At 39.2% G+C, this 106,673-nt stretch overlaps 1 protein-coding gene across 2 annotated transcripts; it reads right to left on the bottom strand.

Moving 5' to 3' along the window:
- Positions 1-666: 666 nt before the first annotated feature.
- MAP3K5 (mitogen-activated protein kinase kinase kinase 5) lies at positions 667-102,724 on the bottom strand. 2 transcript variants are annotated; one of them, XM_057407663.1, is made up of 30 exons: positions 102,299-102,724; positions 72,917-73,056; positions 70,170-70,193; positions 60,667-60,860; positions 60,234-60,402; positions 59,177-59,283; positions 55,309-55,479; positions 51,202-51,314; positions 45,558-45,717; positions 43,516-43,669; positions 41,545-41,652; positions 36,704-36,753; positions 30,846-30,941; positions 29,512-29,593; positions 27,455-27,588; positions 23,120-23,247; positions 21,965-22,101; positions 20,880-20,985; positions 19,704-19,861; positions 19,049-19,226; positions 18,229-18,249; positions 17,181-17,358; positions 16,912-17,080; positions 14,392-14,577; positions 10,718-10,823; positions 8,120-8,360; positions 5,711-5,823; positions 4,703-4,815; positions 2,200-2,276; positions 667-1,401 (listed from the first exon to the last, which is right to left on the bottom strand). In XM_057407663.1, the coding sequence occupies exons 1-30, from the start codon at positions 102,654-102,656 to the stop codon at positions 1,341-1,343; spliced, it is 4,032 nt and encodes a 1,343-aa protein (XP_057263646.1). In that variant the 5' UTR covers positions 102,657-102,724; the 3' UTR covers positions 667-1,340. The 2 variants fall into 2 exon arrangements, with proteins under 2 accessions (XP_057263646.1, XP_057263654.1); XM_057407671.1 differs by lacking the exon at positions 70,170-70,193.
- Between the last annotated feature and the right edge of the window lie 3,949 nt (positions 102,725-106,673).

The raw sequence follows: 106,673 nt of genomic DNA, 5'->3' as shown, positions 1-106,673 counted from the left end.
ATCTTCAGGGTAAAAATATCTGACTAAATTTATTTATTTTGCTGTTCTTTGTTTAGCTTATTCGTTTTATACATAATTGTTGGGGTTTAGGCAGCAAAAATTACTACATGCATGTTAAAACAACATGTTTGTTTTTAGAAAAAATATTTAATTTTGTTTGAAAATACTTGCTAGACCAGAAAAATTCAGGGCATAAGCTCTTCACTGATTACCAAGGCTTATGAAGAAAGAAGGAAGTTCTTGTCCAGGCAAGTCTTACTCACAGTGGAAGTTTTTACAGCTGTCCCATAGGATCTGATGATACCCCATGCTGGAATGCTGGATGGACAGGGAATATCCACCATCCTTTTTCATTATACGTGAGGAAAACATATTGCATAAACAAAAGCAGAAGAAAGCAACAGGCCACAACGACTGTTTAATGCACGGAGGCAGGACATTAATTTCTCAAGTCAAGTAGATCACTCAGAGAAGAATTTTGTTCAGCTGTGGATTGTGAGTGAAGACTGAACAGGAAAGTGTTCAATACCATGATTATCAAACTCCAAACTTTAACACGTGATGATAATCAAATATGACTTTTTCCTCTTTTTTTTTATTCCAGTATTTTCCAGTTCTACACCTTTATTATTTTAAAGTAAAAAAGAAAAAAAAAATAGGAAAAAGTAAGTCTTAGGTTCTTTTTATTTTCAACTGTGTATGTCAGAGATAGCTTTAGAACAAGCTAACATTACTGTGGTTCAGGTGTATACAACTGGTACAGTTCAGTAGTACATAAACAGCTCTAAAACAAATGCACCATAGAACTTAAATTACCAAAAATAAACAATATTAAACTATGTAGGGTAGTAGGTAAAAACAATTACCATTAGGTCTTGCACACTAAAAGAAAAATATCTAATTATGATTGAAAATATTAAGTTCTACTACACATTATAGTGATATATTACAAAGAAAGAGAAACTTGAGAAGTTGTTGTCACATTTTGGTTTTGTTCCAGTGATCTATAGTTACATGAAATCTTACATCAGTTTTTCATGAAATTAACATCTGGTTACTTTAACTACAATATTTCATGAGTTTATTATGGTGGGGTTTCTTTATTTATTTTAGTTTTTGAAAAACTTGCGTGTAAAAACATTTGAAGTAAAATAATGTTGCTGGCTGTTTACAGATTCCTTATGGATTATAGGAGTAAAAACAGTCAGGAAGCTGCAGTGTTTTTAACATTGGTAAACAAATACTGGATTAAAGTGCAATAGTCCTTCTGACAGCACACCTGCCCTGTGCTGAAAGGAAACCTTCTCCTTTCTGCAGAGAAGTGAAGAAAAATGTCAGTGTCAGGCATGTTTTCCTCGAAAGTCCGTGATAGCCTTCCAGAGTGTGCATAGCATTCCTCCTCTGTAAAGGAAAATCATAAAGATGCCCAGGAACAAAGATATTCTCTAGCCCGGAAGCATTCCAGTTTAGCTGCCTTCTGATTTTGACCAATTATATTCAAAGGGAAGGTCGATCAAAGGTAAAATTCAACATGCAATACTCAAATAGAGAACAGAGTCCTTTTCTGATTATAGTACTGGGCAATCTTTCCGCTTGTCAGATGCCCACTTTCTGGAATTCAGACTTCTGGGCCAAAGGTCCTGCATAACCCACAGCAGCTTTCCAACATTATGAAAGAATCTCAGCACTTGCCATATTTTTTAATTATTATTTTTTTTAGTTGTTTATTTTTAAACTGACTGAGCCCACACAGAGTGTTTGATAACTTCTATTGTTTCTACTTAAACTTGGTTCTGCAGTGACCCACACACCTGGCATGATTAGGTGAAGTCTAGTGTTAGTTGCAGTCCACGAGTAGTATTTCTGAAGTTTGAAGATGAACTACAGAAGTTTTGTTCTCTCTACTTTTTTAAATAAAAGACTCTGTTGGTTTTTCCTGTCTCTCCAGGTGTAAGGTAAAAGCTTTATTTTAAAATTCTCCCTTTGCTTTCCTTTAACAGAAAAGCTTATTTTAAACTAATTTAAACAGTATCAGCTGTTATTGGGACAGCATCAGTATACAAAGACATACTGGAAAGTGTTCCTTATGTTAAATGAACACTGCACAATACAACAAATAGAGACTTAGTTTCACTTATTTTCTCTTGTAACAAAATGCAACTCCTGCTCAGCACAGTTCATTTAACTGTGAAGACTTACCTCAGTCTCAAACATTTCAGATCATCTCGTGTAACATAGCAGAGAACATCCATTAATGTGTAGTCTTCAGCCAAGAACTACAAAAAGTTTAAATGAACAATTTGTTAGAATTATAATCTAACTTTCTATGCTTTATATACCTGCCCTTAAAATTAGAAGCTTAGAAGAAACATAAAATTGGGCCAAAATGTGGTACATGTAGCAGATTCATCCATATTATTTCTAGAAATACATTGAAACTACTTATTTTTTGTATTGTATACACTGGCATAACAGGCAAAACTTGTCATGCTTTTACAGGTACTTAAAAGTTTTGTCAGCTGGCATTTCTGCTGTTAACACTGCTACCTCAGTGTTATAGACTTGAATGAACACCAACTACAGCGTAATTAATACCACGTTTCACCCATTAGGAAATTGAAAACAACAGTTAAGACCTACCTTTTCAAAAGTAGCCATCTAAATTTGATATACTTGAGTTTCAAGGAACCTTTGATCTGATCTGTAGGAGTGATAACTACATGAAGGTTTTCTTAAGTCAGCCAAAATTCTGCTCAACACCTCTAAGATTATATAATTTGTTGCAGAGGAGACCAATCTACTTCAGGAAATCTCATCTTAACACAGTTAGCTGTGGGTGAACATGTACCCTATGTCTAGGGTATAATCAGCAGGAACTGCTGCAATGTGTAAAAACGCTGAAAAATTATGAACCAAGGAAATTCTTCACTGTGAAGGTGGTGAGTCACTGGAACAGGTTGCCCAGAGAAGCTGTGGATACACTATCTCTGGAAGTGTTCATGGCCGGGTTGGATGGGGCTTTGAGCTTTCCCTACAGCTCTAGATCTGGACTCTGCAATGCCATGTCAAGTTCAGACCACCACCAGAGATAGCCTTCTATGGCTGTAGAAAGTCAGGGCAGCACCCATGTGCTACCCTTGGTCTGCAGAGCAAGTAGAAGAGGAAAACAACCAACCAACCCACCCACAGTCCTCTCCTCACTCTAATCTAGGGGTAGCAAAGAATGTAATCACAGAATCCCAAGGGTTGGAAGGGACCTCAAAACATCATCTAGTGCAACCCGCCCTGCAAGAGCGGGGTAACCTAGAGTACATCACACAGGAACTTGTCCAGGCGGGCCTTGAATATCTCCAATGTAGGAGACTCCACAACCCCCCTGGGCAACCTGTTCCAGTGCTCTGTCACTCTCACAGTAAAGAAATTTTTCCTGATGTTCACATGGAACCTCCTGTGCTCCAGTTTACACCCACTGCCCCTTGTCCTATCACTGGACATCACTGAAAAAACCCTAGCTCCATCATCCTGACACTCACCCTTTACATATTTGTAAACATTGATGAGGTCACCCCTCAGTCTCCTCTTCTCCAAGCTAAAGAGACCCAGCTCCCTCAGCCTCTCCTCATAAGGGAGATGTTCCACTCCCTTAATCATCTTTGTGGCTCTGCGCTGGACTCTTTCAAGCAATTCCCTGTCCTTCTTGAACTGAGGGGCCCAGAACTGGACACAATATTCCAGATGCGGCCTCACCGAGGCAGAGTAGAGGGGGAGGAGAACCTCTCTTGACCTACTAACCACACCCTTTCTAAAGCACCCTAGGATGCCATTGGCCTTCTTGGCCACAAGGGCACATTACTGGCTCATGGTCATCCTCCTATCCACCAGGACCCCCAGGTCCCTTTCCCCTTCACTACTGTCCAGCAGGTCAACCCCCAACCTGTACTGGTACATGGGCTTGTTCTTCCCCAGATGCAAGACTCTACACTTGCCCTTGTTGAATTTCATCAAGTTCCTCTCCGCCCAACTGTCCAGCCTGTCCAGGTCTCGCTGAATGGCAACACAGCCCTCTGGTGTGTCAGCCACTCCTCCCAGTTTAGTATCATCAGCAAACTTGCTGAGGGTACATTCAGTTCCCTCATCCAGGTCGTTGATGAAAATATTAAACAGCACTGGTCCCAGCACCGACCCCTAAGGGACTCCACTAGTCACAGACCTCCAGCTAGATTCTGTCCCATTAACCACAACTCTCTGCCTTCTTCCTTCCAACCAGTTCTTGATCCACCTCACTACCTGATCAAGCCCACACTCCCTTAGCTTATCTACGAGGATGCTGTGGGAGACAGTATGAAATGCCTTACTGAAATCACGAAAAACCACATCTACCACTCTACCATCATCCAGCCACCTAGTTACTTCCTCATAGAAGGAGGAAGGTGATCTTCAAGGTCTCTTCCAACCCAAACTATCTTATGATTCTATGACAAAGCTATACTGTCATTTTATTCCCTTATTCCAAATCAGATATAGGAATTATTAACAGTATTCTATTTTTATGCAGGCCTCCATATCCATGGCTTTTTTTCTATCCTCTGAAAACAAATTAACCTCTCCATGTGCTGAAGTAATCAAAAAGGCTTGGTATCATCTTGCATAGAGTCACAACACAGTACTGTAACTGTAAAAGACTTAACAGAATCATTGCTACCTTGTTTATCGTGGCCTCATCAGCTCCTTGAACAGTCAGCCAGCTTATGAGATCAGGGTCTTCGGTCCTTGTGCCAGTGGAATGACGATGACAGAGAGACAATCCAGGAATATCTAGAATAAGCATTTAAAAAAAAAGAGTTTGTGCTGCCAAAGAAACCTCTTGTCATTTTTGACTGCTGAAGCACTTTCTTCAGTGAGCTTTCCCTTCAAGCTTAGAATACCAGTATCCCCATAAATTAAGATAAATGTCAATTCCCAAGGCACACACTTAATTACAGTTTATAGACAGTTATGCACCAATTACTCTACTTGGTTAGGGGTGCAGTTAAAATAGTGTGAGCATTGATACAGATTGGGTTTTATTGTTCTCTTTGGAAAATTACTTTACCTGTACAAGGCACGTCAATCACACTGTAACTATTTCTACACTTAACGTTGCTGCATCAATTTATCTGAAGCTTTCAGTGTTAACTCATACGACTGGTGTGTAGGCAATGCCCTAGACTGAGGATCAGCTGCTTTTGGAAAACACTCCTTTGAAGAATAGTACATGGAAACATTAGCACTTCCACCTTCTTCAGGGCACGTATGTATCAAACAACTTTCCTCAGTAAGTCTGAAGTAGTATTTACATCTCACCAATTAAATCCTCTTGAATTTTCAGTGTAACAGTTGGAACAGTCTTTAATTCAAAGAACATATACCTAAACATACTGGATTATCCTCTTTAGAAACAGTATTTATTCTGTAGGATATAAGCCTTGTACTCTTCCATATATTCACAATCAAAAATATTTAAATCATACCATTCCTTGTACTGTGATTAACAAATTCAGTAATTTGTTTCTACACTGTGCATTCTTACTTCAAAGCAAACCCTACCAGCAGCAGCATAATAAAGCATCTTTGCTGGGACTAGCTCAATAAAAAGACCAGTTGAGCTGCCACTGTCTTCATATGCAGCCAGTATGAAGCTTTTCATTGAAAATTCTTCTCACTTACTTACCTATTGGCTGTGACCTAAGCCGTAGGTTTCTGATCTCTTGATCTTTTTCTTCTATAGCTTGATGTAAGAGGACTTGAAATTCTCTCTCTTTTTGAACCAACTCTTCCAATAACCTATGAAATAATGGAAAGAAAGCACACATTTCCTTAAATAGTTTCAAATTTTCAGGAAAGCGAAGATCTTTATACACTTAAGCTGGAAACCTTCTTAACAGAGACAAGGACAGACTTCTTCAACTTTCATAGGAGTATTATCTCACTGTAGATTTATTATGACCTATACCAAGACATAAACATTCACTGGTTCCTAAAGCTCCAGCTCTTTAAAAAGGAAAACAAAACAAAAAGCCCCAAACACACCAGCCTCCATATACTCATCCACCCACTAAACAGGTGGCATGATACAAAATTTCAGAGAAATTTCTACAGCCAGCATTCTGTTTTAAACAAAACTGCAACTGATAACAAATATTGAAGTGTTTCATAAACCAAGGGCTAAACTTTCTGACATAATCTTTGGTACAGAAAAATGCCAGTTTCACATCTCTGCAGCAGACATTTTCAAAGGTGTGGCAAGGCTGGAGCCATGATGAAAATGTGCTGAAAACTTGTGGCTGCATTTCTTAAATTGGGGAAATATATTCTTAAGCACACAAGGGCTGTCCCCCACATACCAGGCACTTAGTGCCTACCCTTCTATGTTATATGAAGGGTGAGAAAAGAGGAGGCAAAATACCTTGTGTCCTCCCTTAAGCAATTACTTTTGAGAATGTCAAGCAGAAATAAACACTGCAACTTTTTTTTTCCTGGGACACTGAAAAGTGGAGACATTCTGGAATCCAGCTAGAGAACGTGCCACAAAAACACTTTAACTGTATCTGCACAGAAGTAAACTCCATCCCATATGATTGCTTGTAAAAACATCAAGCCCTACTTTTAGCTTGCATACAGGCCCAGCAGCAGCATAGTACATTTGAGTGCTTCCACACCTGAGCTAACAATTCTTAACAAGTCCACAGAGCTGCTTTGTGCCTCTACACACACCCACAGCTCACTTAATCTCAGTGCAGATTGCAAGTCTGGCCAGACAAGTATGCAGTCACCTTTCTGTTAATTTTTGCCTCTATCCATTCTGGTTGAAAAAGGCCTTTGGGGCCAATGAAGTAATCAACTATTTTCTCTTGAGAACTGCTTGCTGATTATGCCAATAAAGCTTTAATTAATACTTAAACAATTGCTCATATTATTTACCTCAGAATTTCTGCATGAATGACAGGATGTGATTATTTGGCCAAAAGCTTTGCATTCAATAAATTTACAAAAGCAAAGTACTAGAAAATCCTCTACAAATGGATCACTTCTGATGCAACTCCCATCATGAACTTGGGAAGTGAACCAATCTAAATTATTTCTGTGTTTATTTCAGTGTATCAATAAGGCAGTCAAAATATCTCCCACAAGCAAAATATGAATTGTAACACAAAAAAATCAAAAATACCAATGCTTTACTAAGAACAGCACAGTCTAATGAATTAATCTAATTATGCCAAAATTCTTAGGCACATTTAAAAGTAAAGTGCAGTTTAACATTTTAATTCCAGTTGGAACGGTAACTACAAAGAACATTCTAGAAGCATAACAACTGTCTTATTGAAGACGTGTTCTCTTTCTGTCACGGTCATATTCAAAATAACTACTTCAAACAGACTATCTGGTATATTTTAATTAAAAAAAATATATAAAAGATTATTTGGATAAAAGAATGAAGAAAAATTTGTCTCTGACATTACTTAACCAAAAAGGCCAAAAGAACCACTTAATAGGTTTAAAGTGGAATATGTGTATTTCTGGGGAAAAGAAAGAAAAAAAAAAAGATCGATGTCCAAACTTCTGCTTTTCCCCATCTTTCTGAGATTAAAAAAAAAAAGATAATAAAAAGGTAAAATTCACTGCTGCAGTGAGTGCTGTGCATGAAGCAAGCCTGCAGTAGTTTCCCAGTAGAGTTCATATGTGGTTGTCAAGTAGCTTGAGTTCATTCCCCAAGAATAAGTATAAAAAAGAACAGCAAGTTCTGCCTTCATGGACAGAAAACATAATACCATTCATCAGCCTTACACAGCATACAAAGGAAAGAAAAAGCAGAAGCTTAGCAGCAAGCCCATTTTTTTCAAACCTTTCTTGAAAGGCACCTGAAATCAAGACCGACCTTAACTTCCATCACTATTGTTTTGAAATGAATAAAACTAGTAGAAGTGATCAGTCACACCTAAACAGTGACCATCATTTAAATGAACAACTTGCATTAGTATGGAACTCTGATACTGTCACTAGAATTCTAGCACATATATTTTAAAAGCTAAGCAAACACATTGTCACAAGCAGGCTAGTGTCTCCTGATGTCCAGACTTACCTGTTTGTCTCTAATTTTAGCCTGCCCAGCTGGACACTCAGTGATCTGTGAGCAGCCTGGGACTCATGTGAAACCGTAGAGCTGAGTGTGCTTACACCTGAGGTAGCTACTGCATCTTCCATGACAATGCAAGGCTGTTGGATAGCTTGATTCTGAGGCTGCTCATCTTGATCTTCAACTTCTACATCTTCTTGATCTGCTGTATCACTTTCAGATGCAAGGCTAAAATGTGGCCTCAGTTCTATTAGTAACATGAAAATATAAATGAAAGAAAAAATAATTAAGGATGCTAAACATTACTTAGATGTTACAACAAAAGTGGACCTAAGTGACTATTTAACAAATCATCCTACAGCTTTGGATGAAATTTCTGTAGTAAGGGAACAGATGAGACTTTCTAGGGGTGTAAGACCACTCAGACTATAACAGCATCTTGGTTTACACTGGTTATTATTCAGTCTATCAAATGTTTGAAAGCTATAAACCCCCCAAAAAATCTGGATGAATAGGATTCCAGATTTGGCTACCATTTCACATCAAATTGTGCTGAAGTTCTATGCCCAGCAGATGTACTTTCTTTTGCTTAATTCCATTCTCAGTGGTTTGTGATTTCTCATGTGTCTGACCTGAAATGTTTTATTAAACAAATAACCATTATTTCTTTTACATACAGCTATTCCTGTTGTTGCTATTCTGGCATGTGTAGCATTCCCCTTTATAAGAATTCTGTGTTTACCAAAAATGGTATCCAAAAATATAGAGAGGAAATAACAAACAGACCCCTCTACCAAAAATTATATGCAGCACACTTCCCTTCCACTTCTAAGAGAGAATGTTGCTTATATGGAAATGATGTACATCCACAAAGCTGTATGTGTGCTCTGGCTTCTGTATTCCCTGTTTAGCCTGTTTACCAGAGCTTACCAGGTATGCAAGATATGTACACAAGAACTTATACTCCTACATAACCTATTACTGCAACAACATCTGTTTGTTAATTCTAACCATTTAATATAAATCTTTCTTCCTTCCTTCCTTCAATTGTGGCTTCTTACTGCTGAGCACTCCCTTTAGTCTCCTCACCAAAATACTTTTTTTTCCATGAATCACACTTTTTTTTTGTCCTTTCTGCTGCAGAACTAACAAGTACATTTCTCTTCTTTACAAAAGGGACATTTGTTCCTTGATCCATTTCATCTCTTCATTTCAATGCTACATAACTATTTCAAGACTGAACATACTAAGATCAAGAGAGTTATGCTTCTAAATTAAAGAAAGCAGATGTATTATATAGCAGTTACCCAAATATTCCTAGGCAAATATGTCTAAATATGCTTTGAAATTCTGCATCATGATAAGAACAGAAGCTCATTTTGCCATTGTTTACCACTAGGCAGGCAGTATAACTGTACATCTGCTTCATACAATTCCTAAAACATCCCATAATTTTCAGAAGTGTTAAGGCAGAGATAAATTTTCATATCATTCGTGGAGGGTGTGAGGGAAGAGTAAGGACAGGCAAGGAGAAGCAATCATAAGTAGGGTAAAGAAATTAGGGAAGAGGCAGATGATCAGTGCTTGAAAGCTAATAGGGCACAGAGGCTTTTGTTTAAGCTTGACCATGTACATTTAATGCTGATACTGAGAGGTATGGGGAAGAAGTGTCTATTAATGCGGAATTCTACAGCACTCCTATTATACAGCAATAATGCCTGTTAATAGGTGCTTGGCAGTCTAATCAAAAGACAGGTTGCCCTTATGACTTGAAACTAACACAGAAACCCTATTTATGCCTTGTTGGTTGTGCTGCTGATATGGAAAATACCAATGAGAATGGGAAGAGCTGCAACTTTTGTTGGAATTTTCAGATCCTACTGTTGATAACTGAAGACAACCCACTGCAGAAAACAGGAACGTAAGTATTCTGACTTCAGATTAAAGCATTAAATCATAGGTTCAAAAATTTCACCATTACTTCCACTGTGGGGAACAGGGGAATCACAAGCTTAGAAGTTAAGTAGCTGCAGAGAAAAGTAACTCTGGTAGTAACAGAATGGGCTACAGTTTCTCCTACACAGACTCCTTTCCTCAGCCTAGCCTTCTACGACGTTCTTCTACTTCCACAACGTTCAAAATACAATATTCGAACTGCAGGCACTGTAGGTTTGTTTGTTTGTTTTGGGGGTTTTTCCTCTTTAGACAGCTTCTGACCAGGAGCCAAGGAGACCTTCAAGTACTCCAAAGAACACATCATTAATCTGCACTTTGTAAGAAACACCTTCCACACTCAGCACATGCCGGCAAGTGGTCTGTCCTTTAGATTACAAGGGGGCAGTAATGAGCACCTCAAAAATCAGGCTACAGAGCACCTGAGCCTACTACTGCTCACTGTGTTGCAGAATTGTTTAGACTGCACATCTTGGAAAGATGCTTTCCAACATAACTTGGACAATGCACTGATCAGTTTTGAAGTTGCAAAACTGACAGTGAGCAGGAAAAAAGCTGCTGCTAGTTTCAAAATCTTAAGTATCATAGTTTCAACTCTAAATTAAAGAGATCAACTAATAAATATTTGCTAAGTATTAAGAAATTACTCACCTGGGACTAGAATAGTTATAGCAGTCTGCACAGCTTTTCTGATTATGCTGTCCAATGCAAACATCCAATGTGGCTTGATATTATGATTTCGGAGAACTTTATTTACCTAGCAACAGAAAATTCAGTTTAGATATTGCATCCCACCTAACTTAAAACTGTAATATATGTCAGCACTATATAAGGTGTTTGAACTTACAGGTACTACATCAAAGCAGGTGATTAAAACTATTTCATATTCTCATTAAATGAAGAAAATGGCAATGTCACCAACTTACATGATTTTATTACAAGTTGTGCAATATTTTGTATTTTTTTATCAAGAACTAGTGCCTGTATTTGGTGATTTTATGACTGCAATACTGAAATTAAGAAAACTTCATGGGTGTGGAGGGACCATATTATGAAAGGCTTCTAACTTAATCTATTTAATCTTGCTACTGTTTTGGCATTGCTTTCACTGCTTTCTCTGAGCAATACTTATCTATTTTAAAGTACAATTGTAGGAAATATCAAAGAACTAATGTAATGCTGCTCCTTGGTTCAGAAAATAGTTAATTAACATTAGTTTAAGTAGTCAGGGGACTTTATTTGTGTACTGTGCCATTTTCTCTTTCCTCCTACCTTTTACTTCATACAATCAGGAGCAACCCAGTGTCAAAAATTAATTGTCCACAGGTCTGCTTTCAAGCTGCTTTTTGGTATATTTCTAGGTGTCTCTATGGATGCTCCATGCCATTTGCAAGAATTATCTCTACCTTGGGGGAATTGTTTTCCAACTCCCAAATGACAGGAAAGAAGCAGGTGGGACCATAATGCCTAGTCACTGTAAGTGGCAGTAGCACAAACCAGACTTGGTGCTGTTTTTCATGCATGAAAGCAGTCCAAAGCAATAAGCTTTTGTTGAAGCAGAACTCGAGAGGTTGCAGGAAGAAATGAGTTAAACTGTATTTAGAAAATTATGAAGTTTTTCCAAGCCTTATTAAAAAAAAAATAGGAAAAAAAAAGGCAACTTCTTTAGTTTATTAAAATAACATGGCAAGAAGATACTTCACTCTCAGATCTCCCTACAAATGGGATTAGTTTGATTCTCTCACACTGTATTAACACCTCTGTAAAAATGACTGAAGTTACATAAATAAAGGCTTCAGAAGATGTGTAAAAGATAATAAAGTTATTAATCATACTATTTTCACTGTCCCAAATAAACAGTATTGAGTAAAGCAGTAATTTATGTGGGTATCTGTACTGGTTTGGCTGGGATGGAGTTAATTTTCTTCACAGCTGCCCATACAGTGCATTATTTCAGATGGGTGACTAAACCAGCCTTGGTAACGCATTCACGTTTCAGCTATTGCTAAGCAGAGCTTCCACACTGTCAGGGCCTTCTCTGTTTCTTACGCTGCCCCACCAGTGAGTAGGCTGGGGGTGGACATGGCTGGCAGAGCTGACTCAAACTGGCCTAAGAGGTATTCCCTTCCATATGATACCATGCTCAGCAACAAAGCCAGGCAGGTGATTTTTCTAAAGGAGCAGTTGCACAGGGACTGGCAAGGCATTAGTCTATTAGTGGCCAGTGACTGCTTTTGCATCACTTGTGAAGTCTGTGGTTCTTTCCCCCCTCCCTTCACTTATTAAATAATCTTTATCCCCACCCATAGGTTTTCTCACTGTCTGCCCTTCTGTTTCTCTCCCTCATCCCATTGGCAAGGAGTGAATAAGCAACTGGGTAGGGAGGCTTTCCTGCGCCTGCCAGCCAGGGTCAGCTCACAGCAATAGCTGTCTTCTCAAGTCTATTGCCAGTGACCAACCACGAGGTGGCACTTGGACACTGCGGTTAGGCTTGGAGAGCTGTCAGCAGTGCCGGGGAGCCCTCCCTGTGCCTCAGAGACTCAAGGGCTTGCCTTCTGAGGCAGCATAACTCCTGTTTGCAAGCACTCTGCACCTTCCTATACTGACTCCTACCAAGACATTCACATGTGCAGCTTATTTAAGAACTGAAGAAACACAATGTAACTTTGTCAAGAACACAACAATGTGATTTCGCTATTGACATTTACAGCATAAACCTGTTTTTTTTCTTTTTTCTTGGTTGCTTTGATTGAGGATATTGTGATTATTAAACCTTGTTACCCGAGGTTACCTTATTTAGTCCTGAGAACAAGGGAACTACTTTCCCTCACTTTTAGCAATATCCCAGTCTCTGAAGTATCTGAGGTCCTGATACTGATCTGGATTTCAGTGTTTTACTTTAAAATGTAATGTATGTCCAAAAGAATTAGGACTTGCCACATATAAAGCAAAGCTTTTCTTCGAACTTTCTGTGGGTTATCTTGGTTAAATAATAGAAATAGTAATGACAGACATCTATCAGTTAAAACTCAACAACTTGTAATGATCTAGTTAACAGAGGAGGGTAAAATTTTTATTGAAAAGAAAACAAATCGGGCAATTACCACGTAACAACTGATGCCCAGCAACATCTCCATCAGAAAACCAATCCAGATATTTGTACTTCTCCCCACCCCATTTTGTTCTTGACTTTGTATGGTTGGGATATTTTCTTTCAAGTGTCAAAACAGTATTAATATGAGGCCAAATAGAATGGAGAGCTGAAGTGACTCAAAGGTGAAGACTCAAAGAGAAAATGTTGGTTCGTGGAAGCCTCTCTTTCACAGATTCACTTCACACATTAGGTTTTTGTTTGGTTGGGTTTTCTTGTAAACAGCATCTAATTCTTTTCAGTGTAGTCTATGCAACAAACAGGTTACATGCTATGCAATCCTTCCTGAAAGCTCTCTTCCTTGTCAGAGTGCCCCAGGTTTAAATGCCAGCAGCATCATCCACCACAAATGCCTACTTAAATTGTCATTTCATTTTTACTACATGACTTCAGTTTGAACAAGTGATGCCAAGCACAGCTGCACCCTCCCATGCTGGTTATTCTTCTTAATCATTAAGCCTTATGAACTAACATTTAAATACATAGCTTAAGAAGAAGAAAACATTTGCTTTTGGTAAACTACCTATTTAAAGGGTATCCATGTGTGTATTTGGTTGCCCAGTATAGGATATCATAAATTTTGCATTAATTATTGACAGAAAAGTAACCTTTTTTCCTTCCTTATCTTGCTTATTATAAATTGAAATTAAAATGTTTAGCTTGGCAGAAATCTGCTGCTAACCAAAAATACTAGAATAAAGCCTCAATGCAACATTATAAGGTGAACAGACAACTACTGGGGCCAAAAAGTGGTTTAATGTATTAGTTTGTAAGAAAACTCAAATTCAAGAGATCTGCATTTATGAAGGATAAGCCTGACATTCAGTTTTGGTCTTATTTACCAGAATACCCTCCAAAATGAGATATTATTTTTCTTAAAGGCTTTCCTGCTTTAGTATTATGACATAATGTTCACACAACCATGCTGAACCTTCTAGATCCTCGATAAACAAAATCTCAACAGTTGTGTTCAGGGTCTGTGTCCTGCCAAAGGACTGCATGGCAGCCAGCTCATGGTTGTGTGCTGGGTTTTTGCTATTACAGGTTCAAAGCCCTCAAATATTATTGTTTCAGTAACTATGGGCTATGAAGTTCTGTTTGCTTTTAGCTTCCCCCCCGCCATGCCCACCAGCAGTTTTGGTGCACAAATTTCTGTGTAAAAATGACAACTTACAGCATCTTGAAAACCAAACAGCACAAGCTGCACTTGACTGATACCATGACTGTCAAAGTCTAACTCCAGTTTCAGTTTTGAAAGAGTGGTTGCGATGATTTTACGATCAGTGGACCGCACAAACTCTCTGAGGCTGGAAACGAGCGTTGTGATGTGTTCCCATTTTAGTTTGGGTTCTTCAGCTCCCTGGTAGAAAAGAGAAGAAAATAAATAGTTTTGATAGCCATCTTTTGAAACGTACACACATGCCTCATCAGGATATAGGTTTTGATAGCACTTTTTCCTTCAAAAAAATTTTCATAAGAACAATTTCAACAGTCACTGGGTATGGAGGCTAGAGGAGGAGAATAACCCTCCCAAAAGAGGTCACTGTTTCTTGTTAGGGAACCATACAGGTTGCCCTGTCCCCAGCATGCCTTGACAGACTTGGATCTTCTAAGTTCAGGGCTACAACGTATCATGTGTCCACCTATCTGCCCTAATAGCTTTTTAATTATTCATATGAAAATGAGATCAGCTACCACAGGACAGGGTGAGGGATCCACTTCAGTACAGCCAGTCATCAGGTGAATTCTCCAAATCAAAGTGGGTCAGGATCAGAGGCTAGGATCTTTTACCTCAGAGATGAGTGCTTTAGCCAGTAGAATGCTTGATTGCTCTAGAGCTTTTTCTTATTTTTAGTTTCTCTCTCACGTAATCAAATATTTTTTTCATCTCATCAGCATTAATTAACTATAGTTAAAACCTCAATGTTATTGGCATAGTTCTTGATGAATGGCCAGCTGTAACGTTCTGGCATAAACCTGGCAAATGCAAGAGAACCAAACACCGTATGTCATTCTGTTGTGGAAATCAATATTAGAGATCTTTAGCCTGTATAAATAATTACTTCCTTCAGAATAAGCATCTAATACTTTATGTTTAAAAACTAACATGGTTTTCTATTTTTGACTTAATATTTGAAATTGACATTTGTATTGAGTTGATATAACTTTAGAGAGTAAATACAGTCTTTTGCTTATACTTCTTATTCTGATGAATGCCTTTAAGCTTTTTGCTATTTCGGTAGCTCATGTAAAAACACAAAAAACAAGCAAGTCAGGCTTCCATCTATTACTAACTTCTTGCATTTAAGCAGGATATAAGAAACCAACTCAACTTCCCCTTGACTGCAATTACTACCACTTTCTGGTGGTTTGAGCAGGTTTCCTACTCTCTGAACAAGGTACGTCCTTCAAGGGAGAAAGCGGTGTTTGGGCGTCAAGGGTTCTGAATCCTCTTGAAGGACAGACAGTCCCATGCATGTGTGCTTTGAACTCTCTGCCCCTCTGCTACCTTCTTGGGCTGTTGCAGCCCCAGCTGAGGAAGGCATGAAACATCAAGCACCCTCGCCAGATTTTGTGATTGAGTTTCAGCCTCTCACAATCACTGATTATTCCTTTCACACTGTGTCTTTTATAGCAACACTTTAGCAAAGCACAGAGCATGGGCATCTCTCTTAGTGTCTTCTATTTTAACACTTTCTATAGTTACCAGGACAACCATGGGTTCCTTCCTGCCCTCACCAACAGTTAGAAGCTCTTTTTATTCGTATGGCAGCAATTTCCAATTACATTAACAGTAGTACATGTGTAATAATCATATTGGTTTGCATCAGTTTCTAAACAGTACTATCTTTAGAAGATCTGAAACAGGACTATCTTTAGAAGATGAGTTGCCACATTTTATACAAAGATGTTTAAGACCAGCAATACTTAGCCTTGAGAATGAAGTAAGTCAATTAGCTGCCAACACACACACTACAAGCAAGAACGAAAAATCAAGTAATCCAATTACGGTGTTGCAACATTTAGCAGTGTATTCATGACCTGTAATTTACTCAGTGTCATCCTCAACTGATACATCACTGTGAATTGTCCCACAAAGGAGAGCCAAAAGGTCATTCTGCAATTATTTTGTTGTTTGCTGTAGCTCCCACTGTTACTCAATCTTCCCTTCCCTCCATTTATGCTCCCAACTGCAATTTATTTTCTCCCTAACCTCCTTCCCTTTTTGTAGCTGTTGGCTAGAAGGCAATGGTGAACATTCAGCCCCTTTTTTTCCACACAATAACCTAACATAAGGCCAAAACAGGCCAAAAAACCTAAATCTCCATCAAATCACTCAGCCAGAAGGCAGAACTCTGGAAGGGGCAAGGTAATCCCTTGTGGATGATCTACTTTACATGAGTTGACCTGACAGCCTTGACCCCATTGAAAAATCACTGTCAAAATATACTATCATGAAAACATGTTTTTCTTTTCTTTGGCCATCACTACTACCCAGGTATACATATACTATTTGCAAACAACACAAGAGTCACATGTAATGCAGCATAAACAATTTGAAAGTCTACTTTTAATAGCCCCAAACCCCAATAAACTGTGAAAGCTTACATGGTATAATTTCAGAAGTTCCAGGTAACTGCAGATAAGTCTTAAAATTCCATAAAATTTTTGCTGCCTTCTGAAATTACTTTACCTGAGCCAAAGCTTCCATCAAGTTCCTCACCACCTCCTCTTGGTCCTCAGTTAATATCCTGTGAAGGGTGGCTCTCCTTTCACTGTCCTTCTTTAGCATGAAAAACCCAGAATCTTTCTCTTCAGGTGAAGGAGGTGCACTGTGATCCTCAAAATTTTCATCTGGGATGCTGAATGAAAGACACTCAGTGAAAAGAAACTTTATAAAAGCCACCCCAAAACATACGTTTCTAATCTACCATATAACATGAACACCAGAAAGTTCCTTACCTCAGAAAAAGGGACCGGATTCCCTTCCCATCTTTTTCTCCACAGGATTTGGCTCTTGTTTTGAAAGAGAATGGATCAATTTTTAATTCTGTATCAGGTGAGACAGAACCATATTCACTGCTGCTACTTGTATCTTCCACCAGAACAGGGACAGGTAAGGATATACTCCGAAGATACTCTGTTCATAAAGGAATATTTAGAAATTAGAACAGTGCCATTGCAGTTCTGAAGTGAAAAGGCTATTCTCTCAGGGGAAACAGGAAGACCTCAGCTTTCCCCCACACCAGCATAAAATATTAAAAGAAAATTGACAAAATCTCCTAAAGCTTATTCTTCTGGAATAGAGTTATCTTTCAGTTATGTTTTTAATCAAAAGCTTCCTGAGATATGGAAATGCTGAGCTCTTTGCACGTTCCCTTATGTAATTCTACCACTGGCATGAATATGCATCTTTTATTACCAGTTAAGTCAGAAATTTTGTTTTTTAATACAGAGCACACATTACCGCTGCAAGAAACTATTCATACCTATTTCATAAGTGTATATTTCAAAATGCTCTTTTGATAGTAATTCAGCATGAAAGGAACTATGTGCTTGTTCAGTTCCTCCCACCCACCCTCAGTTCATTTCCTGAAAGAGATGAATATCCTTGCACCCAGGCCTGACATGGGGTCTCAAATGCCACTTTTTTCAGTTCTAGAATTTAGCTTAATGAAAATCTGTGTTATTTTTCTCTACAAACCTTGGCTCTATTGCTACCATAAAACAACCATTTAATTTCCTGTTTAGATTTCCACTAAATAGCCCTGTAACAACAATGCAGTTCTTCAAGCCTGCCTAGACAATTAAGCCATAGTCTGGTAGGATTACAAATAGTAGTTTAAATTTGCACAATAAATTAGAGGTTCCTAACAGAGAAAGGTCACTTATTTTCATAATTATGCCCACTTGTCTTTCCAGCATTTTAGTGTGACAAATTATACCAGAACAAGTGACAACCACGTATCTACACAATTACGTTGTGATAGAGCAGTATGTTAAAACTCACCATTTGTGTTAGCTGAAAGAACTGTGGGAGAAAAGCAAAGAAAAAAATCAAGTTAAATGTGCTGAAATGAACTGAGAAAATAAGCACAGTCTAAAGGGTAACTCTCTTCTCATTTTTACAGGCTACCTGCACTCTCCTGTCTGCATGCTTTAAATGTGTAATTTATTGCAATTTAAAGTTAATTTTAATCAGGGGTGTGGGGTGTGAAAACCACATTAACCGTGATCATCCAATGCCATCTCCTTTACAAGGTCTTTTTATTTCTTTCAGGTATCATGCTAAAAATCTGCAGAAAATTTTTTCATATTATATATACATACATGTAGAATATGTCACTTAAACTCTCAAAACTCTTTACTCTCCATAATTCCATAATAATGCTAGAGGAAATGAGGACATGAAAGAAGAGTAATGCAGTGCATGCACGTTCGCTGTGGGACAAAGATTATTTTGCTCATGTAGAAAACTCCCCTGAGGCTCAATAGCGAGTTCTAACATAATACAAAATATACTCTATGCAAACATTCTTTGAATTATAGCATATGCTAAACCATAGAAACAAAATCCCCAACAACCACAAAAGCTGCACAGAACCATGAACAGACTTTTAGAGACCTTATTAGAAATATTTATATAAATCATGTCTGTGACAACATGATAACAGAAATCTGCTACAACAGTGTTTATGCAGCAAGCTGCTGAAACAGAAGGTTACAACAACTTTCACCTGGGATCGAGATGTGCTCTGTTCATCTTAAAGACTATATCAGCAGCATCATTGACAAAAGAAAACATCCAAACTGAGTTTAGCAATGCCTACCTGAGAGCTTTGATGGGGACTTTCTTTTTTTACTTGAAACCTTCAAGAATTCATCTATAAGTAGCTCATGAGCAAAAGCCCGTTTATCAGGATCTGGTTCAAAGCAACGCAATATGAAAGCCTTGGCTTCTGCAGACATGGATTCAGGAATCTCTGGGTGTATTTTAAACATTCCCACCTGAGAGAAGTCAAGGGAGAAACAATGGCCTACACTGCTCTTTTCCCAAACACTACACAGCATCAAAAAAAAGTGTTTACATAGTAAAAGTGGTATACTGTTCTCAAGTTATTACATTATCATTCTGTAACTATTAACTTATAGGAAAAAACCTACTGCAAACTGTATAAATAATTACATTAAATCCCCCAGAAATGCAAGTAGAGGCTCTTGCAAAGCAGAAAACTTTGTCTTTCCTCCGGTTTCCTTTTTTTTAAATACCTAGGCTGCTGAATAGCTGCTATTGCCCCATTAATCTCTAAAACTATACAGCACTCCCACTCAGTGAATCAGCTCATTCTTCTCAACATCCTCACTAATCAAGCATTTCCTTTATCTTCTTTTCCTGCAATCTGTAATTCTAGCTTCTCCAAAACAGTCATAAGATTTCCTGTGTTTACAAATACTGGTGTGAGTTGTACAAGGAAGGTGACTGACCTTAAACATAGCTGCTTGTGGTTCTCCCAGTTCATAAAATGGGGGCTTCCCTGTGGCCATCTCAATGATTGTGCATCCCAATGACCAGATGTCGGCAGCCTTCCCATAGCCACGTGGGCCTTTGTCTATGATCTCTGGTGCCATATACTGAAGGGTACCTGTTGAAAACATACTCTTTGTTTTCACTTAGGTGGACTAATGCTTCAAACAGATAGCAAAAGGACAAGAGGGACAAAGTCACTGAGGAGTGAGCAGTATCAGGAGTTAAAAATACTCTGTTATTCAAAATTCACAACTTTTCATATGCAGTCTACGTAAAACTCAAAATACCATTCCAAATATTACTTGTGTTAAGAGCATCTGAAATCATCTACTGATCTGATGATATAGTTTTTCAAAGTCAATGAAAATTTAAGAGGCTTCAGTGAGCTTTGGGTCAGACCTAGTTTTCATTTAGTGTGTTACAGATTAAGATTAAAATAAGCAAAATAACTCTGTATTGCATTCAGAGAGGAAAAAGAAGTGAAACCTGAAATCTGAACCTAAAATAGCAGGTGATATGAGCATTTTTTCTGAAGTAGGGGTATCAACCTGACACATCATTCTGCATTCTGCTCCATTTAAAGCAGAAATGGAAGAACAGAGAATGGAACTAAAATAACAGTCACTTCTCATTTTGTATAATTATTTAATGTACTGCCACTACATGATTTAACATTCAATCAAATTATCAAGCAGAATGAGGATCAAGGCCAGGTTGGATGGGGCTTTGAGCAACCTGGTCTAGCGGAAGTTCAAGTTAATGACAGGCTTTGTAGATAAGCAGTTCTGGAAATGAAGCCAGATGTCCAAGCCAGTCATCAAAAAAAAAAAAGTTATCCTTATCAGCAAAATAAAGAAGCCATCCATACAGAAGAAACAAACTCAAATACAGCATAGGAAAAACAGCTCTTGTGTTGCAGAGGGCTTTCATGTCTCAAGTTGGAATTCCAAAACAGCATTCTCTTTGAACAGTGCATATAAGGACAGTGTATAGTTTAAGATTAGGTTTACAAAAAGTTATTCTTGCAGCAACCTCTAATGTTGATTTTAAGTAAATGAAAGTTCAGCAGCTGTGGATTCTGACCCTACATACACAGATCAAGTGAGGAAAGAGTCTCTCCTCTGAGAACATACCAGTGAAAGTTTCAGTACATGGATTGATTCCTGCAAGTCTCTTTGAAGTTCCAAAGTCCGAAATCTTTAACACTCCACTGTACGTGTTGATAAGCACATTATCACCCTGAGGAACAGAACATTCAGAGTAATTATATTTCCCTGCTGACTCTTCATTTAAGACTTCTTGCACAGCCTGTTTCTACAATACACTCTTTAGTAAGTAACAATTACCTCCTAAGGCCCTCAAGAGGGGACATGAAAGAGGAATCTATAGTGTTCCTACCTTATGTACTTCCACTATCAAAAACTTCATCCTCAAAGTGAACTCCTACTACAAGAATTCAGTTAAAGAATACTAAGAGAAAGAAAAAAAGGAAAAAGTCCTTTGGGGGGGGGGGGGAGGGAGGGAACTTTTTCATCTGCAATCTCCTTAGAAAAGGACCTGATAATATCCATTACACAATATTCTTCACTTCTAATAAGCTTTTATGAAAGTTTGATCAGTCTACAAGGATGCTGGAGAGGGGCTCTTCTTCATCAGGGATTGTAGCGATAGGACAAGGAGTAATGGGTTTAAACTAAAACAGGGAAATTGAGGTTGGATATAAGGAAGAAGTTCTTTACTGTGAGGGTGGTGAGGCACTGGCACAGGCACTGGAACAGGCTGCCCAAAGAAGTGGTAAACGCTCCATCCCTGGCAGTGCTCATGGCCAGGTTGTACAGAGCCTTGCGCAACACGGTCTAGTGTGAGGTGTTCCTGCCTATGGCAGGGGGGGTTGGAATTAGATAACGTTAAGGTCCTTTCCAACCCAAACCATTCTATGATACTATGACATTGAAAACAGAAATAAAAATATCCTTTTTATCACATCTTAAGTGGCTGTATGTCAATTCTCCCAAAATAAAAAAAAAAACAAAACCCAATGTATCTTGCTGGTGCAAATTCAAATCAACAGGGGTTCAACTACCCAATGCGCAGTTCAGAACAGCGGAGAGAGTAGGTGATAACGAGAACTTTTTCTGAAAGTTTTTAAATGACAGGACAAATAAATGGCTATGCAGTGACATAACACTGTCAGGCTTAATTCTCTGCAAATTCTTACCTTTATGTCTCGATGCACTATTTGATTATCGTGGAGGTATTTTAATCCTTCAAGAATCTGCTTGGTGTAAAAGCCAATTGTCTGCTCATTGTTTTTTAACGGTCCCCATTTTGATCGTAGAAGAGCAGAAAGGCTGCCTATAATTTTGGAGAGTAAAAATCTAATTAAATTCTGCTTTCTCCCCAAATTAAAAAAAAAGTAAGAACAAGCATCAATCCCAAACCAAGTGTAGGCTCCTCTTCCATAACCAAAGGCCTCTCCAGGTAAATGCTTACTTATTATCACCAGCCTGAGTAATTAAAAAGAGAGTCTCAGTATCTCCACAGGCCTCAGCTGCCGCAGCGAAACGTGCTTCCTCAAGAGGGGAGAGGGCAGATCAGAACCCACTTAATCAATGTGCTCACCTCTGTCCTATGCCTGGAAAAAAGCCGTCCCAGGGGAATATTGTAAAAGAGTGAAAAAGGGTGCATGTGCATGCCCTTGTACATACACAGACTCCATAGTTTCTCAAACAGTCAAGCTCAGGAAGTGGGATTTTTGTTGCATCTCACTGCTGTGAGTTCTTTGGTCTCAAACAGAGAAAGTCAGAAATCACCATCACCTTTCTCTTGTGTTAGGTACCTGAGGAGGGCTCAGACATGTGAGACTCCAGTCTTTCTAGTAGAACGACCACAGATCATCTTTGATCTTATCAGGCTTCTGCAGAAAGGTTTCAGTAAGAGGTGGTTACAGGGGTAGCTTCTCCCTGAGTTGAGCATATTTTGGCCTGTGACAGTAACTGGTGAGTGACCTCCCCCTGTCCTTATCTCAACCCATGAGACTTTTGTTGTATTTTCTCTCTCCTTTCTCTCCCACTTCCTCTCTCACTAGAGCAGCTTTGGTGTGCACCTGGTATCCAGCACCAGATCTGTAGGTAAAAGGAGCTCACCTGCCATAGCAATGATCTGAGCTTTATCTGTAGCACAGGCTATCTGAGTACTGAGAGACTTGAGCACTTTGAAGACACATTTTTTCCCATTAATTTATGGGACATTAAAGAATATTTTATTTGCATAAAATATATCTTGTTGCAGTACTTCCATTTTTTTATACTTTTAAAATGTTAAAAACCAACCAACCAAACCAACCACCAAACTAGTCTCCCAGACAACTTACCACCTGGCACCTGTTCCATGAATATCTTAATGAAGCCGTTCTCACTAACAGAACCTAAATACTGGACAATGTTCTTATGTTTGAGATGCTTATGCAAAGCTATTTCTTCATGCAGAGGTTGAGAGTACCTGGAAAGAAAAAAAGCAACTTATTCAATGTTGAACTTCAGGAATAAAGCCTTGTGTTTACTCTAGTAGCTGAAGTTCTATTCTAGGTCCCATGAAACACATTTACACTGAAAATAACTGTGGTGGTTGTGACCACCACATCCTAAAAAAATATGTAATCATATATAAATATACGTAACTTATGTAAAGTAAATATAATACTGTGTATTCATACACACACAAAACATTATAAATGTACACAAACAGACTGAGCAGAACAAACTTTGTGAAAATGAACTATTCTCCAGCCTAACCTGAACAGCATAAACAGTTGTGCAAACAGATGGATTCAGATTAATGCCCAAGTGAACTAGTAAACCTCAAAGTTAGTGTACAACTAAACTGCCTCAATAATGAAAACAAATCAACATTTAATTTTTAATTAATTGAAGTAGAAGTCTTATCTGAAATCAAGAGTGGATAGCTATCAGGGTAAGAAAACTGGAATAATTTAATGGGGAGATATTCAGAAGAACTAATCAAAACAATTTTATCAAATGCAATTTAGTCCAAGGTAAATATTTTTCAGACATGTAAGCTTTTCAGCAGTCTTTTTGAAAAAGCGTTTCTGGAGTTTGGAACCTTCTCCAGTGCGGAACACCACCAGTACTCAGCATCCAATGTACTCCCTGGGCCAGCCCTAATGCTCTTCTTTCAACCCTGGGTGAGCTGGAAGCAGGCCAGCTGTCAGATCTTGTGTATGCTCTGGCAATACACAGACAATATGCTGAGAGTCTGATGGCTACTTTCAGTAAAGAACTAACATCTGCAGTCAGACTTTCAGAGTAGCTGAAATAGATGAGGGACACACACCTCTTTCTGTCAGCAAAGATGTGAGATGGAGCTGCAGAATCTTGAGCAAGTAGAAGACACGGTCAGGTGCTTATACTGAGGGAATGCTAAACGTAACAGCAAACTCAACTTTGCAGCTACTTGCCACCAAAATGAGTAGTTTAACTGCCACCTTTGCCAGGTTGTTCTCAGCATAACACTTTCACACCCATACTGGTACTTTCTGATCCCCTAGTGAACTGGTAGAAAACTTTGATTTTACTTGTTTATGACAGAAGGGGTAGCTTCCTGCTGCCTCAAGTCCAGGAGCTAGCTCTCCCCGGACTCAGCCAAGTGCCAGTGCCACGAATGCAATCAAAGCACAATTTAAGTTGTTAGGGACAGGCAGGTATCCTTAGCTCACCCTAAGAATAGGGTCAAGGTGCAAGTGGACGCTGAACTTTTCAAGTGGAGTGGGAAAAATAAAGGAAGAAAAGTGGGCATCTGAAAATCTCTCTGGAAAACAACCACTGCAGGAATCAAGGCAAGTATTTGGTTAATGAAAGGTGTGATTACGCAACTCAACCCAACCTATTTACCCAAAACTAATTTGAGTTTTGGCTTCCCTCTCCACAACTGTAAAGATTCTGACTACACTGTTAGTCATCCAGAAATGCAAAATCAGAGATTATATTCCTGAATTCTATTAATGGGATATTCATTCAAAGCAGCAACAGCAAGACCATTATAATTCTCCCTGCACTCGTAAACTGCACAGTTAATTGAGTCTTGAGCAACTAAAATAATTTACCAAATAAAATAAAGCTGTAAGAAAATTATCCAGTGGGATGAAGCATAATTTTAGAATTTAGCCATTAGGCAACTTTAAATGTATGAAGAAAGACAAATTCTTAATCCTAGAAAGCTAGATCTTATTATCATCTAACATGTTTTTTACTTTAACTTGGAATCTTTGTATGGCCACTGGTACTATTTTGTAGCTGTGAAAATGCACTTGAGGGCAACAGCACTGCAGGAACATTTTCTTTCAGAATACACTTCCATATGCATTCTTAATTTCTTAATTCCTGACAGTTAAATAAATTATTCAGTAGCTTATATTTAACATACTGTATCAAAGACTTGCTGCTTTTTGCACAGAAATCATTGCCTTTCTGGCCATTGCATGCTCTGACTCAGAACTTAATTATTTCTTATGAATCCAAAAGATGGATTTTTACTTTGAAAATGGTAAGAATTAGCTTCAGAGATGATTAAATTTTCTTTCTATAGATTTCTTTCAAGGTGCTAAAAGATCACATTATAATTAGACATTAATTAATTTTAATAATATTCTTTTACTCTACCATTAAAAGAATAATACTTGAAACTTGTCCTGGAAGTAAATATTTTTGAAAGTCCAGAGAAAAGACCAATGGCTTTTAATAATCTCTTTTCCAGTATGCTTTGCACATTGAACCTGAAACCTTTTCCACTGGAAATTCTTTTAAAATGTGGAGAAGAAAAATCTGGATGATCTTGGTTTTTTCTTCCTTTAAAGTAGTTACTGCTCAGTTGTTACAAACAATTTCTTCTTAGTACATACAAAACTTTCAACTAAATTTAAAATCAAGAAAGACTGTTATATGTAATGATGCCGTAATTTCTGAGAAATTGTAACACATGTTGAAGTTAAATATACAATAACAATATGAAGGATGGAAGGATTTCCCTTTCCATAATTATGATTATAGAAAAATTGTTAGACCACACACATATCCATATCGAACAGTCAATATATGTATGGATTCAAAAAGACTTTGAAGTATTCATTTCTTAAATGACAATGAAGAGAACAGCAAGTGAGGACAGAATAACTGAAGGAAGGTCCACAAAAAGGACCCAGGAAAAAGAAACTAAAGCCAGGACATCAGGTAGCATTACTAATTTTCCAGTTTGTAAATGACACAAAGAAAACGTTATAAGACTTATCACAATGTCCTGGTAGCATCTAGGCTCCAATACAATTTAAGTTCTTGCAGTTGCACAGAATAATGCTCCTTTTTCATAAACGGTGATTTTACCACAGGGACGTACATTCTAGATAAAAGGAAGATGAACAGCAGCCCCTCTGGTGGGTTACAATAGCCTCTTGTATTTACTGTTTTGAATACTAGCTCTCTCTTTAATATGACTACTCTGTAGGGATGGGTAAAACTATCTTCGCTCCTGGTATTATTTGTAGATTGAACACTGCACAACAAAGATATGGTTATTTCCTCCTAAAGAGGAAATGGAGCATGCCAAAGTATGGGGAATCCTGCTGAAGGACAAGGTATTCATTTTTCATCAACCAAAAAAGCCAAGTGGGCAGAAGATTATGCTTATGTTCATTTAGTACGTGATTCCTCCTGCTACTAAGCAGCAGGAATCTGTCTTTATCAGAAAACCTTCCTTTAAAAAAAGTATTTTCTTAACCACTGGGAAAGGAGTGATTTACCTTTCTGTTACCAACCATGGCAACGACTTTATTGCCTACTTTTCATAGCTTTCCTGAACATAAGACCAAGTTAGAGTCTTTGACAACATTTTACAGTCTGAAAGGCACTTCAAAGATCCAGGCACCCCACTCACCTGTTAAGAAGCAACTGGTACAACGCTTGACTACAAAAATCAAAAGCTAGTGTAGAGTGTAAGAATAATTTGACAGTTTAACACAGTCAGTTTCATTTGAAAAATCTTATCTTTAGAGTTGCTATTACTTTTATAATAGCATTTGTGAAAATCTCTGTATTCAAAATACTAGATGCCCACAGATATACAAGTACTAAGAACATCTGACATACAAGTACTAAGAACATCAAGTATCTGGTCTTTACTTGGCAACTTTTATAAATGAAAGAGGGCAATAAATACATATATAAAGAGACTGTATTAAAAAAAGAAAGGACAAGAAGATCATTCCACATTATTCTAAGGTTAAGAGGCTTCATAACAAATGATGCAAAAACATTAAAAAGGAAAATGTCTTTCACAACAATTCAGTCTCAGAATTTTAAAGGATGCTGCAAATAATGAATTTCAATAGTTCTTTTCTAAGGACATGCCTGAGCATGTCTAAGTAAATAGAGCTTATCACTAGGTGTTTGAGTCAGATTCTGCACTTCAGCAATATTTCTTTTGGAAAGAAAAAGTACTCTAAATTCTTGCTTGTGATTGTAATCTATTCTGAAACTTGGAAATATCTAGTTACAAAGACAGAACACTGTCATATACCACAAACAAGTAATTTATTGACAGCTTTAGGGAAAAAGTACTCCTTGGTTAAACTGGTTGATCACGTTACTGAAGAAATTATGTAATGCACTAAATTTGGAGCTAGGCACAGTTACTATACCTGCTGTCTCTCTCTGGGATTTCTTTAATAGCAATTCTGACTTGATTGCTCAAATCTCGGCCTGCATATACAATGCCATAAGTTCCTTTGCCCAGGATGACTCGCTCGCCATTTTCATCATATTCATAATCATACTGCAAAGCAAACAACATTAAATCAAACAGAGGTATAAGATTTATTCCATCTGACCCTGTGCTCATAACTAAGGTATTTAAGATACCAGTTGCTTTCTGCAGACCATGACGAAGGAAAGAAAAACACTTCAAGAAGACAATTCTGATTCTGTGCAGACATGCCTATATTTCTCCACGGACTATACAAGAAGCACTGGCTTCTTCGGCAGCCATTTCAGATGAGTGTATAAAGCTAACCTAGCCTTTACTTGTTCTGCGTAGGTACCCTTGCATGTCTTCAACAGTACCTGCAATTCTGCTGGCAGGTGCTGGGAAAACAAGACGACAGAGGGCACTCTGCACCAAACAGAGCCTCGGCTCCCAGACTGACATAAAAAGCAAGGCAGGATACACCTAATTAATTCCAAATGCTCTCCTGACCTGACCACATCTTCCAAAGCCAGCGTAACCTCAATTTTGCCAGTGCCAGGTCAGCCAGCAGAGTGTGCCAACGGAGGTTAGTCAGGATTGCAGTGCATTGAGCATGGTTTCGGCTGAATTTGAATTTCAAAGAGTTTTAAGGCCAGTCCAGAAATGGTCATTAGATAGACCTGGCCTCTTGTAACACAGACATGCAATTATCTGACCTGGCCTCTTGTGTAACACAGACATGTGATTTCACACACACACTCCTCTCATGCTAAACCCAGTAGTTTATGCCTATATAGTTTTTATTTTCCTCCTAATCAAGACTGCTATCTTTTATTAGAAAGAATCCACTACTTCTTTCATTACTTTGTTTCAAAAATTAATTACTCTCATGGTGAAGTCATATTCTTAATTCAGATTTCTTTGGTGTCACTGTTTAATTACATTTTTCTGCAATAGAGTAAAAAAGGCTATTAGCACATCATAATTTTCCTGTAAAAATACTTACCCATTGTAATCAACTCACCCACTGCTTTTCTTTTTGCTAAGATAAACAAATGAGGCATCCTAATGTTCTCATTGTAGGATATTTTTCTATCCCATAGGTCACCACAGTCTGTCCCATCTCCAATTTCAGATGTATTATAAAATGCCAACATCAAAACTGTGATAAAAGGCTGTCTATATTATTTATGTGGCACTGACTGCATGCCTCTAGAATTCTGGCACACCAGATTTTCATGTGATAAGACATGGGCTTAGATATTCTATCCTGTTCCCTGCCTGAAAGAAAGCCTAAACAACCTAAGTACTGCATTGCACCCAGTGGCCCTGTACTCACTTTTCAATTACATGTTATGTTCAGACAGAAACCCAAAGTGAGAATACAGAGTGTGACAGCAAGCTATAACTTAGCTAAGAGGGGTGCCAGCAGAAGCAGGGCATGCTAAGCTTCAGGGTGAGTTAGTGGCCTAAAGGTATGAAACCGGCTCCCAGCAGCACCAACATAATCACCTCATTTGAGTTTGCTGTTCATTGCAACGTTTGCCTACAGATGGCAACTAGCAGGGACAAGCCTTCCTTTACCACAATTATAGCCTTACTTGTGCAGACAATCTGCCAATAATGTAAGTGCACACGATTCCAGTGATGCATGAAACAGACAACAAACAGTCTTTAAAATTTAAACAGATGCTAATACTGCCTATGATTACACTCTGAAGTAACTGTTACAAGAGTCGCCCTGCAATAAGCATGACTGGAGAATTCCAGATCTGAGTAGCTTCTCAAGTGAGTATGCTACCTGAAATGCAAGAGATTTAGCTATGCTGGTTATAAAAACTACATGAAGATCATTAAAAAGACTAATTTATAAACAGTACAGTATAAAATTTTGAAAACAATAACTTACCTAACTTCTTCCAGAGAAGAGTAATTTACTCCCTTCAGTGAAATGCTACACTAGAAGCCCCAAATTCTTAGTACATTAGGAAGTGGAGGGGAAGGAGAACATACCTCTAGAGAGTCTCCATCACATTCCCCTTCCTCTGTAGTCTTCCCTAGTTCTTCAGTGATACTGTTCACCATGTCAAAAAACCTGTAAAAAGGAAAAAGAAAAGGAAAGGGAAAAAAAAGGCAAATACACACCTGAGACAGTATGTGGACAAAAGGAATGCTTCTCTTTCAAGTAATGGATGAATCAAAAGAGGACTTGAGTACAGTAAGTATAAACTCAGTGGAAAAGTTTGTTTGTTGGCAAGTTTGATGTCTGAAATTAACGGAATTCAGATTTCAAAATCTATGTATCCAGTGAAATTCTCGTCCTATACCAGCATTTCTTTATGTCCAACAAAAAGACTGAATTATCTTGACAAAGGCCTAGAAATCTTGCCTACACTGGGAGAATTTTTTGTAGTGCAGGAAGGCTAGCTTTGAGTTTTTGTTTAAATGAAAAGGGGGTTTATTTTACAACTTCCCATAAAAAAAGAACCCAACCTGTCACATATGACTTCTACCCCTTCAAAAGAATGCAAGTATATGTCATGCTAAGGTATTGCTCACTTGTCTTCTAAGAAATGCTCAGATATGGAGGGGAGTGAACATGGTAAAATAACCTATATGAACTAGAATGAATGAGAGAATAAGCTCAAGATTGGGCTTGGAGGTGGCCACACCTGTTAACATGGAGTACTGCAGTGATATTTGGCAAAGCTGATCTGTTTTTTTAGCACAAAAAGACAAGAAATTTCCTCTGAAATGCCTCCTAGATCAATTCAAGACCACAGCCCTCAAGCTTATGGAGCAGAAACACAGCATAGAAAAACTGAGACACACCTTATTTTGTGCAACAAACCCTTGCCAAGTTTCCTGTAGGGATACTGGTACAATCTTACTTACATGAACATGCTGCTAACATAAAGGAAATAAAGTGTGTGATTCTTTATATTCATAAATAAAATTTTAGTTAAAGTAAAGGAGAAATTTTGACCGGACCATAAATTTTATCCCAAATGTTCCCACTTCAGAAAGTCCATTTGAAGTTTAGGATGCTTTGCCAGATTGGCGGCAACGAACACTTGTACTAAGAGTTAATACGACAAATGTTAGAAAGATAACCCCAAAAGTCTGTTAAAAAATAATTAAATTTGTAATCATATTAGTTTCTAATGTTTGTCTGAGCTTGCCCCTTGACCCTCTAAACCTCACATCTCCAGGATGCTGCAGTACTAAGCTTTCACTTGAAAGATGATCACCACAGCTCTGAAACAGTCAGTCCCTCCTGCGTGTGTTTTTGTGCATCTACTCCAACAAAGGCCATGGTGGGTTTTTTGAAATAACAAATGGCACACCTTCTGCAATGAAGTTCTGTGCAGAAATAGATTTGAAAGTCATCTGAGTTGTGCAGCACATAAAGGAAACAGCATCGTTCTTCAAACTTCGAAATGCTGAAAGAACAGCCAAAAGAACATGTTATTAGAAAAATACATCTGAACTCCTACCAGCTATGTCAAACCACACAGATCAATACATTTAATATGTGAAATCACTAAATTAAACCTAAGAAACTCTTCTTTATTGTAAAATTATACTCTTGTGTCCTCCAAAGTTCTCATTTTGTTGCTTGCTCTCATTCAGCTTCCCCCACAGTCCACACATTGCACAAGGATGAGTAGGAGCAAAGAAGTTAATAGGATTACTTCCATTGACCTGAGTCATTTTTGTCTTAAGTGCATTTAGGTAAGGCCCTCAAATTCCACTCCTGCAGCCAAGATGGAACATGATTTTGGGATCATGTTAGAAAGCTGGATTTCAACCTCAAATCATGAGCTCGTCCTGCTTTAGGAATCAGCCACAGCTCAATCCTGAACACAAAAATTTCCCATAAGTTCCTTGTGAACTGGTACACTGATAGTATGTATCAATGTACCAAAACTTTAAAATTAAATCAGCATCAATAAATGAGGTGAATGACTTTATGGCCCTTGCCCACTCATGATTTTCTTCAGTTTTGACTTTCTTTGCTGTAACAGAACAAAGATAATGAAGAAATACGCATGCCATTTTCTCATGGATGCATAGATGTCTCAACAGAAGAGCAGGAGTGCAAACTCTGGTACAGTTGTCAGTGCTCTAACTGTAGGCTGCTGCAGCACTTGCAAAGATATTCATTCACCAGAACTGTTACATATGCACGTTGTTACTGTGCTCCTTATGTAAAATATTAAGCATTATTTGAATCTTGTAACTTTGTCACATGTTGAGTGCCAGGTGTCAAACTTATGCAGTGTAATTTATTGTTACCATATTAGAAAATATAAAAAACCAAGATGGCTAGGGTGTTACAATAATATATATTGAAGTACTTGAGAAATGAAGACAAATTAAGTCTCCTTAACATTCTTATGACATGGGAAAAAAAATCCACAGTCCAAGTGAAATCAATCTCTTATCTGGATCAAGATAGCCACCATGATTTTACTTAATTTATAGCACAATAGAGTAGAATGGTATTCTCCATTGTGCCAAAGGACTGATTATTTGATCACGTTTTTTCTTTCAGTATCGGGAAATACTTGTAATTTTCCACCTTTAATAGGTGTCTGTGGTTGTCTGATCCTTGCTTCCTGTTATGATGTAAGTTTTGATAAATGGCTCTTCAGACAAGCTGGGAGGCCTGCCTTTCATAAAGCTGCTTATGAGAAGAGAAAGCTTAATTATAAGAATATTTGCCTTTGGGGGTGATGACTCATTCTTATGTTAGGAAAAATTCAGAAGTGCTAAGTAATGTACACATCTGGGAAGACAGCCACAGTCCCCAGTTTATACATTAGCTTTTAATTCAACATTTTAAAGCACACAGGTAAACTCTCCAGATATGGAGTAACTGATATTAACAGAATTACTCATTCATTTCAATTGAGTCTCATGTGAGTTTGAACATCTGACTGAACACACTGTCAGTTTAAACCTGACATGCACAGAAGCCACTGACTAACACAGCAGTGAATAAAAGGGTAAGAATGTGGAGTGTACACAGAGGGCAGGCAAATTCACAAATATTTAAGGCCTTTAAGTGAATGTTTACAGTGCTTAAATGCTGCTTTCCTCCCTGGAAAGAAAAAAAAAACGAAAGGAAGAATAAAAAATACCAAGTTATAAAAAGAGACAGGATAATTTGCTCAGGAAATGCCTCATTTTGACAGTTGCCAAGCACACACAATACCCACTGATTTCTGTAACAGCAGAGTTGGTCCTGTACTTGTGAAACTCTGAAGACAAACAGGGAAGCACGATGGAGCATGGCTTGTGCCCAGCTCGTGTGCATCCAGAGAAGGTGAAATACTGCAAATGCTGTAACTATGGCTGGCTTTAACTTGCAGATGAAGCAGCAGATAAAACAGCTGAGCATTGGCAGCAACCACAGAAAAGCAGCTCAGTGAAACTTTGGCCTGTTTTCTGGAAGTGTAGCGGTACAGACACCTCCCACTGTCACAATTAAGCAGTCTGATCAGATTCCAAGCTCCAAGAACTTGGGATGGAAGATAAACATCCTTGTTATCAATTCTTAAGCTGCAAAGAAAATTGGGTGCAGATCTGAATACAACTTTTTCACTGCTTCTAACACTACATTCATCAGCTAGACCTCTGGAGGCACTCTCCCACAGAAACACCACAAGTAGCAGTTATTTCATAATCCAGGGTTTGTCCCGAACACTGCAAAAAAGCCAACTTGTAGCCTAGCAACTTCAGCCTGCTACTTTATTTTTTATTTTTAAATTGGAAAAATGAAGCTGGTATCTTTTTGCTTGTATGATGTCAGCTTTGCAGAACACTAGTAACTTTTCTGGATAACCTAAGATGCAAATCACTTAGGGTGGCAGCCATGTTGAAAAAACTCTGATAAAGCGTTTAACAATATTTTTTGGCCTGATTCAATCATAAACATTTGTGTTTAGGAGGTCAACAAAGCATATGACAAAAACAGAGTTACTTACATCAGTACACAAATCACTAATCAATGAGTTTATTAAGCTAAACCCAATTACTATGACTCCCTGCACAGGGAGTTGATTTAGCCCTGTGCAGCTCAGAGTGCACTACATGCTTTCCAAGTCCCTTTGCAATTCTTGAGAGCTCAACAATATTACTCATTAAATAAGGCACTGATTGCACCAGAAATCTGGGAAACTTAAACGCTGGTACAATAAACCTGTTTGGTGTTAGGAGGGAACTTGTGTTTGTGAACAAGACTAAATTGTATGACTGCCTGCATTACTAGAAACTAGACCACAGCAAGCCAGGATATTTCTATTATTATATGTTCTTAATATTTGGGCTTCTCTGGGTCTCCATTACCAGCTTTCTCTTGATTTGCACACACTTTGATATGTGTTCTCATTCTTTTGCTCATTATAGTATCATCTTTATATATTCATACTGGTTTTGGTTTAGTGAAGCCTAGAAGCCCTAGTGCTGTGTTACACAGCACACAGAAAAAATGATCCCCCAGTCACTTCCTTGACGTATTTACCAAAAGCATTAGCCATTTCAATGCTAGATGTCTCTTCACATCTGCTCTCTCCTTATGTAATATAGTAAATATTTATGGAGGCTTTTGTTGGAAAAGCCTTCAAGATCTACAAAGACCTGCATTGAACATTAAGGCTGCACTTATAAATCTGTCTCTTACTAGTCTAGAAAGGTTGAGAATCTTCCTAAAGATGAGAACTCCCCCTTCCTAGACCACTTTAAGTCTAGGAGCTTCAAAGGAGCCAAAAGTAGTCTTGATACGAAAATATTAGAAGCAGGCCTGGTTCTGAAGGCTGTCCCACTCCAAAGAATACTTGTCTTCATGAAAGTAGGAAAAAACATGAAAAACTGAAAAATTTAGTGTTCAGAAACTTGCAAATATTTGGAAGAAGAAAAATAAGAAAAAGTCTTATTCAGTTTTATACTTGCATAAGATAAAGACTTCCCCCTGCAGCTCCTCATGGAGACAGCCAGAGAGTTTTCTAAGAATTCACAGTGACTCCTGGCTCACTGTCAAGTCTTTCAAGTTGTTTTTGACATCTGTCCTGATGAACAGACTTGAAATTCAATTGACAAAGTTTAAACTGACAGTTTAAATAACAAATGCAGTAGTGTACACCAGAAACAGTACTGACCACACAAGGTTTAATAAGGGGTCAGGGAAGCAAAAAAAAAAACCCAAAAAGGACAATAAATAGTTGGGGATTTTTTGTCTTTTTTTAGAAGCACACAAAAACATACTGTAACCAAAACCCAAACCAGACTGAACTAAGTATCATTGCAATTTATGCCTAAAATAAGCTGAATCTCACAGGACTGAATTTCTGTGCCTATTGATAGTTTATTTTTTTAAGTTACTTTTTGGAAAGAAAAAGAATCATCCATCTGTGCAAAAACGTCCTGCAGACATAGCAACAGCCTTGTGTGCACGGAACAGTTATTATTAGAACAGAGCAATAACTATTAAAAAAATGTGAGATTTCTGGACTTCTTTCTTTTTTTAATTACACTAAAACCAAAATCCAAAGTGGAAAGTTGCAGGATGACAAAGTATAGATAAATCTTAGGGAAAAAAAAAGAGAAAGAGACTACAATGAAGAATCGATCCAGAAAAGGTCACAGCAGTGCTGGAACACTACTTTCTTACTTTCAGATTGCACAGCTGGACCCTGACAAACAGGGTTCAATGTGGGCTAGCAGAGCAGACCCATTAGCTCGGATTTGGCTGTTCTCTATTGACAATATGGCACACAGTCCAGTTAAGAATTTTCCCTAGAAGAAGTCTCCCTAGCAGACAGAAAACATTTTGCGGAAATCAAGCAAGTAGATGGCAAAATTTCCTCCTTCATCACTGCCCTGGGTTCAGCAGTAGCAGTCATTTTTCTCCTTCTTGGTAGCTGGTGCAGTGCTGTGTTTTGACTTTCGGCTTGGGAACAGAGCTGATAACAATGATGTTTTGGTTTGGCCAAGGACTTTGTGAGCCCCATGCTCTGCCAGGGAGGAGGGGAAGCCGTGAGGAAGCAGAGACAGGACACCTGACCCAAGCTAGCCAAAGAGGTATTCCATACCACAGCACATCATGCCCAGGATGTAACTGAGAGTTACCCAGAAGGGCTGGTAGACTGCAGGGTTGGAGGAGGTATCGGTCCGTGCTTGGTCGGGCTGGGGGTGCGAGTTATCGGTTGGCTGGTGCTGAGGTGTTGTATTCTCTTCCCTTGTTATTTCCTTTATCATTATTATTATTATTGGTAGCAGCAGTAGTGATTTGCGTTATGCCTTAGTTACTAAGCTGCTCTTATCTCAACCTGTGGGAGTTGCATTCTTTTCGATTCTCCTCTCCGTCCCTCCGGGAGTAGGGGGAAGGAAAGAAGGGGGAGAGTGAGTGAACAAGCCCTCTGCCTGGTTTTAAACCACGACAGCCACTACCTCACAAGTCCTGTCCCAAAGAGAGAACTGTGCTGATAAAAAGGAAGGTGGCCTTGAACATTGTTCTATTCTAATTCAGTTAAGCCAATCTTGCACATATCATTCTTGACCCCATGATTTACTAAACAATGTTAACCTACTCTACATGGACCCTTGGGATACATGCTACTACTGTGCATTGACAGACTCCTATCCTTATGGGCCTTCTCTGAAAAAGTTTTGCTGCCATACCCATAAACAGACACAGAAACAAACAAACAAACAAACCCCAAATGTGCATTTTCACACCAAACCTCAACAACAAGTAAGCAAGTACAATATTGCTAAAACACCCTGATCTTGTCAGTTCCTCATATCCTCCTGGCTCTGCATCCACACATTAATTCCCAGCTTACTGCACCTGCCTATGCTTGCAGTTCCTGGCTGCGACAGAACTCAGACAAAATTACATAAAACACTAGCAGTTATTTTAGTTAGCATAAAGAAATGACCAACTTTTAGGAAATATAGTTCTTTAATTCAAGAGGCTATGTTTGCTAGGTTTTACATAATGAACTCTGCAAGTGGTGGTTTCTGAATCTGGAATATGACTCCTGGGGCTTCACTTAGTGCAGGGCACCTGTGAAAGTATGTGCGATACTCTGCTACAGTTCTGCATTCGTTAGCTCCACCAAGGTCCACAGTAGCAGCTTAATACAATACTCATTCAATCACTCGTTTCATTTCAAAATCTGAAAGGGAAACAACTTACCTTACTCCCCTGATAGAAGCAGCACTGAAGTTCCACTCGTGGATACCTTTCTGTAACATGCAGAAAAAAAATAAATGAATGAAACATTCCTCTTTATGAACGAAGCACTAGCAGCCGTATCTTCCAGACTGAAACTCCAGAGGCAGAAAAAGAAAATCTTGCGTTACAACCACCCATTATTTTTTAACAGCTATTTTTTCCAGGGAACTATTCGTTTTTCCCCACCCAAAACAAAAGCAACAGAAGCTCTAGGCAGAAGTCTTCAGTTGTTTGTTTCTCCACTGCTTTCTCTGCAAACACAATATACCATTTTAGAAAGCATGTAAAACAATATACTGTTTTAGAAAGCTGATCAGAAGGGCTGCCTGTATAGCTTGGTCTGGGGGCTGAACCTGAGGTCACATGTGACCCTCTGGAAAGTGTGTGTGTGTCAGGGGGGGAAATCCACCTCTGAGAATAACAAGCGCCTGCTCTACATGCTCAATGCCCTAGCAGGTGGGAAGACCAGACAAAGACAGCTACAAGCAGGAAGTCTGATGTTAGAGAGTAAAGTGGGAAGTTCTTGAAAAGCAGAAGAAATTGCTCATGGAAGGAGCAAATCTGAAGGCCAAGTGTCTGAAGAACAGTGTCTGAAGAAAGGGGTTTATTTCCCTAGGAGTCTAGAAGACAGCAGGAAAGATGCACAAAACCCCTAACTGCAGCTGGAGTAACAAACAAGGCTGAAGAAAGAAGCCATCGTATGAAAACACAAAGAAAGGCTAGGCCTCACTTATTTCCAGATCTTTTAAATTTACATCTGCCACATTCAGCAGAACTGAGTTCTCTTTGTAGACAGTCATACTGCTGTATGTTTATGGTCTAATAAAACTTTACTGTAAGAAACAGAAGCCTTTTGTATCTTTTAATGCAAACATTCTCCTTTCAGGAAAAGGTAGGACTACACCCTGTCAAAGTCCTGGCAGCCTTGGGACCCCACCACAATGGGCAATGTATTTGAAGAACTTCTGCTTTCTAAAGCAGATTTTCATTTGGTATTTTAGTGACCTGAGCAATGAATATGCACTGGGACATTTCTTGCCGAGAGGCAATCTATAGCAAGGGCATAGTGTCAAATACAAACGTAATCAAATGTATTCCAAAAGAAGATACGAAAATGTGCACCTTAGAAAATATTTCACGAATAGTGAAATATAGAGAAGTTAGAACTGATGCACTGCCAAAATAGTTGCATAATCCTGCACAATGTACAGGAAATTATAGTGGAAATTATTCTCTCAGTTATAACAGCTTTCTGTAAGACTTCGTACATCAATTTATCCTCCTCTGTAATTCTTTCCTCCCTGCTCATATCACAGTAAAGTTTATGATGATAATATAAAATGCGTAACACAATGTACCAAATATACAAGCAAATATGTTTCTTGGAGCAAAGCTTCACACTATCATAATTGTAAAGTACAAAGCAGTAACTCCAGTATCTCTTCAATGTTAAATCATGAGAAGAGTTCCTCCAGTGGGGTACTGGGACAGGAGAATAGCCCAACATTAGCAAAAGGTGGGACTGCATCTTGAAGTGGAGGTACTAACTGATGCTAGTATGGAATGTTTGTGAAACTCCTATTCGAGTTGCCTGGTTCTCTTGCACAAAGAAAGATCACCAGCTCAATCCCTGTGCTAATAAGGAAGGTGTACATGCACTGCCTTTTACTCCTCAGTCCATGCACAAGCTCTGCCACTTTCCAATTTTCCATGCTTGGAAACTCTCTTCAGAGCTGTTACTGGTACTCATCCAATTCCCACTGTTGGGAATAATCTAAAATCTAAATAAGTTAAAATATACATCCTGATAGGCAGAAATGCTCAAGAAGCAGAACAAGAAGCATAAGTATTGTGGGTTTTACCTGTCACCTACATGCAACTAATCTCTCACAGATTCATACACCTTTTATTTACCACACAAAGTTCTCAAGCAATGAAATAATATAAAAGTTATGTCCCTCATGATCTTGCCAAGTTTCGAATACTTTGGAGTAAATATATCAGGCATGCTATCCAAATTCAGCATCTGTTCTTTGGTTAGGCAAAAAAAACCACCAACCAACCAAAACAAAACTCAAAATGGATTGAGAGGCCAATGTGAAACAGAGACAGCCTGTTCTATTTCAAACTTGCAAACAGTACTGCTGCATTCTTCTAACCCCATGTGGAAAGGGCTGCTAAAACTAGGGTACTGCAAGGCAAAGCTTATATGGATTACACAAATATAATGCCACCTGAATTTTATAAGCATTTGTTTATATTAAACTTCATATTACTAAATGCGTAAATGCTGAAATGTGCTGCTAAAAAAGCTACTTTTCAGGAAGAGGCTATGTTATTTATTACAAAATTTGCCAGCTGCAGGCTCCACTGAGTTCCAGACTGGATTCAAGACAGAAATTCAGCTTTTTTGTGCATGAAAGGAAGTTCATACACTTTGTAACACAATTCTTATTCTTAGAGCACTGACTGAATTTTGGAAAATAAACAGAACTAAAACCTTAAGTATGAGCTAGTTAAGCTCTGACAGACCTATGGCAGGTAGACTGAAACTGGATAGCTGAAGAAGCTTCCAAACCTGCCCTTGCAGTAGGGATGGGTGGTCTTTGCTTGTTAATTGGTCTCTAAAATGCCTGTTTTCAGCTTAGTAAGGCTCAAAAAAAGAGCCTTCCTCTTTGCAGTGGGCTGACAAATACATCAATTCCTTTCACAAAATCTCTTATCAAAGACAACTATTGCACTGGCTGAATTCAACTGAAAAGGAAGCTGGTGTCTCCAACTTTCTCTAGTCCCTTTTCTCCCTGTAAGATTTCTGATGGATTCTAAGGAATTTGACAAATTTGCAACAACAGACTAAAATTATACAGCTGAAGGGGGTAACTATCAAATTGCCCATTACATTCTTTTGATGGATATTATGGCTTGCACTGCACTAAGTATCAATCAGATCCTGAGCTACTGAATATGCTCACCACAGCAAGGATTCTGGCCAGAGCAAAAATACTATGGGATGCATTTAAAACTGAGTTTGTCTAATGCTACTGATAGTAATCTAATCTGCAGAAATACAGAGATACGCTTCCCAAATCAGGAAGGGGGGAGAGAGGAAAGGTATTACATACTATAATGAAACTTTAAAAATGGAATAACAGAATTACAATAGCAGAAAATACTACAAAGCAAAGGTTATAAACTCTGCAAAGACAAAATACCTATCTACTGACACCAAACAGGTACAGACTAATACATCCAAATCCTCCTCCCATTTGCAGGATGAATGGGCAGTCAAATGACATCTAAGAAAGAGGCCATTACTGAAAGTATCAAGCAAAATATCCCAGTATGTAAAAGACACGAATGCACCAGGAAATGCCATTTCTGGAATTTGAGTGCACATGCTCAAGTAAAGTTAACTCAAACTAGAATGTAAGGAGTCAAGGCAATAAGATGCCACATATTGCCAGTACACTAAGCCCACTCTTTTGCCTAATAAAAACCCCAAACCCATAAAACAACAACAAAATAGACTAAATTCTGAATACAGAAACACTTTCAGAACAGATATTTTACAATAACAGGGTTTACGCTGTAATACGGACAAATCATTATTTACTGCATGGCAAATTTTGTTTTTGTCCAAGAATTGCATAAATTTATTTTTTATGTCATTCTCAGAGGCTGAGCCTACTGGAAAAACATTAGTCAGAACAAACCACAGATAAATAGAAATTCAGTGGTCCAGGCAAACATTTTGGTTTGTGCTCTAAATACACTATTTCAGCTACTGTTCATTTACATTTTCTCATGAACTCGCAACAAAAATTCTAAGCAGTATGGCCTCACATATTTGGTATGCAACCAATGTTTCTCTTTTAACACACTACAAGTATGAAAGTTGAAGGATGAATTAGCTGAAAAACAGGTCTTCACTGTTCTATCCACAGGCAAACAAAATGCTGCCATGGAAGAATGAACGGTGCTAGTTCTTACAAACAGCACCATCTCCAGTGTTATGCCTCCAGCTCACTCAGCCTCCATTCACCCTTCATATACTCTCCCCCATGTTTCCATGCTCCCGTCCTCGGAGGTTCTACAACATCCTCCCTGTCTTCACTCTTACCAACATTATGCTTCCTCAGCATCCCAGAATGCAATAGCCATTCTAGGTTTTCCTTTCTCCCTGCTTCTCCAGATTTTCTAATCTGCTTTCGAAATATGCCTGGCTATCTCACACCTTGACATACGGACTTCTCGGCTTTTCCGATTTCTAGACCTAAGCATCTATCTATCCTTCTGGTGAATACTTCTCTGGCTTTTGATTCATTCCGCTCCTATTTTAAGACACCAGTCTCTATTACTCTCATATTAAGAGTATTTACCACAGCTGACAAGCAATAATGCAAGCACAGAAAGAAGATAGTTCTGTTTACATAAGTAAGTTATGCTACATTATTTGTATGATGACAGTGTATTGTAAACTATTTATGAAGCAACAGACTTGGATATTATACACTGCTGTAAAACAACACGAAAGTAGCTGGAAGTTGTTTTTTAAAATCATGGGGATAAAAGATCCATTGGAAAACAGGACAAATAAAGAAAAAAAAAGAATGCCATATTAAAAAGAAAGTAAAAAACGCATGGCAACATACATCCACAGCATCTTCCTGTGTGTTACTAAAACACTTTTCTCCTTTGCAGAATCCATCATTAGATGCAACTGCTTACATGTTATATGCCTTATCTACCATGCATATTTTTAAATAGTGAAAAAAGTTACAACTACAGACATCATGGTATACCTTGTCATCAGGCAGCACATGCCAGATAGATACGGTCTTCTCTTCAGCTTCACTGTTGATGGAGAGATATGAGGGCTGATAGATTTTTGTTGGTTCCAATATTAAAACCTTGTAGAAAAAAAAAATAGGCATTAGTACAAATTATGTAGAACTTTAAAAACTATTAAGATCTTTTAAAAGTATTTCTGTAGTCATACCATAGCAGGAAAAACAGGAGAAACAGAATGAAAGGTAAAATTTTACATACTGGGTTAGCTTAGTATGGCTGACAGCAACTTAAGATTTTTAAAAAGGCAGCTAAGTTTAGGATTTTTATATAAGGCCATTATGTGCCAATTGTTAGCAGATGTCAATTTTCTAAATTATTTCTCTGACAACTATCAGATTTTGAAATCCTTCTGTCACAATTCATTCTCCTACAATGCCATTCAAGAATCATCTCCCATGTGAACAGCATTCATGGCATACTTTCATCATCTTTTGGTAGAAATGCTTTTGGGTAAAAGAGAAAAACACACCAACCTAGAACTAGACTAAACTGCTTTTGATTTAGATTATTGTGAACTTTAGCTACCAGATCAAATCATTTTCTCAAAGGCAACAAACACCACTGCATAAGGCTGACAGCTAAAGGTTATAGAAGATTTCCTGGAATAAGTGAAACAAACTAGAACCACATTGTAAAGAGATGGGATGCAATGCAGCAAGATTTAGTCTAACATAACCACTTAGTAAAAGAAGGCAGCCACTCTGCCACTTCAGTAATGCTCTGCCACCACTACTTCAAGATCTTTAAAGCTTCCAGCAATCAGACAATCAAACTATGCTGTCATTGGTTTTATCATTTGGCCTATGCTATTGCAGTGATCAGTTTTAATTTGTCTCTTCGTATTAACAAAAATCCAAACCATTTGACTTGGACAGTTTTGTAAATCAGAGCCTATTTTGAACATCTTATTGCGCCACTTGATCATTAAAAATCTAAGAACAACGTGGCCTTGTCTTTTGAAAAAAAACAGAGGCTTCAAAATATATTTTGCTTCCCTGCAAAACTTTACGCCCATTCTCCTTGGAGAAGGAGGACTAGACTCCCTAGAGAGTCTCATGTTGCTTTCACTTTACTGCCTCAAGCTGCTGCAGTTCAGCACTCAAATCTTCCTTACGGTTTATTATCCCATCTGCACACAGAAGCCAGAAGAACTGCACAAAACCTCCAGTGTGCACTTCAAGTATTTGGGAGGCAACTGCAACTGCTATTTAAAATAAAAAACTGTATTTGCTAATGGTTAGCTAAAAGGAATACCCAAGACATTATTTCTCATACATACATAGTGAATATGACAGGGAACAAAGATCTTTTTATAGAATACTTTCAGGACATTGTTCAACACCAGGGTATCTAATGAAAACAATCAGCAAAATGTTTGTGGAATAAATCTGAAAAGTGTATCTACATACTCACAGTCTGATCTTGTTAAACTACATTGTCTAATAGCTGGAGCAACGCCTTTTTGACTGCTTGGGCTGATTTTCAACCTCTAACAGAGCACAGGTTTAACTGGCAGTAGTTTATGCAAAGCCTGCTGAGCTAGAATGAAGCTAAATATTTTTTCTCCAAAACATGATATAGTTAATACAGTATCACTTAGAATATACTGCAAAGGTTTGCTTTAGAAGTATACCCATTGGTAGCAAACTCCAAACAGCAAGTTCTATCTTGACTTTTTTCCTAATTACTTTTACATGGAACACACAGTGCAAACCCATTGTAGCCATGTGCAATCAATTAAAAACTAATCTAATATACAGGCCAAATACATTTCTTCTGAACAAGCAGTTTATTGTCTGGCCAACTGAAAGCAAGCAGTGTTTTGTGCTCATTTCCTTCATGTCACATTTTATCAAAAACAAACCCAACAAAAACCCAAAAAACCCAACCCAAAAACAAAGCCAAAAAAAACAACCACTTACTGGAAATCGAACTACAGAGACATCTGTCTTTGTGGCTTCAACAAGGAAGTCCATCCAAAAGTCCACAAGTTCCTGTTTGGCCATATGCTGTTCTGGAGTCAGTTTCTTAAAATGCTGATATATCAAAATAGTTTCTACAATAGACTTCAGGTACCTGTGATCATCCAAACACATATAGATGGTAAATTTAATACAGTCTGTAGGTAATAACATCTCTAATTTTAATCACAACTGAAACATTCACCACTGCAATACTAAGGCAGCCAATAAGATTTTGGTTCTCTAGGACTGCTTTTAATAATAACAATTCCTCATTGAGAACTGGCAATGTAGCTGCTATATTACTAACCTGAAATACAAATGAGTTCTGGGACATTCCTTCCTGCACATATTCCTGATCCCATATACTGTCTCCTATCCTAAACTATGAAAGGATGGGACCATGATAGGGAAGGACAACAGCAGCACTGAATGTCTCCCCTAAATCCAGCTTATCCCTCTCTCTGCTGTTCTACTTTCCGGGGCTGATTTATCAGGCTCCTCATAACATTGCTTTCTCTTGGTGTATTTTAAAAGAAGTTGTAAAGAATCTTACGCAGTTCTTGTGAATGCAATGAGATATACATGCTTAAAGAGGATTTATTGCAGCTGCAACCTTACTGCAATTAGACTATTCATGGAAGTGTTGCCAGGCTTATGGGAGGAAGGTATAAGGTAAACTTTGGGAATAGTTCCAGAGCTGTGCATTTTCCTATCACCCTTCTTAGGCCATGGGGATATCTACTCCCCTTTGCATTAAGCGGGCTCTGCTGAAGAGCAGGCAAGAGACTGTGAAGGAATTTTTCACAGGAGCAATCCTTCCTGAAGTACAAATGAATGTGCTGTATATTCAGAGTTTAATCCACAGACTTAAACCCCAAATGCACTGGTACATAAAATCCTGACAACCAGGCGTTCATAAACTCCAGGAAACTACCAGGAGACTTCCAGGGAGCGCTATCCAGCTTCTCAGTAAAACATGCACATGGTAGAAATTGAAAACCTTGCAGATAAACACACTGTAAACAGTGCTTATAAAATATTTGGCCAGAAAATGAGAGGTTTTAATTTTGATAATTCCTATGTTATACAGATATAGATGTTTAGCATTTCCATATTTTAGCATATATACATATATTCCCATCTGATCGGCATTTGGAAACACTAGCCTTTACAAAAAGGCAAAAATAGACAGGCTGAGACATATGCATTCTTCCAATTGAAAGAGTGTCAACCTTTTTGGTCAGAAAGGAGTGTTGGTTCTCCCCAGCTAAGAGGATCCCAGCCCTTTACTGAGTAGATGACCAGTTCTTAATTGCTGCCTATATCCAAGGGACGGGAGCCCGCTGTCACAGCACACATCTCTTGGCCTTTATGTAAGAGCTGTTGACTCTACAGGGCTGTCCCTAGACAACCTAGATTTATAACCTTTAACCTTAAATTTATAACCTTTCTGTTAACTGGACTTTACTCTGCATTCTTCTCAATCATAATGAGACGCAACCTGCACCATACTGAGCTGATTTGCGCTCAAGTTCCTAAAACAGCCAGTATGTGCAAGTACCATCACAGTATTCCAAGGTTTATTCATGCCTCTCTAGCCAAGCTGCGTTACCAAAAACTTTCAGGCAGTTCTGACTAAACCCACATGCCACTACCACTTTTCTTCAGCAATGTAACTGCTGAAGTATAGCGCCCATAAAGCTACTCCTCCTTTTCTCCTTGCTCTCAGAAGAACATGAAGCCAATGTTGAATCTGCCCTTTTCAGACACCAAATTAAAGATCCATAATGCATCTATCTCTGAATAAGGGCAAAAGAGGAGAGTCCCTTGTCCATGTAAAAGTACAATGGAACTATATATACAGACAGCAAAATCTGTTAAAAAAAAGAAACCAAAATCGAACACCAGTTTCTTGTCAGTAAATATGATGCCAAACGTGAAAGCTGAAGGAGTTCAATGTTTTAATACATAGCAATGTACATGTACATTTATGACCTTACCATGCTGGTGCCTTTAGCTTAAACAGCTTTTCTGAAGCCTGGATCACTCTTACATGGTCATTAGCCAACATACTGGCCCCCAAGAAAGATCCCACTTCCCAATAGCTCTGCAGTTTCTCCAAGCTCCCCTTTTTACCAAGTAGGCTGCTGATCTTTACTCCTGTAGTAAAAAGAATAATAGATCACAGGAATATATTAATGCAGTTTTAAAATGACCATTTCCCTGATTTGAAATCTATTCATTGTTTAAATTACTGTAGCCTCTTCATTTCAATAAAGTAAGATGCAAATCATACTTACCGGTTAATGTTATATGCCTTCCAAACACCCTAAGAGGTAGCAGATATTTTTCTGTCCCTCCCCCTCTTCCTAAAGGCTCCTCAAGAAAGGAACTTTAAGACATCACTGTCAGGACAAGGCCACAGTCAGATTACCTATGTTCTTGCATGGACCTCATCTGTAAAGGTAAATTGGGGCCTTAGGCTACACAACATAGCTGTAAAAACTTAACAGATGCTGAATAAGGCACCTATTACGTTTTTTTCTGCTTTGTTTTTTTTGACTTAAAAGCCCCAAGCCCCAAACTTACCTTTATAGACAAGGTCCCATGCAGAAGGAACAGATGATCCACTGGGCTTCTTCCAGCAGTGATGTTCTTTTAATTGCCGCAAGTCCTACCCCAATGAAAGACATCTATTAATATTCGTAAGTCCCCCAGCAACTCAAGACTATGGAGAGCCTCAGGTTTCAATTTTTACTTGCTATGTTTTCTGAGAACTACAAATTCTCCTGTGGCCTTCAGGATGATTTTTAGTTCATATTAGCTGCCACATATTTATAGCTAACATGAGATATGCCATGATATCCCTCACAAATAAAACAATTTGCAGCTTACAACACAAGCCTCTTCACTACGTCTTTTATTCACTTTTCCCACACTACTCCATTATGACAGTTTCCCTCCCACATCACCTTCCATTGTCCTTGATACTAAAGCTGAGTAGTCACAAGAAATTTCAATGTAGCTGTTGATCTTTATTTTTTTCCTTGAGTAGACTTAGTAGCAGACTAAGCTTCATACTGGAAGCAGCAGCAAATCTATTAAAATGGCTATCAATCATTACATTAGCTACATTTCAGTCTGCAAAATTCATCTTGTTTTCTTACATTGTTTCCATTTTTATGTTATGAATTATAGACAATGTTTTTAAAATGTGAAATTTTAAACAAGTGGTCTATAGCCTATTTCACATCTATACTTCACACTGCATGCTGTCTTACTAGCAAGAAATTGTTGTGCTCGGGTAACATACAGAACAATATAACACATCATATAAAAAACATTATTTGTTCACTTCTTGGGAAAGAAGTTTGTTTAGTTATTCCCAAAGAGAAAAAATGCAGTAGATTTCAAAAAATATCACAGATCTACCTGAAACATGATACAACGTATATCACATCCACCAACTCCACAAGGTGCAGCAGTGACCACATTTGTCTATTACCTCTGCAAGGCTTTAAGGCAGGGTGTTACATTACATCCATGCTGTCAAGACATGGCTTGAGGATGTATACACACACTTGGTGTAGGATAGGAAGAGGGAATTTGTGTTAAACGTGTTCAGCTTCAGCTGAGTTCTAGAAACCAAGACCTACACACTATCCACACAACACAGTAAATGGAAAAAAAAGTCTCCCCCAGGACCCTAGAGTAACAGCAATATCCCCAAAGGCTGAAGGGCTCTGCTAGAATAAAACATCTGTATGCGCATGACCAGCATACAAGAGCAGATAGACACCCACTAACTTCTACCGGCTTTGCATGTGACCTCATTGCAAGGGAAACAAGGAACTGGTATCACCGACACATGAATAATTTCAAACTGGTATACTTTTGCTGGGAGGAAGGGGAAAGGGAGCAATTTAGCTTTACGGAGTGTCCTCGCTGAGTACTAGGTGATGGCACAACACAGCTGCAGATGGCACTCACTGACAAACAATAACAAGCTATTTGTGACAGTCAGCAGCAGCACTGGCTCACAAGCTTACACCCTGCTGCACTTCCAGGAACCCACCCATCAGAACCCTCCAGTGCTCCAGAGGTGGGAACAGAGTCAAAGCAAAGTACACACTCAGTGTGTGGTTTTCATGAAAAGCACAACTCACATGGGAAGGAACTGGGACTACTGATGTGGCAAGGAAGAGTGTTTGTTAGGAAGGTAAGGTTGGTGATAGCTAGGCTCTTGAGTTCCAGCTCACAGAATAAGGGAGATAAATGGTGGGGGAAAGGATAGATGTGTAGCAGTGATGATATCAAAGGACACCAAGTTCAGGAACCATTACTGTTATGTAGCCTGGATGAACTGGAAATTTTACAACTGTTCTGTGAGGAGGGTCCTATTACCTTGGAGAAGACAACAGCCCCTCATCAAATTCTCGTCCTATTACCTTAGAGAAGACAACATCAGCCCCTCATCAAATTCTTCTGAGAAAGATGAGATATGCAGTGCTAAAACTCACCCTAGTTTGCAGACTTTCATCTACAAAGCTCATCTACAAGCTTACTTATCACTGTAAGGCAAGTTGGGAAAATGCAGATGCAGCGTAGAGAAATTAGCAATATGTCCAAAAGACTACAGCTCTAATCTATAGAGGTGATGGGGTTTTGTTTTTTTTTCCAGTGGGTTTCGTCCTTCTCTAGTTTATTTTGATTTCACCATCTTGAAAAGTTCTTTGAGAGTGTAAGGAAATCCAGGCAAAGTCAAGGCAGTCTTTCCTTCCATGAAAAACTTGGCATTCACAGGGGGAGGAAAAAAAAAAAAAGGCAGCTGAATTTCAAACATTTGCCCTTAAAAATAAATGAGCCATAGCCATAATAGAGGAACCATTACTGCCAAAAAAGACATTAATTTTGTAATACCAAGAGTATACCCACAGCTGGTGAAGAAAGTAAGATACAGTAAGTAGATATTACCAGTTAATTATTACTATAAAGGTTTTATAAATAAACTGATTTCCTTGCTCAAATATTGACAGAACAATTCATATTACAGGATCCTTTGTGTGTCAGAGTTGCACAGCCTGCAGAGATCATTATTGTCAACACAAAGCACTGCATTTCTGGTTCTGCAATTTTGCACAGTTAAGAGACCAATACCATTCAGAAAATAGGATTGCCATTAATGTTTGACATGATCATTTAGCATAAACCATTAGCTGACAAGCAGAGGAAGGAACTTTTAGAATGCAAATTCTCTGATCTGACTGCAGATTAGTAAAAATTTTCTTGGCTACTGGACTTAATCATAGTTTTACTGGAGTTATTAAATTATTGCCAATGCAATAAGATATGCACCTTCTTATTGCAGCCTCACACAGCCTCCTCTGAAGTGCTGTTAGGGACCATATCCTTCCTTAGCCTTTCCCAGCCTACTAATTTAATTTCCATATAACCTGGACTGAACTTCAACCAGTTTGCTATAGCCTCTCTCCTCATCTCCCACCAGAAGACAGACTTCCTCTAATTTCTGTGTGCTACAGATAATGCTGTGGGTGGACACCAAACTGAAAGTACTGCCAGGCAAATCTAACTACTGCAAACAAATGGTCTTGTACGCACAGATCTAAACAGGAGGAGACATCAAAAGAATGACACACATGTAAGAGATTCTTGGGATGCGGGGGAGGGAGACATCAAAACATTTTCCCACACAACCTCTGTGGTTTTGCTTATTTTTGTTTAAAACATGAACATTAGCCCAAGACAAGGAAAATAGTAAATTATCCTCGAATCTAGCACAACTCAAGCCAGCTCACAGTACAAACCTCATAGTACAAAGATAAATGTAAGGTGATGCACCTGGGAAAATATAATCCACGAGTACAGCACAGGATGGGATGTGCCTCCCTGGGGAGCAGCTCTGTGGAAAGGGACCAGATATTTCTCCACCTAATCATTCATCAGCCATAGATAAAGTATTAAGTAATAAGGACCCTTAATTTCTGTAACTTTCTCCATACAAACAACAGGGAAAATAACACCGGACAAACTCATGACAAGATGATACCAAATATCTGATCCCTACAAGTAACACCCAGATTTCATCAGCACAATTAATTTATCTAAATCTGGTTGGCTACGTGCTGTTGAAAAGTTTCTTTAAAATGGAAGGATTTGAATTAAACTACACACTAAATATAGCCCAGCTAAGTTATCTAATATAGCATTAGGCCAGCTGAGTGAATGTTTGCAAATGCTATGTAGAAAGCAAAACATATTTTTACCTCCTACACTGGTACAAGAATTCAAATTTCAGTGTAGGAGATGGAAGTATTCTGACCCAGAAAACAAAATCTCAACCACTCACAGAATGGCCAAAACAGTAGTTGGGGAAACTCTGTGCAGCCTATCACCTTCACATGAATACCTTCATTCACACCAGAGAAGTAACCATCTCACCCTGACCTTCACACTCAAAAAATTCTCCATCTAGAGAATGAGTTCAGACACACAGTGCACACCTATCACCTTCACATGAATACCTTTGTTCACACCAGAGAAGTAATCATCTCACCCTGACCTTCACGCTCAAAAAATTCTCCATGTAGAGAATAAGTTCAGACACACAGTGCACACCTATATTCTAAACTAGAGCAGAAGCTGAGTACAGAAGCATTCTGTGGAACGAAGAGCATTTTTTCTTCCTCACTTGACAATCTCCCCAGGAGACTGATAAAAAAAACAAAAAACCTCATAAAGTCAAGAATTATACTAATGCATGAAGAAGCATGTCAGTTGCAAAGGATATGTTACCACATATTACAACACTCAGTGCTTTCTCTTGTACCTTCCCTAAAAGTATTATATACCAGCTACTAGGAAGAAAATTATCCCAGCTGAAACCAGGACATCTTGACTTTGCACTCCCCTCAAATCCAGCAAAACCACAAAATCACGAAAACAAAATGGACACCTTAGTTCTTCCTTCGTAAGCATTGAACCAGCTTGCCTGGGGAGGTTGTGAATGCCCTGTCAGGGGAAGTGTTCAAGACCAGGTTGAGCAACCCGATCTAGTGAAAGATGTTTCGGCCCATCGCAGGGGGTCTGGACTAGACAGTCCTTAAAAGGTCCCTTCCAACCTAAACCACTCTGTGATTCTATGAATGCAGACATTCAGGAAACCTTTAAGAAAACATTGGAAGGGAAACTTCCTTCTCTCAGCCCATCCCAAGCTTAAGTCAAGTGCATTTTCCCCACCCTTAGGATGGCCTTTTTGTCCATGTTTCCTACAGTTCTACGGGGGGGGGGTTGTTTGTTTGTTTTAAAGAATGCTAGCTGGGATTGGATTCCCTCTTCAGGTGTTCCTGTTTCACACAAATGATGCCAATGCAAAGAAAGATGATTGTCAGTTTTCACTAAGCCTTAGTAATCACTCAAGACCTTGAAACTGGAACCAGGTCTTCATGACAGCACTCACCTGTAATCAGGTGGGATCACTGGTGATGGGGGAGACATACTTAAATATTCACATAGTCGCTATCAAAGCATTTTTATGCAACAATCAGATTTTCCCCCTGTGACAGTGAGTGATGTCATACTTTCATTAGAATGTGATTTTGCTGTGAATTTGCAAGCTGTAATTACCAACTTTCCGCAGCTCAAAAGAAGTATCAAAGCAATGTCCAGCTGCCAGGAGGAGTACTGCATAGTTAATTCCTGATTGTAATGTTGGCTCTGACTCAAACGCCTTCTTGAACCTAGAAAAAACAAACATACAAGTTTACTTTCTAAATAATGCAATCTAGTAGGGGCATGATTACACTTTTAGGCACTTTAAATGCTTATCTTCTGTTTACACAGCAAGAATCCATGGAAGTAAAAATATTTTACCATTTTTCACACATGCTTTGGGGTTATTTTTAGGAGTCCATTATTTATCCTCCTCCCATTTCCTCTTCCCTTGCACAAAAAGCACAGACCCTACTCACCCATCCCAGTGAAGTTATAGTATCTCGCTAGATTGCCAATTTTGAGATGAAAGGAAAAAAAGCAATATTACAGCTTGTAAGACACCTGTTTCAGTTAGATTTATTAATAACCTTATTATTTTACTCTTAAATGTATGAATTTTCACTGACTTAAAACCCTAGATTCTGTTGTGGATCTCCTGCAGTGATAAACAAGCATATCAATATGCATAAGCACAAAAGCAAGTGATACAAAATATACGCTGCATTTAGCTATGATTTCAGCTACTCCAAATTTATGCCTTACTGAGTGCCTTACAATTAGCATTATCCTCATGAGTCTATTCACATGAAAACCAAGTATACCAGATTTTATTCTCCTCAAAAGAAAGTGAGTGAGCAAGAAGAATGGCAGTGGTATTCACCTGGCCTAAATCTTGTCTAAAGAGAAGGGGATTCACACGAACACAGCACACACTGTCCTCATGCTAGTAATGCAAGTCGCGGTAACAACAGCAACAGCAGATCAACAATGCTTTAAACTTGTCCTACAGAATAAGGACATATTCGGCTGCATATATACACAAACACGCATGCACTTATACACCCTCCTGTAAGGAGGAGGCAAACAAGAATATCATATGTGACTTAAAGAGCACAAGAGATTTAGTCAACACAACTCTGCTACAATAAAAGTAGAGAGTTTAAAATTACTTCCAAAACAATAGGAAAATCTAGACAAAGAGATGGATCATATAATAAAAGTTAAGCAGGTTGTAAGATTAATACATAAGAAAGAAAAATAATCTATAATAGAAAACAAAGGATTTGGCTTCCAGACCACGCTTTGACAGGTAAGCAAAGCTAAGGCATTTTGATCCTAGCAGACCACAAATAATGTCTGGCCTGGTTTGAGGTTTTTGTGAATCCAATGATTCAGGACTTTGCATCCTTTAGCATAAACTCTGCTGTCCAGAACTTCAAGACAGGCTCCTCTTCAATCTGCTACATATATACTCTTTCTATATTCCGGTTGCCCCCCTCCAAAGAACTTAATCATTGGACAAGAGTCTGGCCCTATAAAAAAACCATGATGAGCAGAGAAGTCTCAATTTTGCCTTTTCTTTCCAAATTTCTCCCTTTTCCAGCAGAAACGCATTTTTGTAGCCATCTTTACATGCTACTCACACCAAGAAATACTAGTACCTTAGACATCTGTAGTCCTATTTACCTCTCCTAAATTGTTACAATCAAAAATGTAATTTTATATTTGGTGCAATCCTGTGCTGACATTCTTAAAACCTACCACATAAATATAAAAAAACCCCCGCACATTAATTAATTTTGAATAGATGAAAATATTCATGGTTTCCCAAACAAGTCACAAGTCACATCTGTTAACTGAATTGTTTTAAATCCAACTGCTACAGCTGCTGACATTGTCATGCCCCCAGTATCACTGGAGGAACCTGGGCAGATTTGTAGAAAGGTGGTAAGGTTTAAAAGTCTGCCTATGAAGTGGAGGCTGGCTCAGCTGGTACAATTATAAATGCCATCAAGAAATTGAAAGATGACATTTGAGAAAATGCTGCAGTGCAGACACTGAATTAGGGAGGTAGCAGTGAAAAGATTTGAATAAAGACTTGATAGCTTTGGTAAGTCTGATTTACACTGTCAATATGCAACAAGAAAGTGACAGTTAATTATCAACCTTTCATCTCTTCTCTCATATTTATACAAAAGGTGTCTTTTATTCTGCTTTTTAATCGGCAGGAAAGCACACTGTCTGCCTTTTTTTTTTTTCCCCCTTCCTTCTGGAATAGACCAAAGTACCTTGATATCACCAGATGTTGCAAAAGCAACGCTTTGGTTCTGCTGCCAGATCCTCACTATATGCAATTCAATATAGCTCTCCTACATGCTCATTTCTTTAAGACTGAGATAATAACCTTTATCTCAACAACGTAACACTATCATGGAAGCATTGTTCCTACACACACCTTCTCCCATTGTGGCCTCCTGTAGTACTAGAGTAGGTCTCCTTTCCAAAGCGTTCCAATGAGTTATGAGTCAGCCTTTCAGCCACATTAAGCCTGCTGGATGACTAACACTAGAATTCAAATCAATATCCAGCATACAGTACAAACTGAAAGCAACTGGCCCATGTAGCACAGCTTCCAGCCAAACTCCAGCTTGAATCAACAGAGATTCTCCTTGTCCTATGGCAGAGTGGTCTATATCACGTCTTACTTGCCAGACATTTAAGAGATTACTTAGGAGCTGGAGGGTCAGCATCCTACCCTGTTAAAGGAGCTGCCAGCCTGCTGTCCTTTCCCAAACTGGTGTGCCTGACTGTAATCACTTCCCCTCACTCCCCTATATATGAATATCATGCCTTCTAAGATGTATCTATTGAAAGTGTATTAAAATAGCTACATGAAATTATCACTATTATAATTGTTCTGAATCCAATTAGGTTCGAAAATCTCAAAGTTTATCTGTTCATAAGGCACTATGAATGAGAAAAGAGCAAGACATACAATAACAAAAGTAATATCTATTCATACTATTTAGCCTGTGATAATGGTGAGTGTTTGTATATAGGATTAGTTTCCTCATTGTATTAGTTCATTAGCAAAATTCTTTTTCTTTTTTATTTTTAAAAAAAAAAAAAAGGATCTTGAAAGTTTGTTATGGGCTTGCCTTAGAATAAATATTTTATTTTTTTTAAATCCAAAATTATGAAGGAGGGGAATGACGACAATATGCTGCATTCCTGTTATTTCAACATCTTTTAAAAAATCCAGTAAGCATTGCAAAACTTTAAAGCATGACCAGCAATTATAAACTGTACTTGTATTCTGAGGCCTTAAATGGTAAACAGTTTTATCTTATCTTTTACCAAAGACAGTTCTAATCTGGTTTACTGAAAACAAGAGACAAATGATGAAGGGAGAAGAAAGCTTTTCATTCTAAGCATTTACTTCAACAGGCAGCTGACGAGCAGAAGACCAGAACTATGATCTGATGTGCAGGATACATAAACACAGATTGTCTGTATCCTCATCTGAATCATAATGGAGAAAAGCAGCTCATTCTCACAGAAGTCTAGGATGGCATCCACTGCCTCCATTTTTTAAGCCTATTGGACATTACAGTGTTTTAGTGCAGTTCAAAAGCAATAAAAACCATGATACTTGATTTTAAAATTAAGATAAAAATATGTGTACCCTATTATGCACGTCTTTGTCTATCGATGGTACTGTAATCCACTGTAATATGCATATACTATACAGTGATGATGGGGTGATAAATAAAACTTTTGCCAGCATGAGTCTGGAACAGTCACAGTGCTTGTGAGCATGGAAGCCAAAAAAAGAGAAAAAAAAAAAGCCCAACAAACAGAATGGTACATCCTAAGCATCAATGCAGAGTTAAACCTCAGCCCTCAGCACCTAAAAATAATAAGATGATACTGTAAGCAGGTGACTTCACATTTGGGAAGGAGAAAAATACACTCTAATAAGAACTACCTAAACTTCCAAGTCTCTGAGGTACTTCAACAACTTTGTGGAACCAGATCTGGATCTGTTAACAACATAAATATCTCATTCTTAACAAGTAAGTGAAGAATGTAAGTGAAGAACATTAGAAAATTCAGTGTATCCCTTAAGGATGACAAATATATGGCATGAAAAAAAAAACCCAGCTGAAATATATTACTGTTTAAGGAATATTTTCCCAAGGCTAACAAAAGGACACAGACTACTAAAACAGTACTCACCAGAACGTCCCTTTGTCCCTGCTTTCTGTATCTATGAAACCAGATTCCAAAAACATGTCCTTGTAAATTCGGCCAACTAAGCAATACATATCTGAAGCTACTTGGTCTTCCTGTTCTACCAGGGGAATCATAATTTCTAGAGCTTTCTGTCTGTCTCCAGGCAGATTTCTCCTATTGAAAAATTAAAAAAAAAAAAGATTAAAAATCTAATAAAATTAAAAAGAAATGCCTTTTTATTACTATGTTTGAATATATATATGACTTCATCCATGTAAATGTGCTTCTAGACACAATGGACTATATTAAATATATACTCACTTCCCCCCTTCCTTTCTCTTTTTTTTTTTACTTAATATCACTGAACACCTATACACCAGCCCACAAATGCATTTTGTCTCTCTCATGAAGCATCAGCTAGAGCAAAGCACTGACAACAGGAACAAGAGCCTCAAGGGCAATTCTTTGAAAGATCACGTGTTACTTTTTTAAAAAACAGAAAGATACAAACCTTAGTTTCACACCTAGCATTTTTTCATAGTAATTCATGTCTTACAAGTAAAAAAAAAGATTCCAACTTGTGTCTGTGATTTTTTTTAATATACATTTTGAATGTGGACAAAAAAAAACAAAACCACAACAAATCAACAGAGAAACCAACACAAAAAGCATGAACCAGAGTGAATTCCCATGAAAGGGAAGGTTAGGAAGTGAAGCCAGTAAGGTAGTATTAAGAAAAGTACATCAGACAAATAAATCACGTAACTGCAAGTATTAGACACTTCCTGGTGACTCACAGTTTGGATACGTGTATCCTTCGGTATCAAGAGCTTAGAATTTTCTACATATTTGTGTACTGAAGCAAATGACTCCTTTCTCTGCAAGAACTATTCTTTGATGTTTTGGGGAGAGTATTAAATTATTTTGAAGAAATCGCTTGTAATATTTGAGTGGCTACAATTTCAATTGGGGGAAATACACAAAAGTCACTTTGTATCTGTCTTGCAAGCTTTGCACTGAAGAAGCTTGGAAGACAATGCTACTTCAGACAGAAAAACCACCACCTCAAAAGCCACAGCCATCTTAAAACAGACACTACTTGGTCAGAGGTTAAGTGATGGATTTTTGCTTCCCCCTCTACAAGAACATATCAAAGTTCTGATGCATCTGCACAAGCAGTGTCGGTGTGAAACCTCAGAGATCAGAGCATGTGTACTGTAATTAATACCTGAACTCATGATCTTTGAGCTCATGAATGCAGCTCCAGAAGGGGGTGATGTGGAAGAAAAGGTTTAGGTCAAGCAGAATGGGTAGCAGAGGATGAATAACAACATAACAAAGATAATAATGAAAACAGAGCAAAAGCACTTGTTTCGGCAGATAGCATAAACTACTTTACCAGAAGAAAAAAACATAAACACTCTGTTTAAGTCTATGTGCTGGGGCAACCTCTACTTCAGACTCAGCCTGATGATAAATGAAATCCAGCGCCATCTCTTCCCAACCTTCAGACCAGTCAAATTCTAACAAATTAGGGCAAGTCTCCTCAGACTACAGAACTGCAGCAAGCTCCCAAAATACTTCTAGAGTGGCACAAAAGGCTGGTGTACTCATCTGAGATGGAGAAGTGCTTACAATCCCAGGCTCCAGGGGGAGAAATAAATTGCTCCTGGATGAGCAAGTAACAGTCTTCTTCAGGTCTGTGTTACTTTAGTTCCCCTGACAACTAATCATTTGCCCAGCTGCTGAAGGTTTGCTTCTTTATGTCTTCTCATACTGATCACTCAGGTAAAGCAATAAGAGTAAGTCTGCAGCTTTTTCATGTTTTTTTATCTGGCTTTCATTACAGAAGGGCAATTTTCAGAATGGAGTTTGAGACAGATAACTCTTGCATATCTCATATTGACAATCACCAATACAGATCAAACCTGCGAGCTGAACTTAATGAGAACAAAACCAGTAAGGCACAGTGATTTGTAATTTAAGCCATTTAGAGTTTGCTGGTCTCCAGAGACAAAGGTCCCTACTTTTCTTTCTGCTTACTCTTCCATCATCAATGCAGTCACACATTTTCTTGATTTAGGTCAGACTAATCCTGACTAATTGAGCTGCATCATCCTTCCGTACTAGTGACCTGGATTAGAAGCATGAGGGACAGTTGCTTTCACATCAAACATTCAGATGTGTAGAATATTTGAGACCTGCCTTAGCTTAGGAAATATCCTCTATATTACCAATAGAAGAAAGCTACAATTAGCCAAGTAATTCCTGCTTGGCACAGACCAAAGCATGAACATTTTCATAGCTGTCATGGATTCCAGTTGCATGCATAATCTGGAGAAAAGAGGGAGAGGAAAATTTGATTTTAAGTCCTTTGGAGGTACTGTGTAGACTTTTTGTGTGATGGATACTTGTCATCAAAGAGAACAAGTACAGATACATACCTCAAAGGCTACATCTTACAGTCACATCTATAAAACCAGACTTTTCAATCTGCAAGGAGTCCCAGCAGAACCAATGAAGTATAAGGATCTCCCTAAGAGTATACTGCAGTTTTGCAGGTTTTTTAGTGTCTCAGTGAACTAGACAAGTCCTGTTTTCAGAGGTGACTTTATTTTAGAAAATGATGACCTTGAGGTCTAAATAACCTGTTAAAACTCCAAGGTAAAGCTAATGACTTTTGCAAAGGCTATGCAGCAGTGGTAGATACATACTGGATTATTTAATCTGCAAAACTGCACATATTTATGACAAAACAGAATCAAAAGTGGCACAATACTGATACACTATACTGATACCTGGTATGAAGGAAAAGGAAAGGATGGGGACAGTTTATTCAGGCGAAACAATGTCAGCTGGGGTTTATTTTTGTTTTGGTTTTTCATTTGCTTCAAAAACAGGTGGTTTTTTTCAACTACTTGTGACATATTTTGACATGATATGCTGTTTTGATCCTCCTCAGAGAACCTGAATTACAACATTCAAATCTGTGAGAAGCAGAAAGATCTGTAGACATATTCTACATTTGAGAATTTCAATGCCTGCTGGCACGTGGTCCACTCCATTAAATGTTAATAGCAAAACGTTCACTGTGGTAACAGCAAGGGAGCAGAAAACTTTTGTAATTTCCACTGAAAAACTCCCCTTTTAGTGCCTTGCCTAACTGCCAGTATCCTAGAAAAAAAAATGCAGGCTTGGCTCTCATTTAACCCAACAAAGTAGTGAATGTTGCTTCATGTGGCACATTTTGTGCATGTTATCAGAGAATGTGAAAATTAGTTCATTATTATAATATAATGGAATCTTCTGAAGGACATATGATCAAAGTTCTTCTGTCTCCTGACTACTGAAACTCAAGACCTGAATGAGATTATCCATCAATGTTTTAAGGGCAGGCTGGATGCGGCTTTGAGCAACCTGGTCTAGTGGAAGGTGTCCCTGCCCGTGGCAGGGGGGTTCGAACTGGAAGGTCGTTAAGGACCCTTCCAACACAAAACATTCTATGATTCTGTGTCCAAGTTAGCACAAGTGCTGCAGCACTGCCACTCATACAGCCATACTTCCAGTATTTCTGCAGAGGTAAAATACTGTTAGGTATTTATTTGCCATGACTAAGGTACTGAAATGAAAAAGTGGTGCTAACCCATAGAAAGACAAATCAAACACTCATGCTAGAGAAAAAGAAATGGAATTTGACAGTGCAAGAGGTAAGTAAGGAAAGCTTAGATTGATCACAAAGATGAGTCCCCAGAGTTGCTTCAGTGAAAACCCTAGAGCTCCAGTAGGGAGCTTCACCCAGGATTACCAACCCTGTGTAAACTTTTGAGTTCTGATTTACTGTTCAACAACAGAAAGAAGGGTAGTTTCTTACCTGCTCAGTGCAAATGCATAATGGAGCCTCACATGGTGGTGGGAAGCCAAGTCAAACGTAGGTAGTTTTTCTAAAGTTTTCACCAGTTTTACAATGGAATCATAATCCTTCCAAAAGAAGGGAATAATGAAATTTTAAGTGGCTGCACCGAGGTATGCCTACATGAACTCCTCTTTGACCTATTATTTCATACTAAAAAGTATTCTCGGTTCATTGTAAGCTTTACAGATTTCAGTTTCCCCAGTCTCAACCTGTAAATAGCCTAGCACTCATCAGAAATGTGAATACGCACAATATTTAGCAGGGAAACATAGTCTTGTACTGAGTGGTTCAACATGGACCTGTGGAAATGTTAGTACATCTGTTTCATTATTAAAATTAGATTCAGGGGCTGAACACATATCAGAGTTCATATAGTACAGACATTACAATGCTAACTGCATCTGAATTAAGGCATCCCAAAACTCTGAAGTAGGTATGTCTTAAACACCTAAACAAAAGAACCTTTTAACACCATGGTTTTTAAAGGAGTTTACTTGCTAACCTATTTAAAAAACAACCAACCACAATAAAAAACAAACCACTTCAAAATGTTTAAGGAGCAACAGTTGAAATTACATGTAACAAAGTAAGCAATTACTAGCACCATTCCAGAAGCTGAAATGCAGATGGACATGCTGTTTTCCTGAGTAGTGTCACAAGCATGGTGACAAAGACTAGGTATATGTATCAATAGCAGAATGCTACCTTAGCCTTTAAATAAGACACACTAGGGTTGTTGATCACATAGCAATGCTGAGATGAAGAAGAGTTGTTGTATACCTTAGATGCTGGTTATAAATCAACACCACCTTTCTGCTATGTAAAGGCACACTATAAACAGTGTAACTACAAAATAAAGTAAAAAGCATCAGTGAAGATACTACACAAGATTTTTGCTAGTGTACATTATTCATCTAGTTTGTTAGCAAATCTGTGTAAAATACACTAAAAATTTCACTGAGAAGGTAATTTAATTTACTATGATTAAGATGATTTTGGAAGACAGGATTCATACCTGGATGTCTCTATAGGACAGCAGCAAGTTTATTACAATGTCAGCAGACAGGACTTCAACATTATCCACTCGCTGTCGAATCCTTGCCAGCTCTGCTGCAAGCTCTTTGCCCGTGTAGAGAGTACGGGCCTTCCTGATGTCATTCAGAATGGATTCCCGGAAATACTGGCTGGAGAGGAACAACTTCACATCAGAAATTTGGGACAGGTCCCCTGCACCTGTTTTTCAGGCTCTGCAGCAATCCCAGAATGCATATGTGAAACATTTATTGATGGAGCAGTGTCAACAGGGAGATTTGGTGAAGCTAAATTATTAATTATAAATTTGTCTCTACAGAAGGCAAAACATTGCATTAGCCTGAAGCACGAGCCTGACATTTATATTGTTAGCAGAATATATGAATTATAAATAGGGGTACAAAAATACAACTCACCTTGAACTGGCCTGTGCCACCTTCAGGAGCTGAATAAATCGATCCACCAGAGGTAAGCATATAGGCCCAAGCAGCGACTCAAGGCTGGGCTGCATCAATTCTGTTAGTCCCTTCATAAAACTGCTATCACAGCAGTACACCTTGTTATGTGGAGTTACCATATAAGGAACAAATATGTAGTTACCAGTGCACATCTGTAAGGAAACAAAGTGCAAATATTTAAGGAAGTTATGGTTTCACAAGCCTAAGCATAAAGCAATCGCATAGAATACCTGCAGAATTTCACCTGTTAAAGTCATAGGAAGATGTGCTGCTTATTTAAGCAAGACCAAGACTCTGAGACCTATGAAGTCTAGGGTTATGTGTCCAGTTTTCATCTCAGAAGTGATATACATCTGAAATGTGTTCTTTCAGATTTCTGAACTACTTCCTGTAAGATTAATCTTTTCAGAAGCATCACACTGACCTTAAAATAGTCATTGGCTCAATAGAAAAACAGCGCTGAGGGCACACCCTGGTCACCCCAAAGCAGCAGGTGGACTCAAATGAAGCTGACGTACACTCTTTTCAAGATGACTGATGTTCAGAAGGGAACAAGCACGCCGCAATTTAGTATACTTAGGCTCACAGATGTTGAAAACAACAACACAAGCTAGTTGCCTCACAACAGGTAAAACCATAGAGAAAACTGATCCTTATATGAACTGCAAAATGACTCAAATAGTTTAGCATAACAAAGACAAAAAAAATTCCCTCCTGAGTAGCAAAACTTCCTGGCCAGTGGGACTACAAACCATACATATTTCAGAATAATCACTTATGGAACATCTTAGCATTGCTATACTGTATTGATTTTTACATATCAATATATGACAGATATTTTACCAATACTTCAAAATTAAGTTTATCTTCCAGGAAAGACGGAGGCGAGATATCTGGTGCTGGAGGGATGTGTGTGAGTACAGATTTATGCACATTGAAAGCTTGCTGATTATTTGTGGTTTTCAAGTGTCTTAACTATGAGACAGCACACCATCTAAATCAGGAGGAGTTCTGCCATTTGGCTCTCAAAGCTCAGATTCCACTATTTAAGCGGCCAGCAGCCTAGCAAGAAAAGCCTTAAGGAAGGAATTCTTGAGACCCATCATTTTGGTACCCCCTAAATTACTTCCAAGGTTAACTGCCTTCTGGTCATCTTCTTCCACTTTCCCAGAAGTCAATACAGCAATGAGGACATCACTTCAGAGGATCCCCTTTCAAGCTGAGCTCCAACCATTGACAGAGCAGTCACTGAATAGTTTGCAAATGCACAACACCAGCTGTGAATTTGCTTAACACATGCATTTAAGCATGCATTATTAGATTTTAAAAATAGGGAAGGATTGAGTTACTTTAGTCTGTACAAATGTATGTGTATAGATATGTCAGTGAACACGTTTGTGTACAATCAGAGACTGGCTATCAAGAGTACATAAATTACTTTTTCTAATTACTCCTATTATGCCATGAAACTGTAAGACCTTACTATAAAGGCAATCCCACCCTCACTTCTGAGGGATACAGACACTCTGTGAAATTTAAAAGTAACAGGTGCAGGCATTTACATGAGGTCCATAGAGCAAAACTAACCCAGAACTTGGTTGGAGATTGCATGCACAGACTTGCACAAGGATTAATTTAGTCTTCTTCCCCCAACAACTGCAAATTATAACAGCTGGATAGCTAGGACACATTCTTCTGTGCACGAATGTAGTGACTCCAAAAGAACCTTGAACTGGGAAATGTATGACAATATTTTTAACAAGCAATTAAGGAGTGTGATGCTAGAACCCAAACTGCTCATCTTTGCAATGAAGAACTAAATGGACACTTTGGCTCAAGAAAATGGTAGCATGTAAAGTGATCACACACTTTCAAGAATGAATGGATGAACCTTTGACTCTGCTAAAATCTAATAAGACCCACACTCAAAGTCAGAGAGGAAATTATGAATTTGCTGGGAATAGTTTCAGCAATTACAGGATGAGGGTGGGAAGTCACTGGCACAGGAGCTACTATTAAGCATAGGCAGACTGTTCCCCAACTTTCCTTTTTTAAATAAAGAGAAAAAAGTTTGGGAAGTCAGAGCCAAGAGAAAGGGTGAAGTAGCTACAGATATTCTGGGGCAAGCATTTTACTTCCTAATGTTTATTCAGTGCATTAAAAATAAATTCAAGACTGCTTGCAGGAAGGCCTTCTCAGACCTCTGGCACACAGTTTCCAAAGTTCAGGTCTTAATTAAAAATCAACTCTGAAAAACAATGTTTCCAACTTTTGAAATCCACAGAACCCAAAGTTTATCCTGGCATAATGGTCAGGCCACCTACAGAGACTCATATTTAATCCTACAAGCAGGAAAACTACTCTTCCTGCAGAGGCCAAGTGCCTGAGTCCATTACTGAGCAAGAGCGCTTATAAAATGATCCTGAGCTCACGTTCTTGTAGGTATTTATTTCAGTGGAACAAGAGAGCCAGCAAAAATAGTTCACATGCATTTTTCTTGTTATCTGAGGGGAAAATAAAGCTAGTTATATAGCTTGCTATAGGAGACATGCAGACCCAGTAGCCTTTTGGAATCAGTGGACAAGGAAGAAATTAAGTGTAAAAGCCAGGAAAAACCACTACATGGGAAGAAAAGAGAAGAAAATCAATTTACAGTCATTCAGAGGGCACCCAGGGTCCTCAGGAATTGTCTCAAGGTAGAATCTCACCTTGATCTTTGGTGGTAAATCATGTGAGAATGCAATGGCCTTTCCGCCAGCCAGGGAATTAATTTGGTTGTTAACTTAACCAGTTATACGGGGAGCTCTGTATCTCTGAAATCTCTCAGTTTTGGCTGAAGTTCATTAGACAAACAGGCAGATACAGAAAGAGGGTGGAGGATGAAAAAAAACCCAGTACAAGCTCTTGAGTTTCATTTCCTTAGGAAATAAGCTTAAAAAAAAAAAAAATAGGAAAACCCACGTGCAATATAGCTAAGAAATATTGACCTCAATTCCACTTTCCTAGCTAAGGAGTACATTAGATATTTAACAGCTGAACCTAACAAAGGCAGACTTGTAGTAGCTCTAGTGACAAAGAAAAAAAATAATCTAAAGTTATATATTATTTACTAAAGGAGGTGGTGGAATAAAGATAACAGTGACGGCAAAACTGCTCTTGTATAATAGAGAGTATGGTCTCCCACTGTGGAGCAACATATTTTGTCACCATCTCAAATTCTAACTATAAAGAGCCCAACCCTGACTACATTTGAGCAACAATGGGGATGGAAGCCTAAGAGGACCAGGCTGTGGGGGCAGCAGCAGCTGAGGAGCTAATCCAATATCAGACAGCTCTAAACCTTCTTCCCCAAAGCAGAGTACATGACTTGGTTCTCTTCTCATTCCCAGCCTATGCAACCTCTGTCTCGGGCACTTTTACTTCCTTTCTGACTTTTCTTTGTCAAAATATCAGCTACGCTAACTTCAGTCAGTCAGAATCGGGTGATCTTCCTAACACATGCTTCCTTTCTGCTCACATATTGCTTCACATTTTGACTTAGGGCAATTATTCCACTTGGAAGCTTAAATGTCTTCTATTTATCCTATTAAAATCTGCCCTGCTAACACCCCATCCCAACTCTGATGTCATAAACTCTGATAATCTTTCCTAACACTATTCGAAGTTCCCCGAGTACTCAAGACAAATTGTTGGTTTCCTTTGGTCCATTCCTCTGACTTGTCATACTGTATACAATTAAAGCAACACAATCAAGCCACTGAAGAATGACCCAACAATGAGCAATTTTTGAAGGATTAATTAAATCCAATTGCAGTATTTTCAGTCATGTCAAAGCCCTTTAAAAAATGTGCATAGCAAAACGAGGCTTCAAAAGTGGGTGGGAATAGACACCCTCCTCCTGCCAGACAACAACAGGTATTGGAAGTTTCATTTTCCAACCCTCTTTCTTTACAAATCCCTCATTATTTAAGGTTCAAAAGCTCAAATTACATTAATGAAAGTTCCCAAGTGATTGCAGGTCACACAAGTTGTAAGCTGAAAGGTATTGCTGCAAACTTCAGGGGCTGGGACTGCCATGAGTGCGAGTACAGATAGTTACTATGGTTCAATCTGATGCACAAGAACTCGGGACATTAGATAAGGCAAACTTGGCCTGAGCAATCATATCAGCTGAGCTAGTTATATCTAGGAGACATAAACATACATATCTTTGAAGGCTTTTGGGCAGCACAGTTAGTGCCTGACAACATCAGGCTGAAAGACTATCTGTGTGATAGCCCATTTCATCAAATCAGTCAGACTAATCAGAAGGCAGTAGTACTGGCTGGAGCCAGCCATTTACATATGTGTACTGCAAAGTGACAAAATCTGTAATTCGTTTTTATGTTTATTGGTTTATACTTTTTCAATGTCCTTTCCTCACAGTGGAAAATCAAACAATTCTAGAGGGTGTGTAATTTCAGTTTAAATACAGCCATAAGATTGTCTTAATAGCTCTACAGCTACAGAACTTAAGACTATGCTGCTCGGAGCTAGACCTACTGCCACTGGAATGTCAAGCACTTCCTTCTTGTTTGATCTCCTTTTTCAGCTTCTGAAAATAAATTAATATAGCACCTATTTGTATTTAAGATAATAAAAATGCACAGCATGTAGTTATATATTAATGATCACAACGAGAACACAAACCAGCCCTTCTTTTGATATCCCCTTCTAATACATAACTGTTACTTGTCAAAAGGGCAGCCTTTTGGGACTTCAATTTGGAGATCATCTCTTCTTAGAATGTCCATCACACAGAATCAGAATGATTTGGGTTGGAAGACACCTTAAAGTTCATCTAGTTCCAACCCCAAATAAGGTAAAAACAATAAGGTTTTATAAGCACAATAAACACTATGCTCTCCCCACAAAAACATGTGACATAGTACAGAAGATTTTTCTGTGAAAGTAGTACAGATTAATAAGATAAGGTGCTATACATACGAACATTTGAGTTCTGCCCAATTAATTCTCAGGTCTTGAATTTTACTTCAAAAGGAGGGAGAAAACCTGCAAAATCCCAGGAAGTCAATGGTGTGTAGTCCTCTCGATTCCCTGAGGCTCTTAACTAACACTGCTCTGTTGGAATCACTGAACAGTCAAATATCCACAAACAGAAGAAAGCTGCTTCCAAAGACAAGAAGTGTCAATGAAAAAAAAACCCTCATAACTAGCCATGATGCTTTTCCCAGGGATAAGACAATCTAGCAAATCCCATCTACTTGCCTAAGCTTCAGGACAGCATCCAATGTTGGTTTTGTTTGTTGGGTTTTGTTGCTTTTTGGTTTTTTTAATAAATAGAATTCAGCACAAGTAATAAAAATAGCCAGCGTTTCTCACAGTAGGAACTGTTCTTCCCACTGACTCTCCTCTAAGTAAGATCAGCTTTTCTGCATTTCTCCTACTAGTTCCTTTGAAACATATCTGTTTCAAACATGTCATGCTCTTATTTCAACTCTTCTGATGAGATTTCTCTTAAAGGTAAATCTCTGACTGCACATGGTGTTACATGTAGCAGATGGCAAAATCCTAAATCAAGTTATTAAATCCATTCCCTTAACCCCCAAACACACAGTAAACCAACATGTGCTGATGTGTTAATGAATACAGACTCAGTTTGGGTTTACTTCAAATCCCACTCACATGAATGACAGTCTTACTACTGATTTGGAAAGGAACACCTCAAATGAACCGAAGCACAGAGACTGGTCTACTCTTAAATACTTCCCATTTTCTTTGGGAATATATTCTTTCTTTATATGCCCAGCAATAACATTTACTGCAGCCATGCCACATCCTAAATACTTGTTAAAAATCAGCATATACTATATATGGTCCTTTCATCATATTCGCATAGGAAAAAAAGTTCTAACTTTGCCCAAGGACAACATCTGCTAAATATATTAAAGAATAAAAAAAAACAAAAATTAAAGAACGAGCAAGACATAGTGCTGTATCGTAAATAATGACAACTGTAGTATTTAGTGTTTATTGAAGGTTACTACATAGCACTTTTACATACTTGGATACCAAATATCAAACTGTTCCCAAATCATTTGTCAACTGGATGACGAGTATTATAATAATTCACCATTTCCACAGTGAAAGAGACTAGTAGCTAAACATACCCTGTGGGATCTACAGTCTTCTGGCAGTACCCATCTGGAGCCTCTGGCATGCTCCATCCGGGGTCACTCATTCTCCCGTTCCTGATGAAGGGGCAAAAGGAACACCAAACTGTCTCCCAAGCTACACCTTAAACAGAAGGCAGTTAGGGTGGGCTGTGGAAAACCAGTAAAATTTATGATCTCTGATCCCTCCAAGTATCAGAAAAGGAAAACACCAATAAGAGTCCCTAGCCATAAAACTAACCCTGCTGCTTAATCGGTAACTCCTGAAAGTCAGGTGTGCAGCAGAACAGTTCCTATCGCCTCCCCATCGCCCTTCTGATGGGGCCAGCAGCCGCACTACCGTCTCACACCCCGGGCAGCTCCCAAGGCTACCCGTTACTCCAGCCTGGTGCAAGCAAGCAGCCTGAACTGAACGGTGACCACTGTGTGCAGTCATTACTGCAACTGTTTGCAAAGCATATGTATAATGCATGCACATTAAACTTCCTCAGATTCAGCAACGATGGAATTTTTTTCTAAAATTGAATAAATGGCCATTTGGAACCTGACCTGCAGCTTCTCTCCAGTGTTGGTAAGATTCAAACTGGGGGAGATCAGGATGAAGTAAAACCTGTTGTGCTAAACCAAGCGAAGTACAGCCATGAACTGTAACCTCTATATCAACATCTCCTTGTGACAGAAACTCTTTACTAGTAATTTCTAGAATGCCTCTGCTGCTTGGTTGACCTCAAAAATCAGATAACAGCAAAAACTAAACAAGCTTTCAAATATCAAAGTAACTGCCTCCCGTCAAAGTATCACTGCCTGTAAAAATGTATGGTTTTGGTATTACTGCAACCTTTGGAAAAGGTCCAACTAAACAGCTATAAAACCACATACAACAGGAAATAAGCCCATGTTATCTTGCACTGCTCTGCCCTGACAGGCTCCAGGCAGCTTATCCTAGCCATGAAACGTTGTATTGACTATTATTAGGAAGTACAAAAATCCAGTCAGAACAAAGAACAAAAACGGTAATGGATTTTTTTTCTCCCCACTAGTTTTAGGGATACACGGTTCAGGAAAAGCAAACACAAGGCATTTCAGCTAGACGGATATAAATATAGATACACACACACACACTTGTTTTGCAGACTTTTTAATTCCCTGGTGCCAGGGATACCATTGTCCTGTTACGGCTGTCTGTGTGATATTAAAAAAACATGTTCTAGAACAGCAGGACTAAACTCCCAATTATACATATGTGAATTTCATTTTTTCATATTTGCAACCTCACATAACCATTTGTATGACTATTTTTGGTAAGGGCGGGCATCATAGCCATATCCTCTCAAGAACAGCACCTTTGTCACACCCATTATCCAAGCATCTTGCAGTTTATGAAGAAACATGACTTTCATGAAGCAGGAATTATATCATTATATTTGATAGCTAGACATGCACCAACACTGCGAAAAATCTATTTCCAGGTAATCTGGTTGACATCATTACAAAAAATGAGGAAAAGGGAGAACAAAAAAAACCCCAAACAGTTGCAGAATTGCTAAGCCAGTTTCACTTACTTCCCTGTTCTAATCCCCAGGAAAACACTTCCTCATGAAAAGATGTTACGTGGGTGTGCTTGAAAACATCTAAGGCTCTCAAGGAACACATTCTTTTTGTGGCATACACTGAAACATTTCTAGAAGTGATAAATGACAGTTTCACAGCCACCTAGACAAATCTAATGGAAAACAACAATCCTTTCTCAAACAGATGAAGGCCAAGTTATCGTACCTCTCCTTGAGCTTCAGAGACTGTCGTTTAAAAACAGGGCAACAGACATCATCTCCTCTTTATTCTACTGTACCAGTCATCTCCTGCTGTTTCCTTGCTAACAGAGCTCTTTCCCTACCCTCTGGAGATATTATATTAGTCACACATAGTTTTCCCTAGATCCCGGGCCACCAGAACAAGAATACAGAATGCAATACATTCATTTACAAGAAAGGCCTTACTGTTCTCTTTCATTTTGCGTAAAGGCCTAACTGATCATTTACCCCAATTTCATTAGACAAATGCAAGAGATTTTTTGCCTAGCACATCATGCACAGTGCTCTGTGTCTCTGGAAAGCACTTTTTAGTTAAGAGTTGTACAGAAACCCTATATGGAACCCTCTTCATTTTTATTTTTATTTTTAAAAAAAAGGTAATATGTAACTTAAAATTCAGTGTTATGGCCAAAGCTTGCACTGATTTTGAAGCCGTATTTAGAAACTCTATCAGCTACTGTAGATAACTGCATCCTTTTCAAAAAATCGTATTTCATACTGGCAGAAGTTGGTACTTAAACCATGAATTCACTGTTAATAAAAAAGTAAAACCATAAATGCTGTAGTTTTCATGGCAGTTTTAACACTGTGGAAAAAAAAAACAACAAAAAAAACCCTGAGCAATTTCTAAAATTAAATACTTCATATGCTTCTTCAAAAGGCTTCTTCAAATATATGGAGTTGTACAGCATACACATAGCACCTCAGGATATCAGCACACCACTAACCACTATAAAATTATATCTTGACATATATGGCTACCAGTAAGTCCCACAATGAAGCCAAGAACAACTCAACATGACAGATGTATATTCTGGTATGACTGGCCCTGCTGCTCCAGAAAGAGCTGCACTGAGTAAGCAGTGTTCTCACAGTCATAGGTCTGCCTCCCTTGAACTTGGAGTGAAAAAGGAAGCGGGATTTGCAAGGTCAACCTCAAAAACCAGGGGGATGCCAAGGTGCAGAAACCTACAGTTTAATGACTGGCAGTCACAGACAGACTACTGGGATCTGCGCTGCACTAGGACGAACAGGCTCCAGAACTCAACTTCTAGAAATAAATACACACACACATTCTCTCTTTATAAATGTATGTATTTTCATAGCTGTAGCCATGGGTTTCTAAAACAAGCATCAGTTTCCAAATAACTGTCCTTTTCAATGGAGTATTTTTTAAAAAAAAAGTGAAGAACACTGAAGGCAACAGAAAAAAAATCAAAATGACAGATGTAAATGTGTGTGAAAAAATATGACAGACAAGTAAAAGCATCAAGGAAAATACCACTGACAGATGGAAGCAAGGTAAGAAGTGAGCCTGGTACCTAGCAACAGAGTGATATACACAGATCTGCTGCTAGGATTTCCAGAATTCTGCATCTAACTCTAAAATACTGTAGAGAAGTATTAAATGATTCAAACAGAAAACGGAAGATAAAAAGCATCAAATGGAACAAAAGTTTCTAGAAATCATACTTACATTATTCTTCTGGCAAATAATTTCCTAGAATAAAAAAAAAAGAAAAAGAAGAAAAAAATGTTGATAACAACCACTAGGAAAGATAATGTGATCAGTATGACTTGCTAACATTAACGTTTACAGACACTCGACAGGAAAAGGCTGGTTGTTAGGTGCTTCCTAACCTGTCAAATCAATATAAATCAAGTATTGTCTCAGAAGTAACAAAATAACTGTGGAACCAAGTACATACATACATTTATATATACACAGCAGCATATGTACTATGTGCGTATCTACGCATCCCTCCCTGTATAAATTTTCCTAGAAGGATGCTGTCCAAAAGTTGACTATTAATACACATCTACTCATATTTGAAAAGTTAAATATAGTAAGTAACATTTTGCTGCCAGCAAAGGAAACTGAAGAATTCTAAGAGCAGTATTTCTGTGAGGTTTTAAAATATTCCCAAACCAGTTGAAATTCATGTTCATGCTCTAATAGGTCTGATGAAAAGTATGTATCTTCACATTTAAAGTGCAAAGTTTCAGAGGACAAGAAGTCAGACCACACATGGATGGAAAGAGTCTTTCACACTAATCTGGGTGGTACAGCCCAAGTGTGAACCACTTGCAGTCAGTGACCTTGCTTTCAGAAAGATTTGTCAACTTACTCTGATCCCAGCAACTGATAACTCTGCCAGATTTATCAGATAGCTACACTACACCTCTGCCACTGGGACCACTGAGCAGCTTCATCTACACCACAGCACTAAAATCAAACACAGTGTCAAACCAAGAGGCCTTGTGCTTTCTGTTTGCATAAAACTGCTCTTCACCCATTGAGGGGGCACATTTTACATACGACTATTGCTAGCTTTCAAAGCGTGGGACATAAACATCTAAGTCAATCCTCCTGGCACAGGGAGGGACATCTTTCCCTAGATCAGCTTGCTGAAAGCCCTGTCCAGCTTGACCTGAATGCTCATACAGAAGAAAATTCTACCAGCAAGAGTTTACCTACATTGCTTTGTACCCCAGGTAAATCAGGTACGGCAGTTTTGTATCTCCTACATTTTCACGATCATTTTCAGTTTTTCACCTCCTATGCACACACACTCCTGCATTGCTTCTACTCTATCTGCTAATTGTAACCAATACAGGAAAAACATTGCCTCAGAAGATGCCCTGGCATGACTGTAACTACTTTTATTAAGGCAATTATTAAATAATATAGAAAGGGTCTTGCTCTCTGATGACTTTCCTGCATACTCTCAAAAGCAGAAACATCAGCCCACCTCAAAGCTAAAGGAAACTGAAGGGAGTCTTTCAGTGGGCACTGTGCTGGTGGCAACTGGAACATGAAGCCTCCCAGCACAGAACTGCGTTTCCACTGGTGTCTGTGGGAACCCTGCATGCGACCCATTTGCAAAGTCTAGGTCTTAAACTAGTAAAAAGTTGTCCCAGGTGCCTAAGGAAACCTGATGCCTTACTCTGAGAGATCTTCAGTGGGAGCTGGGTATTTGGCTCCTTGCCCCGTACAATAAAATTCTTCTCTGCTTATACTGTAGATCACTGTACTTCCATAATTGAACCCATTTCACAGATAGGTCTTTCGTCACTGGCAGTTTTATTTTTAGGGCTTTTATCTGTATACTCTTTGTGTTGCAAAAAGAAAGGAAATAATTGGATTGCAGCCAGTCCAGTTGGCTGAGCAAATCTGGAAGAAAGAGCAGGGGGAAGAAACTGAGTTACTCAAGGCATGTCCCTCCTAATAGAGGGCCAAGTTGCAAATAATGGGAGAGAATCAAACCCAAACAGCCTGTACTAGCCAGAAGCACTGGAAGCAAACTCTTCATGAGAGGTGGCAGTGCCCAGATTGCAGCCTGACTCACCAAGCCACTTATTTAAAATGCTTCTTTTCAGCAATGCCTAGAATGGAAGTGTAATAGCATAAAACACCTCCTGATCAGAGCAAATAAATCTGAGGGAGGGGAAGTAATTGAGAAGATTGCCATCCAAGTTGTCTGCCCTTCCCCATCCCCATGGAAGTTACTCCATCTTTAGTAGAGTTGCAGGAGGAAGCAAGTATCAACTCTTTGGCTGGTAACAGTTTACAGCCCCATAATCTTTAACCACCATCTTGCTTTAAACCAACCTACTATACTGTGAACTGCAGCCCTGAGAACCAGGCACAAATTTTGTTTTTACTAGCTCTGCTATACTGTGGTAATCTAGCACAGCAATCCTGCAGGTACTTGATGTAGACAGCTGTAACTCAGCAGGACATACCAGAGAGCACCTGGGGCCCTATCAGATTTGGCAGAAAACTGCTACTTTACACAGGAGCTAAAATTTAAGGATTATTTTGCTGCCATCGTACACACTACCATTCTCACCTCACTGAGAATTTATTGAGAATTGTAACCATCTACCCCAAACACCACTAATTCCTATGACTGACAAAACAATGTATTTAATTTCTCATCTCAAATTTGTCAAACTTGTTTCTGTAAAGAGCCATTTAACACCTAGGTATTTAACTGTCTGCAATAAAGTCATCTAAGTCTTTCTTTTGAGAAATCTAAACAAAGTTTTTCAGCATTTCACTGTAGACATGTTTTCCAGGCCTCAGAATATTTTTGCTATTCTTTTGTGAACCCCAAATGGCAGCTGTATTTCCTATAGTAACAAAGAACCTATTTCAAGAGCTGGACCCCACTTGTAACTTGCCTCCACACACCCCTCCATCTTTCCATTCAGAGATACCTTCAGTGACTGCAGAGACTCTGCATTTGTATCACAGTAGAGGATAATGTTGTTAGCCATGCTGAAGCTCTCCCTGACTCCCAGGTGGTAGAACAAGGAAGGCTGACGGAAGGCATCACTCATCTCTACAACAGCAATATCTGCAGAAAGAAACGAAAGATGCATTTTCAGTGCCACACACTTCTGACAGTCAGATACTTCTTGACCATGTCTCTTTACACAATCTGCTTTGATAAGAAGACCCAACTTTAAGTAGGAAATAAGAGATCTAGAGGGATTTCCCCAATTCAACTGTTACAACTGAATTTTGAATAGTCAGCAGGATGTGGTTTAATTTTTCCCGCTTTGCTTTCTTCTTTCCTCCCTCCCCCTTTCTTTTCTTTAAATGAGATCTTCATTTCTTCAGGTAAAAAGGTATAAAGCATCACTAATCAAGAAAAGGCAAAATGCTCATTTGGTGCCTTGAACAACGAAATCTATTTGGTTAACCTACACATGATGACTGATGAACTTGGGGGAGGCGGAAGGGAAGAGAGAAAAAAAAAAAAGAAAGAAAGAAGAAAAAAATTACATTTCATGTGGGATTTTTTTCACCTGTGCAAGTTGTACTAAAAAAAATATCATGCAGTATATGTACATCACTGGAGAACATGCTGTATAGATTTTGTATTAAAACATTGGAAGAAAACATCTGTAAAATGGAAGAAAGGCAAAGGTAAGGTTCCAATATAAATTACCATACAGATCTATTTTGATTCATATATAAAGACTAGAGAGAGAGAGAGAGAGAAGGACAAGATAAAGCAAAAGAAAAGGAAAAAGGGAGTGAATATGTAAAGTCATACATAAGAACTGTTGTGGAGAGAGTTGTGTTCATAATAACTTTTATCTGCATGAATAAAATTCAATGCATGCACAAATGTTTACAGAACAAGGAATTTCTCTTAAAACATGTGTTTACTTGTCCTGATTCATACTAATGTAAAACAAGAGGCAATTACAACAGCAGAAATAGTTAAGGCTTCTATTGCAACAAGCAGTGTATTTCCACTGCAAAAGTCTTGTGGGAACAAGACAACTGACTAATTGCCACCTCTCCTGCAAACATCCTTCCGACTTTTCACCTAATTCAGGGTTTTTTTCATTTCTCTCAGAGGAAAAAATAAAATATCAGAGAAATATACTTCTGTTAAGAGTAAAACAAAGCAAAGCAGCCTGGTTTCCAGCATCTCTCCCTATTTTCCCCTTTCCTGCAGATGCTTTTATGACAGAAAAAGGAGATAGCAAGACAAGCTCTTCAGGCAAAAAATTTATGTGCCCTCAAGTTTCTCTACTCTAATTGATCTAATAAGAGATTCTACCTCTATCCATAACTCTTCACCTTGCTCATCAAAACTGTAATGATGATATTGAATAATGAAGATAAGCTTTGTGACCATGCTCCCAACTGGAAAGGCAGAAAAGGTGTCTCTTCAACTTGTTGAAAAGTAGCATCTTTGAGACACCTATTCTTCAGTAATATTTTATTGTAACTGGCCTACAGGCCTAGAAATTATTAAAAAGCTGAAGACAGGGACAGACACACACAGGGGGCTGAACAGACAAAATCTGCTCTTCAAGAAATAAGACTAAAAGAGAGGAGAGTAATACGGGATAAAAAAAGGGAATTTTCCTTCTCCCCAGAAGCCTAATAATAAAGGTATATTTTATATCATTTCATAATTTGTGGTCTAAGAACCTCCCCCTGTCCAATTTCACACAAATATTTGCAGTGTGGTTCCATCAAATACCTTTATTGATGTAAAAATTGCTGTGGATTGCTAAGACCATACATGTGCTGAGTTAATTTCACGAAACTGTGATAGCACAAAAGCCAAACAAGAATGACAGTATTGCTACCATGTTTTGTTTGGGTGAGATTAGGGCTTGTATGTTTATTTTCTTTAGGAAGTTGCCATAATACAAGCTCTATTTTTAGCTACTCATACTCATGCAAAAGTCTAATCTTGAGCAATTGTAATGCTACGGTACATTTCTGTTACACTGAGTAGGAGGAAAATTTGCGCAACTTGCCATGACTTAATTCTCAAATCTTAGAAGCTAACACGCTCTCACTAGAGTCGCAAAGCACATTAAAAGATAAATATTACTTTTAAAGGAAAAATAAAGTGATAGAGCCTGATCAAATTCAGAATACACACAAAATTTGAAAAATCCTATGTTAAAGTGGCAAGTTTCCAGGATCATGAAGGAAAGAACAGCTAAGAAAAACATTACGTGTGTGCATATATATGTGTGTGTATGTGTGTGTGTGTGTGTGCGTGCGTATGTGTGTATACATACATTCAACACAATCTGACTCCATGCCAAGCTAAGAAATGTTCTAGGGTCCTGTCCTATCCCTATCATAGGAATACAAAAAAAAAAAAAAAAAAAACACAAACTCAAAACGAAACCAAACCCCCAAAAAACAAAAGCCTTCAGTTAGTTAAACAGAAGAGAAAAGGACCACAAGAATAAGGAAAGATTTGTAAGAAAAATTACTCTAAGATCCAGGTATAAACTCTGTTGTGATACTTGTATTTCTTATGTAACTATAGAGGATCTCTTTTTCTTTACATGTTAAGACTTCTGTGAAATCCAGGTCTTCTGGATAATTTCATTTAATAAAGCAGTATCTTCACGACAATAGGTCCAATTTCTGTGAGGTCTTCATCCACAATCTAGCAATTACGTAATTTAAGATGAAGTTGTCATTCATGACAAAGATCAGATTTCTAAAGTCCAAGTTAGCCCTCTGGGCTGGTATTACAGTTTCCAAAGGGAGCAGTCCAAATCTTACCTGAAATTTCAACAAGCCACAAAAAGTATGCACACTTTTGGGGCCAGATCTCTATCCAATTAAAAGCCTTATACCTTAAAACTCATTTCTGGCATTTCTGACAGACCCATTTCTGACTACCTTCCTTCACAAGATCAAGAGAGAAAGTCCTCTTACCAAAGGAGGGATCAGTGTATGGTGCACCGGTCAGAAGTTAAATACAAAGCAGCAAATGGAAGCTCATTTAAAAAAGCAATTAAAAAAAAAAAAGAATAAAAAGGGTAGTAGTAATGATTCCTATAAAGCACCTGAAACATAGTACCGAGTGCACTATAAAACAGCTAAATATTCAGTTACATAAAGTATTGTTAGAAGTTTAGCAAAGCTGAGCAAGACTGATGGCTTTCAAGACAAATCTTAGCCAAATAAGCACACTTCAAAATTCTCACTAGTTTGGAAGAGCCACAATTTAGCTAAGTCCAAAAGAGCTGCTCTGTCATCAATAAACAGTCAGAATCCCATTTATCAGGCTCCCACTCTCATTTCCTCAGATTAAATTAATCTAACAGCCTGGTGCAATGAAAAATATGCTTTCCATTCACTGGAAAATACAATTTCACAAATGGCAAAATGCTATTTCAATAAAAATGGAAGAATTATTTCTACAGTTATAGAATAAAACCCACTTATGAAAGTATTTGCAGTTCCGGTTTCAAGGAAAGTAATAATTGACCAAGCACAGGAACCAGAGTAGAGCTCTCTCAGCACCGAAGTCCTCAGGATAAAGCACTCTGAAGTCCAGGGATTGGCAATTCACTCCAAATGCTCTTGCATATCTTTATGTTGTAGCAAGAAAAGTCTGCTCAGGCTCCAGCAGACTAACGAGCAGGATGGGTAAGGAACCACACTGTGTAGAACAGTGAACAAGAGAGAGGGAAGCAGCAGAACTGCTATTCTTGCAGCCCCATGGGTTGCAAGAAAGAATAAGTTTTATCCCATTGGCCTTAGGCACAAAATGAAATTTCACTTTACCTTGTAAAAGTGAGCATCATTACAGATCACTGATAGTATTTAAATAAAACAGAGACAGTACGGTCTTCACCTTTGCAGGTGATCTTTGCACATTATTGGTAAAAAGCCTTAGAATAAATCTTACAGCAAATTATTGTGTCTTGCTATCTTATGAACAACAAAGTAAGTCTAACCATAACCTTCTTTCCCATCTCCTTAAACAACTGGCATGCCTACATGGATGTGACTGAAGCGTATCATAAGCATGAAACCAGGCCTAGGTAGCAGAAGCAGAGTAAACGCACCAGCAAGCAGTTCAGTAAGCTCTTGATGCCCATTTCCTAAACCACCCGAGCTCTACCCGCCTGCTGACAGCAGCCGGACCACCTATAATGAAGCTGCCTACCTACACGTTAGCTGGTTAACCACACACAGAGCTGCAGACACAGCAACAACCACAGAGCAGTCACACACTATACTATTAGGCTAACATCTATACCAATGCTGTCTGGAAGCACACCATCACACACGCAAGACAACAGAATTGTCTGTTAGCCTGGGAATTGGGTTTTTAACCTTGGGAAACCATGTTCACATGATGGAACTGAAGGCAGTTGTCTTGACTCTTCTTGCCTGAGAGCATGGGAAAAGGACACATCTCTGAAGCTTGGCATGTATGGCAGCTGTGTTACTGACAACTCTTACCTGCTATATATCTATACACTTACCTCTTTTAAAGCTATTTGTGCAAAGACTGAGAGCTTCACATATAAAACCTCTAAAATCTCTACTAATTAACCTTTCTTAAGAAACAGTAAAAACTGAAGACTGTACATGCTAATGGTCAGGAAGAGTAAATGTTCATTAATGGGTATAATGCCCTTTGCTCTTGGCTATTAGCAATATCTTTAGTCACCAAGAAAGCAATAAATGAAATGCAGTGGTCAAAGTTCATCTCCTACTCATTGTTTAAAATATAACAGGGCAGAGAAGAATATTTTTAAAAATGCTCTGAGATATCATACTCATCCACCATACTTTTTGATACTACCTGCTTACTACAGTGCTGCCTGGAAAATTAATGAATACAAACAGAGCAGCTATAGAAACAATGAATGTTTATGTTTGCTGCTATCTTCTGATTAATTAGCATTACACACATGGTCATTCCCTTACACGCATCTTCCCACAGTTCACAAGGGCAAAAGGAAAGCTGAAAACTGCAGCTTCTGAGACAGACCAATATTTCGGGTTCTTTTCCACTTGGGAGTTAAAAGACACTCTTCTGAGGGAGATATGGGAAGAAAAGGGCTTGCAGCAAAATTTCTTTCAGTGCAAGTCTGAACAGTAAGTGTTTTCCATGCTGCCGTAACAGCTCTCTGTTCAGCATTAGAACAATGGTTTTGACAAGCCATGATGACACTATTGGGCAAGCTTTCAAAAATGAGCAAACAACATCCTTACCAACTTCTTCATGATTCTCTATATGCTTGGCATGGATATCTTCCTCTTCCTGCTTTGGAAATCCCAGCACCGCATCAGTACAGCTTGGTATTTCTGGTTCAACCATGCAAACCACAATGTCACTGATTTGTCAGCGCCACTGGAATCAGACATTTCCTGTCAAGAGAGTCCTGTACATCTTCAAGACCGGAAACAATTGATGGGAGGCACTAGGGTCAGAACACCTATACACAGTGGAATGGCTGACCTCCCAGGAAAGCCGTCCAGCAGAGCCAGTCTGTTGGGAGAGGCTAGCCAGAAAAAGAACTTTTTAAAAGTGCCTGAGGCTTGGATACAGGGAAGGAAAAGCTGCTAATGACTGTTCAGGCAAGTTAAGTTGCCATATACTAGAGGAAAAGCACGGTGTTTGTAGAAACTCCAAGTGATGTGCAAAGAATAGTCAAAAGGCGCTAAGACAAGAGATATGTGCTAGTTCTTACCCAGCGTAAACCACTATGGTTCAGGAAAAATCAACATGCTAGCTTTAAATACAACAGTACCATATTGCCCTCAAGCTGGTACTACACTCACTGCTCCCTGAATAGCTAAACTGAGCTGAACTGCTCTTGAATTTCAAAATGAACTTCTGCATCTAGATTCATAAGCAACAGGTATGATACCACTTCAGATAAACTCTTCAAACAGCTAACAGTTACTGTTAAGGGTGGTCCTGATCCTCCCCCACATGCTTGTATCTGATCTAGCATGGTTCGTACCCAATGAGTCAACTGAAGAAGTCTATCTGTAGGCTTGGAGGGGTGGGGTGAGCCTGCAGGATCAGCTGCCTCCTCGATCAGTTAGAACATCTCGCTTTCCACCCACATGATCGTTAGGTCCTATACAAAGAAGGCACCAGACCCCACAGTATCTGCAGGGATGCAATTGAATACCTTCCTACTTCTGCTAGAGTCACCTGTTGTTCCAGTGAGTAAAGAAATTTTATCCCCCATAGGCATGGATGCAACATCCACTTGTTCAGGAACTCCAGATGCATCACCACCATAGAAGGAAGAGTTCTTTGAGGCACAATACAGAAAAAACACAACCCTCATTACAGATACAAATTAAGCATATATACCCATACTAAGACTTTGTACATGACTCAATTTAGATTTCTGGGAATCTGTTTAATAAAAATAAATTGGCTAATAATTTAAAAAGCAACCTTTCCTCTTTTTAAAACATTGATAGTTGCTGATTTCTGCTGATAGATAAGGTAAGAAAGAGCTACTTAAGCTGAAGGATAACACTGTGCCATAGGAGCAAATGCAAGCTGCCACTGTATAAATTTAAACCAGAAATCACAAGAAAGTTCATAACCCACAAGTCACGATGTTCTGGAGCACCACCCCAAACTTTTATCTGATCAGTGGCATCTGCTGTGCTGTTACAGAGGAGCATTGCAAGACTTGCATTCTCTCCTGCCATACATTGAGATGCTGCTTAGAAAAACTTGTGTGAATCAGTTTCTGCCAACTTTTGTGGCTAATTGCCTCAGATCATTCCCATAAAAGTAAGTGCAAGACTTCACCAAGCAGAACCATCCAGGCAAGGAGGAGAGGAAAAAAAAAATAAACACAAACAATTACTTGTTTTTTTTTTACAACAGTATTCTAGACTGAGAGCCTCTAAGCGAAACCCTGGCCTTGTTGATTGCACTATACTTCAAGGCTGTGAAGGGAAAAGAACCTCTTGCTGTTGTAATCCAAGGCTGATGGGAACAAAGAGGGTATTTAACTGCAATAAAGCAGCACAAACTGGCAACTAACTGATAACACGAAGGAAGTTCATACAGGTGTTAGAAAAGGAATGAGAAGAAGAGAAAAACGTAGATGCCAGACAGAGGGAAGCACATAGGAACTAACACAGCAAACTACATGGTGAAATTTAAATGACTATATCAATGATCTGAAGACAACTGTAACAATATGGAAAGGATTTCTGCTGAAAGAAATAAAAATTAAAAAAAAAAGAAAACAACAAAAAGAACAAGCTTGAGATTCCAAAAATCCACTCTCTCTTGGCCCAAGATAAAGGACTGTGGTGTTATCACATGATTCCAACCCCCAACAATTGAAAGAAACCCACTCTCAGCTTGATGCATGTGGGAGGAACTCAGAATTAGGCAAGAACAAAAGATGACAAGCAAACGAAGAACCATTGATTTAAAAATAACCTCAATATGTTCAGGCTCACTGCATCTGCATCAATCCCAATGAAAGAGGCTCCCTGGTGCCAAGAACACCAAACACTAAATATCATCTGAACTCTAAACTCTTCATCAGAAAAAAACCTCAGTGCTCAAAGAGGTAACTAATGAGGCTGAAGCCTTGAGCATATTACAGGGCTAGTAAGTATTAGGACCTGTACCAAATATCAGTGTGTTTTTAAACAATCTACAAACACAGCAGCAGGGAGAGTCAAGGAAACAAGGCAAACTGTAGCAACTCATTACTTCTACATTCAAAAATTTTGTCCAGAGGATCTACATGACTGCTTCCCCCCCCACCCCCAAGGAAGACCAAAGCACTCCTCTGGCCTGGACAAGGACTTAAGCAGGCAAAAAAAACCCAAACAAATAAGAGATGTGATGGTATCCGCATGATTATTTTGGTTTATGTTTTCAATATATGTGCCTTTAAGACATGAGATGAAGGAGTGATTATTCATTCTCTGTAGAATTTACTGAGACTACTCAAGAAGAAAGTACTTGTGGGACCACAGGTGTGCCAACAGCTGAGCTCAGAGGAGAAAGAAGAGTCCTATGAAAAGCAAACAGCCAGGTCTCAGAGGTGATGGAAACGTTTCCTAGAATCTAAAGGAACTGCAGAGAGTTTCCTACAGCTCCAAAAGGCACAGAGTTCATTAAAACCAAGGCAGGAAACAACAATCCATCTAAAGGACAAGATGGGCAAGAGGAAAAGTGACCAAAAGTTTATTCCTTTCTGTTTATTTCTGCCCTAGTGACCTGAAGTTTTCTCCACCTAAGAAGTATTCTGATTTTTATTCTAATGAAATCTATCTTCATTTATAACATGTTTATACATTTGGCTTGTTCAAGCAGTTCACTTTGACAAGAACGTCTAAGTAGATCCACCTCTAAGTTTCAAAAACCAAGTCTGTGTTTCATCACAGCAGCTAGAGGGATCAGATCAAAGCTGTTTAGCTCAGTATCCCCTCTCTGTCAGAGGCCAGCTATCAGTGTTGCAGAGATTGTGAGAATAGGCCAAATAAAGACTGACCATTCTCAGTCAGCAATAGCGACATTTTCAGAAAACTCTTGAACTACCTAGAAAGCTGAATATCAACAACTAATTTAGTGCTTATACTGGGTGAATGATTAGAGCTGCTTTTCCTCGTGTATGTTACCTTGCATACACGATCACTGAACTTCAGCTGTTCTTTACCTGCCTATTTGCCTGGTAACAAAAGACCACCTGCAGTCCTCTACAGCCTATTTTTTATAGTTTTGACTGGCCTGCCCATCACAGACATTGCCATCATACTGTTCATTGCTCATAAAGCAATCCTTTCACCAGCACATTCTCTATTGGCAGCCTTGCTTCACTCCAAAATTGATCTTCTGTTCCATTCCTTTAAAAACCTATTCATCTGAAGGGAGCAAACATGTCACATCCAGTCATTCTGTCTCTTAAAGAGCCTTTGGTAAGTTGTCCTGCCAAAAACTTTCTGACATCCCAATGCACTTTCTTGAATGGATCACCCTTAAGTATAGGCTCACAAAAAAATGTGATTTTTCTTCCACAATAAAAGCCATAACAACTCTTCCCTACTGCCAGACTTTATCCATGTGTCTATGCAATGTATTCTTTACATTTTCAGTCTATTTTTCCTATTGGTATTTCCTCTACTGTCAACAACAACTAAAGTCGGAAGTCACAAACCATAATTAACAGCTCAGCTTGTTTCAGTCAGAGCTCCTTGAGAACTTTTGAGTCATCACCCCATAGTTCCTATGAGCTGTTACACTTCATTTTATCAGCTTATTTTAAAACCTTTTTCTTGTCAATTTAAATCTGAGGCAGGTCCTCAGCCTTATCCCTTTCTTAAGTTTATAACAGGAAAGCTGCATCTTTCTCAAGTCCTCCTTTTCCATATTGATTGCATAGGATTCCCACCTTGTTCCCTGCTGGTGGAGCATTTGAGAATACTTTTTTTGGTAGCCTGTCTTCAGCAAGTATTGCTCAAACACTTTTGGAAACTGTCTTACTAAGGCTTAAATTTATTTTGCTATATTTGATGTGGGGGTTTTTTTTGTTGTTGTTGTTCTCTGGGGTTTTTTTTGCCTTTTTTTTAACTTGCTTCTTTTTCTGGACAAAATTTCTCCCTTCAAAGGGCATCATCCCATTCCTTCATCCTCTTGGCAATGCCACCTTCTGTGGGTTACTTTAAAATTTCTTCTCCTAAGTAGCATGCATTTTTGGAAGCAATTTTCCTTAAGATGTCTTCACACTGTCCAAATGCTTTTCCTCTTTTTAGTTACTCCTTTCAATTTCGTGTTAAGAAGCTTGCTTATTTCTACACAGGTTCTCGTAGAAATGTGATCTGCACCAAGCCAAACTAGAAGTCTAAGACAGACTGAAGCAGAGAGTGTAAACCCTTCTGAAGAAGGCCACAAACATGCCCATTAAGCTCTTGAAAAAAACCTCAAGAAGTGATTCTAATCTGAAGATTTACAACTACTTCATACATTATTCTGAAGTCACGGGAGTTAAAATTTCTCAATCCAATTATACCAAAAATGGTTTAAACATAGAAGACTCACAAGCAGTGAGCACAGACTGAAAAATACATAGTATTTCAAGAACATGATGAACAGCAGCTGGAATGCCTGTGCAAAATGGGAATCTTCCCAGGCTTCTGGGAATTTGGAAGCAGTAGTATTTTAAGAGATGCAAGCAAACACATTTGTTAAATGCCCTCAGTCAAGAAAAACATTTCTGTCCAAAGAAAAAAGCTCTAATAAATAATACAGTATTTGAGAATTTTAGCCCCAAAGTCTCAACACAACCGAAAGTACAAAATACTTCTCTCAGACCTCGTTCTCACAACCCCCTCCACTAAAATCTCTACATTGTAGCATTTTCACTGCTGTGTCCAATGTTTTTCCAGGAACAGAAAGACATTGAGAAAACTAAATGCCTAGGAGTCCCAGGTGCCATGTTTTATGACAGAAAACATCACCATCTCTTAAAAAGCACACATATATATTCAGTAGACTTGATCCAGAAAGGAGTACATTCTTAGTAGCCCTGCTGCAAACTAATCATAACAATTCATATTCTGTTAATAAACTGGGATGACAAGTATCATCTGAAGTACCTGATCATAACTATTAAGCTGGCAATATGCTGTGTTGCTTAAATTTAAGGCTTGATCTAGGACTCAGGAATTTAAATTGCTCACTCCTACTTTTTACAGTTTGCTCTTGAACATTTAAAGATAAACCAGGGCATTAAGTCAGATCAAGAAGTCCATCTATTCCAGTATCATCTCTACCACTGCCAACAGCAGTTATTATGGAACAGAAAAGAAACCGAGCAACTGCAGAGCTACCTTGTAATCCTTAAAGCTTATGGAAATTCAACAACCTAAAGAGTTTCCAAGTCATTTTATGTGTCCACCACGCATAATAGCTCTCAGCAAACCCATCCCTCATGAATTCTAGTCCTTTTGAAGACTATTTAAATATGTCCTTGTATGGAAAAGTGCTTCCTTTAGCTTCTTCTGAAGTTGCTTGCAGATAAGAGCTAAATGCAGAAATTAAAAATGAGTAATTGTTTCTTAATCATTCTTTCCTTCCCATTCCTGATTTTAAATTGTCACTTTTCCTTTTGTTTTCTTTCTGAAGAGACTGTATCTATTCAGTCTCCATCTGCACAGAAACAACTCTATGAATTATTCTGATAATACTTTTTTTTCCCCCCCTTGTCTGTATCCTCTACCAAGTTGCAAATTCAATGTTTGAAATAAGTAGAGATGCATGCAATTAGAAAGCTATGACACATCACAGATTTATACTCCAAGTGACTTTCCTAGTTTTCCTCTGCTTCTTTCTTAGTAGTTCCTGATATTTTTACTTACTTATTTACTCCCATGGGATTTTCACAGATTTATTCATACAGCTCTGACATTTGTTATGCATCCTAACAGATTAGAAAATAAGCATGCACAGCAGAATGTAGTCCTTTTATTTGTCTGTCCATTCATTTGCTTTTAAAATTGGTCTAGTGACCACACTTACCAATATCTCTCAAAATAAACCATATAAACACTAGTTTAACAATTCCTTCATTGCTCACAGGTTTTCAGGTAGTAAAGCATGTTCTTTCCTCACAGGCACTACAGTAAATTCCCTATCTCTAGCACATGACTTTATTTTGATTTATTGTACACACACAGTGTCCTAAATATGCACTGTTTAAATTCAAAAGATAATGTCTATTTTTTTCCTACTCATCTGCACCTTACAAAGCCTTTTGATGTCCCATTTCAAAGAAACCCTTAAAACCAGAAAGATATATCAGTCTCCTCTCCCATTGCTCATATACTTTATCCATTTCCAGTTTTCCCTTTTAATAGAAAAAAAAAAAAAAGAAAAAGGAGAAATCACCCCTTTCTTTCAACAGCAAAAGCAAAATATAGAATTACAGTTAAGTTGCTTTTTCCACTTAACACTAGTCCTAAGGCTTCCCAAGTCAAACATGATATGAAAGCAGGTAGGAACAATTCTCCCAGGGTTTGGTAGGACCTTACCGATCCATAGGTCATAAGCGGAAGTTTTGCATGCAGCCCTCCTTGCAATTTAGCAGGGAAAACTCTGAATCCTGTATACCAGCTGCAGCACTCAGCCACACAAATCAATTTACTTCAGTCCCAGGGAACGTGCAGAGTAAACTCCTCAGACCCGATTAAACTTAATCTGAAATCCCCTGGGCTGCATAACACTTCATAAAAGTACCTACTTCACAAAAAATAAGATCCCAGGCTTAAAGATGTGAGACTATAGATTGGAGAATACAGAAATTAAACCCAAGCGATCTTCCATCAGAACCGGACATACATGGCTAATGTGGCACATGGCACTATTAGTTACTTCTATCACAACAACTCATAAAAGATAGAGCCAGAATCAGTGTCCCACTTTGCAAAGTGCTCCACAGTGAGGACTTCAGTAATCTTGCCAAGTGACACAACAGCCTTGAATCCTTTAAAAAATTTAAAAGGTCTTATTAGAAGCTAACAACAAGTTTATCTCCAGCAGAAAGAAGCAAAGTTGCAGCCTTATATACAATTGCAGATATACAAGTTTGATTACAAAGCAAGTACTATTGCTAACTACAAGACAGTCTGGGCTGGCTGTCCTTTTGTAAACCTCATCTCTCACTGGTTCCTAATGACAATAATTACAAGAGTTTTCAATAAAATAAAATGTAGCCCTCCTCTAGAAAAAAAACTGGAAAACCTGAAATTTCGAGAATGTTACACTTACAAAGTTTAAATTAACTTAGAAGAGTTACTCGAAGCTGCAGTATACTATTTTTTTCCTGAAAATTGTGATTCTGATCCAGCTTCTTAATTTAGGAATACAGTGCACAATCACTGGATGTTTGGAACTGGTGGCATGACAGCTTTATTAGAACCAGAACATCTTTAAGTTCAGACAGACAGGGATTCATCCAGGCTGCTTTATTCAGCTTAAGTTCATCTCCCTTTTACATAAAGTCTGAAATTAACTTCACAATTTGAGATATGATTTAGCCAACTGAAGCACAGATCCACAGACCCCTCATGTTCCAAGCCTGTCAGGGTAAGAGAGAGTATCAATAAAGAGTAGAGGAGGAGATACATGTGTTATTCTGATTATGAAGGACAAAACCTCACACTACTTACTCTACCAAAATAACTGTGCACAAAAGAAGTTACTGAAATATTAAGTGCCTGTATTTTCACACTCAAATTTCATGAGAAACAACTATTAATCCGCAAACCAACACAGAAATACTGTATACCTAAAATTACTAATGCTCACACCCCACACCATCTGCCACCAAGGCAGCACCGCCTTGCCATCCTCACAAGTAACTGCACTATTGCATCCCACAACAGAAAACGGATATGACTCATTCAAGTTAAATTCTAAACGCTTGACATGATGTCTGCTAATTGCAGCAAAAGGAGATTCAACAGGTCTGATAAGCAGGTCTGCATCTGGCTTTGTCAATGTAACTCCAGGTGGCCTGTGATACCTATGATTTCATTCTCAGTTCAGTTTTACAGCAGAAAGAATACCCTTGACTTACTGCTGCTTGGCACTCCCTATATGAATATATGAATACTCAAACTTTACTTCCGAAGGCAAACCATCTTTGCATATGATTTCAGTACCAAAAGCCAGTTTTTACTTTGCTACAGGACTGATTTAGAATTACTGGAGTAGAATCTAAAAACCAACCACTGGGTAAGAGTTTTTGAAACTTCTGATGTGATGTTAAAGATTGTAGATGTTTTTCTCTGCTTATCAGAAATGATTCATACCTTAATCACCAGTGACCACAGCAGCAGCACATCGAAGCACAAACTCAGGAAATCTGAGTCCTCTCCTGAGTTCTAGCTACCGTCTCCTACCTAGCCTCATGTAAGTCACTTTACTCTCTATCCTTCTGGTTTCACTATCCTTACGAGTTTGCTATCTGTTCCCTCAATAAAATGCTTTAGTATCTGTAGATGAAATCGACAAGCAAACCCACAAATGGGAATGGCCAGCATCATAGCTGGTAGACACAACTTCAAAATAAAAGACCTGGAGCACTGTAAGTGTTGAATTTGATTCTGAAGTATCTATAAATGGACATTCACCAAGCTAGTACAGCTCCAAATTCCACGTTTAGAAAATAAAAAATTCTAGTTCCAGTAGCAGTTTTTGAAAAAGCACTAGCGCCATGGCTACAAATGGGGTCATACATTTAAGTGTCTTGCATAGCGTCCTATTTTTGAGTAAGAACAAGGACCAAAAGATTAGGAGCACAGTAAAATATTCTTCTTGAGAAAACAGATTACAAAGTAATCCATCACCTAGATTTCTTGAATCACAGCAGACAGCAAAAACTCGTATTAGTTGGCTCACAACTGAACCAAGGAAATAATACTAGGAGAAGCTTATGAACTCATCAACTCCAACTGGTGAAATCAGTGTTCCAAGAGAAAGTTTGATGACTGGCATAGGTGAGTAGAGCCAAAATGGTAGGAATGACAATCTGCATATTTAACAGGTGATTTATTTTACATTTCCATTCCTTCTGTATCCTATGTACAGGTAAAAATGTTTTCATTCCAAATAATTTCTGGAACTCAATTAATAGTCCAGTGGCCTGGTACCAACTGACTAAGTTAGTATGCAAGATCTAACTGTAAGATTCAACACAGGCTTCAAGCTCCAATCAAACTGAAGTGATGAAAGGATAACAGTCATTTATGCCAAGAATAGAATTCTTTTTTCCTACTGATGTGAATAGGAAAGCTACACAGATGCAAATCTTTGAATAATTGCCAGCGAAATAGATATTCAGCCTTACACAAACTAAATAGCCATCACAGCTGGTAAGAAATGCATCTCAGTTTACATTTGTACAGTATTAACACTTGGATTCTCATGCTTCAGCCTCTTCAACTTCTACAAAGAAGAAAGAATTATTTAGGATTAAGAAGCATTTGAGACACTGAAAAAAAAAAGTGACAATAGCTACCACCTACTCACACATTCATTTTGAGAAAAGTAACCACTCTTTCACTCTGGGGAATACTAAGACTTGTCCAAAAATACCTCGATACAAAGGCCAGCACATTAAATCATGAAACTTACGAACCAATTCTGACAGCACTGCACAAATAATTTGCAATAGCATAAGTACAAATTAAACTTTTGAACCTTCATTTGTTTCCTTCCCAGTCAATCTTCTTAATTTTCCACACTGTCGGCTTTTTAGTATAATTGCAGTAATGCAGAGCAGTTATATTATACTGAAATTAATCACTGAAAATTATTGTATCTTTTATCAAAACAGGAACTGAGAGGTACTCTCTCAGTTATGCCTTACTTGGACTGAAATGGGAAAAATCAAACTTTGACATCATGTGTCGTCACAACTTTTAGCATGTTACACGCAGATACAAAAGAAAATGATGATCCATGCAGGAAAAGACACACAAATGCTGTACTTTCAACATAATTCTATAAGGTGGTTTTTTTGAAAGATTCCAACAGACAGCACATATTAGCAGATTATTTATTTGATGACTATTGAAGCCTAAGACTTGCAATAGCTATATACTACCCCTCATTCATTTTAAGGGCTCCAAGAAAGACTGAATTTGGAAGCTAAGACAGCTGCTGGAAGTGTGCATTATCTTTAACCCATTTTCCTGAATAGATACGGCACTGCAACTCTGCACACCCTCAGCTGGCAACACAAGCTTCAAGTCTCTTCAAAGCAGCACACTTGTTACATCTAAACTAGGAAACCAGTAAAGCAATCCTGATTCTTTAAATGTGCTCCTGACCCCACTTCTGCATGAGGGCTAAGTGGCCTGGAATGGCTTACGTCCCATCTTGAAGTTGCTGTGTTCAGACTGGCCAGTGGGAATGCTACTGACCCTGTACTAGTTGGCCCAGGCCAAAAGCATGCCAGAAGTGTTAACAATTTAACAGCACAGGCAACTAAGATGACTGCTCTTATTTGCTAGCAGACATGGTCACAAATATCAGTTCAAGTGGCAGAATCTTTGAACTTTCAGCTGATCAGGTGCCCTGAAGTTTTTTGTTCCAATACAGGGCAAAACATATGCAGTGTTTTCAAACCTTCTCATAAACTGAAAGTTTCTGAAAAACATCAGGCTGAGAGCACAAACAGCTGGCACAGCAAACGTGAAACACGCTCCTTAGCCAACCTTACCGGAAGATGAAAGGATATGATGCAACACACACTGAGGCAGGATCAAGAATAACGTGAAACCACACCTTTAGGCAATCTCAACTCAGGCTGCTGCAGTCCTTTTGGTCTGTCCTCTGGAATGCAACACTCAGCTCAGAGAACTTACTCAGTAGAAAGCTATACAGGGGTGAGTGAGCCATCAGATCAGCTACCTGACCTACCTCATCACTTAGCTCTCAACACTGAAAGCAGCACCAGGGAGAAGTGTTTTAGTCCAGTTTTTCACCCACTTAAGCCACCATGGGACTGCACCTCAAAAGGATGCAATATACTCAACTCTTCTAGCAGTCCTACTTACTGAGAGAGCAAGTGCATATAAAAATGGAATTTAGTTCTCACCCTGTTTAGCACTGCAGCTAGAGAGAGGCAGCAGTATACTCTCAGCAGGAGGATAATTCTCTTTTCTGATATTGATATACACATTGCAGTAACCGTCACCTTACTTGTATTTATTTATCAGCATTAAAGATCATTTCAAAATATGCCATGTGAACTAGGCCTTTTAGCATTGGAAGTCTAAGACAGTTCTACTGCAAAAGTATAGCTAGAAATTACTACAGCAGTAGCTCTAAATCAATAGTACCAAATCATAATGTACAAGGAATAAATAATTTGTCATGTTTCTTCTACTGAAGACGGGCACCTGCCAGTTTGCAGCCAGCCACAGCATACACTGAAATCCACTAAGGCTTGGCAAGTCTGCCTACCAGGAAATTTTTCCACTGGAGCTACTATTAAAGTACTTGAACAGAGAAGAGAGAGACAAAATATCAGGTTGTCAACACAACCATTCAAAGCAGAGACACTTTTGGGACACAGCAAACAAACCAAAATGCAAGCTGTTAAGCCACAAAAGGGACTGGAAGTTTTCCAGTTAAACACCCATCTGGCTGGGTCTGCCTGAAGTTCTCACTTTAGATTAGTCCATTTTCCTAGCATTTTTAATGGCATTCTTGCATCAGCTGGAAAAGGGAAATCATGGGTTCTGGTAAGAGAATTACTGGGAAGAATCCTTATTTTCTTGCTTCTTTTGTGGAACACTTTTAGAATACATACTTTTAGCACTTTCTCCATTTTCCTCAAAACTGTTAAATATGCCTGTGTCTTGAGGTATTTAAACCAACTTAAAACCACTTCGCACTTAACTGACCTCCACAAACTTTTGCTCCTATTAAGCCTCAAAGAAATAAGTGCATTCAAGTAAAGCTTCAATACAAGCGCTTTCAGTGGCAGAGACACTTGAAAACTCATCTGCAACCAGAGAGTTCTGCCACATACCTGAGGCTGCTCCAACAAAAAGCTGCTAGCACAGCTGGGTTGGGCTCCATCATGCAGTTTCAACTTTGGACAATGCTTCACATATAGAGTCCAGCCTAGGAAAAGGCTTGTGCAGAACACAGTGTGCATTACCCATCGCCAGCTCTAGCCCAGGCCAGAGGGCTTGCTCCCTCATGCTGAGAGGCTGAGGAAGTACTTTCCCTACAGCTCTAGATCTGGACTCTGCAATGCCATGTCAAGCTCAGACTTCACCACCAGAGATAGCCTTCTATGGCTGTAGAAAGTCAGGGCAGCACCCATGTGCTACCCTTGGTCTGCAGAGCAAGTAGAAGAGGAAAACAACCAACCAACCCACCCACAGTCCTCTCCTCACTCTAATCTAGGGGTAGCAAAGAATGTAATCACAGAATCCCAAGGGTTGGAAGGGACCTCAAAACATCATCTAGTGCAACCCGCCCTGCAAGAGCAGGGTAACCTAGAGTACATCACACAGGAACTTGTCCAGGCGGGCCTTGAATATCTCCAATGTAGGAGACTCCACAACCCCCCTGGGCAACCTGTTCCAGTGCTCTGTCACTCTCATAGTAAAGAAATTTTTCCTGATGTTCACATGGAACCTCCTATGCTCCAGTTCACACCCATTGCCCCTTGTCCTATCACTGGACATCACTGAAAAAAAACTAGCTCCATCATCCTGACACTCACCCTTTACATATTTGTAAACATTGATGAGGTCACCCCTCAGTCTCCTCTTCTCCAAGCTAAAGAGACCCAGCTCCCTCAGCCTCTCCTCATAAGGGAGATGTTCCACTCCCTTAATCATCTTTGTGGCTCTGCGCTGGACTCTTTCAAGCAATTCCCTGTCCTTCTTGAACTGGGGGGCCCAGAACTGGACACAATAATCCAGATGCAGCCTCACCGAGGCTGAGTAGAGGGGGAGGAGAACCTCTCTTGACCTACTAACCACACTCTTTCTAATGCACCCTAGGATGCCATTGGCCTTCTTGGCCACAAGGGCACATTGCTGGCTCATGGTCATCCTCCTATCCACCAGGACCCCCAGGTCCCTTTCCCCTTCACTACTGTCCAGCAGCTCAGCCCCCAACCTGTACTGGTACATGGGCTTGTTCTTCCCCAGATGCAAGACTCTACACTTGCCCTTGTTGAATTTCATCAAGTTCCTCTCCGCCCAACTCTCCAGCCTGTCCAGGTCTCGCTGAATGGCAACACAGCCCTCTGGTGTGTCAGCCACTCCTCCCAGTTTAGTATCATCAGCAAACTTGCTGAGGGTACACTCAGTGCCCTCATCCAGGTCGTTGATGAAAATATTAAACAGCACTGGTCCCAGCACTGACCCCTGAGGGACTCCATTAGTCACAGACCTTCAAGAACAGCCCAGAAGCAGGCAGCGCTGCAAGATCCCAGCATTTCCTCAAAGACAACAGCACTGGCTGCATCAGCCTGCTCCAGCAAGAGTAATGACTTTTTTCCCCTCCTCCCTTGAGAGCTGCAGCACTGGGGAATATGCTCCTTCCTCCCCTACACAGTCATCCTTTAAAAAAAGAGTAATTTGTATAACAATGTTATAACTGTACAGAGTATTTTGGAAGTGCCACTTTCTTCCTGGTTTGCTCTGCAGTTTCTCCTATGCTTCATACGTGCGACATTCACTAAAACTGGAGTTGTTACTCCTGGTTAATAAATCATTAAAATCCCCAAATTCAATGACAATGGCAAAAGACATAAAAGAAATAAAAAACTCCAGCAGAAATAAAATGAAACTAGAGCCACCAAGGTTTTGAGTCACAGTCTCAAAACAAACAAATCTTTCAGAAGTTCTGTTCCTCTCCAAATTAACATACACTCATAAAAAACAGTTGTGGAAAGTAGAGTCACATAGGCTTCACAGTCTTGAAATGTGAATAACATACAAATATTGAAGGTATTTATCAGGGATGTTTACCTTCTGAAATAAGCTTCATCATCATAAGCAAAGCAAATAGTTTCTACACAGAAGTTTGCATGATTTGCAAGGTCACTGAAAACCCTTGGAGGAGAATACATGTTAAAGGACTCCAAGTATCGCAAGGCGGACATAATGAGGTATGACTATATGAAGTACCAGAGGAGTTCAGCTCTGCAGAAAACAAAAGTTGAAAGCAACTTCAGAGAAAAAACAGAACATAAATAAACAGGCCTTCAGATTATTTACACAGGTAACAACTGTTTTTTTCTAGTGAAAGTGACTGGGACAGTGTCACTGAGCCTTTTGCGATAGCACTGGACCCAGGAATGATGGCAGTGTTCGGAACTGACCAAATTGCACTCTCAAGGAGATCTGGAAGAATTCCCAGTTCTTCACACCAACCACCTGGCAAAAATTTCTCATTTCCAACTGTGATTTGGAAGATGAGGTTACGTTCAGGAGGCAAACAGTTTCTTCCCCACAGATGCCACATGTCACTTCCACTGATGGCATGAGCTGCAAGGAGCAAGTGACAGGATGCAGCACACAGCCAAAAACCCAGCTTTCACCATCACACCACGTTATTGCCACCACATGGAAGCAGAACCAGTTGTCAGCACACATGCTTTCAGATTAAAGTCCACCCATTTTCATATTGATCACCCACAAATATTCCTGGAGGAAAGCTGAGAAACCTTATCTTAGATACTGCATTGAAAGGCTGTAATAAACCAACGAAACTCAAAATTATGGCACACATCTCTCATGCTTCCCCTCAGAGATATTTTTCTAGAGAGAAAAAGCACTCCTATCACACTTTTAAAAGTGTGTGTACCTGTAAAAACCATATTGAAGGTGGAGCAGTGGAAGTAGGAGCTTTAATCTTATGGGCGTGCCTCTATGATGGAGTTATACGAAGCACTTTGCTATCATGTCAGCATAACTGGATAACTTTATCCCAAGCACGAGCAGCCCCACTTCAGAATCACAAATGAAATCCTGCAGCGGTACAACTGTTCCTTTCCTCTTGCTACCTTAGTGTCTCTTCCTTGTTCGCACCCAGGACCTTCTGTGCTTTGGTGAAACAACTGACAATTGGCACTCTTGCATGTCACAGAACACAATTCTGTTTGCAGCATTTAAGTAAATGGGAAGGTGTTGGAGAACTTTCAACTCTTGTAATTATTTAATCTGCATCTCCACACTTCATGGGACTGCAGGTTTCAGTCTATAGTCCCTAGAAACCAGGAAGATTGCACTGAAAGCAGCATTACACCTGTATCGGGCAGGTATTGTGCAAAGGGAAGATCAGACAAAACTCCCTGCAAGAGCTGCGGATAACTATTCTATGAAGACATCACTGAAAAGCTGTCCTCATCAATGAAAGCACCAGTTGCTTACTCACCCAGAGCACACTCTCTGCAAGAGACACCCACTGATGCCATCAGCAAGTCCCACAGCAACACACTTTATTACAGTACGGGAGAAATACAGGGCCAGATTTTTACAAGGTTCCTAAATCAAAATATACATTTCTTGCGGAATTTGAAAGAGTGCTGATTCCCACTGACTTCAATTGAGTCAGTCTGTAGGAAATCTTTAAGCTCCATGTTGCATCTGAATGCATCCAAAAGGTTGTGAGTAAAGGTGGACACAATTTTGAAGAGAATGTAATCCTGGCATGCCGTTGTTATTAGCCGATCAGCAGTTCTTCATAACTGAAGGATTATATCTGCTCCAGTCAAGGCATAAATTTGGTCTCGGAGGGAAAAAGAAAAAAAGTAACATACACTAAAAAGAAGCAGCCTGTGCCTGCATGTCAAGCTCAGCCTGAGGTTCATTTTCTCTTGGAATACAAACAATTACAAGCTTCTTACAGAAATCCACCCATCAGTGATTATCAGAATATTCCCCAATTGTCAAAACAGATTCTGCTGTCATCTATCACAAAAACACCATGCTGTACAAGATGACTTCCCTGACTGCTTCATATGTCTTTCTCATTCTAACAAATGCTGTACTTCTCTGCGTGTATCCGTATCACTGAATATGAACTCCCTGAGAAGCCATACAAAATAAGTGATAGGAGACCAGTATGGACAGTGGATGTTCCGGCACAATCTAGAGCAGGGAACCTGCAATGAGAGATGGGAATCCCAGCAATAACTTCCATTTTATTATCCACAAATGTGCAAAATCCCTAAAATTTTTGCACCACTGAACTTATTCTTAATTATTTTCTCTGGGTATAACATACAAATACAATTTGCAGGTTAACTATGCATGCAAATACAGCAATTCTAAATTGTGACTGTTCCAAAGGGCTGGGGGAAAAAAGGAACAAGCTTTAAATGATCAGCACTACAGAATACCCTTAAAACTCAGGCTTTCTCTACTGAGAGACAAAAGAAAATGAACTGCCATAAAACTGAAGATTTCAGTAGCTTAACTTGATTTTACATAAAATCATAACAGACATGAAAATTTACTGTGGATAATGGTGCTCAATTATGCACCACTATGCTTTTTCTATTTTTCCCTTGATCCTCTAGGCTTTAACACAGTTTGTTTCATTTTGTTGTCACATACCACATTTACAACCTTTTGTATTTTGTTTCTTTGCTTTAGAAAGCAACTGAAAAGAGAAGTCAAATTCTTATCATAGTTGCGGCAAATTCAGGAGTCATTTCTGTATGACACATCCTGTTCGGAGCTACAGAAATACAAACTGCAGAAAAAAAAAAAAAACATCAGTCACAGGCTTTCTTCTGCATCACTCTCAAAAGGCACTTATCTAGCTCCATTCAGCCTTTACTCCACTGAGGAATATACTTTCATGATGTCTACTCAAACAGTAGCCTCATGATGAGTTTTACATCTTTACGGTATTTTAAGATACCCTAATAATTTCATAACCTGCCTTTCTCCCACAGTATTTGAAAACTAGTTCTAACACCCTGTCCTGGGTTCAGCAGTAGCAGCCATTTTTCTCCTTCTTAGTAGCCGGTGCAGTGCTGTGGTTTTGACTTTCAGCCTGGGAACAATGCTGGTAACGGATGGTTTTAGTTGTCGCTAAGTAATGTTTACTCTGACCAAGGACTTTGTGAGTCTTATAGTCTGCCAAGGAGGAGGGGAAGTCAGGAGGAAGCAGAGACAGGACACCTGGCCCAAACTAACCAAAGAGGTATTCCATACCACAGCACGTCATGCCCAATATATAAACTGGGGGGAGTTACCCAAAAGGCCCAGATCACTGCTCAAGTTGAGCTGGGTATCGGTCGGCAAATGGTGAGCAACTGTATTCTCTTCTCTTGTAATTTCCCTTACCATTATTATTATTGCTGGTAACAGTAGTGGGTTTGTTATACCTTAGTTACTGGTCTGTTCTTATCTCAACGGGTGAGAGTTAGTTACACTCTTTCAATGCTCCTCCCCATCCCTCTGGATGGGGGGAAAGTGGGTGGGGGGAAGTGAGCCAGCTGCTGCATGGTCCTGAGTTACTAGCTGGGCTTAAACGAAGACACACCCTGATGCTCTTAGCAGAGGAGGTAGTATTTCAAAAGCCTGCAATTTCCAACAATCCAATGAAAGCCTGGATGTGGACTGTCTATCCAGGTGTCTCACCAATATCACTGGGATATTTAGTAAACTAGTACTGCAAGATCATTTATTATTTACATTACAGAAATGGCTGGAAATTCACACTAGTATCATGCATCTGTGCTGAGGGCACAGCTAGATGCTGTGCGAGCCTTTCATCTCAGGGAGAGACCTGAAGAAGAAACACTCAGGTGTTTCAGAATGAAATATTATTTTATGTTGAAGATGTGCCAAGTATGTGTTTTAGGTTTCTAATGATGCCTTTTATTAGAGTCCCCGATGAATATCCAGAGTCAAAAGGAGGTTTATAGCCCACCCCATTTAAATGTTACAATATGTAACACGTTCAGACACAAAGACTTGGTACTTACGTACTTCACTTCCCTGACATGTATGATATCTTGAGAGTATGGCTCTCATCATCAACTCTATTCTGCACACCATCTGTATTACTAAACTACATGGTCTTGCTCCGACTCATCATTTGCAACAAGTGCTGCTGAAATGCAACTCGAGTTATACCGATATAACTGATATAAATATTTTTTTTAGTAGATGCCTTTGACTCTGAAATTGGACAAGAATAACGCATCAGGATAATTTCTGCTGTCTTAGGGAGAATTATCATTTGGAACAGGGATTCTCTAGTCACAATGCTATAAAAACAGTAGTGGTGATTCAGCAGCACCTGGAGAAGTGGGGGTTGGGAGCACCAAAAACGTAAAATAACTGATGGATGCAAGCACTGCATAATCACAGAAAGCATATGCAGCATTTCAAGTGTCTGACAAAACTGTGAGTGAAATGAAAAAAATTATAATCTGGAAGTACAGAGAAAAAGAGGTGAAGCACACCTAATCATTCTGAGATACAACATGGAGTAGAATAAAGCTTGCAGTTACTCTCTGTCTCTGGAAGTGACATTTTACTCCTAAAAACAGTTAATACGGTAGGAAGCATGCTGCTTTTCTTTTTTTTTTTCCTTCCCCCCCCCCTTTTTTTTTTACCATAATTGCTAGAATCAAGAACATTAGTTTTGAAAGAACATCACCTCTTTTGGGTTTAAGAGGAGAACCTGCATTAGCATGTCAGAGTCACAGAACTTCCAGGTAACTTACATAAAGGCATATATCACTTCAAAAAACAATTTAGCATCATAGAATTTAGCGTATAAATTTAACACAAAAGGAAGAAACTGCAAGAATGCATTTGAGCCCTGGTACTGCTTTACTGCATTTCTGTATGCCTGTAAATGTATATAAATGCACCATTCACAAACGTTCTTTTAAGTCTGCAAAAACAATTTAGGTGTGGAGCTAAGTTCACTTCCAAGCTAAGTTCACTTTCACACAAGTGACTGTACTGTTTTTTCCAAAGATTTTGTCCCTTTATATGCCAAGACTCTCCTCAAGCACATTCTACAGTATGTTTCTAAGCCCAGTAAGCTGACACTGCCAATTTCCAGCCCATGCCTGCATGAATTCTAAAAGCAATGATGCTGAATTCCAGAAACAAACAAACTAAACCTATTTTACTATCTCTCATTTGATGAACTCCATTTTAGTCAATCATTGCTGTTCTGGGGAATTATCTCACTGGCCCCACACAACAGCGTTAGTATAAAATACTCTATGGGTCGCTAATTTATGAAACTTGAGCATAAGAAGCTGAAGACAATTAAATTCCCCAATATAAGACAACATTAAAGTTACAAGGAGATATTTGTATGACTTAATATGCTTAGCTTGAAAACCATCCTAACACAAGTGACTGTGCAGATGAGAAAACCCAGATCCTCCTCAGTCACTGTGTAACCTCTCTCATCTTCCATCAGTCAGTCCTTCTGAGATCGTTCACAAAAGTCAGAAGGCTTGACTTTGTGCTTCTGACAAAATTGCCATTCTTCCAAAAATTTAATTTTACATCTTTGCAAGATGAAAATATTCTGCAGCTTAATCCTGTAAGGCAGACAAGCAGGAGGAACACACACCTGAAGAGAATAAACTAAGGAGTCTTCTATCCATGAACTATGAGACAACGCAAGTTTCTCCAAGAAAGGATTTAAGTTACTTCAGAATAAGGCAAATTTCCAATGAAGTTTCTCTCTTACTACTTAAGGTGTATCTCCCCCAAGCATGAGATCAGCAACTTCTTCAAGAAGAAAAAAGCACAGCTTTCACCTTTACAGTACTGTACTCTGCAGATCATTCCAATACCCTCTTTATTAGTTAGCCTGGTTTTAACACTTGCACACCACCTGTCTTGCTAGTCAACTGAACACTCACCCCTAATTTACCCTGCCCTTTAAAATCAATACAATTTAAAAGTAAAATGCCAGATTACAAGATAAATAAGGCATTTATTAAATTGACAAAAAACTGATTAATCCTAAAAAGCTTGTGTGAAGAAATTACCTTGACATAGAGCACCTCCCTCCCATGAAGAGTTGACGCCAATTATTGATTCCTGCTTTTCTTTCTTTTTATGGTAATTTTTCCTTTTTTATTTATTAAATACACTCTGTTCAGCTAGTCCTTGATGCATTTGTGTAATACAAAATGTGTAAAAGATCTGCACATCCTAATTCGAACTGCCTAAAAAAGATGGGAAAGAAAATTAAAAATGCTTACCCAAGCAAAAGAAACTCTAAGTACTCAGCACTCATTTATGGCTCAGTTTTCAAAAGGAAATGAGCAATTTAAAAAAAAAAAAAAAAGGAAAAAAGTCAAATCAACAAGACAGGCAGATCTGTTCATTATAATGTAGAGAAAATATCATTTAATTACAATATGAATGGTTAGTAACCATGACTATCTACTACACTGTAGAAAGGCTTCCCTGCTAGTTGTTGGCATGTCTTTAATTGCCTGACTCTTTAAATATCCCTGAATTGTTGAGAAATTAAGCCTAATTTAAGAGAGACCTACAGCAACTTAATACAACTGGGGCAAAAACAAGCTAACAACACCACCATAACTCTAAGTATCCTCTTTGTGAAGCAAAAAAAAGCCCTTGAGACAGTGGATCAAACCCACATACATTGAGTTTTGCAATGAGTTGGGCTAGATTTTCCCCTCTTCACTTTATTACCTTTTTAAGTGGAGGAAAAGGTGATAAATGTCTGACAAAAATAGATGTTTAAACACTTTTTCAATGGTTTCTAGGGTTGATTTGACACTTGCTTCTCAAGAAGCAATTTTTTTTTCTCTGAAATCAAGCAGAATTCAAACCATGCAAGCAAAAATACTAGAATAGGCTCATTCATAATATTTGATGCTTAAATAGTCCAGTTATACATAGCCAAGACCTACCCACTAGTCATATGCACTGCTAATTATGTCTCCACATTTAAGGACCATCGGTTGACTGAAGCTGGCAGATTATTAGTAGGCTAATCTACATTTAGAGCAGGTGATGAGTATTTACACCTGAGATTAGATTTTATTTAATGCTCCTTGAAGCTCTCTTTGAAGCGGTGAAAGGCATGAAGTGAACCTACATCAGAGGTCAGCAAGAGTTCACAGTACTTACACAAAGCAGAAACAAGGTATTAAAATGGGAAGGCTTGATGACTGACATGTTATACTGTAACTCTTCCCCCCCACACCAAATCATAGTTGATTTATATGCATTATGAGAGTTGAGGTTTAATTCATTCAGTTATAAACTTTATTTTCTGAACCTTCATGAAATCACATCATTCCTGACTCTTGTAACTTAGTTGGTCTTTACAATAAGTCTAGTAAGACTTAGTATCTTGAATATGACAAATTAACTATCACCTAATTTGAAATTACTTTTACTGACTTCTTTTTTGACATTCAGTCATGCTTGTACTATTTTTCCACACTACTTTTTAATAAATAATGTAGTGTGCAGACATTTTTTAAAAAATATTACTAATATCCTCTTTGATCACTGAAAGCAAAACAGCAAGAGAGAGAGCAAGAAAGGTAATAGGAAAGGAGTCCAGGTCACCTACAAATGTACTGCCCTACCCCTTGTTAAAGCAGTTAAAAAGTAAAAATAATGAATCTGTGCAAAAAACCCAGAAAATAATGAATCAGTTTCACCCTCCATGACCTTTCTGGTTTTCTTCCATCTTCATTCTTCAGCTTACACAGCTTCTACTCTTTAAATGCAACAGGATTAAATAAAATGCAACAGGAATAAAGAAACAAGTATGAAAACCTCACAGTTTCTAGACCTACATTCAGCATTAGAGCCAGCAGCACAATGCAGTTTCAGGACTGCAGCTGGTTTATGACTCCTCAGATCAAACAGTACAAAGTGGAGCAGACACAAACTTCTACGTCCTGCTCCGTTTAAGTCCAGAGGCTGAATATGATGAACCCTCTTAGTTCTTGACATGTTTATGGGCTTTGCTACTAAAGCAGAATAGCAAAGTATTTTTCCTGTTTTGCAACATTTGGATTACATTCCCACAGCTAAACACTACTGAAAGAAAAAGTAATGTTTTCACGTTTACACAGTTTGCTCAAAAGCCATTGAAATAAGCAAATGATATTACATAAGTGTGCAGTTATGTAGCACTATATGCCAGACACCTACTGCCAGAATGAAAAGGGGCCCACTTCAAGTCAAATCTCCCATTACAAGAAAAGCCTCCATGAACTGCCGAGACTCCGCCTATAGCACAGCTCAGAGTCTAAAAATTAACCGACCTAAGAGGCACAAAAACATCACGGATAATTCAACTCTGTGGCCTCACTACGCAACAGCTTCCACAACAGAACCAACAGACTCTCAGGTTTCACCCGCCCTGGAATGAAAAGGTGTCAGGGTGCCTGAAATCTGAAGTAGTTCTCCACTTGTGGAGAGTATAGGATCCATACAGAAGCTCTGTGGCCTTCCACCTGTGAAGACGGCTCCTCTGACTTCCAAGAATACTACCTCAAATGACACAGCTCTGCTACAGGCACAAGAAATAGGTTGTGACTGCATGCTTCAGAATCACCCGCCTCACTGAACTGAAAGCTGCATTCCACAAAGCAAACCTTGAAGAGTTTCAGGGAGATGACACCCATATGCATGTCCCTGCCCAACAGTCTTCTGTGGAAACTGGCTACAATATCACCAGCGTTGAGGTTTTTTTATTTGTTTGTTTTCTTTCTCTTCCCTTCTCCCCAGGAGAGGAGGAAACTACAAGATCAGTCAAAACTTTTTAGATGCTTTTTCTTGCATCTGTTTCACATACACAAAACCCACACCACACAATAACCTTAGAATTATAGGTCAGGTCAACTTCCTGCTTTTGATTTAAGGCAAAAAGACACTAATTCAGTACTATGACTTTAGCTGTAAGAAGTCTTTCCAAATCTAGTAAGAAGGCTTTTTTTTTTATGTTCCATGTTCATACCATGTATCTGCCGATAACATAAAAAAAGACAGGGAAGTTTTTTGTTACAATTTTTAAAAATGGGGTCAAGCAAAACATAACACAGAACCTTGGGTCACACCACACCTTCAGATGGAGCTATGACAGTTCTACAGCAGAGAAGCTTGCAAACCGGGGTGAGAGGATGCAGTAGGGGGGCGATTTCTGTGAACTAACCGGATTGGTGAGTGTAGCTCTTCGTTCAAGCCAATCCATCATAAACGTTTTATGCAACCAGTACCAGAGGCATAAACTTCCAAGTACAAACACACGGAGCGCCCCAGACACTGTCAGAACCAAGAAACTGTCGAGCTACAGCTGGTGCCAGATCTGCATTTCAAAGCTCCCGGGGCCTCGCAGCTCCTGCCTGTTTCAGGCAAAGCTCAGCGTGTTGTGGTAAAAACTCGCAACCCTGCGCTCTGCTGGGAGACTGGGAGAAAGAAAGCTAGGTCATGTTTAACCCACGGGTAAAAATCAAGCGCTGACAAGTGCTGATTCACAGCGCGCTTGCTGACGGAGCGCTTCTCCTCCAAAACATATCAGCGGAGGGGACAAAACCAGGCTCTGACTCACTTTTACCTGTTCACGGAACCGCCGTGGCCGCCGGAGGGTGTCACCGAGGCGGGACGGTGGCAGGGGCACCTCGGGTCTCGGCCCCCGGAGGACTGGGCGGCCGCCGCTGACCCCTCAGCGGGGAAAGCACCGCGCCTGCTCCCGCCGCCCCGCGGTGAACTCCGGGTGGCTGGGGCCCCAACTCTCACGGCAGCGATCAACCCCGGCAGGTCGCTCTCACCTGCGTTGTAGAAGCGGTCCAGCACGGCCGTCTCGCCGAAGTCGAGCTTGCCGAAGTGCAGGGTCTCCAGCGTGGCGCCCACAGCCTCGCATGCCTCTCGCAGGCTCTGTAAGGCGCCGCTCTCTGCCGCCAGCAGCGGCCCCTGGCTCGCCTCGTTGATCACGTAGGTGACGGCAGTCCGCCGACCGACACCCTTGGCCCGCGTCGAGATGCCCGACCCGGCGGTGCCATCCTCAGTCCAGTCGGGCAAGAGGCTGCGGGCGCCAGCGTCGGCTCCCTGCGCCCGCCGGCCCAGCGGTTCCTCGCTGGTGGGGCTGGGCACCGGCAAGCTGATGACCCCCTCGCTGCTGTCACTCATCCCGGCGCAGGAGACGCCGCCGCCGCGGCGCGTCCCAAGGTCTGTGGCGGTGGCCAGGGTTAGGCGGATGCCATACTGTGCCGCCCGCCCCGGAACGGTCCCGCCGAGCTGTTAAAGACAGCGAGAGGCGGCCGGACTGAAGCGAGAGGCCCCCTTGGGCGGTAACGAGGGCTGCCGGAGGCGGGGAGACGAGCTCAGCCTCCCTCGGTGTGTGCCGCCGGCACCATGCCGCGCCGCTCCCGACCCCCCGCAACCTACAGGGGCTGCCCGGCGAGCCGACCGCCGGCAGCCCAGCCTCCTTCCCCCGCCTCCCCCAGGACCTCGTTCTTCCTCCGGCCGCTCCGCTCTCCGGGGCGAGATTACTCGACCGCAGGGAAGAACCACTTGTGCGACCGCTCTTGGGCGCCCCAGCTTTTGCCAAGCGGCAGCAGCGAAACCACTGGCTGCGCGGGCTGAGGCGGCCCCAGGGCCGGACGCCTCCCTCCGGCCCCGCCTCCGGGCAGAAATACCTCTCCCCCCTCCTTCCCGCATAACGTACGCCGCATATCGAGTGGGAGCTCTCCGGGAGGAGGGGGGGGAGCGGCGCCGCGTCCCCACGGGACTTTTCGGCTCCCTGGGCGCCCCTGTGAGGTGACAGCCATTGGAGAGGGCCGAGGGTGCCTGGAAGCAATCTGTCAAGAACAACTCGAAATGTCTGATAATTAGTGAAAATATCCCTTCTACAGAAAGAAACGAAGAAGTTGGGATAACTAGTACGTAGCCAAAGGCTGAGCTAACTTTGCAGGGTAGGCCTCCTAAGTCCAGGGAGAGGGAAAAATCCTTTGATACTTGAAATACTATGTGGTATGAAGGGAGAACATTCCAATCTTTCAGATGATTTGCAGGCCAAGAGTGAATGTCTAAGGAATTCAGACGGGGTTGGAGAAGGAAATGACATTGAGGCATTTGAAGTGTGTTTTTAAATAGAAATGCTGTGAAATTGGGTTACTAAAATTTTTAAATTCTTAGGGGGTTCTATTAAATATTACAGGAGAAAAAGAAGGAAAAATAGTACTCTATAGTTACATTTGTATGTCATATCAGTAGCTCTGTCCTGTTAAAACTGATGTTGATAAGACTAAGCAGGAAGCCTGCTCTTGTATCATTGTTTTCCATGATCTCTGTAGACAGAGGATCAGTTCTGGAATAATTAGAAAATTAGTCACTGCAGTACCTTCAGTCGCTCTGTTTGCTTTTGTGTTGAGCAGTCCCCTTTTTTGATGAGATATGCCTGGTATTTGCTTCTGCTGATAAGAAACGGGTAGAAGGGGTGGGAAGATGGCGAGGAAACCAAAGACTCATTTCTTACAGGGAAAGTTAATATTTGCTAAGCGCCAGATACAGTAGGTTATTGTTTCTTGCTACAGTCTGAATGGCAATCGGTGTTTTTCTAAATTATGTCGTTTTCCACAAAACACAGATTCAGTGTTAATCCATTCAGCATTGCAGTTACATCACCTTACAGGAAGCAAGAACAATATGTCCCTGTTGCTCTCAAGAACAGCCTGTGTTTGTCAACTACAGAAGGAAGTCATAGACTGAAAGGAGACGGAAGCAGCATGCTATTCCACTTAGCATTACTGGCTCGTGAGGCTTGCTTCACCATCAGCACCATGTCTATTCCAAATTCAAGTTAGTTTTTCTGTTGATTTGGATGGGAGTGAGGCTTTACCCTAAACAGGGGGAAAAAACATTCAAAATGCTTTTGAATATCAAACACAAATTGCCCGTATTTTTGTAAAGTGGAAACACATCTTTTAATGTGTAAACTCCCTGAAGTAAGCGATTAGACATTTAGGAGCTCTTGCGTTTTAACGTCTGATTAGATGATAATTCCAAGGATTGAAAAAAAAAATAAAAAAACCAAAAAAACACCACCTCATGTTTTATGAGAAATACTCTTACCTTGTTCACTTGTTTCTAAAGGGCTGTAAGATTAACATCTTTAGCACCAGATGATTTGCATATAATCACAATTGGGTATCGCCCTGTTCCAACTCTGTTTTTTTCTAAGGACAAAACTTGTAGTGGGTAGCTAGCTGGAAATTTTTTGAAATAACAACTCATTCTTCATTATGTTTTTACAGCTATACATCACTGGCCTCTAGGTTTAACCACACTTATAATTTTAACATCCAAGAATTTGCCAACTTTCTTAGTTGCAAATATAAATGCATGATTACACTGAACATTTAAAGAAGTTTTTAAGTATCACAAAGGGTCACTTAAATGGAGACTGCTGATCATGGAACACTAGTAACACGATCAAGCTGTTTACCAAATTATGGCATGGTGCACATAAATGGCAGTCAGCAAATGCTGAGGGAGCAGTGCAGATACATCACTGGGTTTGGGTATTTCATCAGTCAGAACTGTCCTTGGAGCCCTTGTCTGATGAGCATGGTGAAGAATGTGCACAATTCTTGCTTTATACCCTTCCCCCGCCCCCCCCCCCCCCGAACAACTCTCATGTTTCTTTCTAAATCTCCTCATCTAAATATTCCTCTGCTCTAGTGTCTTTCCTCCTCTTGCTTATTTTGTTCCTTTAAACTTCCAGAAAAGTCTCCATGCTAACTGCTTTTTCCTTCCAACTTCCACAACCCTCATTTTCCCTTTGCATTCATTCCTGCAGCCCCCTTGGTTAATTTCATATGTTTATTTTCATTGTTGCCAGTTTTGCAATCTCATCATGACCCTTGGGAAACTAAATGCTTTCCTTAAAGCTTCAGCTGATACAACTTTAATGACTATATGGGAATTTCAGCTGGGAACGAACATCTCTATGTTTCTGTTAGTCAATACACGCTCACTATTGTAGAAGACAATATTGATGGCACGAAGCCTAATGAATGGTTCTATAACTAAGACAGAGAAATGTTTACTGCAGTCTGTGAATATTTTCAGTTTTTTAAGCTACCAGTCCCTGCATGTGAGTGACACTGAGCTCACAATCTGGTAGAATTCTCTGGTAGAAAGCTCTTTTACATTTGTTTAAGTACTTGGACTCAAGCCTTCCTGATTACTGTTTGTGTGGCCCAGCAAAGCTTTTGGAAGGATTTGTGTATACAGCAGTGATGGTCACCAACTCACCTAACCTAGTTGTCAGCTGGCAACCTGAGGAAATGAGGGACATGTTAGTAACAGAACAGAGTTTATTGGATTTAAAAGAGTGGTCAACCCAGTGTGAGGATATTGCTGTAAGCATCTCAATTACCGATTTAATGCTAACGCGGAGTATGAATGTGAACTGAAAAGTTACAGCCTAAGCAATTTTATTTTATTTTTGATTCGTTGAAGTGATACTGGTTTAGGAATAAAAAAATCTCGGTGTAGTTGCGGCATTCCGACCCAGAACCGAAGGCTCTCAGTTGTACGTGGAACGTGGCTGCCACCTACCGCTGCACGGGGGATAAACAGTGTCAGCCGGTGGCGAGGCCGGTTTCAATGGCTGCATATAAAATAATAATAAACAATGTAATAAAACGCTCCTGTGGTTGCTGATCCTTCATGTTTCTTGAATTTAATCAGCTGCGCAGGAGCTGAGGAGGAAACGCTGTCATGTTTGTCAGCTTTGTCGGGCCCTTCTCTCTTTGCTTGAAGATATCTTTTCTTTCTTTAATTGTTACTTCTCTCTGCATTGAAATCTTCCTACACAAATACTTCCACTCGCTGTTACTACTTTGCTTCCTACTTCTAAATATCTTGAAAGCCTGAATTTACAGGTTTGCCTCTGAAAAAAAAATTGTTTTGGGAACTAGTCCTTCTCTCAGGACTTCCTTGTAACCTTTTATCCACTTCCTGATCTTGATGTCTACAAAAGTTCTTTTAACCTGTCTTTAAAACAAAGCTAGGCCACTGATAAGAACAACTTCCTGTTTGTGTAACCTCTTTGTGGAATTTCACTCATTACAAAAGATCAACTAGATTTGAAAATGCACTTGAAACCTTTACAATACTCAGATCTATCAACGATAAATT

The sequence above is a fragment of the Pezoporus wallicus genome, unplaced genomic scaffold, assembly GCF_028554395.1.
Source record: "Pezoporus wallicus isolate ANWC-B61680 ecotype Strahan unplaced genomic scaffold, APGP_CSIRO_Pwel_v1 contig_3817, whole genome shotgun sequence".
Taxonomy (NCBI): Eukaryota; Metazoa; Chordata; class Aves; order Psittaciformes; family Psittacidae; genus Pezoporus; species Pezoporus wallicus.
Note: the sequence above shows the minus strand (reverse complement) of the source record. Positions and strands in the feature narration are given on the sequence as shown.

Excerpts from the sequence above, each read along its gene's own strand:
- MAP3K5 (XM_057407663.1), bottom strand. The coding sequence starts at position 102,656 with ATGAGTGACAGCAGCGAGGGGGTCATCAGCTTGCCGGTGCCCAGCCCC. Across the intron at positions 60,861-70,169 it reads TTATTTGCCAGAAGAATAAT|ATGTGCACTGGTAACTACAT; the intron begins GTAAGTATGATT and ends GTTTCCTTACAG. Across the intron at positions 18,250-19,048 it reads GTCCCCATCAAAGCTCTCAG|TTCTTTCAGCTAACACAAAT; the intron begins GTAGGCATTGCT and ends TTTCTCCCACAG.